The sequence below is a fragment of the Equus asinus genome, chromosome 1, assembly GCF_041296235.1.
Source record: "Equus asinus isolate D_3611 breed Donkey chromosome 1, EquAss-T2T_v2, whole genome shotgun sequence".
Taxonomy (NCBI): Eukaryota; Metazoa; Chordata; class Mammalia; order Perissodactyla; family Equidae; genus Equus; species Equus asinus.
Genome location: NC_091790.1, coordinates 184290184 through 184422445, shown reverse-complemented (window position 1 = coordinate 184422445; position 132262 = coordinate 184290184). Strand labels below are relative to the sequence as shown.

General features: G+C 41.3%; 2 protein-coding genes across 6 annotated transcripts; one reads left to right on the top strand and one right to left on the bottom strand.

Moving 5' to 3' along the window:
- Nucleotides 1-14050: 14050 nt before the first annotated feature.
- KLHDC10 (kelch domain containing 10) lies at nucleotides 14051-71240 on the bottom strand. Of its 4 annotated transcripts, none has more exons than XM_014854360.3 (10): nucleotides 70959-71240; nucleotides 43917-44003; nucleotides 28396-28617; nucleotides 26529-26683; nucleotides 25217-25365; nucleotides 23535-23619; nucleotides 22600-22666; nucleotides 21998-22045; nucleotides 19806-19945; nucleotides 14051-19178 (listed from the first exon to the last, which is right to left on the bottom strand). In XM_014854360.3, the coding sequence occupies exons 1-10, from the start codon at nucleotides 71128-71130 to the stop codon at nucleotides 18969-18971; spliced, it is 1335 nt and encodes a 444-aa protein (XP_014709846.2). In that variant the 5' UTR covers nucleotides 71131-71240; the 3' UTR covers nucleotides 14051-18968. The 4 variants fall into 4 exon arrangements, with proteins under 4 accessions (XP_014709846.2, XP_044606689.1, XP_044606634.1 ...); XM_044750754.2 differs by having other exon boundaries at nucleotides 71055-71238; XM_044750699.2 differs by lacking the exon at nucleotides 43917-44003 and having other exon boundaries at nucleotides 70959-71238.
- Nucleotides 71241-89469: 18229 nt separating this feature from the next.
- On the top strand, nucleotides 89470-105934 carry ZC3HC1 (zinc finger C3HC-type containing 1). 2 transcript variants are annotated; one of them, XM_014854358.3, is made up of 10 exons: nucleotides 89470-89667; nucleotides 91155-91269; nucleotides 94206-94356; nucleotides 94891-94974; nucleotides 99287-99414; nucleotides 100640-100794; nucleotides 101573-101816; nucleotides 102427-102639; nucleotides 103108-103314; nucleotides 105498-105934. In XM_014854358.3, exons 1-10 carry the CDS (start codon nucleotides 89522-89524, stop codon nucleotides 105564-105566), a joined length of 1512 nt encoding a protein of 503 aa, XP_014709844.1. In that variant the 5' UTR covers nucleotides 89470-89521; the 3' UTR covers nucleotides 105567-105934. The 2 variants fall into 2 exon arrangements, with proteins under 2 accessions (XP_014709844.1, XP_014709845.1); XM_014854359.3 differs by lacking the exon at nucleotides 94891-94974 and having other exon boundaries at nucleotides 89484-89667.
- The last annotated feature ends 26328 nt before the right edge of the window (nucleotides 105935-132262 follow it).

Genomic DNA, 132262 nt, shown 5'->3' with positions numbered 1-132262 from the left:
TCTTGCCCCAGCGTCTGTCCCCTGCCCGGCCACCACATAGGGCCTCAGAAGAAGGAATCTGGCTCCCACACATCAGCGTCATTTCCCTCCTCCTGCGTCAGGCAGTGAATTTACCGAGCAGCTAATATGCTTAGGGCCTAGCTGTTCTCACCTTTGGCTGATCACTTTCCTTTCCTGTATCCATTCTCTCCGTCTGCAAAATGAGATCCATAAATCTCAGCGCCAAGGTAAGAGGCTTTTTCACAGCAGAGCTGGTGAAGGAAGAACAGCCAGGAGGCTTCACTCTCTGCGCAGCCACAGCCAGAGGGAGGCAGTGACGCGGTTGTCTCTAATGGCAAAAATGTGCAGAGTGAGCCCCCGTCCTGAGCCCGCCCTCATCTGCTTGCTGCCTCTCTGCACGGGGGGCTGCCTCAAGTCACGGATTCCAGCCCAGGACAGGGGTGAATGCACCCTGGTATATTTGTAGGGTGCACGTGTGTGTGTGTCGTGGAATGTGTGGTATGTGCGTGTGGTGTGGAGTGCAGCATGGGTTTGTGTGGCTTGTGTGCGTGGTATGGTGTGTGGTGTGTGTGGGTGTGCACTGTGTGTATGGTATGTGTGTGGGGAGGCACTGGGGGTGGTGGGCGCTGCCCTATACAGGAGTCTGAGACATCAGCGTCCCTCTCCAAGGCTGTAACAGGCAAGGGCCTTGGTTTGAGCTCCTAGAAGAGTGATTCTCCACACGTGGTTCACAGCGGCTGTTAGAACATGAGCATCCGTGGACCTGAGTTAAAACGCAGACAGGGGCCCACCCCAAGGCACTGAAGCAGAACCTCTAGGGTCTGGGCCTCATAATCTGCATTTTTTTCACAAGACCCTCAGGTAATTCTTCAGCACACTCAAGTCCGAGAGCCGCTGATCCAGGTGAGCGCATGTGAACGCCCCACCTGTAGGAGGCAGCGTGCACAGGCGCCTTCATTCTTGCTGAGGACTCTGGATGGTGTGGCCTGTCTTTGGCTTGTTAGCAAACATGGCCACGGGTTACAGTCGTCCCCAGAGCTAGTGTTCTTGAGCTTGTGACGTCACCTCAGCCTCATCTTCTGAATGCACCATAAATATGCACTTGGTTGCTTTTGTTCTCAGGCGATTTTGTGCATAGCTTTGTGTTTCCCGACCATCTTAGAATATCCTTGAGAGCAGACACGTTTCCTGTTTCTTTTGTTTCCTTTTTGCTCCCCAGGGTCTAATGTGGGGGTTCTGTACACAGCTGGTACTGAACTGCTTGCTCAAGAAAATGGTGACAACTTGGAGAGAGACTCTGAGAGGCTGTGGGAGTCCCTGGAGCTGTGGTGGGGCCCTCTCTGCGAAGCCCACATACCTGCGGCTGCCCCCTCAGCACCCACACCTGCTGAAGTGGCCTGCCTGGCCGGACCTGCCCCGCCACCCTCTTCACTAGATGAACCTGAGGATGAGGAACTCCAGGCGGACCTAGAGCAGATGTGGGCGCAGCAAGTGGCCATCCCGTGTCCGGCATCCACTTAATTGAGAGCTAGGTTGGGTGGGTGCGGGCCTCTGGCCCAGCAGAACTGGGAGCGCCCCACTGCTGTTGGGCCAATCGAAGCTCTTCTGCAGGGAGCAGGGCCTGAAGCTGCACCTCATCGTCAGTCCCCAAGCAGCAGGACCCAGGGCAGGACGTGGCAGTTCCTCAGCGCCCCCTCCACACTCACATGCCAAGCAGCACCCGGTGAAGCAGGGTGATTTCGAAGCTTTCTGGGTCCAATGTCCTGACAGACCTCTTAGCCTCCCCACCACACAAGCTGAGTCAAATTCTAATTGAAGCCTGTGAAGCACAAAGTCCTACCGAAACCATTACAAGAGTCTTCTGGAAGATAGGGACTGACAACACTCTGCAGAGAAGAGGATGAAAGGTTCCTGGCTCACCAGGCCCTCTGGGCAAGGAGTCCCAGGGCACCCAGCAGACGGCTTCTCCATCTCCGTCCTCTTCAAGTCTTCTCCCACTCCTGATCTCATTAAAAGGAAACCAAAAGGGCTATATGATTTGGCTTCCATCTGGCCACTTGAGATTTAAGGACTTTAATCAGTAGAACGGTAAAGAATTAAATAACTACAATAACAAGAAATCCGCCAGCAGGCCTTTCCAGTGACCTTGCCAGAGTGCGTGGGAAATGGATCACACCATCTGGGCTTGACTTCTCTCCCAGGGAAGACTGAGTGATTACACCATTTTAGGATCCAAGTTTACAAAAAATTTGCTTCCTAGATTAAGAAAAGTTGTGCCCTGAAACAGCTTATATCTAAAATATCATCTGCTTCCTGTCTCCAACTGCCCACCCCTTCCCACCCCCCAAAACCAGCCCTCCTCTGTTCCCCATTCCAGGTCAAAAATTCCAACATGGCATCTTCAGGAAGGGCTGACAGTTCGAAGCACCCCAGAGGGCTCCCCATGAAGAAATGTGGAAAAGTCTAAAAGCAGGAAATAAATTATACTGGTTGAAAAGACAAGAAAAGTGGTTGAATTCTTCCCCCACGCCCAAGTCTAGGATTTACCAGTCCTCTTCCTGGAGACATCTTGCTCTCATGGGGGAGAACCTAAACCTAAATCTGTGAAGGAAAGACAGAAGAGAAGAGAGCTGGTGGTTCACACAGGCCTTCCCTTTGTCAAGGAGCCACTGAGAGGGAACCTAAGTTTCTAGACCTGGGAGGCAGCCTCTGCATTCCCACACCCCCTCCTCTGGCAATGGCTGACTAGCCCTTGCCCCAACTAGTGTGTCCCTGGGAAAAAGAGGCAAGAGGAAGTGGGAAGACTCCACGGGAGGCAGGATTGAAACAAGCTGGGGCTCAGGCTCTGCTCTCTGAAGCCGTGAGGAAGGCCCTTGAGCTCTTCGTCCCCAAAAGGGAAGTGGAGGAAGAGGCAGTTTGAGGTAAATCTCCCTAGTGAAGGAGACAATCACAGCCTTGAGCCACTTGTCTGGCTCCCCCTCTCACCTCACTGACCCTCCTCAGACTCCTTTTCCACAGCCTGTGGAAGCCTGTAAAAGCTTCTTCCAGAGCTACGGAAGCTTCGCCCCCTTGCACTGGTCAGGCACCATAGGCAGGCCCTGGAGATAATCAGCATCTTGACCATTGGTGCCCTTTCTGAAGGAACTGGCAGTCATCCTCCTGGGGAGCACCCCAGGCTACAAAGGTTGGGAGGCCAAGCTATGGTGGGCAGAAGCAGTGGTGAGAAGAGCATCTTCCTTGAATCACAAGAGGCAGACTCTGGAGAGAGACCCTTATGAGGTCGGCAAGGGCTTGAGGTGGGAATAGAGCCAGTGGCACCTGGGTGGGTGGTGAGGCTCCCATGGCTAGGACCAGAGCTTCTCCCGGACTGTTCAATGTGGCATCCATTGCCCAGGAAGTATCTAACCAGACAACTACTGACATTCTGGCGCTTTCCGGGTCACCCTGTTTTTCTTCTTGTGCTTGATCCTCATGACCTTTTGAGGGCAGATTTTCTCATTTTCGAGAAGAGGAAGGCAAGGCCCAGAAGATTGCATTGTGAGTAGAATTGCTGAGACCCAAAGCCATGTACTGTTTAAAGCTCACGTAACTAAAGCATCCTGGCCAGCTGGGCCCAGGTGCACACGGCATCAGAAGCCCTCACCTGTGGGCCTATTCTCTTCAGGGCAGGCTCTCCCAGGGCAGAGGCCTCACAGCCCCGCAGCTCCAGGCTCAGCCTATGCGGTCAGCAACCCCAGGAAAAAGAAGCCAACTCCCTGAAATTCTTTAAGAAAAAGCACAGAGAATCACAGAATATTCTTGTATCTACTACCCGGATTTGTCACATCTTTATACTCTGCCCTGAACTGGTGTTAAAAAAATGGATTTTTTTTAAAAAGAAAAAAAATACAGGAAATGAATAAACTATGGGACATCCAGACAATGGAATATTATTCACTAAAAAGAAATGAGCTATCAAGCCGTGAGAAGACCTGGAGGAACCTTAAATACATATTTACTAAGTGAAGGAAGCCAGTTTGAAAGGGTGACAGTGTATGAGTCCAACCATATGACATTCTGGAAAGGGCAAAACTACGAAGACTAGAAAGATTAGTAGTGGCCAGGTGTTAGGGAGAGGGGAGGTGAACAGGCAGAGCACAGAGGACATTTAGAGCAGTGAAAATATTCTGAAAAACGCTATAATGGTGGCTACATGTCATTATCTATTTGTCCAAACCCATGGCACATACAACACCAAGAACGTAAACCATGGACTCTGCCTGATAATGACGTCAGTGCAGTTCCATCATTTGTAACAGAGGGGCCACTCCGGTGCCGGCTGTTGATATGAGGGAGCCTATGTGGGGGTAGAGGGTGTATGAGAAATCTCTGTACCTTCCTCTCAGTTTTGCTGTGAACCTTAAACTGCTCTAAAAAAGATCGACTCTTTAAAAAAACCACAGGAACATTAAAAACAATGACACCCAAGTCCCCACAATGCCCCACTGAATTAGTTTCCCAGGTCAGCCATCACAGAGTATCACAAACTAGGTGACTTAAAAAACAGAAATTTGTCACACAGCTCTGGAGGCTAAAAGTTGGAGATGAAGGTGTCGGCAGGGTTGGCTCCTCCTGAGGGCCGTGAAGGAGTCTGTGGTGGTTGGCGGGCAATCTTTGGTGTTCCTTGACTTGTAAATGTATCACCCTGATCTCTGCCTTCACATCCACATGCCGGTTTTGTGTGTGTGTGTGTGTGTGCGTGCAAATTTCCCCTTCTTATAAGGGCACCTGTCATACTGGATTAGGACCCATCCTAATGACCTCATTTTTATTATCTCTGTAAAGACCCTATCTCCCAACAAGGTCACATTCTGGGGTAGCAGGGGTTAGGACTGCAACATAGCTTTGTTAGAGGGTGACAAATGCAGTCCATAACCCCCACCGAGGACACAGCCTTGCCCCGACACATGGTGGTGATTGAGTGCTCTGTTGGTACAGAAGCGTTCAGACTGCGTTTCTAACTAGCCCAGGCCAAGCTGATCTTATCCTGTCTCGGAGCTCTCACAGGTAATTTCACAAGTGGGCTGCAACTCACACCTGGCTCTCCCATCAGAGCCACCTGTCACCGTGCAGTGTGGTAAGACACATTTTCCAGGTGTCACAGGACAATTCAACAGGCAGCAGGTCAGCCTTTCTCAGCAGGTACAGACAAGCCTCCACCAGTCACATCCAAAGGGTCTCTGAGGGGACTTGGGTGCTCCCAGAGCGTTTCACTGTCTTATTCTGACATTGCCATGCCAGACATTCCACTGGGGTAACTCCAACGAGAATTCTCTCGAGATCTATTGCCCAAAACATACATACTGTCTGACACAGCCATTTTTATACCTTTTAAGAGTCCCTTTTTGCATCGCTGACTCCAAGAAAGCTAATTAATTATTTTAGACACCACTATTAAATTGACACAGTGATTAATCTGATAATCCTTTTTATGAAATTACCTCTGAAATGCTAACTTTTCATCTTTTGTAACTCACTGTGTAAATTACTCTGAAGATTACATTGTACCAGCTTTCGGCTCTGTAAATCTTAATGGCAGTTTTTTGCCAAAAGCAATAAAAGCTGTCCTGAATTTATCAGGTCAATCAGGAAAGGAGCAGGCAGGCAGGAAATTGAAGGTGACTCACGCTGCAAGTGGGGGGTTTTGACTGACGGATTGTTAGAACCTGCTGTTGCCGGTTAGCTACAGGGGACTTTGTGCCAGTGAGAGGAACAATGGTAGCCTCATGAAGCAGAGGGACACGCGGAGCCCTTGGTTGCAGGTGTCAAGGCTTCCTGTCTGAGAGAAGAGCTAGTGTGGTTCTAAAAGGTGGTCCCTTGCCCTCCCTCTCCCGCTCCCCAACGCCATCCCCGCGTCCCCTTGCAACACACCAGCTGAGTCTCTCAGTGGTGGAGACCTCCCAGCGCGTCCCATGTGGGCTCAGAGCCCACAGAGAGCTGCCTCACGGCCGCCCACGCTGAGCAATCCTCACGTCCTTCACATGGAGTAGGGGCAGGGCGCACAGCTTGGCTGTCACCGTCCACCCTGCTTTACCCAGTGGGCAGGCTCCTGGAGCTCAGGGTGACCTTAGTCACTCCAGTCATGCACTCAACGCTGTTGCACAGAAGGAAACTTAAAGCCTGCTGGAGCTACCAGGCCTGTGAGAAACAGCAGCGTCCATCTTTGTTCTTTTTTGAAGCTAGTTTGTTTTCTTTTTTTTAACAGTAAGTCCTGTGCATCCCACGTGTGCCAGAATAGTGTTAGATCGCTTTGCCAGCCTCTTCTAAGGCTGCTGCACACCTTTCATTTGTTATGAGAACAAGCAAAGGACAAAACCTGTTGAACCTGTGGCCTCATGTATCCATCCATCCACCCCTCCACCCATCCATCCATCCACGCATCTATCCCTCCAGCAGTGTATATTGAGTAGCTACTACATGTCAGGCTCTGTTCTAGGTTCTGGGTGAAAACAGAGCAAGAACTTGACATAGACGATTCCTGCCCTCAGGGCACTTCCATTCTAATAGAGGAAGTTGGACCATAAACAAGATAAACACTAAGTGAGATGGTGTCCCATCCTTTGGGAAGAGGATAGGGAGTACTTGTGGGAAGGGGCAGTCTCTGATTTGAAACAGAGGAGTCAGGGAAGGCCACATTGCCTCCCTCCCCTCACCCTGGCCCTGGCCCTGCCTCATTGAGAAGATGACACCTGACTGAAGAACCAAAGGAGGTGAGAGCCTGAGGAAGAGCCTTCCAGGCAGAGGGAACAGCTAGTGCCAAAGCCCTGACATGGGAGCGCACCTGACTGGTGAAAGAACAGCAAGGAGGAGTTGTGGCTGGAATAGAGAACAAAGGGATGGTGGTAGGAGGTAAGGTCAGAGAAGTTTGGCAACCATGGGCCATGGATAAGTTAAGTAAACTTGGCACTTCCGGGTGTTTGCAAGAGAAACATGAGTCTGTTTGCCTTGTTCCTGTCCTCCCCTGGCGTTCCCTCCCTCCCCTTGATTCTGTCCTAAGGCAGCTCTCAGGCAGACCACAGCATCTGGGGGCCCCTGCTAAAAGAAGGGTGTGAGCTGGAGAGCCCGTGGGTGAGCCTTTCCTGGGCCCTGAAGCCCCACGGCCAGGAGTCTTTCTGTGGCCTGGGGAAACTGAAGCTAGAGGGCACCTGGCTCCAGCTTCCTGCAGAGCGTTGCTGCTGCTGCTGCTTCTCCAGGCTGAAGCCAGCCAGGTTCTTTCTGCTTTGCTGAGGCAGGAAGCTGACCACCTACAGCCTCCCCGTGTTCCGAATTTGCTCCCATCCCTGCGTACAGAGGTGAGAGTTAAAAGCAAGAAAGGCGCCTCCCAGGAGCTGCTGGGCAGATTCTTGTGGTGGAATGTGTTTCTGATGAATCTAATATGAAGCCTTGAAATGGAAGAGTTTCCTTTTTTTTTTCTTTTTCTTCTCCCCAAAGCCCCCCAGTACATAGTTGTACATTCTAGTTGTAGGTCCCTCTGGTTATGCTATGTGGGACACCGCCTCAGCATGGCCTGAGGAGCAGTGCCATGTCCGCACCCAGGATCCGAACCTGCAAAACCCTGGGCCACTGAAGCGGAGCGTGAACTTAACCACTCGGCCATGGGGCCAGCCCCCCAGTGAGGTTTCTGATGCCCTCAAGTTGCTCCTGAGAGAGGACCCCGGCATGTGAGAAGGCTCTGGTCAGCAGCTGGAGAGCAATACCGTCCTTGTCGTCCAGAGGGGGAGGAGGACCTCTCTGTGACCCCACCCCCATAACCCCATGCAGGAGTTATTCTGTTACTCCACCAGAGTCACCCCTTTAGCAAAAGAGCCACATTTCTACAGTCATGATCCCACATTGAGGTGTCAGCCTTCCAGGGGTCTGAAGGAGGGTCAGGGGAAGCCCTGAGGCCTCTGAGGGGAGCACAGAAGGGGCAGCAGCGGCCCCCAGCTCACCCCCCAATTGGAGAGCAGCAGGCCTGCCTCTCTGCTTCACAGAACCTGTCCTTGGCCCTGGGGCTCTGGATGCAACCTCTGTGGCTGCCCCTTGGCTAAGCTGCCCCATGGAAGAACTTTTTGGAAAAAGATAGCCAGGTGTGAGTTTTGGGGGGTTCTGAGAGTTCGGGTATCAGTTTTCAGTTCCTTGGGCGTGAGGATTGAGTGACAGGTCAATAGCTGTCACAGTAGCATGTGTGGTTGCATTTCTGGTGTGTCCCCAGCCCTCCCGCTCATCTGCCACTCCACTGAGGGTACCTGACTCTTCTCCCCTCCTCCCTCCATCCAGGCCCATATCGTGTTCCAGAACAAGCCCTCCACCCCGCCATGTGCATGGTGAAGGGGCCTGCCTCCCTGTTGCTTTTCTGGTGAGCCTTTTCTTCCCTCTGAAGTCACACTCACACATCAGAGAGAGCCATATCGCCTGCCCTCTGAGTTGCCATGGAAACAGAGCATTCTTCCCTCCTCTCTCTCCTCTGTTTACTTTGGTCAGGGACTGCGGCAAAAACCAGCCTGTCGCTGAAGGAGAGGGAGGGCGGGGGAGAGGGAGAAGGGCAAGCCAACCGCTCTAAACCAGATCACTCCGGTTCAGAGTGGCTCCCGCTCCAATCCTGGGAGCCGCTCAAGCTAGGCGTGGTGGGCTGCAGTGGGGGTGGTTAATGGGGACGGGCTAGTGGCTGTCTGGTCAGCCTCCCCCTTCTCTCCTGCCCTGTCTGCTTCCCCGGGTGGTAGCAAAGCCCTTGTGGCGTGGCCCCAGGTCGCTGGGCCTCTGCTCAGAGGTGGGCAGTTGTTCACTACGTAAGGGCACCCTGCCGAGGGGGGCAGTGATGGGAGCCGAAATTCAGCTCTGCTCTGTGCCCTGGCCACCGCCGTGTCCTCCTAACAGAGGGTCTTGCTTCCTGGGGCACCCTCCCCGCGGCAGCCTGGGAGTGCTGGTTCTGTGTTCTCTCAGGCTTAAAGCTTCCCACTGCTCTCAGAATAAAAGCCGAACTATGCCCAGCTTTTCATGATCTGCCGGCCTGCCTCTCCTTCCTCGCCTCCACACCTCTTCCCCGGCTTCCTCTTGCTCCTGCCACATGGCTTCTTCCCCTTCCAGAAGACACCAGGAGCTGGGTTTCGTCCCTCTCTGGACTGCTTTGGTCCCTGATGTAACAACGTTCTTCCCCGAGCTCTCTCTAGCTCCTCGGTGCACATTCATTGGGTCCTCAGACGAGGCTTTCCGTCACTTTTCTATGTAAAGCAGCTCCTAGTTGCTCACATCAGCCTCCTTCGTTTCCTTCTCTGAGCATCACCTCCCCGCTCCCCACCAGGTGGAAGCTCCCTGAAAGCAGGGCCGTGCTCCCCGCCGCGTCCCCAGCACCCGGCCCCGCACTCGGCGCGCACTAAGTGTTCAGTTAGTAACTGGCCTAGGAGGGGTGGGCGCCAGCCCCCGGCTTCCCAGCCCGGCGGTTCCCACTTCTTCCCCCGGCAGGCGCAGCCGGGAACGAGGACCCGGCCGCGGCTGCCCCCTCCCGGCCGAGCTCCGCCGGCGCCCGCTACCCGCTAGGGGGAGGCACAGAGGCCACCGAGGCGCCTCGCGGCGACGCCTGGATGCAAGCCCCAGGCCGTCTTGCTGCAGTCGTGGAACCTGGGCTCCGACCGCCCAGCCATGTGTGCAGCGGGGGTCCCGCCTCGGGGCAACGGGGCACAGACCGGGCGGCGGGCGTCTCACTCCCGGAGAGGAGGCGGCCTTTCGGGGACCCGGCGCCTCCGCGGCCGTCGCCCCAGCTCACCCGCCCGTGGCGGGGCCGCCCGGAGATGCTCCCTGCATGGCTCTCCCCGCCCGCTCGGAGGCCGGGGAGATGCGGTTCTCTAGACGCCCTTCAGTAAGGTCTTGTCGTTACCGACTCCCCGGCCGCAGCCAGGCCCCGCCCGGAGGATGATTTCTTACGAAACAAACCTCTGGGAACTGCATGCAGGGCCGCCCTTTCTGGGCTTTGCGGATCTGGGTAACTCCCTTGGTCAATCCCTTAACTTGGCTTGCCTTGGCCTACCAATCTGTGAAACGGAGGCAAGACCTCCAGGCTTACATTCCACCGCAGGTTTGCTGAGGAGAAAAGGAACAGAAATGCTTGCATGACTCTGCAGTTGTGGTGGGGTAAAGCAGGGCTGGAGTTCCAGTCCTGGGCGCCCTAGTGCACCCCTTGGGCACATGCCACTCAGAGCAACCCCCAAGTTCCTCATTCTTATGGATCACATCTTGGTGGGTGGCAGGTCTGGCCTCTTCCTTTCAAGGGAGTCTGGGCAGTGCGGGGGGTGGGGGGGGAGAAGGGGCAGATGCTGACATCCTGACCCATGATCTGATCCTGGCTGTGTCAGTTCACACTCCAGCTTTTCCTCCAGAGTCAGGCTTCGGTAGTAAACCAGACCCCAGATGCCTTTGCTGTAGGCAGAGCGAGGAAGTTTGCTCTCTTGTAGTGGAGTGGGGGAGATTGGAAAACACCCATGACAGTCACAGTGAGAGCCGCCTCAGCTCCAGTAGCCAGACTTCTTTAGGTGAAAGGTTCAAGAAGGATGAACTGACCAGTCTGTCCCCTCTAAGGGGGGTGTTGTGTCCCCTTAGTAAGTGGCCGAAGCTCTCAGCTGTCCCTGTCCTCTCCTCCCTGCCCTGGTATGAGCTGGGCTGCTTACTGCCCTTCCCAACTGAGCAGGGCTTTGCCCCTTCCTTCCTACGTGGGCTACTGAGCCTTCCTGCTCAGCTGACTGCTGGAGAGGAGTTTGGACACACTTTTGGGTCTGAGAATCTGAGAAAAGTGTCTCTCTTTGGCATCTGAGACTTCGAGGCCACACCCTGAGGCCTGTGCAGGCCGGTGGATTTGCTGGGTCTACTTTGTACATCACTCACAAACCCTCCACTTCCTCTCCTCTCCCCATGGAGTAGGTGAAAGGAAAAAAGCCTCTGCCCTAGAATACCCTTCTTGCCTGGTTTCATGAATGGGCAAGATACTTACGAATAGGCTCTGGGCAGCAGGATAAACCCACACTTAAACCTTGAGAGGTTGTGTACTTTTTAAAAATTCCCTCCCTCCCTTGCATTTTTTCCTTCTACTAGCTTCCAAGATTGGCTTTTAAATCAGAGATTCCCAAATACCAGTCAGGCTACATGTGAATCAATGACGAACTTAAAAATACTAATACTGCAGGCCCACCCCGTTGAGTCACACAATCCTTTACAGTCGCTGACTTGGTCAGAAGGGACCCAGATTTACAGTATCCTGAAGAAGAGCTAAACTGAAAGAGCCGTGAAGGGTTCTGCTTTATAAAGGGGAAAAAAAGAAAAAACCAACAAAAACTAGGACCATACTAAAAAAAACATCCCTGCTGGAGCCCTTCTCCCTCCCAACCCATCTGACTACTGCAGGTGCTTTGGGCTGTCTTTTTGGATACCTACCTTTACATCTCTGATGAATTAATATGCTTTCCCGGTTGTTGCTTTAATCTGAGACATTCTATATAATACCTTCCTGCTATGGCAGATGAGGATTTAGCTCCCTGACATCACCCCACCTCCCCTGCCTCAGCCTCTTATGTTTACTTTCTTTATTGGTTAACTTTGTAATTTTAAGTAAATATTTCACCTCTATTTCTTGTTCCATCAACTACAGAGCACAATAATCGCAAACACCTAATCATGCTGACTGTGTGCACCATTCTAAGCACTTTACACATATCTACTCATTTAAACCACACAAGAACATCAAGAGATAGGTTACTATTATTGGTCCATTTTAGGGAGAAGGAAACGAAGGCCATTTTACTATTTTTCTAGTGGTTCTCCAGGAGGGAGAGGAGATAAAGGCGGGTGGCCAGTCTGCCATCTTTACACTGAGTTCTAACAGGGCAAGGATTGGGAAGCATTCATTTTGGCCTTTGCTCTAGTTCCCTGCTGGGCAATTAAGTATGACAGTGACAAAGTAGCGAGGTCTGTCAGTCATCTCGGCCAGCACAGAGCAGTTAGCTCAGCTGTGGGACAGGGATTCCCAAATGCCGTAAACCAGCTAAATCGGAATCAACTGAGGAGTTTGTTAAAATAACTCACCTACTAAAACAAGATCTTTGGAATCTGGGCCGAGGAATCTGTATTTTTAACAAGCACAACTCATGCCTTGGAAACCAGTGGTCACGGGGAGCCTGGCAGCTGGCCTTGTTCTATTCCATACTCCATTTTCTTCCTCTGAGTCTGCACTGTGCCAAGTGGGTATCCTTGACTGTGGCACTCACTAGAGACCACCTGGCTTTGGCAGTAGACCTCCCATCACGATAAATCAATGATCTTCATTAATACCAAGATCAAGGTGAAGAGCTAACTCAAGTCCAATCCTAGTGCCACTGCTCACCTGTGACGCTCACCATTATGCTCTGGGCCTTTGGTCATAATCACAGAATGTTAGATCTGACAGGGATCTTGGAAATTATCTAGCCAACCTCCTCATTTGACAGATAAGTAAACCCAAAAGGCCCAAAGGAAAGTGAATTGCATATAGAACTATTAGGAATTGAGGCAAGAGCCAAGCCCTGGTCTCCCAACTCTCCAGGTCATCTCTTTCTAGGACTGCACCGTCTAATAGATAGTCACTAGCCACCTGTGGCTATTTGTATTTAAATAAATTAAATCAAATTAAAAATTTAGTTCTTCAGTCACATTAACCACATTTGAAGTGCTCAATCGCCAGTGGCCAGTGGCTACCACATATTAGACAGTGCAAATATAGCACATTTCCATCATTGCAGAAAACTATTGGTCTAGTGCTGGTCTGGAACCTGGGTCTTTCATTTGAAAGTAGTATGGAAACTGGATGGTTTTATCATTGTCCTCTCCCCTCAAGCAATTACTGCAGAAGATTAACTGTAAGAAAATATGGTTATACTGTTGAGTGATCATAGCTTAGCGATAGCACTTTGACAAACTGGAATTTTATATATGTAACTGGAAGAACCAAACCACCCAAACCAACTAAGCCCCTGAAACCTCTCCCCCTAAGCTTGGATGGGCTTACCTAAGAACCGAATCAGATACAAAGAAGAGTTCACTGCAAAGCTCTGCCTGGTCTAAAGTCTGAAAGGTATGGGATCCACTTCTTACTCCTGGTAGGTCTGAGGGGAGTGTCCTTCAGAAGTGGTAGGAGAAATAAACCAAAGGAAACAAGACTGCTCTGCAAATAAATGTAAAGAATTAACTGTAAGATGGGATGGGAAGCCTTATAAATTAATTAAGGGGTAGGAATTCTATCTTTTTTCTCCTTGTAGATTTATTTTATAATATCTTAAGATTATTTGTTCTGGGAAGGTGTATTTGTCAATGGAAAGACTGAAAGACAAGCGGCATGTACGCAGTTCTGGATGGGAGACCTTAAACGTGACAGACGTGGAGTGTCCATGCCTCCTCTGGACTTGAGACTTTGGGAGAAGCATTGCTGGGAGAAGGGATCCTGTTAGAGGGTGAAGTGACACAAAGCAGACGTTTTCGAGAGGGAAGCATCTGGAAGACCAAGGCCAGAACTGAGGACTGTGGTTTTATCCCCAAGGGACGCCTGTGAACAGCTCGCCTCCTGCTGGGGCTTTTCCCTTGAATCATAAAGACAGTCGTGACTCTGTATGTAAAGTTTCACGTTTTCCCTGTGAATTCCCTGTAGCTCTTCCAGCCTTTCGGAAAAGTCTTGATCCATCCATCTAAACTTGTCTAGCGGTGGTTTGGGGAATGTATGGATGAGGCAGTAAAAGGGAGAGTGACCTGCCCCAGTCACTCCCTCGCTGATGTCCTGGAGGGAGCAGCGTTCTTTTGAGGAGACTATAGTGTGTCCAGGAGTTCCAGATGGTGAGCAGAGAGGAGCCCACAGCGAGTAGGGTGGAAGGTGGATGTCCCACAGATATTTGAGAGCAAACTGGAGCCTGGTGGGGTGGTGGAGAGGTGGGTGGCGGCGGTCGGACTGATGCTTAGGTCATACAGATGAGCTCACATACACACGGGTACCGTCAGACAATCAAGGTGGCCTTGACCCAAATAGATCTGGATAAGATTTATTGATCAGATTGTTTTAGAAAACCAACAGCAAAACACTGACAAGGTACATAAATACAGATTGGACATTTTAGGGTAAATTCACTATATTTCCTACTTGCTGGTAGGAAACCAGGTAAGGTGGAAAAGCTGTCCTGATCATATGGCATGCACACCAGACTGCAAAAGGACTTCCACACTATTTAACAGGACTGTGGCAAATAGCTTTAAAGTAAGGCAAGCATCATGTGTGGCCTAAGCACACCCTGTACGAAGAGCCCAAGCCCAGGCTCGCCCTCAAAGACTGTGCGTGACCGAGGTTTCCTTTCTTGTCTAGGTTCTTCCAGTAAAATCCTCGCTGGCAGGTGCCTTTACAGGGAGATGCCTGGTGCTGTCCCTGCTCAGACTCTGTACAAGGAAGTGGCTTTAGAGAAAGCAGATGTGTTTCTGATGCCTCCTTTGTATTCTAAATGTGCAACTAGTAAAACAGCAATTACTACAGCTTGGTGAAACTGCCTTGGACTCACCCTGTACACTGACTGAGCAGGGCCTTTAAAAAACCTCTAAAAAGTGGAAAAAAAACCCCACAAAAATTATACTAAAAAGTGGTATCACTTTTGAAGCACAACTCAGAACTTCTTTTTGTAACACCAGATGAGGGAAGAGGTCACTTTTCACCGAATCTAACCACCTTAGAAGGGAAACACCATTGCCGGACATGATCTGGTGGCGGTGCACGTGGAGGTCACAGAACTCTACCAAGTCTATCTCAGGCCCTGCCATTGCACCTAGAGTCCCGAGGTATTTGGGGAACCAAAGCAATTTAAGCTAATGGCGACCAATTTTTGGAGCTTATGATCATGGGACCATAAACCCTCATCCATCGTGGAGCTTAGAACAATGAAGAATAAGGAAAATGGCTTTTTGTGCTGCATCAGAGTGCTGGCAGGTAGACAATTCAGAAACTGGTGCCACTTTCTAAACATCGGTAAGACCATATAAAAACAAACTGTAAGACCAACATAGTCTTACAGGATAATTCAACCTTTCCTACATGCCAAGCTATATGGCTGGAAAAGGTACTTCCAAAGGAAAAAGTAAGGCTCCTGCAAGAATAGGCAAAAAGCAAGTATTTGTCAAGAGCCAAAGAAATGCGTTCAAATGATGGGACTTCCTCTGCATCATACGCAGCTTTTTGCTCCCATAGGTGCTAAGAGCTCTTTGGTGGTTATAGGAGAGAGAGTCTAGAACTCAGGGCAGGAGACTAGGCCAAGCAGAGGAGTGAAGAGTAACATCTACACTCAGGATTACCACCCGTGGGTCCTAATTTCAGCCTTCAACAATTGTCATCAAATCGACCAATTACAGCTCATCAGGCTGCTTATACGCTTGCTGGTTTCCAGCCCCTCCGTGATTCTTCCTTTCCCATTTCTAACTACTCATTAGTCCCACTCCATTGAAAATGAGGTGCTTGTGGGAAAGGGGTAGGGAGGAAGAAGAAATAGAAATCAATCGTTTGATAGAAAAGTTGAAACACTGATTATCTATGGATTTCAATGATCTGTGCTTTACTCTTGCTACGCCTGGTAACCAAAGGTCACTGTTAATATACCTTTTGCTTAGAAATGCTAACGTTTATTATATTTTTAAATCTAGCTATGTAAGGGACATGAATATTTTAGAGCAAATTTCTACATCACGTCATTAGGGCCCTGAAAAAAGATTCTGCCAGTGGAAAGGGTTTCAGTTTGGCCACTGAAGAATAATTAAAATTTCAATCTATTCTATATTGGCTTATAGATTTTTCCAGGAAGTGGAAAATACTTTATTAAATGAAGAAAGCATCATTTTCTTCATTTAATAAAGTATTACATTCACAGATAAATTAGTATATACATAAGAGAAGTGACAGTATTAAATATTAGGTTTTAATTCTCCATTTAGGAAACTCCTTACAGGTAGACTTCCTTGTTCCTGGGCAAGGAAATGTAGGAAGATATGCAAACATGAGATAGTACAAAGATGCCTGGGGGAAGGTCTCCATCCAACAAACCCAAGGAACGAAAGTCTCTAAGAATCCGAGTAAGAAAATATGGACTTGAAAATCCAGCTTTACCAAGAGTTGGCTTAAGCCAGCCGATAACATCTCAAGTTCTTGGTATAATTTAACTCAATTAATGAGCTGGCTTCCCCAAGAGAAATTTAAAAAGTAGTCTACCTGCTTTATAGTCACATCGTATATATAATCTGTATATATTCATATGTGTTTCTATATATTGCACTTAAATTTACAGGACTGCAGTAAAATGGCTGGGAGTACCTCAAAGAGGCAGAGAAGCAGCAGGCATAAACCTTCCTAAATCAAGTAACAGTGTCACGAATTCAGAGTGCTGGGTACAGGTACGAAAAGGCCTGGGGACCCTTATATAAAAATCTAGTCATCTACATTTAGTCATACACCCAGTCTCGTTTGGCATCCAGATCACGTGCATATGTGTGGTTCTACAGCACTCAGAGCTGGTTATACTAGATCATTTTCACTAGTGTTATATTAAAAGAAGACATTTTAGACCAAGGATATGTACTTTTATGAAAACATCACACATAAGGTCTTGGATGTGAGACCTCCAAAGTCCATCTCAAAGAAGATTGCTCTCAGAAGGCTTAAAAAAGGATGCTGGCAAGTGTGGATTGAACCAGACTCTCTTTCTAGCTCTCTGGTATAGCAGAGCTAGAGACCTGCTTATATCCCAAGGACCATGGGCGGATAAGTACAGAGGCTGAGTGTTCAGTCTTTGGTCCCTATATAAATCCATCACAAAAATCCTTCACCTTCCTAGACAGCATGACTTGTTTAATTCTGGATATTAAATCCCCCAAATATCCATAGACCAGGCTGGAGTCATGCAGCAAAGCTTTGAACTAATGGGGCTGCTCAGACTGACTTGCTCTGGAGAAAGCTTGTTATTGGAACAAACCTAGCAGTGGGTGGTAAGAGGTTAAATATCAAACAGACTGGTCACAGCAAGATGGGGGTGGGAACTCCCAGAAGTTGCTCCTTTTGCTGCTTCTCCCTCACACCCCTCATTCCCCAAAAGGACCCAAACTCACAAGTAAGTGGTTATTATAAGACCCTGTAGAACACAGGCTCCATGAACTCAACCCAACATGGATGGGATGTTATAATAAGGCCTGGAAGTTACGAGTCCAAGTCTAGAGGCCACTGTTTTGTTTTCCCCAGAACTGAACACTGAATGGCACCTTTTTAGCCATAACTCAAAGGTGATTTTAAATCCACACATGAGCTAAAGAGATTCCCTTCTGGGATGAAGGAAAAAGAAGAATAACTTCAAAAGCTAAGTGAAAAAGAGGCACTTAAAGGAAAAGTGTGTCCCAAATCTCCCGTCTGAGTCTCTTGTTGTGAGGTAACCAACGGGATGATGGGCACTGTGCCCTCTCATGTACCTGCAGCACCTTTCATACACCTAAGGACTTCCAAATGCTCACGTCTCAGCGACTCGCTCAACTACTCCAGCAGCCTGATGGCAAAGCAAGTGAAAATTTAGGTCATTTCTTTTTTAGAATTAAAAAACAACACAAGACAAACCAGAACTAAAATTCCACGCCAAAAATGGAATGATCTTCACTTTCATTCCTTCCTCATGCTGGCTTTAAAATGATATAGTTCTTCAGGAAGGATGGCCTGTGGCTTTTCCCTCAAGATCTTTCATACAGTTACTAGACAATTATTCACAGCACCACGCACATTAAAGCAGACAGAAAAGGAGGCAGTAAGCCAAGGAAAAATCAAGGGCCAACTGGCTTTCCAGAGATAAAACCCACTGCCTGGGAAAATGGCAGCTGCATGGCCCAGAGTTAGAAAAGAAACAAGTTCTGAAAGGAAGTGGCCAATCTGACAGGCAAAGCTCACAGCCCAGAGCAGAAGCTCTCCCTGCCCTGCCCTTCTCTGGCCTCTCACGAGCTTACGTTGATGTCCCATGGCATTTATGCCACATATTTAGGGTCTCCAATTCCCCATGAAGAAATCAAAGAGATACTTGAAACCATTAATAAGTATAGGAGAATTTCAAAACTGCCCAGAACGAAGAACTCTGACCACCGTGTTTCTTGATTTGAAATGTTCTTGGTGCCGTAATTTCTAAGAGCAACAATAAACAGCACAACTATAACACACACATAAGTCTTTGACAAGCCAACTCTAACCACTGCTGGCACCATAAGGAGGAGAAAAGAAATCACTAATCAAGAGCTGCTGAGCTGCTTACCTTTCCTCCAAAGTCAAAGGACAGGTGTGGGTATCTATGCAGCAAGATGTCAATCACTGCTGCCATTAGATCTAGCTACTCCTTTAGATGTATCTTTGAAAGCAGGAAGTTAAATATCTAGCTTTACATACAACCTGCAAGATTATCAAGGTTAGCCTTCTTGTTCTATCCCCAAAACTTCTTGTTGTTGTTGCTGGATTTAAAATTTTTTAATTTTATTTTTGTTTTTATTGATGATGTTGCTTTAATTTGTAGAGCATTGGATGACATGGTCATATATTTAGGGTTCCTTTAAAAAATTCTTTATCTTGATTCATAACATTATTAAGGTACTTTCAGACTTTCCCTCAACTTCATCAAGGAAGAGGGAGTATGTGAGTGTTAGTGTGAGTGTGTGTGTGTGTGTGTGTGTGTGTGTGTATTAGGGAAGGAGGGAGAGAAGCAAAGAAAGTAGCATAAGGGAACGTGAGATTCCATAAACTTAAAATGAATTTACAGAAAGGCATCTGATGTATTTTCTGAATAAGGCCTTGATCAGGGTAACCAATCCTCTTTGTAGCACATTCTACACTGCCCATAAATAAAGGAGTCTCTTTAAATTAACATTTCCAGTATCAATGAACAGTCCTGAAATCTTCATTTCAAGCGCTCGATGAGTCCCTGTGTGAGTCCAAGATGCAGAAGCTGTGTTCGGGAGAGGTTTGCTAGGTTAGGGAAGGCCGCAAGCAGCTTCTCCCATGCCAGTTCCAGCAGGCTAGGTACCACCAACCAGATCTTAAACAATGACCCAGTCCGTTTGTTTTCGTGGATGTTCACTACTCCTCCATGAATGTACATGCAACCAGCCTACGAACAAATGGCAGTCAAGAGAGGATAAATTCAAATGGGAGAGAAACAGATACTTAGGCTGAAGATTCAGCAAAAAAATTCATAGTAGGCTGAATTAAGATGAGGTGAAACAAAAAATTTCCACACTGATCCCAACAAAGTTCAGTGATCAAAAAGGGTTTAAATAATGAATGAGTTACTAAGGAAAAAACTATAGATTTTTCTACTTCAACAACTTCAACAAATATTAAACTAAGACTACATTAAGTATCTGTTGTGCCAAATACTGGGAATACAAAGATAAAAGTAAAGGTCTCCATATTCAAGATCCTAGTAGGATCTTCAGCAACATGGCCTCTTGCAGGTAAAACTATTCTGCCCTTCCTGGAAACACCTTTGCTATCACTGTCAGGGCCTGGATGCCACGCATAGCATTTCACATTTATGCTGCTCTTTTAAACTTGTATATGATGTTTTTTCTCCTCTTTTCACAGAGGAAGAACTAGGTTTGGAAGAAAGTTTTAAAAACACATTCCTAATCTCAGGTTTGCTAATGTCAGAATATTTTTTTTCTTGCTAATATCCCTAAAAATATTTCCTTATCATCTGCAATTATGTAAAGAAGATATGAAAATGAAAACTTACTGGTGTAACAGCTGCACAGTGAAAATAAACTGGCTCTGGCATGGTAGCTGGGAGCTTTACCCATTGAAAAGTCTGCAGATTCAACTTCCAGATATCTCCCAGGATCACTTCTCCATTATAGCCCCCACAAATAAACACATCTATCAAAAAAAAGGGAGAGCCAAGATCACACAAAGGAAAAGAACCACGGCTATAGCACGTCTTGCAGTAGATCACAGGGCTAGCTGACACAGGACCACTTCAGTGGATTTCCCCACACCATAGAGGACTTCAGCTGGGTGGTCCTCACCTGCTGTTCTCTTGTCCCTCAATAGTTTGGACATTATGTGAGAGTCTTTGCTGGACTAAGGATTTAAGCCTCTCAGGAGGCTTCATGTCCCAGTTCTCAAATTCAAATACCTACAGGTACCAGGTATGGAAAGTGAATGAGCAAGGAGGTCTGAGGAAAAGAAACAAATAGGAGGTCCAGGAAACAAACAGCTCCAACGGGAGAGATGGTGATACAGCTCCAGGTGATCGATACCATGCAAGGCTTAAGGGCAGCAATTGCCAGATCTTCCAGTTTTTCAAGAGAAGCTGGAAATCTGGATTTTTTTTAAAAAAATGAAACATTTTGATTTTTAAGTATCAGCTGCTAATTCAAAAAATTTAAATACACATATGAGGCAAACAAAACACATTTACAAGCCACCACAGTTTGCAAACTCTCCTTTTAAATGACATCCTAAAAAGGACAGAGATTTATCTATGTAGACACTGAACCTGAGGAGAAACACTGACTGCGATGTTCAGTTTAGGGGCACAAAGAGGCTCCTCCAAGCTTTCTTCAGCCCCAAGAAGACAGTTTGAAGCCCCATTTGATCTGTACAAGTATTTATGTCAGGAACAAAACCTTCCCAATATCAAAGTTTTTTGTTGTTTTGTTTTTGTAAAATCAGTTAGTTATAACTAATTGGACAACTTGTAACAAAGGCCATGTGAACCTTCAAACTAAATGCCCAAAACTAAGGCTGAATTCCATTTGTATGGTGGCTGGCCTCAAAGAATCAAATGAATAGATGTCTTAATTCAGGACTAGATTAAGTTTAAGACAATACTTGATTAAACTATTAAAAAAATGGAAAGTTTTTTGGCTAGGATTCAAGAAAAGTACAGCTCCATTCTTAGAGAGGCAAAGCTGAACAATGCCACTATCTGTAAATCTTATCCAAAAAGCAGAAGCATAATAAAAAGCACCTCTGTACTACAGATGGCAGCATAATCCTAGTAAAACCCAAGCTAAGCTGCTGAAAGGATACAAGATATCAAACACATTTATACACATCTTCCTCCCAGAAAAAATTTAAGGTGGTGTATCAAACTATAAAATAAGCTGTAAATTAAAAGACAAGAAGGTTATCCCAGAAAGGAGTCACTTGTCACACTTAGATAAAGTAGCCGCAGCTGCTTTCTGAAGCCATACAATGCCTCTATTGTAATACAGCCAAAGAATGAGCTAAGAGTTCTATTTGGCATGAGACGGAGAACAGAATAAACTTTATAAAATAACACTCTGAAGGAGTCATTACAATTTTAATCCACCAAGGTCTCTCTCTCTTTTTTCCCCTCCAAGGGCAGTCTTTTTTTTTTTTTTTAAAGATTGGCCCTGAGCTAACATCTGTTGCCAATCTTCCTCTTTTTTTTCTTTTTTCTCTCCAAAGCCCCAGCACGTAGTTGTATATCCTAGTTCCAAGTCATTCTAGTTCTTCTATGTGGGATGCCGCCACAGCTTGGCCTGACGAGTGATGTGTAGGTCTGTGCCCAGGATCCAAACTGACAAACCCTGGGCTGCCAAAGCAGAGCGCACAAACTTAACCACTCAGTCATGGGGCTGGCCCCCCACCAAGGTCTCTTGAATGCAAGATTATTAGTATTACCCACCATAACCGTAGACATCAGGTGGTATAATAAAAGCTTATTTATCACTGATTTTCCAGTTCTCTGATAACTAAGGGAACCCAAACACTATATTAGTTTACTTTATGAAAATTGTTAAGAGAGACATAACTTTACGGATTGCCCTTTAAGTTTAAACTACAAGAAATAGACTCTTCCCAAAGGTACACCTCTTTTAAGGAGCTATCATTAAAAAATAAGACATTCTTGGCATTTACAATTACAAAAATGGAAACAATGTTATTTAGAATCCTTACCATTTTTTATTTGAACACAACTGTGACATCTTCGGGCTGCAGGAAAACCTGCCAAACACATAAACACAGAAATTCCATTATTCATAGAAAGATTGAGAATAATGTTGCTATGACATAGTGAAAGACATACTATGAGCAACTCACTTAAAACAATCCCTTTGTTGCATTAAGCAAATACTGACTAGTCCTTCCAATCCTTCCTTATTTCACACTAAAATGAAGCCATCAGAAGTCTCATCATAACAGTAAAATGTTAAGGGGCCAGGGAAATCAAGTGGTGTGGCAGGGGGCAGGGGTTACAAGTGGCTTTCCTAAGCCCCTGTACCCACAAAGTGACAGGTAGATCTTGATTTAAGTGCCTATTTCTTATCCTACCCATATTTCCCTACTTCCACAGAATTCAACAATCCTCATTAAAAGTCTCTGCTCAATTGCTGAGGAAGAACAATAATTGACCTAAGGAGTATAAGTAATTTCTAATACCAGTTCAACAGATATTTTACTTGTCATATAACTCAATAAAATTACTTTTTACCTTCCAAAACAAGTAAAAGTATAAAATACATTTATTAAAGATAAATAAATCAATATTTTAAATTTACCTATTTTTTCATGGGGTTTTGTTGCAATTTCCTCCCATGCATTCGTTTCAAGGTTGTATGCATGGATCTTGGAGAGAGAAAAAAAGAAGATACACACAAAAATAATTTTAGCTAACCTGAAAACTGACTTTTAACAACAGCCTGTATAAACACATATTCTTGGTTGAAAAATCTTCTTTTCCTTTGCTTTTCTCTGAACTTTCCTAATTCTAACATAAGGCAAAACAGTAAATGAAGCAGTTGCAATTAAGCACATATATGATTTCAATTATTAAAAATCACAGGAAAAAATGAAATAAAAAAGTTGGAATTCTGCAACTTCCACATTTTATACAATGAACATGTATCATTTTTATAACAGAAGAAAGCAAGTCTTGGTAAGAAAACATTGGAATGAAGCTTTGACAAAACCTGAAAAAGACCAATAAGGTTCCAAAGCAGACTAGGAGCCCTGTAGCCTAATCTAGATTTCACCTGGGATGTGTGGATTTAGAAATGCCACAGAGATGGATGAATAAAAGCCCTTCAGAGCTCAACTTTCTAAAGTTAGTGACATGTAGCCCTAAACGTGCCTGTTCTTTTTAGATATACAGCATTGATGAGGAGAGGGAAGTGACATTCTGAGAATCCTGGTTCCAATTCTAATTAGTCGCTCCATCCAAGCTACTATATCTTCCTTTTAGTCACTTTCCTCTTCCAGCTTATGCTGGGGATATGAAGTATTTTCAGTGTGTGATAAATGCAGCTGTCAACTAGAAAGCATATCAGGGAGAGAGTTTGGCCTTATACGATAAAGAGCATCTAACACAAAATAGGTGTTGATGAAGAACCTGCTCAAAAATTAAAATATCTACAGTAACAGAATTATTTTGCTTAGTATGACACATGCCTCTCTATATCCTTCTCCTTTTTCTTTTTTTTCCCCCTAAATATACCTTGTTTAAGGAATAAGCTGTCCAGGAAGTACCACCTCCCAAGATGTAAATCCTCTGCCCATCATGTGCAATTTCATGTCTGTATCTGAAAATATACAATGAAATCCGTTTACAATGAAGTGAAAAATGATCTACTTAAAATTTAGTCACAAGGCTTTTTATTGCATCATTTTTTATAATAACATATTATTAGAAATAACCTGCATTCAAAAAAAGTGAATTGGTTAAATAAATTTTAGAATATACATAAAATAGATTAGTATGCAACCAATAAGAATGTAGCCATAGAGGATAGTTAACATATTGAGAACTTCTTTTCATGTCATTAACTGGAAAAAAAAAAACAGTTATCTAAGAGCAGACAGGCTATAATCCCATTAAAAATTTATAGATACACAAATACGCAAAGAAAATGACTGCAAGGATACATCTAAAATGTTGACCCTGCTTATCTCCGCGTTTAAATTTTTTTATTTTCTTCATTTTGCTTATTTGTATTTCTTAGATTTCTATAATCTTTTTATGATAACTTTGTATAAGGGAGGAAATTATTACAGAGTTTTAAAAAGTGATCTGCCTACATTTAATTAGAAACTCTAGACTGTGGACTTTCAAATTAAGATACTTATTTAACAGTTACAAAGATATCAAAAAGATTATGCTACATAGAATTGTGAATATAATGTGAAACACCTACCAGAACTTTTATCCAAGCAGTCTAGCTAGAAGCTGAAACAATTTATATGTCCATAAAATGATTCAAAGAAGGCAACCATGTGAAAATGCTTTGAAAACTTAATCTATTTCCTCCCTTCCCTGAAGGCCCTGGTGCTGATAAAATAAATTACATCAAAATTTTTCCAGTAACAGTCCATCTTCCAAGTCCTCTCATGGTAGTTCTGCTATAATCAGCCTCCTAACGCATTACAATGAAGATAAATTCTTCCTTAGCACCTTTATGCCATTTTGTTTAAGGGCAACAAAGAGATATTAGATCAGCCTAAAGAGAGTGAATAAAAAACTGTTTACTGTCTTTGCTTTTAAACTGGAGGGGGGAAAAAACTCTCTTTAAGTTTTTCAGTGAATTTAATTCTAAGAAGAGACAACTGCTATCAGAAAAGTGAAAGATCTAGAATTGCTCCTAGAAGGCAACTAGAGAGAATCATGTGATCTTTGAGTGTCTGACAGAGCAGTTAAAATGAATGACCCTTCCTCCCTTCCTCCTTCCCTCCCTTCCTTTCGTCCATGATCCACCCATCATCCATCCATCCAATCAACCTTCAATGAGTACCACTATGGGAATGGCACTGTGCCCTGTTCGCCCTGTTCTGGGTATAGAGCTGTGAGCAAATGAGCCAGTGAATTCTAATATGCAAGTTAAGAAGGGAAATCAAACAGTAACTAGGAAGTAATTGTTTTGTCAGGAATATATTTAGTTGCAATTGCTACCATTGGTGTCTTCTTCAAAGTGTTACTGTCATCCTAATGCAGAAAAACTGAAGAGGAAATAACAGGAAAAAACTTCTATAGTCCAGGAGAAAATAAAGAAGACCCTTCTTTAACGCTGAACTGGGATCTAACAGCCAGGCTAACGGATTTTCTTCAAACCATATTACCAATATTCTGAAAAAAGTCAAATCTTAGCAAGAAAGAATAAATATGCTTGGATCCTATAACCTCACCTCTCTTCTGGCAGATCACAAGATAGGTTGTTTGGTTTCAGTTGTGTCCACTCTCTGGTATTGAGATCTAATTTGTGCAGATCTGTGCTGTAAATATAGCCAGTTGTCCCTCCAAAGACATAAAGGGAGCCATTGATGATCGCCATGGCCTGGATAATAAGAAAAGGTGAACAAGATTGACTCATTAACACTTGATTAAAGAATGTAAACTTATTACATATCCCAAAATCAGGTTTTACAAAATTCTCTTGTACTTTTTAACCTTCTAAAATATCAGACCCTTAACGGATTAAAGATTTTAGAGAACCCAGAGATTATTTTTAAAGGTAAAGCTTTGTTCAACTGGAAAGAAGGTTCTACCTAGATAGGCAAGGGGATTAGATGATCCTTAAGGGTCCTAGCGAACCAAAGAATTTACACATCATGGACATGAGCACTTTCATGGAAAGCTGCTTCTCTTTCTAAGCAGTCGGAACAAAAATGTTCTCAGGAAGAAGAAGCAGATATGAAGAGAAATCACCAGAATCCCTTAGTAAAAAGTCTAGAGTTGGCAGTCCTAAAAACTTGACATTTTCCACCAGATTCTCCTTTAATGTAAGTTCAGTTTTTGTGATGGTCATCTCTTAGAGTTTAAATGCCTCCTGTGATGGGACACAGAGTTCTCCAGTATGCGCCTCTACACATAATTCAGAAGCTACTTATCAGTACTCATGCCAGCCATGTGAGAAAGAAGCCAAAGCTTGGTTGTTTTAAGCTTAGCCCATTACTCTCAAAGGGTCTCTGAGATATGGTGAGTTGCTCCCTATCTTTCTGGATATAACTTTTCAAACCTAAGGTTTGAAACACTTTAGAACTAATCTCTACAACATCTGAGTTTAGCTCAGATCCATCTGTATAAAAGTCTCTTACCAAGTGAGGGATCATCTACTCTACTACTTAGGTCAGAAAACTCGTCAAAGAATTATATCACTCTAAAGATGACAGGATACAGACCATACGTAGCCCAATCTCTCATTGGGTGGGAGTGGAGGTGGGGTGGGGTCCTGACATTTAAAGAAACTTCCATACAGGTCTAGATCATGATCCTAAATTATACTAGAAACAAAGAGTGAGGGAATAAAAAGAAAGGAGAAGGCAAGCAACCAGATTTGCAAATTATAATTTCATATCAGAACTGAAAAATCAAATATTAACCACAGTGAATATATTCTTCATTAAAAAAATTGGTAGTGACGTAAATATTCTGACATTGTCCCCAGAACTAGAAAAATCTGAACAAATACAATCACCATGACCGGCCACAGATTGGTACCTGTCCATATATACGACTGGGTTTCTTTCCCCGACAGCTGAGTAAAGCCCATCTCTTATACTTCACGTTACAGACATGGACATCATTGCCGTTGCTTTCACCAAATGGGATGCCCGTACCTCCAAACACTAACAAGTTGTTTCCATGCAGCACAACTGGGGAAAGAGAAGCACAAATTCCATTTATGTACTGGCTACCTGCAATATGTTCCCACATAAACTCAGAATAACTGAGAAACTAAAAAAAATCTGCTTTAATGCTCTCAGAAGATAGCTCAGACCATCGACATCTAACTACTTCAAAGTTCTGCAGAAAAATGTCTAATTCACACCATATGGACTATATCATATAGCTCATTGTTAGGTATGTGACATGTATTCAATAGATATTTGCGGAACTCATGAAATAGTGCGTATGAGAATACTGAATGATATGAACTACAGTACACCACTGCCACTCAAGACAGTTAAAGTATGTAGCATAGCAGAAGAAAATGAAGTATCATCTTTGCCTTAGCAAAGACCCAGTGGAACTCAGGATGAAGGGATAAAAGGATCATTCTGGTTTTGCCAGGGGAATGATCTCTACATTTTATTTTATTTTATTTTTTTGAGGAAGATTAGCCCTGAGCTAACATCTGCTGCCGTTCCTCCTCTTTTTGCTGAGGAAGACTGGCCCGAGCTAACATCCGTGCCCATCTTCCTCTATTTTATATGTGGGACGCCTACCACAGCATGGCTTGCCAAGCTGTGCCATGTCCGTACCTGGGATCCGAACCGGCAAACCCCAGGCCGCTGAATCGGAACGTGTGAACTTAACCGCTGTGCCACTGGGCCAGCCCCTGATCTCTACATTTTAAATTATGGCTTCTGTCATCTTAATCCTCCACCAGATAAAAAGTAACACCAATATCCTGCTGGTAATTTTGGTGTTCTTCTATCTCTTCTGTTCCTGCCATGACACACACACAAACACACACACACACACACAGGCTCGCACAGACTTTCTTGCTCTTTCTAATGGCAAATACTCTCAAAAAGTGCTACTGTATTATTTCAATGGCATTTTTAACCAGTTCTTCAACTGATACAGTGTAAGAGTCAACAGCATGGGTGCTGGAGCCAGCGAGAGCTGGGTTTAAATTCTCATGTGACCTCAGGAAAGTTATTTAATCTCTCTAAATTAATCTTCACAACAACCCTATGAGGCATTATCTGATTATTATTATATTATTATTATATATCATATTATTATTACTATTATTATCTTCTCCATTTGTATAGATAATGAAACAGAAGCGGAGAGTGGTTTAAATAACTTGTTGAGGGTTTCCGAAAAAGAACACTGCCAAGCTAGGATTCAACCCCAGGCAGTCTGGCTCCAGAGCCTGCGCTCTTAGCCATTATCCTGAGGGCCGCTCTAACGCCTCCATTTCCTCATTTGTACAATGGCAATAATGCCAGTACCTGCATCACAGGGATCTTGTAAGGTAAACAGATACCATGTGTAAAGTACTTTGCTCAATAGCTATTATCATCGTTATAAACCCCATTTGTTGCTCTTCTACTACATTTTGCCTAGCATATATATGACACTTTATATTGACCCCTCTGAGATTCCCATCTTACAGGTAAGGAAATTGAGGCTAAAAATCATCTGGCAAATAAATGGTAAATAGCTAGATTCAAATTCAGGACTATCCAGCTCCCAAGTGATTCTGCATCACCATGCTATATTATTACCAGAGTAAAAAGTCTATCTATTAACAGGATTTAATCATATTACAATATTATTATAAATTATTAACAAGGAACATGACCTCTCAGACATTTTGTAAAGTCAAAAGTTCAGAACTGCTTGCACTCACGTGACATAGATGCCAATTCCCGGGGCATGTAGCCATCTGTGCCCATCTGGTGCCATACTCCTGTAGCAAAATGATATCTCCAAAGCTCCCTGAAGAGAGGATAGTCTTCATTATCTGGCCCTCCAGATTCATCATAATCTGGGTTATAACCTCCAAACACATATAGATTGGTATTATCTGCCACACAACGATGTCCACTTCGTGCTGGTGGAGGTCTGTGGCCTAGGAGAGAAGAGGACAGTTTTCCACAGATGGCCCAGCAGATTAAAAGCACAAACAAAATTTGGTAACAATCATTTTAGCTTTAAAAGGGGATCAGGGAAGATTTATAACAGGGATGTATTTTTTATTTGCTTAGGTTATCTTATACATTCACACACACTACTTAAGATTTTAAGGAGCTAGTCTCCATTTCTATTTCCTATGATTACTTTCAGATTTTGATAACTGTAAAAAAGATTTTTTCCAAGGGAGGGAAAACAGCACTATAAACTCAAGAAAATGGCTTGAAATTTTCAAGAAAAGGAGGAGGTGGGGTTTGATAATCTGAAAGCTAACAGGACAAATTTTTTTATTTCCTCAGAGGAGAAAAAAACGAACACAGGCCAACTAAATTAAACCAAAATATTAGAGAACTACATAAATATAATCACAAATGTGAATGAGTCACGTATAAATAAAAATACACACACACAAAACCTATGATTTTTCCACAATATATAATTACACACTTAAAAAGAAAACTGGCTTTCAAAGAGTTATAGCAAAATTTAGAATTTAAATACCACTCCAGACATTATGGCAGTTAAGAAAGAATATCCTTACATTTATCTCAAAGAGCATCTTCCATCCTATTAAGAGCTTTACTAAGAAAAGCTATTTCTACAGTTTCTATTTGAAAGCTTTCTGAAGTTTAAATTACATCAACTAGTTCACTAAAAACTACTTAAAGGTTATTTTAGAGTAAAAAAAACTAAAACTTTATATTATTTCTATTATCCTTACAATTTTCTATACCAGCCTACACAAACCCTTACATAGCTACAGAACCAAAGATGCTTAAACATATATTCTATGGAATAAGAAGCTACTATAGTTGTCTGTTCCCCTAATGACTTATCTACTTTCATATACTAGGAATAGATACTAGTATAACATTAATTAATATTTAGGACAATGTTGGACACTTAATAAACATCTGTTATATAAATAAACATTACCAACCTAACATAGGTCTTATATATATATATATTTCTTAAAATAAAAATCCTACTTCCTAGGGTAGGCTTTTAAACAAGAACTGAAAAGAAACTGCATAGATCTAGAGAAACTAAAAAACAAACAAACCACAAATCACTGAATTACTCAAGTACATCCTATTAGTCCTGTTTGAGTCTTTGATGGTTTCTTACTGCTCATGTACGAAGTCCTCAACCAGCAATTTAGAGCCGTTCGGGACATAGCCTTGTCCTGATCTCTCCCACTGCTGTCTATTGAAATTTGTCTCTCTGGTTGGAAAGCCCAGTCCTCCCTTAGACTTTGGCCCAGGCTAGCTGCCTTCCAGTGACAGCTGTGGAAATACCTCCAAGTCCAGCCCATACAGCTCCTTTTCATCAATACAACCCTACGGCCCTTACAGTTCAGTACCATACTACTCAAATTTAGGATATACATGTATAATTAATAAAATTATTACACCATAACTATGTAAATACATGAATAAATATAATGTTAGGCAAACTATAATCAGTTAGAAAATTTATTCATGAGCTGTGATTTAGCTCAAGTGAAGAACTCAATTTCTTTCTAGGAAGCTTGAAACAGAAAGTGTGGTATGGAAGAAAGAGAGGGGCTCCTACAAACCTAGATTTGAATCCAGGTTCTTTCTAACCGCTACCTTGAGCATGTCACTGACCCTCACTAAGTCTCAGCTTCCTCACCTGTATAAGGCGGTATTATTCTTGTACCTCACAGATTTATTATACTTGTTATTATGTTAAAATCTGTTTATTGGTTTATATATGTATCTTCCGAGGCAGCCGTGAGCTGAGGGTAGAGAAATGCATTTGCTTTCACCTTTCTATATCCAAGCCTAAGACACACAGAAAACATTGAACAAATTTACAAATTTAATTTTTCTCTACTCATTTCGTTGTTTGTTGTTCTTCCCAAATAGGTTATAAAGTCTTCAAGGGCAAAGACCATGTGGAACATCGTCCTGTATCACCCACAACAGCTAAAACAGTTGGAAATATCTAACAGATACTAGACATTTCATTGACTTGAACCTCAGGTCAAAGTAAACAGTGACAGGGACGATCAAAACAGTGTACAGCTCTTAGTGGACTTTGATATTATTGTGCTTAAGAGAGACAGGATTTCGGGGACAGGGGTCGGATTATGCAACGGTCTTCTCCTCAAAACACAGATGCTTCTAAGAATTAGCAAGACAAATTTAAAGAAAAAACATAATAGAGTTGCTATGGTCAAAAGATGGGGACTCTTAAGAATTTCTATAATGTAATTTGCTTTAATATCTGGAGCCAACAGATAATTTTTAAAACCGCTTTTTGGAAAATAAGAAAAGACAGACAGTATATTCTAGGATTTTCTCTAAATGCTGTACAGCAGAGAAGGCATTCCATTATAAATTTATTGCCAACTATTTTTGTGACAAATATAACTCACATGGATTAAAGGTTGAGGAGTCAGTGAAAAGGTGGTTTTATATTTATCCACTCATTCATTCATTAAACCAAAAATATTACTGGACACCTGCTATGCACCAGGAACCATGCCAGGTGCTGGGGCTACAATAAGACCATCACTGTTTCTGTCTTCCAGAGCCTATACTCTAGTCCTGCACTGTCTAATGCAGTAGCCACTAGCCACACACGACTACTGAGCACTTGAAATGAAGCTGGTCCAAACTGAGATATGCTTTCAATTTAAAATACTCACTGGATTTCAAGGACTTAGTACTCGAAAACAAATGCAAAATTACTAATTTTTATATTGAATATATGTTGACATGATATTTTTGACATATTGGGTTAAACAGAAATGTTAAAAGTAACGTCACCTGTCTTTTACTTTTTAAATGTGGCTACTAGAAAATTTTAAATTTTTCAGCTCATATAATATTTCTATCAAACAGCACTGGTCTAGCTCACTTGATGGCTTCTGCAAATAATTTCATTATCTATGCAAATTAAACTGCTGGGTAAAGACCATCTGATCTATGTTTGATAAATATTAAACATTCTGTCAAGGAGTCTTCATAGCTAGGCGTAAAGAGGTAACTTTTCTTTCTTTTTACAGTAGCTACAGATTTCTTTATACATATTTATAGCCCAAGAGTGACTAACATATTAGAAAGTCAAATTTTATTTTTAATAAATCATAGGACTTTGTCAGAGCTAATGCCAAGGACATTCAGCATTACTTTTCATTATGTGAGATATAGTATAGGCTCACGAACCTTGACCAAAATGAAATTGGGCTTTAGATTCTTAAAGTAGTTCTCTGAACCTCCCCCTAAATTCTCCATGTGCAAATCCCACTTTCCTAAAAATCACTTGCTATTAATAAAATCAGGTTACCTGATTCAGGAACTCCCACTAGAAAATGGAGAAATCAAAAATTAAAACTGAACTTGTATGCAGAGGTGAACTCTTAATATCCAGAAGGGAACATCCAGCTAAAGGGGCGAATATCTGTGATGTGAGCCATCTTCTCGTCCATGTGCTCACTGCCTCACAAATACTCACTCTTTACCCCAGGGAGTAAGCAGGAGCTTACCAGAACCAGGGAAATGGGCTTTAGTTTCTAGCCCAAAGAAAAAAGCAGCTAGCTGTCTGAGATAAGGTGACAGATGATTAGGTTGCTGTCAATGTTTTCACTATTACAAATAATATTGTAACAAAGCTTCCTTTACATATATGCATATGCAAGTGTCTGAGTACTTCTAGAAACAGAATTTCTGGGTCAAAGGAATATACACTTAAAATTTTTATAGATGCAATATTGTTAGAGAGCCATATTGCTCTCCAAAAAGACTAATTTATACCCACAGCAATGGGGCATGGAAGTGCCTATTTCTTCATGCCCTCTTCAACCTTTTCCATTTGTGCCAATCTGATGGATGCAAATTGGTGTCAGGTTAATTTGCATTTCCCTGAGTTTTACGAGTTCACATGTTTATTAGCTCATTTGTATTTCTCCTTTGGGGAATTGCCTGATCATATCCCTTGCCCACTTTTCTATCTATTGGGTTGTCTTCTCACAGATTTGTAGAAATTATTTATTATTTTTCTTTCTTCCAGCCTGCTATTTGTCTTTTAATTTTGTTTATGATATCTTTTAACATATGGAATTTTTTTGTGTAATTGAATCTTTCAATCTTTTAAGTCCCTTTGCAAAAAAAAAAAGCTGCCTTTGCTTTACATCTTAACTGTGCATTATAAAATTATAAAAATATTCTTATTTATTTCTAGTAATTTTATAGTTCTGATTTTTATATTCAGAACCTGAATACATCCAAAACGTATTTTTTGTGCATTGTTTGAAACAGGGCTCTAATTTTTCCCCCAAAATGGAGAGGCCATTGTCCCCAAACCACTTGTGGAAAGCCATCCTTTCTACACCGAATTAAAATGTCACCTTTATCATATACTAAATTGATATGTTCTAGAGTAGAATTAGGAAAATCTCAATATCCAGGTCTAATCACCTTGGATACAAAATCTATTGCTCTTTAAGAATGCACACAAGTAATATAAAGCAACATCACAGAATATTAGATACATAAGCTCGCAAATAAAGTAGCACCTAACACATTGCTTAACAAGTCTATTACATACAAGGTGTAGCTACCTCTATATGTGCTATCAAACATTTGTGGTGAGGCCATTTTTTTTTATTAAGATTATGATAGTTTACAACCTTGTGAAATTTCACTTGTACATCATTGTTAGCCATGTTGTAGGTACACCACTTCACCTTTTGTGCCCTCCCCCGACCCCCCCTTTCCCCTGGTAACCACTGATCAGTTTATCTTTGTCTATATGTTAACTTCCACCTATGAGTGGAGTCATACAGAGTTCGTCTTTCTCTGTCTGGCTTATTTCACTTAACATAATACCCTCAAGGTCCATCCATGTTGTTGTGAATGGGACAATTTTGTCCTTTTTTATGGCTGAGTAGTATTCCAGTGTGTGTGTGTGTGTGTGTGTGTGTGTGTGTGTGTGTGTGTGTGTGTGTGTGTGTGTGTGTGTGTGTGTGTGTGTACACCATATCTTCTTTATCCAATCATCAGTTGCTGGGCACTTGGGTTGGCTCCATGTCTCGGCTATTATAAATAATGCTGTGATGAACATAGGGGTGCATAGGACTTTTAGAATTGCTGATTTTAGGTTCTTAGGATAGATACCCAGTAGTGGGATGGCTGGGTCATAAGGTATTTCTATTTTTAACTTTTTGAGAAATCTCCATACTGTTTTCCATAGTGGCTGCACCAGTTTGCATTCCCACCAACAGTGTATGAGGGTTCCTTTTTCTCCACTACCTCTCCAACATTTGTCACTCTTGGTTTTGGATATTTTTGCCATCTAACAGGTGTAAGGTGATATCTTAGTGTAGTTTTGATTTGCATTTCCCTGATGATTAGTGATGATGAGCATCTTTTTCATGTGTCTATTGGCCATCCTTGTATCGTCTTTGAAGAAATGTCTGTTCATGTCCCCTGTCCATTTTTTGATCGGGTTGAGTTTTTGTTGTTGAGCTGTGTGAGTTCTTTATATACTATGGACATTAACCCTTTGTTGGATAAATAACTGGTAAATATTTTTTTCCCAATTAGTGGGCTGTTTTTTTGTTTCAATCCTGTTTTCCCTTGCCTTGAAGAAGCTCTTTAGTCTGATGAAGTCCCATTTGTTTATTCTTTCTATTGTTTCCCTCATCTGAGGAGTTATGGTGTCTGAAAAGATTCTTTTGAAACTGATGTCAGAGTGTACTGCCTATATTCTCTTCTAGAAGACTTATTGTTTCAGGCCTAATCTTTAGTTCTTTGATCCACTTTGAGTTTATTTTTCGCTGAGGCCATTTTTAAAAAACATAAAAACTTTTATTGTTAAAAGTATTAACTAGGTATAAATATCAAATAGACTAAAGGATAAATTCAGTTTAATTTAACTGGTCACTTCCTTCCAAATATAAAGCCCACTATTACCTCTACCTGAGAAGACAGGTCTTCTGCTGTACACCTGGAAGCCTGGACAGGAAAGCCGAAGAAGACTGAGCCAGCTGGCTCTCGCCCTCACCAGCAGGTAGACCTTTTTACTACTCCCAGAGTCCAAGCTACTCAGGCAAAAGCAATCCGTTCACATCAGTACGCAATCTTACTTCTTGGTTATATAAGTGTCTCCTACCGCAGGGATCCCATACCCTGTACGAGATGCATATGTAAAGATTTGGCTTCTTAGGACAGAATAATCTTAGGGCCTAAGATAGCAACAATAAAAGAAACTAGCTTTGGCAGACTGGTGTTACCATGAGTTAGTTCCAAGTGCTGAGCAAAGTATACTTGAGATAGCTGCCACACTCTACCTAGTTATATATCATCATGGGCTTCTGGGATATGTTCAGTTCCACTGTCTATTTATCGATTCCTATACCATTACCACTGTTTAATTATGATAGCTTTGAAGTATCTATCAACATCTAGTAGGACAAATTTCCCTTTGTGTTATTCTTTTTCAAAAACTTCTTAGCTATTTTTCTCCATCTACTCTTGCAATGACTTTTAGAATCAGTTTGTTAAAATCTATAAAAAATCCCCTGGGCAGACACCATCTTATCCAGGCAATCAAAGTTAATATCACCAGTAATTGGACAAAACATTATGTGCAATGAGATGATCAAAATATTACTTTAGTGGTATTCCTGCCAAAAATGCATAAGCTGAATGTAATCATGAAAAAAACATGAGATAAACTCAAAGTAAGGGACATTTTACAATACAACCAGTCTGTACTATTAAAAAATATCAATGTCAAGGCTAAAGATACATGAGAACTGAATGCAACACATGATCCCGGATTTTCTTTTACTATAAAACACATTATTAATTGGCAAAATCTGAAATAAAGTCCACAAATTAGATACTAGTGTTAATTTTATCCATTATTTATAGCGTTAATTTCCTGATTTTGGTACTTGGTCTGCAGTTATATAAGAGAATATCTTTGTTTTTCAGGAACAGACACTAAAGTATTTAGGGGCAAAGGGCATCATGTCTGCAGCTTACTCTCAAATGGTTCAAATAGAAAAACACTATGTATATGCATACGTATGTATTATGTATAGAGAGGGAAGAAAGGGGAGAGGAGAGGAGAGAAAAGAGAAGGAGCAGAATAAAGTAAATGTGATCAAATGTTAACATTTGGGGAATCTGGGCGAAGGATACAGAAAATTTTTTTCACCGTTCTAGTAACTTCTCTGTAAGTCTGAAATTCTGTCAAGATAAAAATTAAATTTTAAAAAAGTCCCTTGAGGATTTTATTTGTGATAACCCATGAAGGAACATAATCTCTAACCATTTTCCTCATCTTTTCTGATATTTATCACTATGGTTTCACTGTTTTCTTGTTGTTTTTTATTTCTGAGTACATTATAATTTTCCATACAATTGTGAATAGACAGCTCTTTTATTTTCTAAGTGCTTGTTAATATACAGAAAAGTAATTTATCTTTCCAAGTTTAAACTTTATCCAATTTTCTGAATTCTATTATTAGTTATTAATTATCTTGAATTTTACAGTAGACAATCATATCATGTTAGTGATAACTTTCAGCTCTTTCTTTCCAATATATGTACCTTTTATTTTTTTCCTCTTCTTCTATTGTATTGGCTAAAACCTCTAGAACATGGTTGAATAGAGATGGTAACAAGTATTTTTGCTTTATTTTTTACTTTAATGAGGATACTGGTAATGTTTCACCATTACATAAGATATTTGATATTGGTGTCTTGTAGATAATCTATCAATAAATTTTCTCTTATTCTTGGATGTCTATGAATATTTTTCTTTACCAGGAATGGCTATGGTTTTTTAAAATAAAATTTTGATTGAAATGCAACATATAGAAAAGTACACAAGAGTGTAGCTTGATGCATTTTAACAAAATGAACACACTGAGTATCAGATTTTATTAAACTGCTTTTTTTGACATCAAGAAAATCACACTTGTTCCTTTAACTTGTTAAAGTAGTAAACTAAATACATTCCACAGATAAACTCAATTTGATCTTGATTTCTTTTTTTATTAGATTTATCCTTGTCATCTTATATATTGTTTTATTTACTATTCCTTCCTATTTTCTTTTTCTACTTTTCTGATTTTACTGAAATAATCAAGCTTTCTGTTTTTCTTTCCTTTTTTCCTAGGAAGATTTACATTCTATCACCTCTAATATACTTTTTTAAACCCCCCAAAATCACTTTTCTAACAATATTAAGAATAAACCACATCTGGAAAGAAACTTGGCTATTAATGGTGGTTACCTCTGGAAAGGGGAATTAAGGTAACGAGTGAAGATGTGAAGACCTTTGCTTTTTCAGTTTGAACTCTTTTATTGTGAAATAAACACACGTATAGGAACATACATAACTATAAATGTATAGCTTAACAATGATCAAAAAGGTAAAACGTAATCATCATCCAAGCAAAAAAAATAGAGTATTGCCAGCACCCAGATGCCCCCTTACCTGCCCCTTCTGATCACAACCTCCTCCATCCCACCTCCTTCACTTCTAGAGGAAACCTATTTCCTGATTTTTATGGCAATCATAAAACTTGCTTTCTTTTAACAGCTTTATTAAAGTATACATTCCTAAACAATACTGTTTATTTTGGCCTAGTTTTAAAGTATCTGTGTATAGAATGACATAGTATGTATTCTTCCTGTGCTCCTTCACTCACAATTATGTTTCTGAGATTCATCCGCTTTGCTGGGGGGTAGAGGTGGTCTGCTCATTTCCATTGCCAAATAGTATTTCTTTGTATGAATATATACTACAATTTATCCAGTCTATGTTGTGAGAATGGACATTTGGTTTGTTTCAAATTAGTGGCTCGTAATGCTGTTATAAACATTTTGTACATGTTTTCAGGTGCACAGAGGCCTATAGTAGTTGGCTATAAATCTAGAAATGGAACTTGAGTCATAATGTATGGAAATCTTTACCTTTACTAGATAAGGCCAAACTGTTTACAAAATACTTGGTATTGGTATTGTCAGTCTTTTTAATTTAGCAATTCCTGTGGGTTTGTAGGCCTATCTCATTGAGGTTTTAACGTGCATTTCTCTCATCACTAGCAAGGTTGAGCACCTTGTCATGTTTATTGGCCAATTAGACTTTTCCTTTGAGAAAAATCAAGCCGTTAATACATTCTTCTACTGAGATGTCTTTTTCTTACTGATGTGTACAAATGTGTTATACATGCTTGATAAGGACCTTCACTTTTCACCCTGTGTATATCCAGATTATTTGACTTTTTTTTTTAAAGATTGGCACTTGAGCTAAGATCTGTTGCCAATATTCTATTCTTTTCTTCTTCTTCTTCCTCCTCCTCCTCTCTCCCCCCTCCCCTCTCCCCCTCCCCTTCCCCTTCTTCTTCTCCTCCTCCTCCTGCTGCTCCTCATCCTCCCCAAATCCCCCCAGTACATAGTTGTATATTGTAGTTGTGGGTCCTTCTAGTTGTGGCATGTGGGATGCCGCCTCAGCATGGCCTGATGAGCGGTGCCATGTCCGCACCCAGGATCTGAACCGGCAAAACCCTGGGCCGCTGAAGCAGAACGCACAAACTTAACCACTTGGCTAAGGGGCCGGCCCCTATTTGAATTTTAATTAACACATATTATACCTGTAAATTCTAAAACAAAAAATTATATGATCTTTAGCAAAGTTTTACTTCTCCCTATCCCCAATTTGTTTAAATGTTAGTTACAGAATGCTATATACATACATACACACATACATACACACATATATATATTTATATTATTATTTTATATTTTTATAAATCTTTTCTTAAGAGTTATACTGGGCTTCACAGTCCCTTTATTTAGATGCAACTCTAAGTTGTAGTGGTGTCTCTGCACACTACTGCTTCTTATATCCAAATCTTCCTCTTTTTTGGATTCATTTTTCATCTTACTGGGAGTATCTCTTCATACTATTTTCTCAAAAAGGGTGTGTGTCATAAACTCTCAGGTTTCTTATTGATTTTGACCCCCACTTAAACATCAGTGAGGCTGGGTACAGTTCTGTGTTCAAGATAATTTTCCCTCAGAACACCGAGGCACTTATCTTCTAACAAATCATTTACCAGTAGGACATCCAACACCAGTCTGATTCTTAGTCTTGAGTCTTTCTATGTGACCTGTTTTCTACCTCTGGAATCATAAGTGGTTCAGTAATGTAGAGAGAGATGCTTTTTGTCTGTTTTTGCATTTTTCCTGCTTGTTCCTTGGTGGACCCTTTATACTTGAAAACAAAGTTTTTAGTCAGCATACGGAAATATTCTTTATTTTCTCCCTTCCACTGTCTGATCTTTCCTTCTGTAACTCTATAAAATGGATTCTGGATCACTTAGATCTTTCCTCAAAGCATGAATTTTCCTCATGTATTTTCTCTTTTGGCGTCTTGATTTATGGTCTGTATATTTCCTCTACCTTATATTCATAAAAATTGGTTTAAGCCTATTATTTAACCCTCCAACTTCATTTTTATTTCGGCAATCAAGTCTTCAATATTGAACTAAGTAATTCTTTAATCATTCCTTTTTCTCCACAGGAGTTAGTTTGTAATTTATGGATCCAGTTCACTCTTGACTATGAGGAAACCTGTGATCAGAACTTCCTAAAGTTCCACTCTGCTTCCTCATTATCTCCACCATGGCCGGGTGTTTGATTTGTTCATCTTAGTTATATGCCTTCAAGTCTAGTTTCCCTCAAATATGTAGTGAGCTGATCACCTATTCATACTAATAAATGAAGGACTACATTGGTTAGTAATTGTAAGAGGCATGGATTTCTTCAACAGTTGTATTAGTCTGTCTCCAAACCTCCAAATGTGGGTCTCTGCAGCTAAGTGGTACACTGACAGACAGGTTTCCCTTTAGAAGTGGAGAAAAGGAGAGCAGTTTTGCCTTACTATTGCCAAATAAGGAAGTCTGCATTTTGATAGTAATGTCCTTTAATGTACATCAATCCTTGATGGAGCTCCCTTTCTTTTCTTGTCCCCATTCCACCCTCCTCACCCAATCTATTGCAGAGGTCCATTAGCTAAAGCTCTGCTTTGTGCTTGCACTCTCTCCAATCCCAGCCTATTACAGCACTGCCTGCTCAACCCTCCCCAAAGCAAATCCCCTACTTTGCTTGAAGAGCTGTTCTCATAGCCTTATCCTGGGAACTAATGCCACTGTCAGAGCTCTGTATATGAAGGGAGGGAGAGAAGGAGTAGGGGAAATAACTGTTTTGTAGGTAGTCCCTTAATTATTTGCCCTGCTGTTCCATCTTTCCTCAGCCTGCTCCCTCCTCCTACACTTGCTAACTCTAGGGTTAGAGTTTCAGGAAAGAGGCCCATCTAAGAATTCTCTGACTTCCAGCATGCAGCAGGAGCATCTATTTGGGGTTGCATTTTATTCTGTTCTGGTTTCTCAATCAGTATAATTCCAACTACTTTCTATTATCCTGAAATCCCTCAGATTTTCTGGTAGTATTATAAAATAACAAGAATGATAGCAGTTAACATTAATTCAACATTAGCTAAATGTAAAAATTCTAAGTGCTTTGCATATATTCTCTCTCTTGATCCTCACAATAACCCTAAGAGGTAGGTACTAGTATCATCATCCTAATTTTACAGATGAGGAAATTGAGGCAAAAAAAAAGGAACTTGCTCAAAGTCACACAGTTGGTAAATGGCAGAGCCTGGATTCAGACATAGGTAATCTGGCTTCAAAGTCTCCCTTTTCTGTTTTGTAAAACAATTATGATTTATTCTTTTGCTTATGTCTGTTTTGTCTTTTTCAATGATATCTGAGAAGTATGGGAGGGTAAATGGGGGTGTTTGGTTCATCATTTTATAATGGAAACCCACTGTCTTCCTTACACCAGTATTGTTTTTATACTGCACTTTTAATTGGTAGAAATATCTTTTAGAAAAGATGCAAGATCTAGTGAAGGAATCTAGTGATGAAAACGAGCCCTTGGAAACTGTGTTCAATCTCAGAATCAAGAAAAGTAATGTATAGGATTCCTAGAATGAGAAGCCTGAAAGTGGCAATTTCAAAAGTATAGCTAAGTTTTTAAAAAAATCTAAGGAAACACTAAACAGCATTTTCACGTTCTCAGCAACTCATTAATTTATTATAACCACCACCAGAGAGAAGTTGAGAATGTCCTAAAATTTCAGTCCCATCCTATTACCTGACGGTGGCCTGTTTAATAATTCAATTCAACTCAAATACATATATCTACTACACGCACTACGCTACAAACCGGAGGTAAAGAAATGAAAGGCACTGTCCCACTGTCCCTGCCCTTACGGAGCTTACAGTCTATGGGAGAAACAGATAAGTAAACAAACAACTATAATTCGGTGAGATAAGTGCTATGAGACAGGCACGTACACAGAGGGTGCCATCAGAACAGACACACAGGCCTTCCAAGGACACTTCCCTGGAATAACCCTTAGACTGAGTGTTCAAGGATATCCTATTATTGGTTTGGGGAGGTTAAACTGAATTTATCATTCTTTCTCTCAAATCTGCCCCTCTATCCACCTATCTAACACTGGTAATGAGCACAATGGTCCACAAAGAAAGCTTGAACTTTTCTTGACTTTTCCTTCTTCCCCTTCAATTAGTCGTCAAGTCTCATCTAATTCCACTTGCTTATATTTCAAATCAATTCCCTACTCTCTATTCCTACTACAATTACCTTAGTTGCAGCCTCCATCATTTCTTACCTTGGTAACTGTAATAACCTCATAACTGGTCTTTGAATTAAATCTCTTTACCAGTTAAAAAAACAAACTGATGCTGAAAACTCCCTTTGGGTGGTGCCCCACTTGATCTGGGCCCTCTTTAGCTTCTTCTCTCCACACTCTTTCCCACTATGTTGAACTCCCTACAGTTTTCTAAAAGACCACGCTCTATCTTGCCTAATTGCCTTTACTTGAGCTGCTTGGTTTCCATGGTTTGAGATGTTCCAACCCTCTCTTGCTAACACCTACTCAACCAAGCACATCCCTTCTGAAAAGTCATCCTGATGACCACTCCTCTTTCTCCATCCTCCCCACAAGCGGGTCAGGTACCTCTCCTGTGTGGTCCCACACCACACCACCTCATTGGGACACTTACCACAAAGAATTACACTCAAATTATTCTGTATTTGTCTCTTTACCTGATTCTCTACTACCTAGATCACTGAGCTAGCACAGTGCTGTTACATGGGAGGCAATCAAGAAGTACTGAGAGAGTGAAAGAATGAACGAACGAACGAAGATAGTTAAGTCTGTGAAAGCTAATGAGATAACCAAAGGAGATAATGGAGAGAAGGACAGAACATTGGAGCAATACCCACCTTTAGTGGGTAAGAAGAAAGAAGCTAGTGAAGGAAACAGAATGAACAATCAAAGAGGTAGGAAGAAAACATCTAGGGTTATACAGTGAAGTAACCCAAAAGAAGAGAAAAATTTAAGAAGATACAGGTGGTCAACAGCATCAAACACTACAAACAAGTCAAAAAAGGTGAGAACTAAGACAAGACCACTGATTGAGAGGCGGTTACTGGTGGTCTCGATACTGCTAATGCTGAGTTTACTCCTACCTCACTCTTCACGGCACTCAGAGACGATATTACTCAGCCACTGAGGCAATTTAGGGCTTACACAATAACCAAAGGTATGAAACTTACCTGTCCTAATCTCTTTTTTCCATGATTAAAAAATCGAAAAACAGAATATACAAAAGAAAATAAAATCCCACTATCCAGATATAATTGTCACTATTTCCTTTGTTTGTTTTAATGTTTATATTTGTACAAAATTGATATTATATTGAATTCTATATCCTAATTAATTTCTTAATTATACTTAAGTTTAGTCAGCCCAAGTTAGCTTTCTCATTGTAAATCAATAAATTAGCATTCTAATTTATAAAAAGAAAAAAAGGTTATAGACTTAAATGTGCCTGCTTGGCCATGTGTGCACAATGGTTTTTCTGTCACATAACTCTAAAATTACCTCTTAATCTGTATCAATAAAATTATTTATGTTAAAAGATAGCACACCACCCTAAGTATCTTATCTTGACAGATTTGGGCTGGATTTTATTCTTCTCATGCTCTGGAGCTTGGCTGCTAAAAATAGGTTAGGCACTAAATATAGAAACATCTATAGCAGCTGCAGGATTTTTTCCTAGTTGATTTTTTTAATAATCTCTTCAGTCAAAATTAAATACACCGGCTTATAAATAATTTAATAAGTGTAAATTACACCATTAAGCATGCTTATCTGATAATTTGTTATATCTAGAAAAATAGCGTGAACCAGGGTTTTCAACACTCTTCTGAGATTTTCTTTTTTCAATATGGACTATGTTTTAGTGGAAAAAATAAAAAATAGAAGGAATGCAATATTTCTAAAAGTAAGAATTACTAGGTCAAAGGATGTGAACATTTTTAAGGCTTTTGATACACACTACCAAACTGAATCCAGAAAGGCTTGTGTTAAATTTATGCTTCCTTCAACATATGAGCTTCATTTCCCTATACTCTTGCCAACACTGGGTATTCTTAGTCTTTGCCCCCCTAATAGGTGAAAATAATATCTTATTATTTAATTATAATGTTTATAACAACAGTGGAAAATAAATATTTGTTCATATTTACTGATTTTTCTTTTTTATGAATGAATTGGCTATTCATGTTCTTTTACCTATTTTTCTAGTGGGCATTCACTTTTAAACTATTGATTTATAACAGCTCTTTATATATTCATGATATTAATCATTTGTTACAAACATTTCCTCCTTTTATCTTTTCATTTATGGTTTTTGACATGAGATGTTTTCAATTTTATAGTCATATAAATTAATCTTTATTTCTTCTTTGAAATTATATTTACAAAATTCTTCCCACATTCATGTTTTATAAATTATTCAAAGTTCTTCCTAATATGGTTACAGTGGAATAATACTGACAGTAGTGAGATGATTTATTTCTACCATCTAGTACACATTAAGTGATTCTGACTCCCTAAAACTTATAATCACAATTCCAGTAGTGGTCAGTACGAAACACAAGTTTAAAAACTAAGTTCTAGACCTTTCTTACTCCAATTTTAGCTGTTTAGATAATTTTTAAAAGCCAGAGTTTTGAGTTTAGAAAATTCATTCAAAGTTCCCTTTAACCCATATGAAACACAGATCTCTTGCTAGTTATCACCCACCTCTCAAAAACCTGTTAGGGATCCTTATGATGGGACAGGACTGAATGAAGCGCCTCCTAACTGGGTCCCATCGTATTTTCTTCTTACCTGTTACCACAATTATCAGCAATAAGTCAGACACATACAACACATGGCAAATAATACATAGTTACTGTAGTTAAAAAGACAGAAAAACAGGAAACAAAACAATACTTGAATACAGAAAGAAGTGATGTAAAGTAGCATTTAACCCTGTTTTGAAGGTCAAAACAAAATTAAATTAATATATAAGCAGTGATGAAGGTTTTCAACTCATCCCCAAAAGAATCCAGACAATTATGTACACCATTTTCCAAAAATGCATTCAATAATCACCAATGCCATCTTGTGGCAAAAATTCACCAGGAGTTTTACAAACAGATTAAAAACTATGACATTTTTAAAAGTCAGTGAGTGTCAAAAAAGGACTAAAATTAATTTGGCATAATGTAGGCTCCTGTTCTCTTCCAGGTTTGGTATTCTTTTATCAGTTATATGGTTAAGAGGATAAAGCAATGGGCACCATTCTTTAAATATGAAAATAAGCTGATCTTGGTATAATTAAAATTTTATGGTAGCAGCCAAATAAAACAAACATTTAATATCTTAGCACCTCCACTGGGGGGAGGGAGAAAGGCGGGGAGGAAATTCATCTACCTTCCCAGGAAGCAAATCAGCTCCACATTAATCCAAATTAAAACTTTTCTTACAAAATAGAAGAAAAATGCAAAGCATTATAGAACTGTTAAATGGGATAGTTTTGTCTCTTCCCAAAGTTTTGATAGCTCCCAAAGACAGCAATTAATATTTGTACATAGTTTAAAGTTTACAAAGAGCGTCCACACATTTTACCTCGTTTGATCCTCACAGCAATCCTGTGTGGATCCCACAGTCATTTCATTAAGCCCCTGCTACGCCCTGAGACCCAGGCCAGACTCTAGGGTAGTGAGGGGAGGATGCGACTCCACCCTCAGGAGCTCACGGTCTTGTGAGGAAGGGCAGATGTCTAAACAAATAATTACATTACAGGGAAGTAACTGTTATAACAGGGCCTATAAAAACACTTTGAGGAAGATATTACCATCTTAATTTTACAAGCAAGGAAGCTAAAGGAAAATTAAGTGACTTATTGCCAGAGCCAGGATTCAAGCCCAGGCCATTTGACTCTAAAACCTGCCTTCTTTCCTCTACATCACACTTACTCTGTCTCAAAATCCTTAGAAAGCATACAGTTTTTGGTTTTGGCAATTGGAAATATATTTCGATGCTCATCAGCAAGGTCTGGTTTGTTTACATAGAGATACGCAAATTATGTGTAATGAAATGACATTATCTGCACATAAGTACTTAACATTGTGAAGACAACAGACTCATGGGCAACGGGAAAAATTATCTTGTAAAGGGGTTTATCTTTTAATCCTCTAAGTCTTTTAAATCACTAGTTTCCAAATGTTAGTCTATGCTAGGCTAAGGTGAAGCCTCATCAGTCCAACACAAAATGAGAAAAATATGGACAAGGCAGTGAGTTTTTTAAAAAGGTAAGATGTTCCATTTAAAGGCCTGTCCTTTTTTCAGAGATTAGAAACTTTTTGTTATTAAGTATTCTTTATTTAATGAGATGAAGGTGATAGGAAATGATAGTTGGTTTTGTTTTTTATTATTCTTGCTTGGAAAAATAGAAAATTTGCAAGTCTATGTGTATCCCTCAAATATATATATATTTAAATTTAAGGTTTATGACATCCAAAAGTCTGGAGAACCACAGCTTTAAATCAATACAATATTGTTCATGACTCGTTAAGTGCAACATGGTAAACCACACTGTCAAAGGATACATAAAATGTATAAGAAACTTCCCTTGCCCTCAAGAAGCTTACGTTCTACTTAGGGAGACAAGACAGACACATAAAACAATTAGATAGCAATACAAGACAGAATATAACAAGTGATTAGCTTAAAATGACATTTTTATGTATCAAAAGCATTAAATTGTACATACCCTTTGACCCAGTTATTCCACTTCTAGGAATTTATTCCTAAAGAAACAATCATATACGCATGGAAAGATGTATGGACAAAGATCCTCACTATGATATTCTTTAATTTGGCAAAAAATTAGAAACACTTTTAATGTCCAATGATAGGTAGATTAAGTATGCTAAATAAACATACTTAAATACATTCATATTCTACGCACCACTAAAAAGTACATACAGTCATGTGTCGCTTAACGACGGGGATATATTGTGAGAAATACATTGTTAGGCAATTTCGTCATTGTGTGAACATCACAGAGAGTACTGAAGGGGAACAAAATTTGCCACCCCAAAATGTGTCTCTTTAACATGAGGATTATTTTAGGCCAATTTTTTTTTTTAAACTTTTTTTTTTTTTTTTAAAGATTTTATTTTTTCCTTTTTCTCCCCAAAGCCCCCTGGTACATAGTTGTGTATTCTTCATTGTGGGTTCTTCTAGTTGTGGCATGTGGGGCGCTGCCTCAGCGTGGTCTGACGAGCAGTGCCATGTCCACGCCCAGGATTCAAACCAACGAAACACTGGGCCGCCTGCAGCGGAGCGCGCGAACTTAACCACTCGGCCACGGGGCCAGCCCCTTTAGGCCAATTATTTTTAAAAGACAAAGTTTTTCTGCTACCTCCCCCTTAACTGCCTAAAAGAACTCAGACCAAAAAACCTGTCTCAGGAAACAAGCTACCACCTTAGCATCACATGAACTAGGTGGTTGACAGGGAGGCACCTGGAAAAGCCTGTGTGTTGGGCTCCCCTCTGTGTTCTTCTGTTTCTGCGTGGCCAAACACTTGTTTTCCAAACATTTTCTCCTTTTCACCTACCTGTGAGCTGCCTTCCTTCCCTTTGAAGTCCCTGACTCTCCTCACTCCCAACATCTTCTTTTGTCTTTAGCTGAGCATGGTATTTAAGGTGAGGGCTTCAGCCATTTTGGTGAGTTACTCAGTTTTTCTGGGTTTCTCCCATGTATACATGTTATTAAATTTTTGTTTGTTTTTCTTGTTAATCTGTGTCTTGTCAATTTAATTCTTAGACCAGCCAGAAGAACCTCGAAGGGTAGAGGAAAATTTCTTCCTCCCCTATACTACTTGCACAAAACTAGATGGTACAGCTTACTACACACCTAGGTTATTTGATACTAATCTCTATGGGACCATCATCGCATATGTGGTCCGTCATTGACCGAAACGTCATTATGCGGTGCATGACTGTACAAGAATATTTACTAATGTGAGAAAACATTCACAGTATATTGCAAATAGAAAATGCAAGGCAAAAATAGTACTAGAGTATGAGACCACATTAATTTAAAAAAGTATATATATTCATGAAAAATACAAGAAAGATATACATCAAATTTTAATTGTGGTTATCTTTGGGTGGTTATCATGATTGATTTTTGTTTTTTTCTCCTTAGTGCTGGTCTTTATTTTCCAAGCTTTCCCATTAAGTATGCATTACTTTTGGACTGGAAGAAAAACAATACCATATTACTTTAATTTCTTCTAAAGTTATAAAAACAATACTGTAAAGAAACATACCAAAGTGTCAACAGTGGTTATGATTGGGGTTCAGTGTTATTACCCCTTTTATTTTATCCAAAAATTCCAAGACATATATTATTTTATTATGGAAAAATATACAACAAATTTAGAATAACACTGAGGGAATAACATTGAAAATTATTGAATCAAAGTTGTAATCAAAAATCCTTTTTGATGTCTTCTCAGAGCTCTGTCAAACATCTTCAGCCTGTTTCTCTCTCAGCAACCGACATAAGTCTGTCATCCGCACAGGCTAATGTTGACTCTATGGAGGTTATTCATGCAAGATCAGCACTGACTTCAGAACCCATGTTTTCTTTCTTCACCCAAAGAGCCGGAAAAAAAGAGAAACCAGCAACATAGCAAATATATGTCTTTCCAATTTCATGTAAATATATTTTTGGTCTAAAGTTTTGTTCACTGAAGCATAATTTTTATACATTTGAACTGCCAATCTTCACGGGATTGCTTCTACTCTCCAAAACAAAAACAAAAAACAATCTTTTCAACTATTTCCTCAATATTTTATTTTTTGCTGGCTTTCAAAATTTTTTCTCCTTTTTATTAATTTCACTATAAATATGACATAGCCATTGACTGAATCAAGATGATTGACTGAGCAGACTGCAAGCAAGCTCCCCTTCTCCTAATGCCCCACAAATAACACAAAAGCCATTTTTCAAAAATCCATAATCAAAACACCACAAGAAATGTCCTTAGTGGACTAAAACTATGAGGAATCACTGAAAGATGAAAAGCTGATAGAATCAGCTTAAAGAAAGAAATCACAGTCCTATAGGCCCAGAGTAGAGGGCTATTGCACATGGTTAGAGCAGCCCTCAGAGGAAACTAAGCATTATAGAATAATGATATTCTGTAATGATCAAGCATTATGGAATAGAGGGATTTGCTCTCAGATGGGAGCAGTGGCATCAAACAAAAAAGGTGTGACTCCCCAGGTAGGAACAATGAGTATAAACACTTGGATCAGGGAGACAAGACAGGGCCCTGGCTGGATTTAACCCCCAGGCAGAAGAGGGGACACTCGCACTAAAGAAGACTGGCAATTGGTACACTTCATCTCATTGCACATTCCATCTCTACCCACCGGCAGTGGAGACTTGCTGCGATACAGACGTAACACTCATAGGAAGGCCAACAAGGACTCTCAAGTAAAGATGAATGAGCACAAAACCAAGACTCAAACATGAAAAAGAGGCACTAGTGTGATAAACAGAAGAACCTACATCCAAAGAAAGAGAGTTAACAAATAAGGCCTTAGATTAAGTACAATTAATATCCTCAGAGATATCCAAGATAATAATACATTTATCAAAAAAATCAACTGGAACTCTTAGAAATTAAATTTTGATCACTGAACTAAAAAACCTAAGAACTGAAAAAATAAAAAGCAAATTAAATTAAATTAAAGTAATCTGAAAGACAGAGCTAAGAAATTCACCAGAATACAATACATAAGGAAAAAGAAGTAGAAAGCATTATAAAAAATTAAGATAAAAAAGATAATTGAGCAATCTCTATCACAATTCCAAGTGTCTTTTTTGCAGAAATGGACAAGCTAATCCTAAACTTCATATGGAAATGCAAGGAACCCAGAAAACCAAAACAACTTTAAAAAGAACTAAATTGGAAGACTCACACTTCCTGATTTCAAAACTTACTACAAAGGTACAGACTTCAAAACAGTGTAGTACTGGCAAAAAGATGGACATATATATCAACGGAATAGAAGAGAGTCCACAAGTAAACCCAAACATCTGTGGTCAATTGACTTTTGACAAGGGTGACAACAGTACCCAGTGGGAAAGAACAGTCTTTTCAACAGACTGGGAAAACTGGATATACTTTTAAACTTAGAATTCTATACCTAGGGGCCGGCCCTGAGGCCAAGTGGTTAAGTTTGTGCACTCCGCTTCAGTGGTCCACAGTTTCGCGGGTCCGGATCCTGGGTGCAGACGTGGCACCACTCATCAAGCCATGCTGAGGTGGTATCCCACACAGCACAACCAGAAAGACCTACAACTAGAATATACAACTATGCACTGGGGGGCTTTAGAGAGAAGAAGAAAAAAAAAGATTGGCAACAAATGTTAGCTCAGGTGCCAATCTTTAAAAAAACAAACAAACAAGAATTCTACACCTAGTCAAACTCTCACTCGGGTGGGGAGTAAAATTAAGACATTTTTGAATGCACAAGGACACAAAAATTTTGCTTCCCTCAGACTTCTGGTGAAAGAATTACTCAAAGATATGTATCTGGAATAAAAAAAAATTAACGTAACAGAAAACAAGGTACAAGAAAAGAGTAAGCAAAGAAGCCAGTAAAGCCTTTAAGTTTAAATAAGTGCTGATTAGAAAAAAAAAAAAAAAACAAAATACAAAAGCTTATGAACATTCAGAACTACAATCTCAGATGATATCAACAGGAGTAACTGTGAGGATAAAAAGAGGGGATGGGAGAAGGGAAAGCAGATGAATGGCAAAGTCCTTGTCTTGTTCAGAAGGAAGACACAGAAAGTGATTAATATAGGTATTGATAGAAAATATAAATTTAAGTACTGTATAAAAAATTTAAGGGGGCCAACCTGGTGTAGTGGTTAAGCTCATGCACTCTGCTTCAGTGGCCCAGGGTTTGCCAGTTTGGATCCCGGGCACAGACCTACACACTGCTCATCAAGCCATGCCATGGCAGCATCCCACATACAAAATAGAGGAAGACTGGCACAGATGTTAGCTCGGGGACAATCTTCCTCAAGCAAAAAGAGGAAAATTGGCAACAGATGTTAGCTCAGGGACAATCTTCCTCAGCAAAAAATAAATAAATGAAAAACTTAAGAATACTACATGGCTTCACTCCAAACATTTAAGGAAGATATAATACCTATGCTATGTAAATGCTTTCAGGGAATAGAGAAACTCATTTATGATACTAGTAGAACTCTGCTATCAAAATCTGATAAAGACATTAAAAATAACTACAGGTCAATATCCCTTATAAATATAGGCATAAAAGTTCTAAACAAAATATTACCAAATCAAATGAAAGTTACATAAAAAGGATAATACATCATGACCAACTGAAATTTATTCCAAGAATGTAAGACTGATTTCACATTCAAAAATCAGTATAATTCACCACTTTAACAGAATAAGGAGAAAAACCATATGATCACCTCAGTAAGTGCAGAAAAAGCATTTGATAAAATTCAACAGCAAGCAAACTGGGAAAAAAAGAAATTTATGCTCACACAAAACCTTGTACACAAATGTTCATAGGAGCTTCCTTCATAATAGCCCAAATCTGGAAACTACATTCCAACAAACGAATGGTGAAACAAACTGGTACATCCACACCATGGCACACTGCTCACTATCAACGAGCTGCTGGAATGTGCAACAACCTGGACGGCTCTCAAGGGAATTTATGCTGAATAAAGAAAGCCAACGTCAGAAGGTTACATATTACATGACTCAATTTACATGACATTCTTGAAATGACAAAATTATGGAGCTTGAGAACAGATTAGTGGTTGCAGGAGGTTGCCAGGGGAAGGGGCTGTGGCTATGAAAGGGTAACATGAGGAAGCCTTGTGATGGATCTGTTCTATATCTTGACTAGGTGGTCACACAAATCTACACGTGAGATAAAACTACACAGAATTCAATACAAATACACACACACAGACACAAATGAGTGCATGTAAAACTAATGAAATCTGAGGAAGGTCAATGGATGGTGTCAATGTCCATTTCCTGGTTGTATTATTGTACAATAGTAACAAGAAGTTATTCGGGGAAACTGAATAAAGAGCATATGGAGCTCTCTGTATTATTTCTTACAACTGAATGTGAATCTACAATACCTCAAAGTAAAAAGTATGAAAATTAAGTAGACAAAAAGCAAAATGAAGAAAAAGCTGATTATACTGATATGAGGCAGACTGTATTTAAAATGATATATCTGAAACAATTTTTAATATTTTAATAGTTAGAACTACTGACAGAGAATACAATATAAGAATTCTGATTCACGTGGCTAAGCCGTGTGGTAAGGTCCTACTGCTTTATACAATGCAGTATCTATAATTTCAGGGGCTGGCCTTGTGGCATAGTAATTAAGTTCAGCGTCCTCCACTTCAGCTGCCCAAGTTCAGGTATTTGGATCCCAGGCGCAGACCTATACCACTCGTCAGCAGGGCTGTGGCAGTAACCCACATATAAAGTGGAGGAAGACTGGCACAGATGTTAGCTCAGGACTAATCTTCCTCACCAAAAAAAAAAAAAAAAAAACCAAACAAACAAACAACCCAGAATTTCAAAAGAGAAGCAAATTAATACTACATTCAGAATCACTGCACAGTTGTGAAGACTGTTAACTGCACAAGAGCTCCAGGCCAAGTGGGGGCTAAAACACAGCCTGCACTCTACTCCCCAACGCACCCATGGGACTATGTCTACTTGAAAGAGGCATTTTTTAAAAATTTGCACAATGGCACACTTTGGGCCAGCAGTAACCCACTTGTTAAGTAAATGATTTCTTTTAAACATAGGAGAAATAACATTTGCTGAGTATCTACTCTATTCCCAGCACTTAGCTATACTCATTTTTAAATTCTGCCTTTTGCCTTTCAAAACAAGAAAACCTAAATCCATATTTTAGTTCTGTTGTGCTGCTTGGGTATAGAGTATTCCTTAGAAAGCTTCAGTTCTGTTTCAAATCCTTTTGGAAACAAAGTGATATATAAATTAATACAAACTAAAACATGAATTGCAGTGCTATATTGTACTGTGTTATGGTTTAGTCATGGCATTATATACACGTGTTTGTGCCTGTGTATGAAAACAACTGCACTCTTTAATATCAACAGTTCCAAGAACTCATTTAATCCTCACCACAACTCTATGAGACAGATACTATTATTATTCCCAATTTATATATGAGGAAATTAAGACACAGAGAGAGTAAGTAACTTCCCCAAGGTCATTTAACTGAGCAAGTGAAAAATCTGGGATTCAAATCCACGCAGTTGGGATCCAAATCACGCTTAACCACTCCACAATAATGTTCTGAGTCACAATTGAATTTGGCACCTGAAAAAGCATGTCTAATAGAGTCACTTGATAAATACTTGTTGAATGAATGAATGAAAGAACGAATGAATACTAAGGCAGTGATTCTCAACCAGAGGTGTACTCTCCCAACTACCCCCCCTCCCCCAAAGAAGCTGCTCTCCTCTCTCAAGATTCTGGTTTTATCCCCTATTATACCATCATATTGCTACTTTACTAAAAATAAAAACCATAATAAGTCCTTGTAACTAGTGGAATAACTGTAACATTTCCCATCCCTTAGATTTTTAGGAGTCAAAAAAAGAACAACTGTGCTGGCAACTGGAACAAGCACTCTGATTCTTTTAAGGGCCTTCAAGCTAGGGTGTGAGCAGCTGTTGACTACTTACTGGCTTCTACTGTACTTCCCTGATATACACACAGGAAGCGTATCTTTAGGGAGTTACAACATTGAGGCAAAAGCACTTATCCGCCTCTGAGACATCAGATACGTTATAGCTTCTGTTTTTAACTACACCTCATATTTTATTTATTTATTTATTTCAAACATTCTATTTTCATATATATCTCTGTTTATAACCCAACTCAAATATTTTTGGCACTAAGAGAGGAATAAATGGTAAATGAATGACATTTGCTGGTTCTTGCTTTCTCTGTTGCTTGCCATTTCTGTTGTTCATTAAAACATGCTCATTTCCCCTGCCACGCTTTATTTTTCTGTTTTCTTTCACTTTAGTCTCGTCTCTATTCTGACATTACTCTTCTGACGTTTGTGGCAAAAAACAGGCCTATTATAGACTTCTTCTAAATCTTAAGCTGCTCTTTGTCATTTGGTTTATATTATTCGTTATTCAAGTATTACTTTACCGAAAAGTAGCCTTGTTGGTTGAGGAGTTTTGTCTTTCGGGGAGAGGGGGGCATAGGAGGAGTTGTATCCGGCTCAAACTGTTCCAAAAGGTAGAGCTGATATTGAAACCAGTGTTCGTAAATTACTGAATTCTAAGCTATACCCTCCTTCCTTAGAAATACTAAAACCAAAATAGGCTAAAGATTTTACAGATTAAAAATTAATCAAAAAGCATTATAATTCATAAAACTGTTAGATTAAAATATTAAATCTGAATCTAACAAACAAAATTCCTGAGAAGACTTCTGATTTAAAACAGCATCATCACATTCTCAATGTTTAAGAATGGCTGCTGAGACTTTAAAAGTTTTAAATAAAAACTACACCCTTTTGGAACAGTTTAATCTTTTAACAGGAAGAATTAACTATAAACTATATGTATACTTGATGGTCTCTAAAGCTTTAAAAATTCTACAGTTCTCAATGTAATCAGAAATGCTCCAAAAATCTTAGAATTTACCTGGTACAGTGGTTCCTGAGATGCTGGACTAGCTGGCTTGCTGCAAGCATATTAAAAATAACAATAAACACAAAATCAAAAAGATTACCAGGTCCATCCCAGTAGGTTTGGCATATTAACTTTGATGGGGAATCAGGTTCCACTGAGACTAATAAAATTCTTGGCTCTCTTCCCAGAAAAATGTACATATACTCACAATTTTACATATGATATAATCCCCTGAAGACCATCCACAGACTCATGAATTGATGGACTCCAGGTTAAAAAATAAAAAGGATTTAGAGACAGAATGTTATCATTGTTTTCAAAAGGGTGGCTAAATGAAAGGAGGAAGAGATTTATTCCTAATTCTACTAGAAGACACAACTGGGAGAAACTTACAAAAGTTGCAGCTGAACCTAAGGCAACTCTGTAATAATTAGAGTCAACAAGTACTCTGACAGCTCTCTCCACAAAGTAATAGGCAGCTCGTTAATCTAAGAGGTTGAAATAAACAGACCTCTTTAAAATAGAGGTTAAAAAAAGAGCTATTGCAGAAAGGATTCCCACATTGGGTGGAAGATAGGGCAAGATGACTGCCAAGGTCTTTTTCAATTTTAACATTTTACGATTCTAAGAAGTTTTAGAAGAGGGGGAAAAAGGAAAAGAATAAAAAGTTAATTAAAAAATTTTTTTTCACTGCTTATAGGTTGTCTTCTGTGTTTAAGACTTAAAAAAAATAAAATAATCTTCATTTGTGCTCTATGTGTGTCTGTGTCAATGTGCCTGTCCTGAAATGTAAACTATAGCCAGAGGATCTCTTTTTCTTAATTCAGCATTGCCTTCTTCCTTTTTATCTCCAACAAAACTCCATTCTTAAAAAAACAATGAGTACAGAACACATCCAACAACCCTAGAAAATAATCCAATCAGTTTCTTTACAAACAACTAAATATTTGAATCCTAACTCTACTGAAATAAAAATTTCCAGTAATAACCCAGTCGAGAGTCAGACTACCTTATTTGGTCTTTTCTTGCTTCTGGATTTCTTTCACTCTAACTTGAGTATCCAGAGAATAACCTCTCTCCCCAAAAATATCCTTGAGAGGAAAAAAAGATTAAGTACTAGGTGCAAGTAGATATATGAGACTAAATATGAAACACCGACTTTTGAATCAATACATTTTGGGAATGCCTGACGCACTTAAATTTTGCAAAGCCCCTCCTTTAAGGAGCATCAAAGATGCTTAGCTCTTTAGAGACACAGAGCCCTCCCCATTTCTGCAAGTGAAACTGAGGAACTAAGCAGAAAGAAATCTACAAATTCTGATAGTTAAATGATTGCATCCAGAAATGTCATTTGTTTCTTTTGCTACTCATTCTGTTCCTTAATTAAAACTAGAAAAGTAATCAATTTTGAAAGTAAAGATACAATTGCTCTTTATGAATTCACTTTTCCTTCTCTCAGGTCACCATTTTCTGTTGGCAAATGAAAGGTCTTCTAAGAAAATACCTAGACTTGACCAAAGGCAATAAAAATTTGGTCAGACTAAATCTGGCAAAAAGTAATAAAATATTTACAAAGTAACAAATGTTTAGCATCTGATATTTTGAAAACTGCTTTTAAGTCTAATACTTAAAGACAAGCTATTCTGACAAACCAATAACAATCCTGTTACGCAATAAGCAGAGAGTCAATAAAAATATCCTACATACAAAACTAGAAACTGTCAGATAGGAATACTGCCAAAGTAGGCATGATTTCTTGGAAGACATCTGCATGAAGCATTATACTCAGAAATAACAGCTATTCTTTACTCAGAAATACAAATTTCAAAAGATAACATTTCACAAGAAGATTTGCATTGAAGCCTTTCTTCTATAAATGCACAGATAAGTTTTGGACTTAAAATCATAATTGAGCAGAAAAAAATTCTGATGTAGCTTTAAGAAGTTACTTCTCTCTGAATGGTTTTCTCAAAGCTTTGTTTTGCATGTGCATGCATATTTAAAGCTAAATATACTACCTCTCTCTAAAGTACCCAGTTTGAAGTGCCCATTATAAATTTCATATTCCTGAATCAAGTGTGTGTGTGTGTGTGTGTTTTAATGAGGAGTCCCCAGGAACTGCTTGTTTTTTTTTTAAGCATGCTTTTTGGTGAGGAAGAGTGGCCCTGAGGTAACATCTGTTGCCAATCTTCCTCTTTTTTTTTCTCCTCAAAGCCCCAGTACATAGTTGTATATCCTAATTCTAAGTCTAGTTCTTCTGTGTGAGATGATGCCACAGCATGGCTTGATGAGCAGTATGTAGGTCCAAACCCAGGATCAACTGGCAAACCCTGGGCCACCGAAGTGGAGTGCCACAGACTTAACGACTACAGGGCCAGGCCCTGTTTGTGTGTGTTTTAAGGAATTTGTTTTATGTGACACCAAGATGTTTGTGGTTAGTGTTTGTTTGATCAATTACACATCTGATTCAAATTAACTGAGCTGACAGCTTGTTGATAAAACCATATGGCAAGAGCTACCGAGGATAAAAACAGAAACAACTCAAAAAAAACACCATTCAACTCCAAAACTCTCTCATTTTTTTGGCTAGTCATCATCCTTCAAATTTCACTATCTAGTCTTACAGACAATTGAATGATGGCATATTAGATAAAGCTTGGAGCAAATTCACTGACAGTATAGCAAATATAAAAGGGAAGAGCATGAGATCAGGCTAAATTCCAAATGCAGCAGGAAGCCACAGAAGGATTTTGATCTGGGAAGCAATAATCATAGATGTACTTTAGGAAGATTAATCTTGTCTCAGTATATAGGAAAAGACTAAAAAAGAAAAGTAGGAGGCCTTAAAAATAGTTTAGGGAGGGACCGGCCCCATGGCCGAGTGGTTAAGTTCGTGTGCTCTGCTTTGGCGGCCCAGGGTTTCGGCAATTCGGATCCTGGGCATGTACGTGGCACTGCTCATCAAACCATGCTGAGGAGGCATCCTACATGCCACAACTAGAAGGACCCACAACTAAAAATGCACAACCATGTACTGGGCGGTTTTGGGAGAAAAAAGAAAAAATTTTTTAAAAAATTAAAAAAAAAAAAGTTCAGGGAGAACAACAAAGTGAGCCTTACAAATTATACAGGCTACTAAAAATCAGGCTGCATTTCAAAATTCTAAATTTATATGTTAGTTTGTGATGTGAAGTTCGGAATATATTTGCCCCCATTATAAACTGTTACCAGGTCGGTGGGCCAGCTCACAAAAGTCTGCTCTACCCACAGTGATACCTATAGTACTGGAGTAATAGTAGTACAGTCTACCATTTTAGAACCTTATCTCACTCAGTTCTCAGGCACATTTGACAAGGTGACCTCTCCCTCCTTGAAAGACTTTCTTCTCTTGGCCTCTGGAAAACCAAGCAGTGCTGGTTTACCTTGTATTTTACTGACCTTCTTTGCTTGCTTTTCCTTTCCTTCTCACCTTCAGGAGTCATAGTCTTCTCCTTATTTCTATTTAAACTTCCTTGGGGATATCATCCAGTCCAGTGGTTTTAAATATCATCTGTAATGCTAATAATTCCAAAATTTGTATCTTGAGCCTCCATCTCTCCCTGGAGTTTGATCTATATTTGAAGACTGCCTACCCTATCTCCTCTACTTGGAGGTCAAATAGGCATCTCAAGTCTAAGATAGCTAAAACAGAACTCTTGATTGATCCCCCAATCCTGCTTCTTCCAGTCTGTCCCATCCCATTTAATGACACCATCACCCATCCAGTTGCTCAAGACTAAAACTTAGGAGTTGTCCAGATTCCTCTTTCCTTCATACTTCACAGTAAATCCCGTTAACGCTATTTTCAAATACATCTCATTTTCAATCACTTCTCACCACCTCCACCTCGTACCCTAGTTCAAGCCACCACCATCTTTTTAGGAGACTACTACGAGAGTCTTCTAAATGGCCTTTATCCTTCACGTCTACCTTTTCCCTCAACCCATTCTCCATCCAGCAGCTAGAGGGAACTTTTAAAAACGTAAATCATAGCACATCACTCCCCCGCTTAAAATTGTCCAATCGCTCCCCCTAGAATAAAGAAAGCTCACAAATTCAGCTTTAGACATGCCAAACTTGAGGGGCAGGAGGCATGTAAGTGGAGACATGGAGAAAGCAAGTATATGGTCCTCAAGAGAGATTTGGGCAGAAGTTACAAAGTGCCCTTACTTATTGGCACATGCATGAAAACCGAAAACCACAGATTTGAAAGAGAATACCTAAAATAAGTTGACAAAGAAGGGCAGAGGCATATGATTAAGACTTGAGGACTCCAACACATTAAGGCCTGGTAGAAGAGGAAGAGTTGACAAAAACGACTAAGTATGAGAGAAAACCAGAAAACATAGAAAGAAAACCAGACTTGATGCCAGGGAAGCCAAGAAAAAAGGATGCTTCAAAATGAAGAGAGACTGGGGCCGGCCTGGTGGCACAGCAGTTAAGTTTGCACATTCTGCTTCAGTGGCCCAGGGTTCGCTGGTTCGGATCCCAGGTGTGGACATGGCACCGCTTGGCAAGCCATGCTGTGGTAGGTGTCCCACATATAAAGGAGAGGAAGAGGGGCATGGATATTAGCTCAGGGCCAGTCTTCCTCTGCAAAAAGAGGAGGATTGGCAGCCGATGTTAGCTCAGGGCTAATCTTCCTCAAAAAGAAAAAGAAAAAGAAAAAAACGAAGAGAGATCAAATAAGATGGAGATTGAAAAACGTCCACTTTGATTTGACAACACATATGCCATTTGTGACTTTAGCAAGAGCTACTTCAAAAACATGATGGCAAGCTATGGCAGTGAAGACAGCAACTCTAGTCAATGCTTTCACAAACTCGGCTATAAAAGAAAAGGGAGAGACAAAAGAGATAAAACTTGAGCAAGCTCAAATGGTAAAGAAATGACTCAATGGAGAGAAAGAGATTGAAGACACAGGACAGAGAAATGATAATAATGTAAACTTTCTGAAAAGGCAGGACGGGATGGAATCAAGGCACAGATGGAAGGATGCTACAATTATTTCTGATAATATTCAACATAAAATTGTACTTGAAAAAAAAGTATTTGGAAAGCCATGGAAAAACTGTCTGTGCTAAATTCCTAGGTAAAAAAAAAATAATGTATTTAGACCTATAAAATGTAAAATATCCTCAACTCAACTCTCTTGCATGAGTAACTATAGACACTGACAATACTAACTCATTCAGTAAACGTGTACTAAAAGCCAGCTATAAGCTTGGCAGTGTTCTTATCTCTGTGGAAGATGATAGAGAATAAAACATTATTTTTACACTTAGGGGCCCACAATTAGTAAGCAGATAAGTTCTGAAACAAATAATTGCAATGCAGCGTGATAAGTACTGTGGTCCTGTGTATATACAAAGGAAGGTGGTGACACAAAGAAGAGGCACCAAGCATGGGCTTTGAAGTCAAACAGACCGGGTCTGAATCCTAACTCTGACATTTATTAGCTATATAAACTCTAAGCAGGTTATGTAGCTTCTCTCTAAGCCTCAGCTCCCCATCACAGAATGGGATGAAAAAGTTACTTACCTCACAAGATTATGAGGATTAAATAAATTAATGCTCGTAAAATACCCTGAACAGGGTCAGACACACAGTAACTACTCAGTACAAGTAAGCTATCTGTATTAAAAGTGAGAATAGAAAAAAGCGGTATAAAGTCTACTTGGGTGGGTCTTAGAAGACAATTGGGAGAACGGCACTCCGGGAAGAAGATACAGTACATAGAGAATCATGACACAGGTAGTACTGCAGGAAACTGCATGTTTTTTTTCAAATCTCTCCCTCCTAACCTACCTTGTTCCAAGAATTTAAGGCAACAAACTGCAAATGCTTCTACACAGTAGTCCCCCTTTATCCATGGTTTCAGTTACCCCCAGTCAACCACATTCTGAAAATATTAAATGGAAAATGTCAGAAATAAACAATTCCTAAGTTTTCAATTGCATGCCCTTCTGAGTAGTGTGATGAAATCTGGCACCGTCCCACTCAGTCCAGCTTGGCATGTGAATCATTCCTTTGTTGGATCTCCAACCATCATCATGGCTCAATGATCTTCTTCCTGACTTACTGTCAGAAGGTCAACAGTAGCCTAATGCTACGTCACAATGCCTACGTCATTCACCTCACTTCTTCTCATCATGTAGGCACTGTATCATCTCATATCACAAGAAAAATGGTGAGTACAGTAAAATAAGATATTTTGAGAGACCGAGAGAGAGACCACATTCACATAACTTTTATTAAGCATACTGTTATAACTTTTCTATTTTAATACTAGTTATTGTTGTTAATTTCTTACTGTGCCTAATTTATAAATTAAATTTTATCATAGGTATGTATATATAGGAAAAACATAGTATATATAGGGTTTGGTACTATTCATGGTTTCAGGCATCCACTGGGGGTTTTGGGATGTATCCCCCTGTGGATAAAGGAGGAATACTGTATAGCTGAAATATAAAATGAAAGACATTAATGGTGAGGTTGGAGAGGTAAAAAGGGAGAAAGAGTAAAGTTAGCGTAAGGAGGAAAAATTGACAAGACTTTGTGACCAACTGGATAAGGGGTGAGCCAAAAGGAAGGAATCTAATGTGATTCCCAGGTTTCTGGCTTGAGTCACTAAATTGATGAGGTAGCCATTAAATTAGTCAGGATAAGGAGCACAGAAGGAAGAACAGGTTTGGCAGGAAAGACGATAAAATTGTTTTTGGATACGTTGAAGTTAAGGTACTCATCAGTCACCTGTGTGGAGATGTGTAGTAGCAAACAAGGCAGGAAAAAAGGTCTGGGCTGGAGACAGACTTGGGCGTTGTCAGGATATTAATGCTAACACCCAGGGAAAATATAAGAGTAAGCAGGGAAAAACAGAGACACTCTTGCACACCAATATTAAGGGGCAGATAAAGGAAAACTAGTGAGAAGTTCAAGAGATAAAAAGATAACTAAGAGCTCTTTAGGAACTGAGACTTTGTCTAATTATTATCTATTCCTCAGCTCTAGCACAGAAGGTAGTCAATATCACAATCTAGAGAAGTTGGGTAGGAGGAAAACTAAGAGATATCTAATGGATTTAGCAATTAGGAAGTTATTACCTTAGCAAGAGCACTTGAGTAGAACAACGGAGGCAGAAGTGAGACTGCAACAGATTGAAGAGAAAAAAAAGAAGTTGAAATAAACAACAGAGTCTATTTCTTGTGAAAGCTTGCCTTTGAAGGAAAAAAGTAAAGGACATCAGCTAGGAAAAAAACCTCAAAGGTTATCCATATGAGAAATTGAGGAGAAATAAATTCTACCTGATAAAATAACAGAAAACATAAACAAGTGTCTATAAGTAAAACATTTCAATATAGAACAGTTTTAAGAGAATCTCAAGTTGCTACTAGTGATATGTAATTATATAGCATTAAATAAAATATTGTTCACTGATAAAGAACTAAAAGGAAAGTAAAATATCAAAATATTGATATAGTTGTCTTTAAGTGGAATTACTATGGATGATTTTCCCCGGTTTCAAGTTTTCAGTATTTTCCAAATTTTAATAAGAGCTTGTATTCCTTTCATGGTGGTGGTGGTAGGAGGTGGAAGACAATAAGCTTTACCAAAGTTAATGATGCTTCAAGGACAGAAAAGATGTAACAGATTCTAATTCAAGGGAGATAGACAACAGAAAGAGATGAGGGCTGGCCTTGTGGCCTATGGTTAAGTTTGGCACACTCCACTTTGGCAGCCAAGATTTGCAGGTTCAGATCCCGGGCACGGATGTACACCATTCGTCAGCCATGCTGTGGCGGCAACCTACATACAAAAAAAAGAGCAAGATTGGTAAGATGTTATCTCAGGGGTAATCTTCCTCAAGCAAAAAAAGAGGAAGATTGGTAATGGATGTTAGCTCAGGGACAATCTTCCTCAAGCAAAAAGAGGAAGATTGGCAACAGATGTTAGCTCAGAGCCAAGCTTCCTCACCAAAAAAAAAAAAAAAAAAAAAGGAAAGAAAGAGAAGGAAAAAATAAACCAACACATAACAAATCTTCATTGGAAGTAGCACAAAGGAGTACAAACACTGCTGAAAACATAGTAAGGAACATGGATGACAGGACTGGGAAAGGCAAGCACGATATAAATGAACTCTGAAAACCATAAAACTTCATTGAAAGAACTAAAAAAGATCTAAATAAATGGAAAAACATCCCATGTTCAGGGATTGGAAGATTTAACATTATTAAGGGGGTAATACTCCCCAAACTGATGTACAGATCCAACACAATCCCTACAAGAAGCCCAGCTGAATTCTAGGTACAAACTGACAAGCTGATTCTCAAATTCATATGGAACTGCAAGAGACTCAGAATAGCCAAAACAATCCTGAGAAAGAATGAAGTAGGAAGACTTACACTTTCTGACTTCAAAACTTGCTACAAAGCAATGGTAATTGCGATAGTGTTGCATTGGCACATGGACAGATAAATAGACGAATGGAACAGAATTGACAGTACAGAAATAAACCTATATGTTTATGGTTAATTGATTTTCAACAAGGATGCCAAGACTATTCAATGAGGAAAAAACAGTCTTTTCAACAAATGGTGCTGGGACAACAGGACAGCCAGTTGAGATAACCCTATCTCACACCAAACATAAAAACTAACTCAAAATGAATCAAAGACATAAAGGTAAGAGAAAAACTATAAAACTCTTAGGAAAAAGCACAGGAGTAAGTCTTCATGACCTTGGATTTGGCAAAGGATTCTTAGACATGACACCAAAAGCAACAAAAGAAGAAAACAGATAAATTGGACTTCATAAAAATTAAAACTTTTGTGCTTCAAAGGACACATTTAAGAAAGTGAAAAGACAAACAGAGAACAGGAAAAATATTTGCAAATCATACATCTGATAAGGGACTTGTATCTACAATATATAAAGAGCTCTTATAATTCAATAATAAAAAGACAAGTAATCCAATTAAAAATCGGGCAAAGGATCTAATGGACATTTCTCCAAAAAAGACATACAATTAGTCAACAAGCACATGAAAAGATGTTCAATGACAATTATACCTCAAAACAGCTGAAAAATAGAGAAAAATAAATATAAAATTGTATATAATTATTAATTATATATAATTTAATTATATATAAATATAAAATATAAAAATGAAAGAAAGGATGCTTCACATCATTAGTCATCAGGGAAAGGTAAATCAAAAACCATGATGAGATGCCACTTCATACGCACTAGGATGGTTAGAATCAAAAAGTCAGATAAAAACAAATGTTCACAAAGACATGGAGAAATTGGAACTTTCATACACAGCCTGTAGGAATGTAAAATTCTGGCTGCTCTGGAAAAGTATGGCAGTTCTTCAAATGATTAAACCCAGAACACAGAGTTACCATATGACCCAACAATTCTACTCCTAGATATATACCTAAGAGAAATGAAAACATATGTCCACACAGAAATCTATACACAAATGTTTATAGCAACATTATTCATAACAGCTAAAAAATGGAAACAATCTAAATGTCCATCAATTGATAATGGATAAACAAAATGTGGTATATCCATACAATGGATTATTATTTAGCCATAAAAAAGGAATGAAGTACTGAAACTTGCTTCAACACCAACGAACTTTGAAAACATTATGCAAAGTGAAAGAAGGCAGTCACAAAAGACGACATACTATATGATTCCATTCATATGAGAAAGTCCATAATAGGGAAATGTATAGAGACAGGAAGTAGGTTAGCAGCTGCTTAGGGGGTAGAGGAGATGGGAGCAGGAGGATAAAGGAGTGACAACTAAAAGATATGGGCTTTCTTCTTGAGGTGATGAAAATGTTCTAAAATTGACTGTGATAATAATTGCACATACTCGAATACACTAAAAACCACTGAACTGTATACTACTTTTTTTTGAGAGGGGGGGAGGAAGATTGGCCCTGAACTAACATCTGTTACCAATCTTCCTCTTTTCACTTGAGTAAGATTTTCCCTGTGCTAATAACTGTGCTAATATTTCTCTATTTTGTATGTGGGACGCCTGCCACAGCATGGCTTGATGAGTGGTGTGGAGGTCCGCACCTGGGATCCAAACCTGTGAACCCAGGGCCACCGAAGTGAAGCACACAAACTTAACCACTACGTTACCAGGACAGCCTCTGAATTGTATATTTTAAATGGTGAATTGTATGGTATGTGAACTATATCTCAATAAAGCTTTTAAAAACATATAAATGGAAATGTTAAGAGATAAAGTTTAAAAGGATTAACTACTCTTGTGCAAAAGAAAATAGATAAACAATTGCAAGATATTTAGAAAATAACTACAAGAAGCCTACAACCTACAGGACACAACTAAAGCAGTATTCAGAAGAAATCTTATAATTTAAACACTTGGAAAGAATGAAAGGAACACTAAACATCCAACATGAGAAGATAGAAAAACAACCACAAAATAAATCTAAGGAAAGCTAAAGGAAGAATTTAAAACAACGACAAAAATAATAAATAAGAAAAGAGAGGCTGGCCAAGTGGTTGAGTTGGCGCACTCTGCTTCAGCAGCCCAGGGTTTCACTGGTTCAGATCCTGGGTGTAGACATGGCACTGCTCGTCAAGCCACACTGAGATGGCGTCCCACATAGCACAACCAGAGACACTCACAACTAGCATATACAACTATGTACTGGGGGGGCTTTCGGGAGTAGAAGAAGGAAAAAAAAATAAAACAAAGAGGATTGGCAACAGTTGTTAGCTCAGGTGCCAATCTTGAAAAAAAAAAGAAAAGATAAAATAGTAGACCTAATCTTAAAAAATCCAAGAGCTGGTTCTAAACAAGAAAAAAGGGCAAGCCCTCGCATGTACAAAATAAGAAGCAACAGAGTTAGTGATAATGTAATCACAATCACAGACACAGGAAAATTTTTTTTTTTTTTTTTCTGGGAAAGATTCATCCTGAGCTAACATCTGTTGCCAATCTTCCTCTTTTTTCCTTCTCTCCCCAAAGCCCCCAGTACATAGTTGTATATTCTAGCTGTAAGTCCTTGTAATCCTTCTATGTGAGCCACCACCACAGTATGGCTACTGACAGATGAGTGGTTTGGTTTCACGCCCAGGAATCAAACCCAGGCTGCCTAAGCAGAGCGCACCAGGCTCAGGAAATTTTTTAAAAGTCGTAAAAGAATATCTTGCTCAACTTCACACAAATAATTTTGAAAACTTAGACGAAATGGATTATTTTTTAGGATAATATCAGTTATCAAAGCTTCCCCCAAAAGACATAAATTGTAAGCAGCCAAATTATCACAGAACTAGAGATATCTGTCAAAGGGCTACTCTCCCCACAAAATACTCAAAGTCCAAACGATTTCATGGGCAATTTAATCAAATCTTGAGAGTGACGCAAAATTTCTTAAAAAAAAGCTTAGCAAACAGAACCCAGCAGCATATTTAAAATAATAATACACAATGACAAAGTGAGTTGATTCAGGAATGTAAAGATGGTTCAGTAATAGCAAATCTATTTGTACAATTCACCACAATAACAGATCAAAGAAGAAAAATTACATATTTCCCAGGGAAGCTGAAAAGGCATTTGACAAAATTTACTTCCATATTAAAAAATCTTAATAAAGTGGTAACAGCTGACTACTTTAACATGCTAAAATATGGACACTTCAATCTAAGGTCAGGTCTAATCTTAATAGGAAAGCTCTAAAAACATCCCATTGAAGTTAGGAATAAGACAAAGATCCACTACTATCTTACTGTTTAATATTTTTGTAAAGTACTAGTCAAATCAACTTGACAAAAGAAGGAAATAAGCATAAAAATTGGAAAAGAGGACACAAAATTATCTTTATTTGGTATTGATATAATTATTTAACTGCTACCCTAGAAAAACAACTGGGAAAGTATTACAGATAGCATTATAATTCCAAAGGTGGCTAGGGACAAAATTATTACTCAGAAATCAATAGCATTTCCATAGTCAAAGAACAAGGTAAAAGACAGAAGTAGAAACCCCACTTGCAATAGCAACAAAAAGATAAAATACCAAGGAATAAACATAACAAGAAATGTGAAAGGTCTATATGAAAAAACTTTGAAATGTTATTGAGGGATGCAAAAGAAGGCAAACAACAAGAAATGACTATATACTCCATTCTTGAAAGGAAGACTGAACCTCAATAAAGTCAACTATCTCTACATCAATTGATAAATTTAATGCAGTACCAACAAAAATACCAACAGGATAGGGGAGGGGAGCTTGATAAATGAATTCTAGTTTTATGGAAAAATAAGCAAAAAAGAATATTCAGGAAAACTCTGGAAAATAGAATGAAAAAGGACTATAATCAATGAATGGGATCATTACGTATAAACAGGTAAACTGATCAATGAAACAGGATAAAAGTCCAGCAAGAACCCCAAAGTTTACGTCGGAACTAAGTATACCTATAGACAGAACGTCAATACTGCGATAACTGGGTAGCCACCTGGAAGAAAAGTAAAGTTGGCTTCCTACCTCAATACATCATGCAACTTTTATTTTGTATGGATAAGTGCACTTAACTTAAAATTATAAAGTACTAGGAAAAAACACTAGAATTTTTGTTTGTATTTTAATTAGAAACAATATCAAAATAGGGAAGGCGTTTCTTACGACACAAAACCCAAAATCCAAAAATGATGGTAATCGCAACTACAAAAAACTTTTACATTTGTGCTGAAAAAATATACCATAAACAAGGTCAAAAGCCAAGTAACAAACTGAAAAATATCTGCAACACATATCAAAGACAAAGAACTAATTTCCTTAAAACATAGAGTTCCTACAAACAGTATTAAACATCCTAATAGAATAATGAACAGAAAATACAACCAGATGAATAAAAAATACAAGTAGATGTTATAAATAAAGGAAACAAATATGGCTCTTATACCTATTGAAAAGATGAAGAAAAATATACCTATTAAATTGGTTAATTTAAAAAAAGTGTGAGAACCCACTTTGTTCCCAAGGGTATAGGAGGCCAGCACTCCAACATCCATAGTGGAACATATACTGGTACAACCTCTAGAGAGGGCAATTTGACAATGATCGATCAAAACTTAAATAGTACATATCCTTTGACCCAGCAATTGTACTTCTAGGAATTTATTCTAAAGACAGACTCACTCGTGCAAAAGGATATAGGTACAGGGATATTCACTGTATCATTCGTATTAGCAAGACTGTAAACATTTTGAATGCCCACCCAAACAAAGAAAAGCTACCATACCCCTCCTCACACACACACACACATCTTTCTGGAAATGATACACAAGAAATTTATCATTGGTGGCTTCTGAGGAAGGAAGACAATTAGCTGGGGTCAAAGGTAGAAGGAAAATTTGCCTTTTATCATATGCTCTTTTGTACCATTTGGATTTTATATCATGAAAATATATCACATTTTAAATTTTTAAGTTAAGATTTCAGTATTATTTTTACCCAGCTTTACCAATTGTTAAATTTTCCTCCTCTTTCTTTTTCAGTTTTCCAGTTCCTATGTTAGCAACAACGTTTAACTGTTTTCCTAGCTAACACATGGTATTTACTCAAACTCACATAGTTAAATCACAATAGTAACTCGGGTTCCATTATCCCAAGACCTTGCCCATGAGCTCTACTGTGCATACCTATTCTACAAAAAGCACCGTTCCCTCTTCTTTACTGGGTGTATAGATTATCAGCTAGTAGAAATCCAGGACGAAGATGCTGTGAATTTCTTGGCCTATGGGGCAAACACATAATCACTATCGTATTTTAGGAGACAGCAAAAAGGCAAGAAGTTGCTCAAACAAGGTTTCACAAAATAGCATTTGTGCTGTCACCATGGATGCTGAGTCTAGTCATTTTTATGTTTAAGAACTTGATCTTACCCATTTGTCCAGAGTCAACAGGGCCATAGGGGCTGAACCAAATTAATCAATCAAATTCACAAGAAACTACCTGCTTACACATAATGCCAATGTATTAATTTACAATTTAAGAATACATATTAATATGTGTGTATATTATAACGTGCATATTCTTATATACTTGATATGTGTGTGTGTGTGTATCTCTCTCTCAAGAGTATCAAATCATGCATATCAAGGAATTACACACAAATGATAAGTATGACCAAGGAGAACCACATGGTGCCATGAGTGTGTAGGTAGAAGAGAACAAATCAGAAGGTCAGAGAAGACTCCCCTAAAAAACACAGTGTGATCAAGCTGAGATCCAGTGTAAGAGAATTTAAGAAAAGAGAACAGAATGAGGAATCAGAAGGTTCCTGGATGATGGGATAGCATGTGCAACGGCCCTATGGCTGAAGGCAGCATGACATGTGTAAGGATGCAGAGAAAGATCAAAGAGCAAGATCATATGATGTAGGATTAAATAGAGAGTTAAAGAGGGGCCAGACCATGCAGTGCCTTTTAGGCCATGTTAAGGATTTTTGCCTTATCCTAAGAGCAATGAAAAGCTAGTAAAGGGTTGTAAACAGAGATGAGAACCGATTTGTGCTTGCAGAAGAATAGTGTGCTGTACAAACTGGAGGGCAAGAGCAGAAGCAAGAAAACTGCTTAGAAAGCTACTGCAGGAGACCTCAATGAGGGATGACAGCAGCATGGACTAGACTTATGACAGAAATAAAAGAAACAGGACTTGGTGATTGATTACACCTGAAATGCAATGGAGAGGAAAATGTTAAGGAGGATGCCCAAGTTTCAGGTTTGCATAACTGCATGGAAAAAGACGCTGTCACTGAAAGAGAGAGAAACACTCCAGGAAGACCAGGTTGTTTTGTTTTGCTTTATTGGGAGCTGGATAGAGAGTAGGTATGCAAAAAGTAAGAAAGGGTTCTAGGTGCTCAGTATCTGACAGTCTTGGTAGAGGAGGATAAAAAACGAGAAATGCAATTAGAGTTCGAGAGAGAAAGTTAGCTACAAAAACAATGTTTTTTTTTACCTCCAGGGTCAGCCATAAAACAGCCTAGACATTTCCATCCCTCTCCATCACCTAGACTCTTTTTAAACATCTCAAAATAAAACCTTTCAATCAAGTGGGGAGGGGAGGCTTACGACGCAATACTTGGGAAAATAATGAATTCGTGTGAAAGAATTTCAAAGTATCTATTGAGATATCAGATGTTCCCAATTTTAAGAATGAAGAAAAGACGGAGGCTGTGTACTTAGGTAAGGAAGAGTGAAGTACCAGTCAAAGGGAAAAGAAAGCAGGGAGAACAGGCTGATGACCCCACTGCATGAATTTTCACAGTTTAAACACGTTTATCTTCACCTTTGGACAAATGGCTGTTCTTGGCCTTGTACGCTAGGGGAATGCAGAAACAGTTCCACACCTAAGCCCTTTATCAGAAATCATGGCTTCCACTGCCATCAGGTGGTGGCAGTGAGGAAGTCCATCAACCAGACTCTTGTAGCCTGGGAATGCCTACATGAAGCCCATGGTATAATTCATTCAAGATCAAAAACCTAAAAATTGCGGTAGTGGAGGGAAAACTGGTGACAGTCTTTGGCAAGAGTTATCTTCTGATCTGTCAATACACAAAAATGTAAATTTTTGCTATTAATTTGGGGTAAGAAAAAAGACTTCTCCTTTCTTCTTTTTCACGTTAAACATCACATATTTAGCAATTCTGGAATACCCAGTCTGATCATCTCAAACCCAACTCCGGGTACATTATATATTTTATGATTTAAAGCTGTCTCAAAGTTAATTTTAATAGTGCATATAAATGGATTAATGTGCATTTTTAGCACGCATCAGTAACTTTATCACAAACATAAGCAGTTGTCTCGTTGAATGTGCATAACACCCTTTGTTATCTTCAAATTAATCAAATAATTTTTGACTACTTAGAAATACAAGGCATGGTAGCAAATAGAATTTGGGAAACCATCATGTTCTCAAAACTCATCAGGTAAACAAATATATCACTGATAAAATCAACATTATTCACAAAAAACATGGTAAATGATTAACACATCGTTCCTGAGAGTTCTCTTCATGGAAAAATAAGCTTGCACAATATAATATTTGACATTCTCTGCCGTATTTACTTTCTTACCTTCCTTCTACTATAGGAATATCCACTTACAAATGTATCTCTTTAAAACTGTCTGCACACACATATGGATTTGGTTTGTCTTTTTACAGCAGCAGAACTCAAGGATAGGGAATTGTACGCCAAAACGTGAAATAATCACATTGGGTACATTTTTCCAATTCTCAATCAGCTGTTTTTAATATAGTAGACACAGCATAATTTTGTCACTAAGTATATTCTTGATCTTCGTTTTCTCCCATTACAATCCAAACACACTATCCATTCTGACTCTGGACATTCCAAAATATTAATAATCCGACTAGTTTTCCCTAATTCCCTTGGTTCTGTTTCCCACCCACCTTCCAACAACCCTCCCCCTCTCGCTCCTCCTCTCGTTTCAGAATGCCTCTTACACACTGATTTTGACAAAACCACTCTTTGACATGCTCTTCTTCTTCTCTCCTCAATTTAGCGCCCTTTTAAAAATAGTTTTCCACAGGTAAGCGCTAATGTCTTTCATTAACAAGATCACTCTGCGGAAGAGGACGAGACTGGGAACCGAGTAAGCGAAACATTTGGGAATGTCAATGAGACGGCGGCCTCTCCTTTGAAAACAAAACACAACTCTCAGCACAGAGCTTTCAAGAGAGCAAAACTACTTTTTTCCACTGTGTTCCTGTTCTCTCCCCGACCTCAAAGACATCTTTCCTTTTCTCTAAGCCCCAGTCCTTCTGATACGCGTGGGGCCTGCCTTTTCTACTCCCAAGGAAAACACAGCCGGGGAGAAAAGAAAAGGAAGCCGTCACCTTCCCGCCGCGCCCGCAAGCTGACAGGACCACGTCTCGCGACTCACCTGGCAGGTGCGGCCGCCCGGAGAGTTGCACGAACCGGTTGAGCTGGCCAGTCCCCCGACCCCCGCTGCCCCCACTGCCCCCGCCGGCCCCGCTACCTCCGCCGCCGCCACCACTGCCTGCGGCGCCTCCTCCCCTCCGGCGGTTCCTGTCCCAGCCCTGGGCGGCCGACATGACCCGCCAACGAGCGCCGCAGCCGGGTCCGGCAGCCCCTGGCCCGGCGGCACTAGCGGAGCCTCCTTCCTGGGCTCCTCAAGAGACCCGGGAGACAGGGGAAGGGGGAGCGCCCGGTCCTCCGCAGTGGCCAATGACTGCCTGCCTTCGTGACAGACAGCCAATGGCCAGTCGTCTTCTTGGATAGGTGGAGGGAGGCGGGGAGAGACGTGGTAACCATAGATATGGCTAAAAAAAAAAGTGGGGGGAGAAAGGCAGAAGCCGCCGCTCATCACTCGCATCCACCGCGCTAAACCAGCTCCCGTCGCCTGCGGGATCAGGCGGGCCAATCGAAGGCCGAGTGGGAGAGGCCACGCCTGCGGAGAGAGTGCCGGCGACTGCCCGTACTCCAGGCGTGTTCAGGATTCGGGATCTCTTTCCCATAAACACTGAAATCGGAAATAGGATAGGCACATAAATACACATATGTGGGGCAATACAGTGTTCCGCCAGCGTTACGGGCTGAGATCCTTTTCCCTGACCGTTGAGACACACAAAGGGCTCTCTTGGAAGGGGAAAAAAACGGGCGGAGTCAAAGCTTAAAGGTAAAAATGAGGTATTCCTGGGATTCATTTGTTTTGTCTTTCAGTCGACTGGCTGAACTCCTCCCTAGTTCAATATAAGCCACCTCCCAAGCAATTTTAGACCTGGTTAACAAACGTGGGAAAATGTTCAAGGTTGCCAGTAATCATAGAAATACAAATTAAGACCCCAGTGAGAAACTATTTCTGGCTTATTACGTTAGTAAAGATTTTTTAAATAACACCCAGCAGTGAGTAGAGTGCCAAGAAAAAGGTACTTTTATAGATGACTGATGACTACGTGAATGTTTTTGTTCAGTCACACCCCTTTTTGCTCGTAGAAAATTTGAGTCAGCTTAAAGACAGGAACAGGTAGGGAAGATCAAGATGGAAGGAAAATGTAGATGTACAGATCAGAAATTCTTGTTTTCCAAAACTAAACAGAAAATTTGGCTTCGAACTTACTGGGCACAGTGCGAAGTGGTAAAATATAGATTGTTCACCGATGTTTATGAATGATTAGGGAAAAGCATATAAATTGCTCAAGGGAAACAAAATTTTTCTTAGATCTGGTAGCTTTTTCTCTTTTTCTCTTTTTTTTTTGCTTGATGCTTCATATAGGAGAACCTTACGTGATACGGAGAAGAAAAAGAATCTGCTGGTACTGAGAACACATCCTCTTGGTGCAAATTTCATGTCGACACTGGCCCCACCTCTTTATTTTCCTACTGTCAGTCCAGGTGGGCAGGTGTTTTACCCATAAAGCATTAAGTCGTACTGCCCCCACCTCCTTATTTTCCTACTGTCAGTCCCGGTGGGCAGGTGTTTTACCCATAAAGCATAATGTCATACTGCTCATGAAAATGTTTGAGACATGAAAAAAAGTCTTTGGCTCTAAAATATGAAAATCAAAATGCATAAATGTTAATTTTTCTAAAGAAACTGTACCACTGAGTAACCAAACAGTAGGTGAAGGAAATTTTCTTTTTATAGGATTATTTCAAGTAATAAATAATGAATGATAAAATATCACCATTTTGCAACCTTTAGTGAATTCAGACATCAACCCATTGAGCATCAACCTCTGCTAGAATCACAAAAGGAAAGATGAGATACATGTGCCTCTAGAACATAAACATGAATATGAAGTAGTCTTGTAGAAAAAATTGAACCTGAATCTTATCAGACATGTATATGTAACTACCAATTTATAGGAAATACAGAGGACGTAACATAAAAAAATACTATGGAGATACAAACAGCAAAATCCAGATAATGGAAATTCTACAAGATAAACAAGCAAGTTTCTTAACAAATAAATTGCAAAGGAAGAAGAGATTTGGAAGGAAAAATTTATAGATTAAAAAGAGACTTGTGCGGGCCGGCCCATGGCCGAGTGGTTAAGTTCGCAGGCTCCACTTCAGTGGCCCAGGGTTTCGCTGGTTTGGATCCTAGGCGCGGACATGGCACCACTCAATCAGGCCACGCTGAGGCAGCGTCCCACATGCCACAACTAGAAGGACCCACAACTAAAGTATATAACTATGTACTGGGGGGATTTGGGGAGAAAAAGCAGAAAGGAAAAAAAAAAGAAGATTGGCAACAGTGGTTAGCTCAGGTGCCAATCTGTAAAAAAATTAACAAGAGACGTGATGGTTGTATATATAACTCTGTGAATACACTGAAAATTATTGAATAGTAATGGTTGCAAAACTTTGTTAATATATTAAAAAATCACTGTATTGTGTACTTGAAAAGGGTGAATTTTAGGGTATGTGAATTATATCTCAATAAAAAAATTAAAATGGGAAGAAAGAAATGTATGGGGGATAGACGAAAAACCACCAGCTTCACTTTAAATCAGTAAACTATATGATATGTGAATTATATCTCAATAAAGCTGTTAAAGACATACCAATCAACTGCAATAAAATTAATCCTTTAGTAGGGTGCAGTAGTAGGCCTTGTGTAAATCCTGATTGATACAAACTGAAAAAAAGAGCATTAATGAGACTCTTAGAAATTTGAATATTGAATATTTCATGACATCAAAGAATTATTGTCAATTTTTAGGTGGAGTAATATTTTTGTGGTTATGTTAACAAAAGAGTCCTTATTGTTTAGAGATACGTACTGAAGTATGTATGGATAAAATTATATGAGTTGGTTATTTGCTTCAAAATAATATAGGACCCAGCAATTCCACTCGTAGCTATATACCCAAGAGAAATAAAAACCTATGTCCACGTAAAAATGTGTACATTAGTGCTTATAATAGCATTATTCATAACAGCCCCAAAGTAGAAAAACCCCAAATGTCCATCAACTAATGAATGGAAAACCAAGTGTGTTATATCCATACAAAGTAATATGATTCAGCAATTAAAAATGAAGTACGGTGGGGAGGGGGGGCTGGCCCCGTGGCTGAGTGGTTGGGTTCACGCGCTCCGCTGTAGGCAGCCCAGTGTTTCGTTGGTTCAAATCCTGGGCGCAGACATGGCACTGCTCATCAAACCACGCTGAGGCAGCGTCCTGCATGCCACAACTAGAAGGACCCACAACTAAGAATTTACAAATATGTACCCGGGGGCTTTGGGGAGAAAAAGGAAAAAAATAAAATCTTTAAAAAAAAAATGAAGTGCAATAATGTACCGCATAACAACATTCACGTCAATAACAGACCACGCATACGACAGTGGTCCCAGCCTAGGGGTGTATAGTAGGCTATACTATCTAGGTTTGTGTAAGTATGCTCTATGGTGTTTGCACAATGACAGAAGCCACTAACAAAGCATTTCTCAGAACGTAAGCCCATTGTTAAGCACTGCATGACTGTACCGGTACATGGGTAAACCTTGAAAACATTATGCAAAGTTAACAAAGCCAGTCACAAAAGACCACATATTGTATAACACCATTTATACAAAAATGTCCAGAATAGGCAGATCTATGTAGAGAGAAGCAGATTAGTGGTTGCCAGGAGCTGGGGGAGGAGAGGAATGGGTACAGGGTTTCTTTTGGGGTGATGAAAATGTTCTGAAATTAGATAGTGATGATGGTTGCACAATTTCGTGAATATATTAAAAGCTACTGAAGTGTACACTTGAAAAGGGTGAATTTTATCTCATAAAAATTTTTTTAAATAATACAGAAAGGGAGAAATGGATAGGGAGCTAGATGAAACAACATTGACCATTTAAGCTGAAGCTGGGTGACGAAAATAGGAGAACTGTTCGTTATACTGTTTTGCCTACCTTTGTATATGTTAGGAATTCTTCATAATAAAAAGGAAAAAAATCTACAAAAATAAGCTTATATTAACCAATCAACTGAAAACCATCTCATATAGATATAGATATAGATATAGATATAGATATAGATATATAATCAATTTTAAATTCCAGAAACAAAATGAAAGATTTAGTCTTAACTAAATTTAAAATTATTAAATTATTTTAAAAGCCTTTAAAAAGGTTACAGCCAAATTCTTTTAACGTGGAATGCGGGTACATTTTGATGGGTATCAACGTGATTTGGAGAGGGAGCTTCAAAATAAGTGCATGCAGGCAATATGCATCTGCTAACATGGTGTAACATGAAGTACACAATACCACTTATGAAGTAATCATGCCAAAAACATTAACTTGAATCTAATCAAGATTTAAGCTGTGGGGCTGGCCCCGTGGTGTAGTGGTTAAGTTCGTGCACTCCACTTTGGCAGCCCACAGTTTGTGGGTTCACATCCCAGGTATGGACCTACACACTGCTCATCAAGCCATGCTGTGGCGGCATCCCAAATACAAAATAGAGGAAGATTGGCACAGATGTTAGCTCAGGGACACTCTTCCTCACCAAAAAAAAAAAAAAGAAAAGAAAAGATTTAAGCTGTAACATCCAGTTTACAGGAACTCTGAGGGGACAAAGGAACAAGTTAAATGACATGTGAAACAATCAAACAAATCCAGGGGGACAATCTCTACAATATTTAGCCTGGTCTTGTCAAAAGGACAAAAGGGAATAACACAAAAACAAAATGGGAGGGTGGTAATGCCTAATGAAATAATAGATCTAGGCAATGATAATCAATGGCTGCTAGCAAAGCAAGCATAACACAATCCTCAATGAAACATTCTTACCAGAAAAGCAATAAAGTCAACCTTTAGCTCTAACTACCAGTTTACAGGACTCAAAAGGACAGAGAATATGTTAAATGATGATTTGGGGATGTAATCTGCAAAATATGTAATGTGGAAAACTCTATAGAATACACAGCCTGTGTTCTTCAACACTGTATTTCAAGGAGAAGAAAGAGGAAAAGGGAACCTACAGATTTGTAGAGTTTTAAGAGACAGATCAACCAAAGGCAGTGCTTGGGACTTGTTTGCACTTTGATTAGAACAATCAACTATTTTTTTAGTGGGAAAATTTGATTGAATATTGGATTATATTTGGGAATCATTGTTAATTTTTTTTTTAGCTATTGTGGATACGTTTTTTTTTTTTAAAGATTTTTTTATTTTTCCTTTTTCTCCCAAAGCCCCCCGGTACATAGTTGTGTATTTTTGCTTGTGGGTCCTTCCAGTTGTGGCACATGGGACACGGCCTCAGCATGGCCTGACGAGCGGTGCCATGTCTGCACCCAGGGTTCCAACCGGCGCAACCCTGGGCGGCTGAAGCAGAGCGCGCGACCTTAACCACTGGGCCACGGGGCCGGCCCCGTGGATATGTTTTTTTAAAAAAGATCTCATCTTTTAGAGAAGCATACTAAAATATTTACAGGTAAAATCATATGATGTCTAGGATTTGCTTCAAAATAATCCACGAAGGGGGCATGAGAGATAGGATGAGAATGCAGATGAAACAAAGATGGCCATGGGTTGATGCTTGATGTAGCTAGGTGACAGGTACTTGGAGTTCATTGCACTGTTCTCTCTTCTTTTGTGTCTATTTAAATTTTTCCCTCATAAAAATTTTTTTTAAATAGTTCTTAAAAGAATAATTATAGATTAAAAGGAACTTACAACAAAATGTATGTGGTCCTCTTGAACAAATCAACCTTAAAAGATAATTTGGGGACAATTGGGAAAATTTGAATTTGTAGAGGTTATTAGATGATATTATGGAATTAATGTTATTTTTGTTACGTGCGATAATGATACAAAGATTATATAAGAAGATCTCTCTGTTTTTTAGAGATTTATAAAATAATTAAGAAGGGACTATCATAACACTTATATTTTTTGTTTATTTTTTTTAAAGATCTTATTTTTTTCCTTTTTCTCCCCAAAGCCCCCTGGTACACAGTTGTATGTTCTTCGTTGTGGGTCCTTCTAGTTGTGGCATGTGGGACGCTGCCTCAGCGTGGTTTGATGAGCAGTACCATGTCCGCGCCCAGGATTCGAACCAACGAAACACTGGGCCACCTGCAGTGGAGCACGCGAACTTAACCACTCGGCCACGGGGCCAGCCCCAACACTTATATTTTAATTTAAAAGACGTTAAGCCAAAATGAAAGAGAGGAAATAAATTGTTACTGTTAAATATAGGTGATGGTTATAAGATGCTCATAATATTATATTTATTTGAAAGCTTAAAAGTTTCATTATTAAAAGTTTTTTAATGTTTCTTTTTTTTTAATTTAAAAAAAGGGACTTTATTTAATTTAAAAAAAAGGGACATGGTGGATTAGCAGTCCACCAAGTAAAGAGCTTAGAAGTCACCACTCTATCATAACAACAAGCAAAAAGCTGAATAATCTAAACAATCAACATTTCTTTTTTGTTTAAATCATTGATTTGAATGCTTTATTTTATTTTATTTTTTGGTAAGGAAAATTGGCCCTGAGCTAACATCTGTTGCCAGTTTTCCTCTTTTTGCTTGAGGAAGATTGTTGCTGAGCTACTATCTGTGCCAATATTCCTCTATTTTGTATGAGGAATGCTGCCACAGTATGGCTTCATGAGGGGTGTATAGCTCCACGCCCGGGATCCAAACCCTTGAACCCCAGGCTGCCAAAGTGGAGCACACAAACTTAACCACTATGCCACCAGGCTGGTCCCACAACAACATTTCTTAGATCCATCAGAGAAGGAAATTCACGGGGCAAATTGCTGCCCCCAAAATTGATGAGACAGACAAGCAGATGGAGAGAATCACAACTTACCAAAGCAGAAACACAATGAGCAAAATCCTCCATGGGAACCAATACTGGGGTAGAAAAACCTGAACTGTGACTGGTGAACTGCTGGAGATTTGGTATGGACAAGTTAAAAACTCCATGGGGACCTAGTCATAGGGGAGGCCTCACATTTTTGTGTCTTACCTCCAGGAGCTCACAGTGAAGATCAGAGAAACATCCTCTTGTGCTTCAGGCTAGAGGAGGAGAAAAGTAATCTTTTCTTTTTCTTTTATCTTTTTCCTGAGGAAGATTAGCCCTGAGCTAACATCTGTGCCTATCTTCCTCCACCTTATATGTGGGTTGCCACCAAAGCCTGGCTGACAAGTGGTGTAGGTCTGTGCCCAGGATCTAAACCTGCAAACCTGGGTCGCTGAAGCAGAGCATATGGAACTTAACCACTATGCCACGGGGCCAGCCCCAGAAAGTAATCACTTTTGTTCTTAAGAAGGCCTGCCCTCAGGATAAACTATTTTACCAGAGCCTAACCTGCTGGGTTATCAGAGCCTACAGACTTGAAGGAAGGGAAATACCCAAGTACAGCCCCTCTAGTCATCCTGTCCCACCTACATGGGTAAAAAAAACAACAACTGAGAAGCACTAATGATGTTCACAGTCCAGGGATCCAGGATCACCATAAGACTGAGACCTAATCATAGTACTAAAGAATACTTCCCCTCCCCCTACATCTTACCTCTGTATTACTAAAGGCCTATTTACTGCAGTTCCTTTTACCAACCACATCATGTCCACCTTTCAAAAAAATATTACAAGGCATACTAGAAGGCAAAAAACACAGTTTGAAGAGACAGAGCAAGCATCAGAACCAGACCTAGATATAGCAGGAATGCTGTAATTATCAACCATGAATTTAAAATACCTATGATTGGGGCAGCCACGTGGCCAAGTGGTTGGGTTTGCGTGCTCCACTTCGGCAGCCCAGGGTTTCGCCAGTTTGGATCCTCGGCACAGACATGGCACCGTTCAACAAGCCATCCTGAGGTGGCATCCCACACACCACAGCTAGAAGGACCCACAAGTGAAAATATACAACTATGTACCACGGGGCTTTAAATGTTTACTTTTTGGATTGTTGGTTAACTTGCTGTAGATTAAGTATGACTCAGAATCATATAATTTCCTTAGTGACTAGTCAAAGGTGACTAACTGCTTGTCATCAGCCCAGATCAAATCAGCATTGATATTGAGAAGTTCAAAGTAATGAGTCTTTAGTTTACTTAATTACGACAATTATAAGCACTTACACATATAAGCATTACACACATAAACATTACACATACAGATGTCATAGGAATGCAAAGTTCAAATTGTAGCTAAGGTTAAATCTGGCTGCCCAAGGAAAAGAAGGAAGAGGGCTCGCATTTATTGACCACCTTTTGCGAACTAGGCACTTTTATGTATATTATCTTTTTTAATGGCCAGATTAACCTAACATAGTATTTTTGAAACCTTAAGTCATGAAATCAGTTTAGTGGATCAAGACCAGTATTTCTTAGATGAAATACAGTGGAAAAAGAAGAATGAAAATATACCAGTGCAAGAAAAAAAAAAAGAAGGGGTGCACAAAGGGACCAGGAAGGTCTTGAAACCCCTTGCCTGTAGGTATTTAAGCTGGAAGGGCCTGCTCTGGAGGACGGAGTGGACTACAGAGCCTTTAAGCTCCCCTCTCACAATTCTCAGGCAGGCATTTGATTAACATTAGGGCAGGCAACAAATGTGTTTGGCAAAGTTTTAGGTTCCTAGAAGCCTGATAACTTGAGCCGTGTCTAAGAAATGGATCTGGAAATTTTGAAGGCAACTCTTTGCCCCTCTCCTACTTGCACTTAAAAAAAAAAACCAAAAAACTAATTCAAAGCTCCCATGTTTCTTTCTGTAGCTCTGGACAAAAAGAGCTGAATTTGCCATTGATGTTTGGAAAAAAGACCTTGGGCTTTACAGAGGTAAAATCAACATTTCATTCTGGAGTGGGCAAGGGACTTAATTCTGCTTGAGATGACATTGGAAAGGTAAGTCCATCAAGGAGCTTAGACTGAATCCTAATGGAGCAAGGAGCCATTGAAGGCTTTAAGCAGAGAGGTGACATGATCAGATTTATGTTTTCAAAGATCAGTCCAGTGAATTGGGTTGAGGATTTATCCTGGAGTCTGTGCACTGCCATGGGTACACCTGCCTATCGGCAGCAGCATCAGAGAAAAGACCTCTGCTCCCAAATATCTTCAACCTGCTCCATTAAAGATCCAGCATGTCAAGTGATGTGTGTTTGAGATCAATATAACTAACGATTGGAATTCTTGTTTAGGCTATGATTTGAAAGCAATACTGTTCTAGCACTAAGCCACACGGCCTTGTAACCATCAATTATAAAGACAATGCTCTCGTAGTGGTGTTTTGTAACTGAAAGACTAAACAGAATTAAACTTTAGTTTATCATTATTTAATAAGTTTAGTTTTTTACTTGACGTAGGAAAATGACATAATGTGATGCAGTAAGATATTACTTTAGTTGTTGCAGGCTAATGAGAAGAGGACAAAGGCTACCATATACATGTAAATATGCACTCATACCAAATAAAGCCTGCATGACGTTACAGCAGGCAGCCCCAAAGCAAGTCTCACAGTGGTCCTAATGTTCCAAACCCAATAAAAAGTGGAAGTTTATAAAGAAAACTGACTAATAGACAATCATTTTTTTCAACAATTTTTTTCAACATCTGCAATATTGAACTGGAAGTCTAGATAATTTTTCCTGTTCCAATTCCAGTGATAATTAGCTTATACACTCTTTTAATGAAGATTTAAGAAACACTAACTTAACTGCAAGGGAACACTAACTTAACTAACAAATAACTCTCAAGTGACATCTCATTAAACTGACCTTAGAGGAATGCTCGCTGGCAAAGGTTTGTGAAGTATTAAGCCCAATTATCCTGGACAAGTAAACAAAGCCTTGAAATTATTAATACCATTTTGTATTTTTCGTATGACAAGCTTATATGAACTTGCATGTGTTAATACTGTTGAAACCAAATTACACAAGCAGATTAAACAGATAAGCTAAACTGGGATGTATTTTTCTTCTTTTCTCCAACATTGGTGATTGTAGTTCAGTGAAGCATGATTCATCAGAGTAAATTAATGCCGTTAATGTGAACTGTTTTGAGTTTATGGTTCTTCAATTTATAAGTTTATTCTGAATTTGTTTTATAAGGATTATAAGTATAAGGAGCTTATAAATAATTTATGCATTTAAGTAACATTTTGATAAAAATAACTTGCCAACATTGAGGAGGCGGCTTTTTTCTATTTAAAACAGGATGAACAAAATTAAAAGGTGTAATCAACATTATTCAATTTTAAGAAATACCGTTCTACCAAATTCTCCTTCTTGCTTAAGTTAAATTGGGTTTGTCACTTGAAGCCAATAAAATTCTAACGAATATACTACCTCTAGAGTGGTAAGACATAGATGCAAACCACAAAGTACAACACAAATGTGAGATATTTACTACACAAAGTAGATTCTTCAAAAATGCTTTTTAAGGTGCCGGCGCAGTGGTTAAGTGGGCACGTTCTGCTTTGGCAGCCTGGGGTTCGCTGCTTCAGATCCTGGGTGCAGACCTATGCACCACTTGTCAAGCCATGCTGTGGCAGGCATCCCACATATAAAGTGGAGGAAGATGGGCATGGATGTTAACTCAGGGCCAGTCTTCCTCAGTAAAAAGATGAGGATTGGCAGCAGATGTTAGTCAGGGCTAATCTTCCTCAAAAAAAAGAATTAGTTTTATGTTACAGTAATTCATACAACTCTTGTATTAACACATTAAATAACAAGGTCAGGTGGGAGTCTCATAACTACTAAAACAGGGTATAAACAATATTTCAAGATATTTGCAGCAACTATAATGGGATATGAAAATACCTGGATTTCTATTGGTGACAACGTCACAGTACAATTAACACCACTGTGGTTTATTGTCTGCATTTATAATTGATGGAAACGGGAAATTTCAATTAGAGGATTGTGAAAATAATGGCGTTTTTTTCCTCCTAATCTATATTAGTTTCCTTGCTGTATTAGTTTGCTAAGGCTGACATAACAAAATACCACATACTAGTGGCTTAAACAACAGAAATTTATTTTCTCACACTTCTGGAGGCTAGAAGTCCGAGATCAAGGTACCAGCAGGAGTGGTTCCTTCTGGAGGCTCTGAGGAGAATCTGTTCCATGTCCCGTTCCTAGCTTCTGGTGGTGGCTGGCAATTCCTGGCATTCCTTGGCTTGCAGCTGCATCACTCCAGTCTCATCACATGATGATCTCCCTGTGCACCTCTGTGTCCAAATTTCCCTCTTCTTATAGGGACACTAGTCATGTTGGATTTAGGGCCCACCCAAATCCTGGATGACCTCATCTTAACTTAATGACATCTGCAGAGACCCCATTTCCAAATAAGGTCACATGCATAGGTTCTAGGTGAACATAAATTTGGGAGACACTATTCAACCCAGTACACCATCCAAGTTCAACAGACTCCCTGGTTTAAGTGGAATCAGTAGGAAGTCTGAAAGACAGAAATGATGAAAGATGCTAATGGTTACTGGATTGGAGAGTGAAATTATGAATTTTTTTCCCTTCTTATCTCTATTTTCAGAATGTTCTAGAATGCGGTTATATTACTTTCAGAACAAAAAATTAATAAAGAAATGATGATATGCTATTGATTTTAAGTGTTGGCAACTTTTTAGATAAAAATTTCCTTTGAATTTAGCCTTGGATAATTTCATCAGCATAAAGACAAAGGGAGCTGGGCAGGTAAAAGGGTCAGTCTTCTGATTTTATACAGCTGTAAAGTTGCAGATTAACGTGAAAAATCTCTTTCAAGGGAAAAACATAGAGTCATGTTTAATTCTTTTAGTATAAGAGAAACATGACCATGGGGCTGGCCCTGTGGCCTAATGGTTAAGTTTGGCATGCCCCACTTCAGCAGCCCAACATCACTCATCAGCAGCCATTTTGTGGCAGTGACCTACATACAAAATAGAGGAGGATTGGCACAGATGTTAGCTCAGGGCAGATCTTCCTCAAGCAAAAAGAGGAAGATAGCAACAGATGTTAGCTCAGGGCGAATCTTCCTCAGCAAAAAAAAAAGAGAGAAACATGATCAAAGTATCATAGGCTTAAGGCATCCTTGGATAAATACAAACTATAAATATAGGGGCTGGCCCTGTGGCCGAGTGGTTAGGTTCGTGTGCTCTGCTTTGGTGGCCCAGGGTTTCACTGGTTCAGATCCTGGGCACAGACATGGCACCGCTCATCAGGCCATGTTGAAGCAGCGTCCCATATGCCACAACTAGAAGGACCCACAACTAAAAAAATATACAACTATTTACTGGGGGTATTTGGGGAGAAAAAGCAGAAAATAAATAAATGTATAACAATGAAACTAAAAAACAGTATTCAATAAACTTCATTAAAAAGAGGTAAGGACCCATACTTTTATGGCCAATGAATTTTTGACAAGTAGATTCAATAGGGAAATAACAATCTCTTCAACAAATGGTGCTGGGACAACTGGATTTCACATGCAAAAGAATCAAGCTGGACCCTTACCTCACACCATATATAAAAACCGAATGGATCAATGACCTAAATGTCAGTGCTAAAACCATATATCTATTAGAGGAAACCTAGAGGTGAATCTTCATGATCTTGGATTTGGCAATAGATTCTTACATATGACACCAAAAGTATGAACAACAAAAGAAAAAATAGATAAACTGATTTCATCAAAATTAAAAACTTTTACGCATCAAAGGACATTATCAAGAAAGTGAAAAGACAACCCACTGAATAGGAGAAAATATTTTCAAATCATATATCTGATATCAAGAATATATAATATCAAGAATATATAAGGAACTCCCAAAACTCAACAAGAAAAAAGACAACCCAATTAAAAGATGGGCAAAGGATTTGAAGACATTTCTCCAAAGAAGAATGGCCAATAAGCAAACAAAAAGATGCTCAACATTATTAGCCATTAAGGAAATTCAATTCAAAACCACATGAGGTACCATTTCACATTCCCTAGGATAGCTAAAATCAAAAAGATAGACAATAATAAGTATTGACAAGAATGTGTAGAGAGTAGAACCCTCATACATTGCTAGTAAAAGGTACAGTCACTTCAGAAAACAGTTTGAGAGTTTCTCAAAATGTTAAACATGGAGTTACCAGATGACTCAGAAGTTCTACTCCTTGATATATACCCAAAATAACTGAAAATGTATGTCCACATAAAAAACTTGTACACAAATATTAATAACAGCACTATTCGTAACAGCCAAAAAAGTGTAAACAACCCAAATGTCCATCAATGGATAAACGGAAAAACAAAATATGGTGTATCCATACAATAGAACATTATTCAGCCATTAAAAAGAATGAAGTACTGATACATGCTACAACATGGATGAACCTTGAAAACATTATGCTAAGTGAAAGAAACCAGACACAAAAAGCCAAATAGTGTATGACTCCATTTATAGGAAATGTACAGAACAGGCAAATCCATAGTGACCAAAAATAGATTACTGGTTGCCAGGGGCTGAGGGAAGGGAGGAAAGGGGAGTAACTGCTAATTGGTACAGGGTTTCTTTATGGAGTGGTGAAATGTTCTGGAATGAGATAGTGGTGATGGTTGTACAACGCTGTGAAACCACTTTATTAAAGGGTGGAATTTGATGTTATGTAAGTTACATACCAATAAAAAGTAGCCCATAAGAAATCAAAATGTTCGATAAATGTGTACCCAACTTAAAAACCTACTGTCATGTTTTACAAAAATTAAATTTTCACTAAAAATATAAATTTGGCTGTTTGACACATTTTTCTACTTCATGAAAGAATTACACCAGCAAACATAGTACATTTGACTCATTTTTAAGAGGAGAGGTCCTACATAGCAGAAAAAGCTTATCTACATAAATTTTTAAAAATATTTTCACGTTAAAAAACCACACACAGGGGCCAGCCCTGTGGCGGAGTGATTAAGTTTGTGCTCCGCTTCAGCAGCCCAGGGTTTTGCTGGTTCAGATCCTGGGCGTGGACGTGGCACCGCTGGCCAGACCACGTTGAGGTGGCGTCCCACATGCCACAACTAGAAGGACCCACAACTAAAAATATACAACTATATGCTGGGGGGATTTGGGGAGAAAAAAGCAGAGAAAAAAAAAAGAAGATTGTCAACAGATGTTAGCTCAGGTGCCAATCTTTAAAAAAAACAAAAAACCACACACACAATAAAGACAGTCTGACAGCTGGAGCTATCAGCAGGGCTGTCTGCTTCTCTAGGACAAACCAAATGGATAAGCTGACCCTGAGAAGGAGATTAGCATGCCAAGGAGGGCACTTGGGATCTACACCCTGGAGAGGGGAGGAAGGAAGCAGGATGGGGCAGGGGAGGAAGCTGGACTGTGAGGAAGTCTCAAGGTTGGCCCCAAGGGATCCTACAGGAAACTTTGAAACTGGATAGCCCTTCAGCAGTGTCCTGAGTTGGGGCAGGGGGCTGGGCCTTTTACATTTCCATCTTGATTAGTCTCTGGATGCAGGATGCCCTGGGGAAGGCAAATGGCTCTCTTCAGTGCCGTAACTCCTAAAGGAACTGACAGCTGAGGGCTTCCTGCTGGTGATACTCCCAGAGGCTGTGGGAATTAGTTCTTCATTCCTGAAGGGGAACCTGGGGGGTGCCTCACTGCCTCCACCTACCTATACTAAAATGCTTAGGAAGAAAACCAGCACTTACCAAGAACCCACTATGCGCCAACCACTTTCATTGACACGATCCTATTTAATCTCATAACCAGAGATTATTAGACCCCGAGGCCACATGGCTAGTGATGGGAGCGGGAGGAGGGGCCATCTCTGACTCCAAAACTCTTCCCTCCACACCACATTTGCCAAGCGATTCTTTGAAAACTGGAAATCTCAGAAGTATCTATTGATTCATGTCTTAAAACTGACATCTTCTGAGTAGCTACTATGTGCCAGGCACTGGGGACTTATAGAAAAAAGACAAAATGTCTACCACACACAACCATGCACAGAAATATACATATCTTGGAGTCCCTGAAACTGATTCTCTCACCTGCTATGTATAACCTATCACTATGTCCTGTTGTTTCTAGCTCCAAAATATATTCCTGAATCTTCCTCCTTCTGGCTATCTCCAGCCCAGTCTTAGCCCATCATCATCTTCTGTGGGGCCTTCTTTAGCAACCTCCTAATGGTCACTCCACATCCTCTCTGGGCTCCAATCCACTCTTAATGAAGTCTTCAGAGTGATTTTTCCCAAAATGCACAACTATTCACACTACTGTGCTGTTGGAATCGTTCAATGGCTATCTTTGGCTTTTAGGGTGAAGTCTAAACCCTTTAGAAGGATTACACACATTCATTGAACAACTATTAATTGAGTGTCTACTCTGCTCCAGGCATTGTTGTAAACACTGGGGATACAGCAATGAAGAAAAGAGACAAAACTCCTGATCTTGTGAAGATTATAAAGATTATACTCTAATGGGGCCAAGGAGAGGAAGAAATAAACGTAATAAGAGAATTATATGTTATAAGAAAATAAGCACTATAGAGAACAAGAAAGCAGGGTAAGTCAAAGAGGAAGGTGTCTGTGTGGGGAGAGGGGGAGTGGCAAGTTTATAGAGAGTGGTCAGGGCAGGTCTCATTGAAAAGGTGACATTTCAAAAAAGAAGTCACAAAGAATTGAAGGTGAGGGAGTGAGCCACGTGGGTGTGTGGAAGAGCCTTCCAGGCAGAGGGAACAAAGAATGCAAATGTCTCAAGGCAGGACTACATCTGTCATGTTCAAGGACTAGTAAGGAGGCCAGAGTAGCTGCAGCAAAGCGAATGAGGGGGAAAATGGAAGATATTACAATCAGTGGAGATAGGTCATTTTTTTGAGCAGTTTTGCTGTAAAGAAGAGCAGAAAATGGAGTGGTAGCTGGAGGAGGAACTAGAATCAGAGAAGGTTTTTGTTTTGTTTTGTTTTTAAGATGGGAGAAATAATATCTTGATGCTGACAGCAACGTTCAGTAGAGCGGAGAATTGCTGGGCAATATCCTTGAGTAGGCAAGAGGCGATTATCAAGTGGTCAGGTGTATAAAGTTGGCCTTGGGCGTGCAGACTACAGCAGAGTTTCTCAGTCTCTGTACTTTTGCTATTTCAGGTGAGATAATTCTTTGTCATGGAGGGCTGTCCTGTGCATCGTAAGATGTTTAGCAGAATCACCAGCCCAGTTGTGACAACCAAAAATGTCTCCAGAAATTACCAAATGTCCCTGGGAGGCAAAATTGCACCAGTCTGAGAACCAATGGTCTATAGTAGTAGGAGATAAGGTGAAATAATATCAGAGGATGATAAGACAACCACTCAATATACGAAATGAAAAGACAAAGCTGAATTTATCGCTTACTAGAGACAGTGAGAGCCATGCTGGTCAGGCACTGGCTTTGAGAAAACCAGACTGCTAATCTTCTACTGGGTTTTGAGAAAGTGAGGAGTTCAAGGATTGGTAAACTTTCAGAGGTCAAGGTGTGTTGACAACATCTGTAGAAGTGACAACTTGGGTAAGTCTACTATTGATTGGTTGGTACTCACAGGCACAAAGTGTGTTTATTGAAGTGAGTCTCTTTGTGATTGGCTGATTTTAAGAATCAAGGGGTTGTCTTTGATTGGGCTTGCAAAATCATGTTCACTCAGGTGAGTTATTGATCGACTGAACCTAAAACTGGCTCTGATTTCTGGCTGTTAACCATTGGAATGTGGGAACTTAAAAAATTCTCAGTATTCTATATGCTAGTGGGCAGATGTGGTGGTAGAAATTTATGGAAGTTCTCTTCTGATTACTTTAATCTTTTAAGTGAAATAGGCAACAAGTCATCAGCAGATAGGGAGGATGGCTAGGTAAAGGTGTGGAAGGTTTGAGAAGAGAGATATAAAATACTCATCTACGCAAGTGGGAGAGGAAGTGGACTAGGGAAACATAGTATGATTACTGGGCAGAAGTGAGGGCCCACATAACGTCAAGAATACAGAGACAAATCAGCATGTCTGTACACTTTCCTTTAACCATATTCAGCTTACAGAGTGGGTACAGAAGCAGAGTGGAGGAGAGTTGAACTCAACTGTGATTGAGGTTTTGCCAAATGAATACTAGAAAAGCAAGAAAGGTTCAAGGAAACTGAGAGGATATTCAAGAGAATGTATTATTTTTAGCTTACTTATTTTGCTTTTTATTATGACATTGTCAATCATACTCAACAATAGAAAGAATATAATGAATCCCTACGAGTCTTTCACCCAAATCCAACAATTAAAAAGATTTTGCAATCTTCTTTCATCTATTCCTTCACACATTTTCTTTTCCTCCAGAATTTTAAAGCAAATCCCAGACATCATACTAGTTCACCCATAAATACCTCAAGATGTATCTCTTATAAGAAATTTTAAAAACCATAATATCATTATTACATATAACAAAACTAAAAATAATTCTTTAATATTAACTAATTCTCAGTCCATGTTCAAATTTTGCAAAGGAACGATGATAATGATTGGCAGTGAACTTAAGCTGGCTAAGGAGAGAAGAAATAAGGGAGGCGTAGTTAGGGACAATGGACAGGGGGTTAGATCAGTAGGTGGAAGGTCCTAGTGGGTGAGAACATTATTGGAATTAGGAGCCCACAAAGAGTGAGCTGGAAGGGTCTGGGGTGGTCCCACTTTCATCTTTACCCATTGCTCAGTCACAACAGTCTTCTTTTTCAGCTGATTGTATGAGACAAACTCCTTCCAATATGGGATGTTGGAAGATTTTGTGTAGATGTCTTTCCCACAATCTCACCTATTTTAGCTCCAGCACCTGTGTCAGGAGACTCTGCAGACTAAATTAGGTCCTCCTTTATATCCTTGGTACTTCTCTTTGGAGCACTTATAATCCTACTTTCAAAACCATAGGAAAACGTTTTTGTTTGATGTCTAACTACAGCAAGAACTACGTCTCCTTCGTTCACCGCTGTCCTTGCCAGCGCCTACAACAGCGTCAGTAGGACACACCCAATACATATTTGTTGGACAAAGCAAGGAGAGTTCAGTAAGGTCAAAAGCCACAGACTTCTAAACCCACCCATAACGCGGTTTCGATAAAAGATTCTAAATTATTTACTCTCAACTGACGGTCGCCATTTCCTCACTTGTAAAAAGATGAACCTTACGAGGGCCATATGATTTAATTACTTTAAGACTAAACTGGGCCCCTCATCCCTCCTGAATTTGGAGAGAGAGCTCTAAAAATCTCTTATCACTCAAATATGCTCGTGCATAAAGGAAACGATTAATCTAGGTTTAATCTTAAACATCAGAGTCCTCCCATGGTGGTTTACCTCGTCCTAAAATGAGGGTTTACCTCGTTCTACGATGGCCAGGAAAGGGTGGGCCCCGCGGTCAGACTCTGCGGATCGCGCGCAGAAACGGGCGGGAGGCCGCCTACAGAGGAGGATCTTAACCGCCCAGAACGGAAGTTCCGAGCCTACAAACCCGCTGGGAAGCAACTCGGCAACGGACCAACATGGCGGCGCCCAGTGAGGAATCTGCGATAGCCGCCGGAGTTGAAAAGAATTGGGGTCCGGTTGTTCGCTCCCCAGAAGGGACCCCCCAAAAAATCCGGCAGCTGATAGATGAGGGGATTGCCCCCGAAGAGGGAGGCGCCGAAGCGTGAGTTCGCGAGTCCAGCCCGGGTCCGGCGTTGGTGGATTGGAGAGGGTTTGGGGAACGCAGGCCTGGGGGTGGGGGTGGGGGTGGGGGTGGGGGTGGGGGTGGGGGTGGGGGGTGATCCCCTGGGTCGGCGACTGTGGCGGTGGGGCGGCTTCGTCCTGGGCTTTGAAAGAGACGGATTACCACGCTTAGTCGCCTTTAATCAGCTCCTCGGGAACTACTGGATTCCGCACCACGGGCGGAATTTTGCCATAAGACGGGTTTTAGGGGGAAGGAAAAAAGGATTGCGCACCTGACTTCTCTTAGTTGGGCTTCTTAACCTTTTTTGAGCCGTTTAGGTATCTTTGGCAGCCTCGCAAAGCTTATGAACCCCTGCTCAGAATAATATTTTAAGTGCATAAAGTAAATTACATAGGATTATAAAGGAAACCAATTACATTGGAATACAGTTATCAGGGTAGTAAAAGGAAAAAAGGGATGCAGTAACATGTTTCGTTATTAAAGAGTTAAGGACTTTCTAGTAATAAGCTTATTATCTACCATAATTTTGAAGTAGTGATGAGCATAAACGGTATTACAAAACATGTGAAGCAACCATAATGTGATGACAAAATATATGTGATTTCCGTTGGTGACAAATTCACAGGTACTGCAGATGCTACTATTTTTTTTTATTACCTTCATTTATAATTGAAGAAAATGCTAACTTTCAGTTAGAGGTTAGTAAAATAAATGTCATTTTTTTCCCATTCAAGTTTATAGGTCCTCTGAATTTTTTCCAAAGACCATCCCTGAGACTCTCTGTGACTCTGAGGATTCTTAGAATAAACTTATTTGAGTTATGATAGTTGGTGTAATCCTACTTTTATTAAAATGACTTTTGTTTTCAGCAATTCCTCCCTCCACCCCTCCCCAGGCAATGTTGAAATGCCTTTCACTGAAAATAAGAGAAAATTGTTTTGTTGGGTTTTTTCTCCCTGAATTTTTTTCGTGAAATCGCCTAAAGATCTTTACTTTCAGTTGAATTTTCAAATTATTTTCTAGGAGGAGTGGGTATCAAGGGTCGATCCAGGTAGAAATATCAAAATTGCTTTTTTGTGCTGTTAAAAGAGTTAAATTTCTAAGGTTCAAGTGGAGTCTTATTTTCTGTTTACCAAAGTTATGAGCAATACTGTTGGAGAGCAGTGAGTGAGCTAGAAGAACAGTTTGCCAATATAGGACTAGTGGAGCACTGTGGAGGTAGAAGTTGCTTGAAACTTAGGTATGGCCAAGCTGTAAAGAGATTTGAATGCCAGACTGAAGAATTTGGATTCTATTTAGTAAGTATTGTGAAACCACTGAAAATGTTAAGCAGAGGAATAATCATGACTGACATGATTTTTGGAAAGGTTAAAATCCAGTGTGGAGTGACTGATGATATGATGTGCTGAGTTTCGGCAAAGTGATGCCATGAAAGGATTACCAACAGTTCTGCCACTTTATTTTAGGAAGGACGATGCGGCGGCCACATTCCAGTCAGTTAATGGATCACCCCAAGCAGAACAACCTCCATTGGAATCTACAAGCAAAGAAGCGTTCTTTAGCAGAGTGGAAACATTTTCTATATCCTTTTTTTGGTTCGTGTGAGTTGCACTTTCTGCTTGCTCCAGGAATTGTTTTTCCTCCGGGAATAACACCACTTACTCTGATGTTTTGAATTTAAGAATCACACTTGGTAAGAAATTTTATAGAAAAATTTAGCATCATAAAATGTTATCCCTCAAGGAGGCATTTGAGATGATCTAACCTTTTCTTTCTACCAAAGAAAAAACTAAGAGTCTGAGAGGAGAAGAAATAATAACTAATTTTAATAATAAATAACTTTGTATAGAGTGTGTTTTCACATATATTAACACTTTTGATCTTCACCTTAAACCTATGAAAACAGGTATTATTTATAAACCTATAAAATAGGTATGATTCTTATACTCATTTTACAGAAGAGGAAACAATTTCAGGTATGTTATGTGACTTGCCCAAGGTCAACCTGCTAGCAAATGGCAGAGCCAGGATTATAGCATAAGGCTCTTGGCACCCAAACCTAATGTTTTTTGAGACTATGCTATGCTTCTGTCTCTTTCCAGATTTTCCTCTGTATATTAGTTATCTATTGTTGCATAACAAATTACCCTAAAACTTAGTGGCTTAAAAACACCAAATACCTATTATCTCATAGTTTCTGTGGATCAGGAATCCAGGCACAGCTTAGTGTAGTCGTCTGACTCAAGGTCTTTCACAGACTACAGTCAAGATGTCACCCAGGGCTGCAGTCATCTCAGAGCTCAGCTAGGAAAGGATCCCCTTCCAAGCTCACTCACATGTTTGTTGGCAGGATTCATTTCCTTGTGGCTATTCAATGAAGGCTTCAGTGCTATACTAGCTGTTGGCTAGAGACCTCCCTATGTTTCTTGCTACATGGGCCACTCCACAGGGACAGTTCACAACATGGCAGCTGGCTTCCGTCAGAGTGAGAAAGTGAGAGAGAGCAAGACAGAAGCTAGACTCTTTTTGTAACCTAATCTCGGAAGTGACATCCCATCACTTTTGCCATTTTATCCTCCCTGGAGTGATTTTTTTAAGAAATTTAAAACGATTATAGACTTATAGAAAGGTTGCACAGGCTATAAAGAACTTTCTTTCTCAGCTACTTGAAAGTAAGTTGCCAGAGTGATGTCTCATTACCCCCCAATATTTCCTATAAACAAGGACTTTCTCATACATAACCACAAGGCCACCATCAAAATCAGGAAATTCACGTAAATTGCAGCTATCTAATCCTCAGGCCCCAATCATTTCATCAGTTGTCCTAATAATGTTTTTTGTAGCAAAAGGATCCAGTTGAGAATCTCAGTTTTTCCTTGAATTTTGTGATCTTGATACTTTTGCAGATTACAGGCCAGTGATTTTGTAGAGTGTACCTCAGTTTGCATTTGTCTGATGTTTCCTTATGCTTGGATTCAGGTAATGAAGGAGTATCGCAGAAGCGATGCTGTGTTCTCTTTACATCCTGTCAGGTGGCACGTGATTTATCCCTTTACTGGTGATGATCACTTTGATCACTTGGTGAAGGGAGCATCTGTCAGTCTTTCCATTGTAAAGTAACTTTCCTCCTTTGTAATTAAAAACTGTTTTGTGGGGAGGTGCTTTCAAACTGTGTAACTATCGTATCCCTCATCAAACTTTATGTAATTTATGTATCCGTAGCAGCATGGGCTCATGATTTCCTTTTGTTTTTCAGTGAGTTATAATCTATTACTATTGTCATATATTTTGATGCTCCACTTGTCCCTGATTTGGTGAGTGGGAGCCCCACGTAGATGCCTTTTACACCCCACTTGGCTCCAGCACAGCAAGGTGGGCCATCCCTGTGTGGACTCCCTCTTTACCTGACTTAGGTTCTGATGCCCTGCACTGAGCGGCCTCCGCCCACACTCCTGGCTGTCCTCTTCCCTGCTCGCAGCCTAATGGCTTTAGGACTAGACTGCTCAGGAAGGGGGAAGCATTTTAACCATCTTACTGCTGTCCCATGGACTGATTCCTGATTTTGAAACAGTATTTAGAACCGTTTTCTTTTGTTCTCAATGGATATAAATTGATCACCACTTTGGATATGATAATCATTTAACTTAATCTAGTTAAGTGATTCTGTTATTTTATCCTAGATAATCCCACCTCCTTTAACATTTATATCTAAATTCTGTTTTCTAGCCTTCAGTCCTTCTTTTGCTGATATTGGGATGTTTTCAAATTCCCATATCCCTTATAAAAATATCAAACTTTCTTGCATCTTGTTTCATGTTTATCCTTTTTTTTTTTCTGTGCTCTGTAAAATAAGAGCTCTTTAGGTAAGATATCAAAAACTTTAATGTTGACTATTAAAGATCAATAAATGTTTTAGGACATTTTCCCAAGCGTGTACTTATAGATGCTCTCGATGCCTTCGGCCTGTTTAAAGCCATAGTCTACATACACACATTGCTACGTAACAATCACATTTTGGGCAAGGAGAATAATGAAGAATATTATTAATTCTACTGACAGATCTTTGGAAGGTAAAAGTGGATGTGGTACATAGGAGAGCATCAGTGAGTGGCAGAAAATACTTCTCCTTGTTTGATTTTCACCATCCCTTACTGCTTAGACATATGCCAGTGTTTTCACTCATGTTTTTAAATCCCTAGTATTTCATATTAAGTGAAAGTGAAAGGCTTCTACATTCTACCCCACAACCAATAGTAAAATAAACACTTAAACATATAAAATACATAGGGCTTCCTAGAAAAGAGTTCGTAACTTTTTTCTCTGCTTATTACTCAGATGACCTTCATCATTCTGTGAGGTATGTGCCTGTGCTTTAAAAATAGCTCTTTAAACTTTTCTTATTGCTTTTCCCCTTAATTTAATGTGTTTATGCTTATATATATAAAGACTTGAGGTAAAGTTTTAATCTCTGACTTATTTTAATATACCTGCAGTGTTGTTTTTCTTAACATGAATACTCTTTGAAATGGGCAGGTAAGCCCCCTGAGCTGTCTCCACTCATCTGTGCAAAATATGGCTGGGTCACAGTTGAATGTGACATGCTCAAGTGCTCCAGCTGTCAAGCTTTTCTCTGTGCCAGTTTACAACCAGCTTTTGATTTTGACAGATGTAAGTATACAGTACAAATTGCATTTTTCTTCATATTCAAAGATATAGTTACTAGTTTTTCTGAACAGACCAGCCACTTGTATTTGATCAAAGAAGGTGTACTATTACATATGACAAGATGAATTGGTGATTGTCTTCACCCTAATTATTAGCTTCAGTCATTGCTTTCTTTAAAAACTAAGCTACTTTAGGATGAACCTGACTTTATATATTCTGGGAAACTAACAGCAGTATGTTTACTCTGTGGTTCCAAAATTTATACTTAGGCAAAGAGACACAGGACTTCCATCAAGGCTCACACTTGGGAATGCCCTGCCTTATAAAATACATGATACTCCCTTTGTTATTGATCTTAGGATCTCGATTTAGAACTTTTTTTGTAGAAAATGATGCAGCTGCTAATATTTTCAAATATTTTTAAATTCTCTTAGTTATTTTTATTTTTAGTTGTATCTGTCCTCTTAAAGGCTCTTGGCCACTGGACTTTGAATCTATGTAGTATTTTTTAAGGCGTTGCTACTTATGGGGTTTCAGATAAGGAACGATGTGCTGAGTTGAAGAAAGCCTTGTGTACTGCCCATGAGAAGTTCTGTTTCTGGCCAGACAGCCCCTCTCCAGGTACTTATTTCTGAGATTTCTCATTTACCATCTCTTCTTGGTCATTGCATTTCTAATATTGTCTATTTCTTTGTGAAAATCTAGTGTTTGAAGTACTTTTTCTTCCTTTCTGTTTGTGCTTTTCCAGAAGAACTAACTTACATTCATTCAATTATTATGTTATTACTTAACTTTGTTAAGTGCATTTGACGTGCCAAAGGCTTAGCTGTGCATACATTACACCATTTAATCCTCACAAGAGTGCTGGGAGGGAGATGTTATCAATCCAATTTTTTTAGGCAAGGAAACTGAGAATCAGAAATCTTAAAACCAACTAGTGAGGAACCCTAACTATCGTTTTATCTGATTTCAAAGCCTCTGCTTTTCCCAAGCAGCCCCGTATCCTACCCAGACTTCCTGTGGTGCACTAACGGCACTAACGGCGGCTGTTCAACAGGGTTTGGTTGCTAAAGAAGACTCAGAGAACCCCAAAGAAGAGTGATGACAAATCTACAGTTTGTTATAGTAAAATGTCACAATATAACAATAGCATTGAAGTAAGGATGTCACAGCCAAAGACTGCCCCACAGCAAGGGGTCTAGGTGGGCCAGGTGCCAGCGCCTGTCGTCCTCCTTGAAAAAGGGCCGTGGCAGGACACACACTCTCTTGAGTCAGGAACCACTGATGTGTGCACAAAACGCTTCAGAACAGGGTCGGCCCTGTGGCTGAGTGTTAAGTTCACGTGCTCTGCTTTGGCGGCCCGGGGTTTCACCTGGTTCGGATTCTGGGTGCAGACCTGGCACCGCTCATCAAGCCATGCTGAGGCAGCGTCCCACACAGCAGAGCCAGAAGGACCAACAAGTAGAATATGCAACTGTGTACTGGGGGGCTTTGGGAGAAGAAGGGGAAAAAAACCCACTTCAGAACAAGGGAGCCCAAAATGCAGTCTGACGTGGGATTTTTTAAAATATTTTGCTGGTCACGTAGGCGTATTCCTGCAGAGTAACCAGCTTCAACAGCAGAGCCCTCTGGTGGGCTCACCAAGACCAGGACCCATGGTTACAAAGCAGTGTTAATAATCCATATATTTTATGCTTGACCAGAGATCAGTGCCATGTAGGTATATTTTTTATTTCAGTGGGACAGCTCAGGCTAATTCCAGGGTCACTGGTGCCCAGGAATATTCCATGAATAACCACTAAGAGGAAAAAATAGATTGAAAGTGACCATAGAGTGCCATCTACTGCTAAATGAGGAGGTGATAGAAAAGGGATTATTAAGAAATAAAATTTTGAAAGTGAAAATGACTGTATAACAAAGATTTTCTGCTGTTGGCCTAGCTGTTTCACCATATAGTACAATAAAATTCAGTCCTCTGAGGATTTGAATCTCTCTCTGTCCAGTGTGCTCAGTCTAAGTTTTTAGGGTCTGCCTAGTGCTCTGTCAGTGGTTCCCAACTCTTATTTCTGTACACTCTACCTTCTTGATCCCATTCTTGTTTTTTTTTTTTCTTTTTGAGGAAGATTAGCCCTGAGCTAAATCCACTGCCAATCCTCCTCTTTTTCCTGAGGAAGACTGGCCCTGAGCTAACATCCGTGACCATCTTTCTACTTTATATGTGGGACGCCTACCACAGCATGACTTGCCAAGCAGTGCCATGTCCGCACCCAAGATCTGAACCGGCAAACCCCCGGCCACTGAAGCGGAACGTGCCCGCTTAACCACTGCGCCACTGGGTCGGCCCCTTGATCCCATTCTTAACTTCAGCTACCACCAACTTGCAGACCTCTAACTTCTATCCAGACCTTTCCTTTGAGCTTGACTCATGTTTTCAACTACCTTCTAAACATTTCCACGTAATATCTTGCAGTACCTGGAACTCATCATATACAAAACTGAATTCAGCTTGTACCTAAAACTTGCTTCTCTTCTTATGTTTTCTACTTCTTGATAAATGGTACTGACCTGCCTGTCCAGTTCTCCTAGCCAAAACCCTGGAAATCATTTAGATCCCCTTCATATCATCACCATTCTACCTCCTAAATAGGTCTCAAATATACCTTCCAATTATACCATCCCTTGGTTTATTCTTTAACATTCGAGAGGCTTCTATTTGGAGAAAGGAATACCCACAACTATTTATACTTTTTTTTTTTAGGAAGATTAGCCCTGAGCTAAATACTGCCAATCCTCCTCTTTTTCCTGAGGAAGACTGGCCCTGAGCTAACATCCATGCCCCTCTTCCTCTACTTTAATGACATTTGTTTTGGCATATTTGGTTATTTGCAACTGCTTTAAATAATTTGATAAACTCTTAAGGAGTATTTTGTTGTGCCTAAATATACAAAGTGTCCCCTTTGTTTTATTTTTAACTTTTTAAGTAATTTCTAAAATTTTGGAATGTTTCAAGTATAGAAAAAGGTGTAGATATTAAGAAACATCTCTGTATCTACCACCCAACCACACCTAATCCTAACATTTTGCTGTCCTTGCTTCAGAATCACCCCACCCTGCTTGCTTTCTGTTCATTAGGAAGAATTACAGATAATGGCTGGAACTTTCCCCATCTCGTTTCCCTGCCTCCCTGTAACTGCTACCCTGAATTTGGGGTTTATGGTTTGTTTACATGGTTTCTATTTCTACAACATTTACTTGTATCTGTAAGCAATATATATAGCACTATTTCCTTGTTTGAAAATTTTCTATAAATGTTATCACTCTGTATGTATCTACAACCTGCCTTTTGTGGGGGGAGGTGTCAGCTTTTCTGAAATGAATACGTGCTGTCGCATGTAGCCTGTTTGAAGCTTCATAATTAGTAAGGCCGTCTAAAATTTTAATCTAGGAGACGAGGGATAGTGTGTATCTAGTTCACTCTCCCTTTGGGAAAGCTGGCTTACTTTAGAGCACACTGTCAAACTCTCTTTCTACATACTCGTTGTGTGTGACTATAACTTGAACACCATTTTCACCTAGTTATGTGTCCTCATGGGTGCTAGTCCAGCCCTACTATTCTTGGTACAAGTTCCTACTTATTCTCCTTCTATTTAGCATATTCACTCTTCCCTTCTGTGCTTACACAGATTTTAAACTTTTAGATGTATGGATTAATGTTTTTCACCAAATTTGGGAGGTTTTTCAGCCAGTGTTTCTTCAAATATTCTTTCTGTCCCTTTCCCTATATTTCTTCTGGGACTCCCACTGTGCAAATGTTGGTGTGCTTGATGATATCCCACAGGTCTCGGTTCATTTTCCTTCATTCAACATTGATGCTTCTTCTCTCCGTGCCTATGCCACCAGTATCTACAGGGATTATTACTTTAAATCACTTCAGTGTCTGCTAAGCTTATTTCTTTGCATCCCGACTGACCCCTTAGTCTCTACTCTAAACTAATGCATGTTATCTCTAACGTCATTTCCTCCTTTAAAAAAATCTTTCAGTAGTTTCTCACCACAAACGTTAATAAAATCATAGTCTGGCTGCTGTCTACACTTTAACCTTATCTCCTCTACAGGCATACTGTGTTCTAGCCCTGTGAAACTATTTAGAATTTCCCAAATGTGCCATCCTTTGGGCCTTTACTTTTACACACTGTTGTTAGTCTTTCAAATTCAGCTTAGACCTGACTGCTTCTGAGAAACCTTTTTTGAGACTCCACTTTTTTTTTTTTTCAGGGAAAGAGTTGCCCTGAGCTAACATCTGTTGCCAATCTTCCTCTTTTTTTTCCTTTCCTCCCCAAAGCCCCAGTACGTAGTTGTATATCCTAGTTGTAAGTCGTTCTAGTTCTTCTATGTGAGCCACCACCACAGCATGGCAGCTGACAGACAGGTGGTGTGGTTCCATGACCGGGAAGTGAACCTGCATCAGCAAAGCAGTAAGTGCCAAACTTTAACCACTAGGCCATCAGGGCTGGCTCAAGACTCTGCTTTTTAAACATAAGCACAAAAGTATCATCTCAGCCCCATCAAAAAAAATCAGTAATTTCTTTTTTTTTTTAAGATTTTTAATTTTTTTCCTTTTTCTCCCCAAAGCCCCCCAGTACATAGTTGTATATTCTTCGATGTGGGTCCCTCTAGTTGCAGCATGTGGGACGCTGCCTCAGCGTGGTTTGATGAGCAGTGCTGTGTCCGCGCCCAGGATTTGAACCAATGAAACACTGGGCCACCTGCAGCGGAGTGCCCAAACCTAACCACTCGGCCACGGAGCCAGCCCCAGTAATTTCTTAATATCAAAAAGTATCTTATCAATTTTATGTTTCCCCTGTTGTTCAGTACAGATTTTTTATTTTTACGATTTATACCAATGTAATCTTCCGGTTTACCTTTTCCGCAGATCGATTTGGGATGCTGCCGTTGGATGAGCCTGCTGTTCTTGTTAGTGAGTTCCTAGATCGTTTTCAAAGCCTGTGTCACCTGGACCTCCAGCTTCCTTCCCTGAGGCCAGAAGACTTGAAGACTATGGTGAGTTTTTCTTGGCCAGCCTACGGTGGACTTTGTTTGTCACCAGCATTTGTACATGAAGCATTTCTTTTAATGACAAGACAGTGCAGATTGCTATAAAAAGAACTAGGATTCTCTGTCTCTCAGCTGACCTTTTTCAGTCTCCACCAGAAAGGCGATATTGAGGGTTCAAGTAAATGGGTTCCATTTAAACTTTTAGATACGGTTCTTTAAATGACATAAATTTAATTTTATCTTGATTTGTTACTTAAAACTATTTAACAGAAGACGCTGAAATGTGACTTCATATGGTTTATTGCATACCATTTTCCAAAGAAAGTGCTGGAGGAGAAGTTATAACCTCCCTTTTCACTTGTGAATAGAAGTTTTGAAATGCTGTGGCTCATCTGTTCGTTGAGTATTTACTGTCCCATTTCATCACCCTGTGCTTGCTCTGTGAAGACAGACGTTTGCTGTACAGAATAGAAGCTGTTATTTTCCTTCTTCAGGATGAGAGGCTGTTAGGGATTTTGGCACCAAACCGTGAACCTCTGATGCCTGTTATAAATGTTCCCCTGTTCCTGGCCAAAGGCAATTTTTTTTTTCACCCTGTCATAGTTCTTTATTATTCTTAGAACAAAAGTAAAGACTGTGGCAAGCTCTGTTGTTCTGTCAAAAAGTCAACTCAGTGTCAGGCCAAGATGTAAATAGTAATCTGTTTCCATTATTTGAGTTTAAAGTTTACAGGTTTCAGAAAATCTGCAATTGGTAAATTGAAAACAAGTTAATACTAAGAAAAAGTTCGGTAGTTCCAGGAAAGCTGCTCTCTTTCTCGATCAGCAGATGCAGGGCAATTCAGAAAGCCTCTGTGTGGTACCTTAGCCCTGTCATAGAAACAAGTCTTCTCTAATGAAGAGAGTTTTCATGTTTGTTATTTCTTTCATGATTTTTTTTTCCTTTATCTCCCCAAACCCCCCCGGTACGTAGTTGTGTATTTTTAGTTGTGGGTCCTTCTAGTTGTGGCATGTGGGATGCTGCCTCAGCATGGCCTGATGAGTGGTGCCATGTCCGCGCCCAGGATTCGAACTGGGGAAACCCTGGGCGGCCGAAGCAGAGCACACGAACCCAACCACTGGGCCATGGGGCCGGCCCCTCTTTCATGATTTTTGCCTTGTACCTCATGATCTATAATTTTTCTTTTCGTGGTGGTTGAAACCTTTATGTTTTTACCTTGGTTCCTTTGTAGTGCTTGACAGAAGACAAGATCAGTCTTCTCCTACACCTGCTTGAAGATGAACTTGATCACCGAACTGATGAGAGAAAAACTGCAACCAAATTAGGTTCAGACATGCAAGTCCACGTCACTGCCTGTATTCTCTCTCTCTGTGGCTGGGCATGTAGGTTAGTCAGCGAATGTGCCTGGGGACATGAACTGTGACAACATTGTGCACCCGTCTACATCAGTCACCAGTAGTATTTGGAGAGCACATGGTGTTTCCTGTGAGAAAAACAGACGAAGAAAAGCTGAGGGAGGAGAGGAGGGTAACAGTAAGAATTAGTAACAAAACCAGAATTAGAACTCAGAAATTCTTGAACACTCCTGAACTTTAATTTTTTTTTTTGCTGTTACTTTCTAGCTGGGAATTTGTGTTCCTATAAACAGTGAAGCTCCTTCCATTTTTAGAAAGGAAGAAAAATCAGTTTAATTGATAAAAACTACCAAGGAAACACCAGCTGGAGTCCTCTCGGCCCCATGTTGAAGTTTCCATTCCAGCTGCTCAGTTTGGTATAGACTCCCTCTGAGGTAGAAGGCTGTCAGAACCTATTTTGATTTACTTTAAATATGCTTTCTTTGCTAGATTAAGGGATATTTTTCATTTACAAGGAAAAAGTTTTAAGAGGGACAGGAGAAATTTATAAAACATCCCTTTAAAATAGTCTTGCCATAGAGAACACACCAAGACCCCTAGATATTTCTCTAGGAAATATGTGAGAGATGATGAAGTTGGGGTCCTGAGATCAGAGGACAGGGGTCCTGAGAGGACGTGGTTCCCAGTCCACTGGCCTGTTCCAGAGATTTGTTTGATGAGATAAAAAGCATACTCACAAATCATTACACTTAGACCCTTGGAAATGTTACCCTTTGAGAAAACTCACTCTCTTTTCTATTCTTACCTAGTTCTTCTCTGGAACCCATGCAGCTCTCCCTGATAACATGTTCACAGTGTATGAGGAAGGTAGGGCTCTGGGGCTTCCAGCAGATTGAGTCCTCCATGACTGACCTGGATGTGTCCTTTGGCCTGACCGCCTCCCTGATCCCAGGCCCTGAGGGGCGACCAGAGCGCTTCCCTCTGGTGCCTGAGTCTCCTCGGAGGATGATGACTCGGAGCCAGGATGCCACATTTTCCCCAGGCTCGGAACAGGTATAGACTTGATTGGCTTCTTTAGGGTCGACTTTTTAAAAACAATATCCCTGACAAAAGCGTTGTTGGTGGGAAAGTTGGAAATTAACTTAGGTTTGTAGGTTCACTTCTGACCACGTTGATCAGAAAACCACATAGTGGTTGTATTCACCAGTTGCAGTGGAGAAGCTGAAATCATTTTGTACAGAAACCTAATGTTCTTTTTTTTTCAACATTTTATTTTATCTTATTTTAAAGATTGGCACCTGAGCTAACATCTGTTGCCAGTCTTTTTTCCTTCTTCTCCCCCAAGCCTCCTAGTATATAATTGTATATTCTAGTTGTGAGTGCCTCTGGTTGTGCTATGTGGGATGCTGCCTCAGCCTAGCCTGATGAGCAGTGCCATGTCCACGCCCAGGATCTGAACCGGTGAAACCCTGGGCCGCGGCCATGGAGCTGGCCCCAGAAATCTAATATTCTTTGAAGAGTTTAGTTATGTAAATAGTTCAGAAACTAAATCCTTATAGTTTAAACTATAAAATGTTAGCTTTCATATGCTTCTAGAGATATTTCTCCTAACCATAGTTATTAATATGATTTGTGTACTTCCGTTATCTCCCCTTTCCTACAGGCTGAAAGGAGCCCAGGTCCCATTGTCTCCCGAACTCGGAGCTGGGACTCTTCCAGTCCTGTTGACCGTCCTGAGCCAGAGGCCGCTAGCCCCACCACCAGAACCCGCCCAGTGACCCGAAGCATGGGCACAGGAGACACCACTGGCCTGGAAGTGCCATCTAGTCCTCTCCGGAAAGCCAAACGAGCTCGCCTCTGCTCTTCCGGCAGCTCGGTGAGTCCACCGGCATGTGCTGAAGTCACTGAGCACAAACAGCAGACCAAGCCCTCACCATGCAGTACAGAGAAGCAGGCATGAGCCTGTCCCTGGTCCTGTGACTATAAGTAGGCCATGTGAATAAGTTTAAAGATGGGACAATTGAGTGACTAAAGGGAAAAAAATTTAAAGATTTTGTTATTTGTTTCTTTGGAATGGATTCTGGAGAGGTAATAAATATGTCAGGCATATGGGCAGCAATGAGATGGGGGGACAGACTTGATAAGATATGGTTTGTTTAACACAAAGGGAGTGAAAGAATTTTAAAAGTGAGAGGGAAATACATAGGCAAAGTTTAAAGGAGAAGGTAAACCTAGAAACATGGCAAATTGTGAGATTCTGGACTTAACAACTGATAGCAGTGCCTCTCTGAATTTACATAGCATCCACCCTTCATTGACACTATTTTTCCTCCTCCTCCCTCAGGACACATCTTCCAGAAGCTTCTTTGATCCCACCTCTCAGCATAGAGACTGGTGCCCTTGGGTGAATATCACACTTGACAAGGAAACCAGGGAGAATGGTGAAACCCAGGTAGAAGCCAGCACCCCCACAGAGCCAGGCTGGAAGGCAGTGCTGAACATCCTCACGGCCCACAAGCAGTCGAACCAGCCAGCTGAAACAGACTCCTTGGTGAGATGAGCCGTTGCCCTGATTGTTTGCAGCACTTGCTGTTTACGTGAGATGAGCCGTTGCCCTGATTGTTTGCAGCACTTGCTGTTTATGGGATGGGGAGCAGAGGCCGATCCTGTAATTAGCACCCTGCCTGCCCTCAGCTTTCCTAAGTCAAGTTAGACTCAGTCTGGTTTCATCCTAGGGAACAGGCATGGAACTGGTTCCATCTTTCTGCAGTTTAGCTTATGGTGTTCCACCAAATTCTGATAAACTCTTTATCTTCTCAGCTAAAATAACTCAAAGTAGAGAAGGAGTACAGAAATAGAGGAAGAGGCAGCTGCTCTGGCCTCATGTTGCAGAACAGCTGCTTTTTCCGTCAGTTGCTGTCACTTGTATTTGGAGCCTGGACAGTTAGCTGTCTGGAGCACTGTACAGTGACACCGAGATTACAGTTTCATTCCTCACGGTGGGCACATTACTTTGCTCTGTTCCATGACTCCAGACCTGTGCACTGAACCTCAGCTAGTCATCGCAGTAATGACTGCTGCTGGTTACAAATGTGGGCAAATGCAGAGCCATCAGGACAGCTGAGAAAACAAGTGTTTGCTCTGTGTAAAGGATGGAAGTGATCGGGTGGGCATTAAGGAATCATGAAAACTTGGTTCTCTTTTCTTTTCTGGCTCATTCCCTAATTTGCCTTGTAGCCTGCCTAATATAAATATAATTTCTGACTTCTATCCCCTCCAAGGACAAAGTAAGATAATGCTTGCCAGCAGTTGTTTACAAGAAGCATTCCCAGATTCATGGTTTTGTAGGGTCACCAGATTCCACTGGAGAGAACTGTAGTGATGCTAAAAGCCCAGGAGTACACATTCGTACCCTTAGTAAATATGTAGATGAAGGTTTTCCAAGTGTTTTGCAGAAAAAGTCTGCATTTTTCCAATTTAAAGACTTGAAAATATATAAAGCTATCTGAAGACAGATGTTTTACCCACCCCTCAAACTGGAAAGATTAAATCTGTCTTTTCACATAAATTCTCTCTTCCTAGATCCTCATGAAATCGTGTGCTGGCAGTTTTTATTGACTCCCCTCTGTCACTGTCATAGTAACAAGAAACCCCACAGGGCTTTTGTTTGTAGTGGGAAAAGTTGGCCTCATAATTGGCCCTGGGTTCCAGGACTTTTAAGATCCTTTTTGGCAGCTTATCTTTTAACCTTCCCACAGCTGCTATGACTGGGAGATACACAACTTAATGAGGCTGTGGTAAAGGAGCTTGATGTTAGGAAAAAGTTGATACTGTTTTTCAACTTAAGTTTCTTTCACCTTTGTCACTATGTTAACTAAATTCCCCTCAGTCACTAGTAAGAGCTCAAACTTTTCCCTCCTGGGACTTTATTTTATTGAGACACTTATCCACAAAGACAGTAAGAAAAACAGTGCAAATGTCATCTTATGTCAGAAACTGGAGGTAACTTTCTAGATTATCGTGATGGCTATTGTTTGTGCTCTCACTGAGACTCTACTCTTTATTGTAACTCTCAGGCAGAGAGAACCAAGTATTCTGATCACTGAGAACTTTTATCTTTTAGTGAATTGTTTTGTCTCCCTGTAACACCATTTCTCAGAATCTCAGATCACTTCATAGGCATGATCAAGTGGCAGTGAGATTCTTCCTATTATTAGCTCTGCTGGCTAAAACATGAAGCTGAGAAGGCCAAGGTCATAGTTTAAACTTTTAAAGGTCACTTAACTTTGTTTGATTCCTTGGCCTTGGATTATACCGTTAACCCCAGCTAGGCATCACGTAAACGTGAATCTGTGCTCACAAGAAATAATGAACTAGGGCCAATTTAGCATCACAGATGAGAAACCAGTGCAAAATGTGTGCTGCACTAATGCCGGGTCAGAAGTGTCCCTCACATACAAAGATTAGGACACTTGGAAGGAGGACATGAGCTGTGTTTTAGAGGCCCAGCGTGGTTAGCAATAGTCTAACAGGAGAATGCAAGCTTCTTGGTTTTTAGTCAGGCTTTTAGTATATATTATCTATAGCACAATATGAAATTAACTTGTTTTACTCAATCCTAGACATATCTAAGTCATTGTGGGAGAAATGTACAGACCAAGACTTAAAGCTGTTACTCATCCTTTGTCTCTATAAAATAATTTAATCTCTAATAATGAGCTTTTCTACCTATAGAGTCTCTCTGAGAAATCAAGGAAGGTATTCCGAATATTCCGGCAGTGGGAATCTTTATGCTCGTCCTGAAGATATTCTGCCCTTCCTGAGAGAAGTGGAATGAATTACTTTGAAAAATAAAGTCTGAATTCCCTTTTGATCAGCCGATGCTAAGTTTTTCTCCGTTCTGGGTTAATCATAAGAAGTCCCTGCGCCTGCAGAGGCAGTAAGTGTCACTGGCTGCGTCTGACCGAGGGGAAACTGGTGTCCACACGGGGATGTGGACAGGGTGAGGCACAGCAAGCCTGGTTCTGTTAAAGGAATGTGGGATTGTGAAACTACACAGAGGACCAAGGCCTTGAGCACTTTTGGCCTCTTTAGTGTGGGGCAGTTTTGAGGGCTCTTATATCCCAAGAATATGACAGTATGTGTTAATAAAATATTTGTTAAGATTCTTACTACTGGAGAACTGTTTTCCTTCTTGTCTTCTGGGCTGATATAAAGGAGGCAGAGACTGAGAAACCTTAAGTAGAGCAATAAACAAAGTCAAAATTTTGATTTTCAGATTGGCTGCAAAGCCTAAAATTTATTTGTGCATCTATTCAAAAAGGTATTCCTAATCCAGAGACAAGACAGTGTTCATGTTGTCACCAGGAGAGCTCCTGATGTGTTATAGTGAATGGTAAGCTGATGATTGTCTCTTTCACTTAGATAACCAAATAAGTGACTATAACAAGGGGAGGAAGGCCATTCAGAAGAGACCCCTCTCCATGTGCCTCCTAATGTACGGCTCCCCTGAGCTGGGCTCCCCAAGCCTCTTTCACTGCTGGTGGGGAGCATCAGTCTCTGGTGGAGAAGATTGACCCTGACCTGCCCCATCTAAATAAGACTGATCCCCACTGATAAAGTGACCATGAAGGCTAGAAAGTAGTTATTCTCTGAAATGTCATATTTTCTTTTAGTAACTGTGGTTTGTTTTATAACACTTCTTTTCTACTGAAATATTTTAAAGAAAATAATAGCATAATATTCCACCCATGCTAAACTTTAGTTTGTATCTCTAAAAAAATAGAACATTTTTTCTATATACTACACCCAATGAAAATTAATAATCTCTTAATATCATCTAATACCCAGTCCATATTAAAATTTCTGATTGTTCCAAAAATCTTCTTTTCATTTGATTTGTCCAAACCAGGATCCAATTCAAGATTGTGGGTTGCATAAATCTGTTTAGTCGGAAGAACAGTCCCTTTTTTTTTTTCCATGCATATCAGATCTTAAATTTGTCGTTTTTCAATCCTGATTTTTCAAAGGGTAAATGCAGTTGATAACTCTTCTAGATCAAGCCTCTGTCAGTGGATGAGGCCAGTAGAGGCTGCTTCCAGGTTATTTTTCTAGGGTTGCTCCTCTCAGTCAGTGGTAAATGGCTTAACTGTTCATTGTTGGTCTCAGTGGTCCTCTTAGAGGTTGACTAATGGCAACTCTCTGATGTTTTCAGAAATGACATTTGTTGCCCAGGATGGGAAGCCATTCGCTAACTGGTAACTGAGTTTGAAGTCTGCCCTCTAGAAGTGCATAGCCTCCAGGTCACAATTTCTTAAGGCGTGGTGTAGAATCACTAACACAAGGTATTCCAATGGACTACAAGCCTGAGTTCCAGGTTATAATAATGTGGGTATTTTTTTTTTTAAGTCTTTCCACTACAATTTTTAATCTATATCTCCCGCCAAAGAAAGTATTTACATTTCTTTAACATAGGCAAAGCTGGGGCTGGCCCGGTGGTGCAGCAGTTAAGTGCACACATTCCGCTTCTCGGCGGCCAGGGGTTCACTGGTTTGGATCCCGGGTGCGGACATGGCACTGCTTGGCATGCCATGCTGTGGTAGGTGTCCCACTATAAAGTAGAGGAAGATGGGCACGGATGTTAGCTCAGGGCCAGTCTTCCTCAGCAAAAAGAGGAGGATTGGCAGTAGTTAGCTCGGGGCTAATCTTCCTCAAAAATAAAAATAAATAAATAAAATAAAATAGGCAAATCTCCACAAGTTTTTTAGTTTGTTTTCGTCTTTTTAAAACTATAAATGGAAGCAGATTGGGATAGACTTGGAGTAGTTCAAAAAACGTGGTCTCTTCCATGTGTGAGGCCCTGTGCAAACCTTTATATAATGCAAAGATAGAAGACCTCCTGGTTTCTGCCCTCAGAAAGTTTCTAGTCCAGGCTGGAAGACGTGTTTATATACAAATGTTGCACAAGACAGAGACTGCTAAATACTGTAGAAGTATAAAGGAAAAAGAACTTAGTTCTCGTGTATGGAATTGGAAAGTTTTTTGAGGAAGGCATAGGTTAGAGCTGGACCTTGGAGATGAGTGGGAGATGTAGGTTCTGTGAGAACAGGGACCTTGTCTGTCTTGTTGATAATCTCAACACTTAAAACTGCCCAGCACATGGTAGATACTTAGCAAAAGAAGGATGCTTAAGGTTGAAGGAACACTGTGAGCAGATGAGCAGAATTTCATGTGTTCCTGAAAGAGCAGGTGTTGTGCTGTGGGGAGACCTTTGCACTGAGGAGTAGAAGAGAGAGGAGAAGAGAAGAAAAGGTGGGCCAGATTGGAGTCTTGTATGTTATACTGAGGAGTTTGGTTTTGATTCTGTGGGAAAAGGGAAACTATTGAAGAATTTTTGAGCAGGGAAGTGACATTTGTGCATAGGAAGATAAATCTGGTGTCTGTGTATAGCATGCATTAGGGGGCGCGGGAAGGCTCCAGGGGAGGTGTGAGGGCAGGGAAAATGGATGATTTGATAGAATGTCAGTGGTGACGTCAACACCATCAGTTTGGGCATGAGGAAGAGGGGAGGAATCAAGGACGACCTTGATGTTTGTGGCCTAACCAGTCAAGATAGAGAACTCCAGTGGGGAGAGAAGACAATAGTTATATTTTTAACATTTTGAGTTCAGTGTCTTATCTAGAAATGGTGTTTCTAGAGGTCAGGAGAGGAGGATTCAGTATGTTGAAGTCTGAGGTTCATGGTTTCAAATGCTCAGAATCTATAAAGCCACATAGAGTGAAGCTGTTGATCTTATCATCTTCTCACAAGGATCTTAATGCCAGCCTGTTTATCAGCATACCCGAGGGCTCAAGGCTACCCTCCAGTTTCTGGTGAATATGCTACTAGGCCGGACTGCGGATACTTTCAAACAGTACTGGGTGTTCTCAGATGGGGTGGTGGTTAATTTTATGTGTCAACTTAACTGGGCTAAGGGATGCCCAGAGAGCTGGCAAAACAGTATTTCTAGATGTGTCTGTGAGGACTTTTCAGGAAGAGATTAGCATTTGAATCAGTAAACTGAGTAAAGGAGATGCCCTCACCAATGCAAGTGGGCATCAACAATCCATTGAGGGCCTGAATAGAACAAAAAGACAGAGGAAGGGCAAATTTGCTTTTTGCTTGAGCTGGGACATCCATCTTCTACCCTTGGACATCAGAGCTCCTGGTTCGTACGCCTTCAGACTCAGACCAGGAGTTACCCTTGAGCTCTCCTGGTTCATAAGCCTTCAGGCTTGGACTAGAATTATACCTCCAGCTTTCCTTGGCCTCCACCTTGCATAAGGCAAATAATGGGACTTCTCAGCCTGTATAATCGTGTGAGCCAATTCTCATAGTGAATCTGTTTCTGTATGTCTTTACGTAGCCTATTGGTTCTATTTCTGCGCAGAATCCTGACTAATACAGATGGGACTGGGCTCATGAACATCCTTCCCAAAGCATCTATTTTCTTCCACACACTAGGACATCACTTCAACCCCAGGCTGTTATTCCTTCTTCTTGTGGGTTTTTCCTGTAAAAGTTTTTGGTTTGGCCTTTCTAGGAACCCACTTTTCTTGATTTGATTCTATATTTGAAAAGAATGTTTTTTCTTTTGGCAGATCCTTTTAAAGAAGATAATTGCCTAAAATTTCGGTTGTGCTACTTTGTTATCCACAAAGGTAGCATTTAAGTCATCATTCTAAGGAATTTTCCCACTTGCATTAGCCACGCTAGGTAGCTTATGGGGATACTATATGATTCCTGTGTTAATTTTCTCCTGCTGGTTGATAGAACTTCCAATGCCTTCCTCTCTGCCTCCCAGGTCAGAACCCTTTGCAGTCTTGGTCCCAGCATCAGGACAGGTGGTGGTATCTTGAAGACCCCTTGCTATTCAAGGCTATTCCGACTCCCTAGTGTGGCCAGTCCTTCCAGCCTTCAGATTCTCCTTTACTGTTTTTCTCCTCTAGGTTCTGTGTTTTGTTTTAACAAACATTGCATTTCCCATCCAAGTAGATTTGTTTAACAGAGGGAAAGACTGAAGCTCAAGGACATTTAATAATGAGCCCCGTCACACAGTTAGAATGTGGCATAGCTGCACTTGAATCTATGTTCCCAGCCTTCTGTTCTTTCCATTATGATACAGCTGGGAATGTCTTTCAGCATGGTGATTCTGTGATCTTCCTTCCCCAAGCACAAAGTGGAGATCTGCTTCTCGCAGCAGAAAGGAATGTCTTGCAACTGCTTGTGGGACGCTAGTATCCAGACATGAGTCTTCTGCCTGGCTCTTTTTAAATTGTAGCCAACTTTAATAGACTTAGCAGGTGGAACATTCTCTCTGGCAGCTTTCCTCATTTTCTTATCAAACTCTTAGACCAGTCGTGGCTGCCTCAGAGCCAGCCTTTAAATCCCTTCCACCCAATTCCATCTTAGCAACAAAAACAGCTGCGTGTACAGCTTGACCAGCAGCAAAAGCACAAACACTTCTCTCTCCTCAGTTTTCCTTGCTATTTTTAGTTTTATTCCTATTCTGGGTTTTCTTTGGCTTTATGTCGCTGTTATCTGGGTTAGTTGACCCATGCCCTCAGAAATAAATGCTGCATCTGAGCCCTTTAATTAGAGACCATTCATTCCATCTTTATCCCATGCTCTCTTTTCTCTCGTTGCTCCTTGGCTAAAGTGTTGGTGGTGGCTGTTTTTCTTTCCACAGTGCCTCTCTGGTCAAATCAACTGTCGTCTAACTGAAGCCAGTTAGGAAGAGAGGGAAGGGGGAACAAAGTTTGTATGAAGGTCTCTGGGGAGGACTGGTAGGCCACGGAGACTTGGTTTATCCAAAGATTATCCAAAGATTCAGACCATTTTAATAATATATTTTTCGGCTTCCTGTCCTCCTTTCTGTCAGGTGCCTGTCAGTATCCCAGTAGGCAGATATGGACTGTTTCCCACAGTAGGTCAGTAATAGCCCTCAAGAGGGTGGAAGTAGGAACATAAAACGTCAGACTTGGAAGGGATTCCAGATTCACCTCTAAGGCCCTCACAGTTCTTGTGAGGAAACCAAGGTCACAGAGGCAAGAAAGTCATTTTCAGCCTCCATGTCCATTTCCTTGCCAGTCTTGTCCAGCCCGACAAGAGCCAAAGGAGAAGAAGAAACACACATGAGAGTACTTGGGTGGCAGGGTGGGTTAGAGCCATTTTGCAGTGATAGTGAGGCAAGGACTACGGCAGGAATCTGCCTCTTTGGTGAGACCTGAGAGAGGAGAGGAACAGTGTTGAACAGGAGAACCTGTGAAAATTGATTTACTACCACCATAGCTGGCATTGCAAGTACTCACTATTGGCCAAGTGCCATCCTGCATATTTTACCTCCTTAAGCCTCATAACTATCCTGTGAGGTAGATACAATTACTGTCTCTATTTTACAAACAAGGAAACTAAGGCAGAACAATTGCTTTGCTCAAGGTCACACAGCTGGTAAGTAACATTCAAACTCAGGCCCTCTGCCTCCAGGCCTGTGTTCCTAACACGATACTGTCTGCCTCCAAATGGAGAAGATAGTTCAGAAGAGGGAAAGTTGTATACATGAAGATGCCAATACACAGTTACTTTTAATAAGTTAAAAATAACCTTAAAAAGAAGTTGAAAATAACCTAAACATCCAACAGTTGGAGAGTGATGAGCTACATAGACAATAAATCAGTGGAATATGAGTCAAACTATTAAAACGATAATTGTAATGATTCTGTTGGCAGTGTGGAAAGTTGTGACATATGTGAAAAACAATGCGAGGGCATTCATCTCCAGTGTGATTTAACCATGACTAGAAGAAGACTTCAGAAAATGAAATCAGTGTATTAAAACGGGGATATATGATTTTCTTCAGGTTTTTTTTTTTATTGTCACACTACTGTTTGCGCAATGAATAAAAAAAATTGTGTCCTTAATCTTTATAATTCTATAACTAGTAGTCTGTGGCCAGCAAAGATTTCTGGTAACCTTATGTTCCCTCCATCCTCAGTATCTAATAAAAGTTTTTATACTGTTTCTCCCCTTTTTTTATGCCTTGGACATAAGGTAGGTGAGAAACAATAGAAGGAATAGCAGTAAACGACAGTGTTAAGATAGAATAATAAAGTTTTACCTTGAAAGTTGCCAAATAATATATTCCCTAGTTTTGGTAAATATTTTATATGCAAACAAATATACAAAAAGCATTCTTTGTAGCTTACTAGCTCATCTTAGGTATCATTTTTCACAGTTTATGGACTGGGCAGGAAGGTTACTTGCTCTAAATCAGAGTAAGAATAGAGGGAGCTCTACCCTCCTTCCTTCTTCCATTCACCTTCAATCTACCTTCACTCCAGTGTGGAATTTTTTTTTTTTAAGATTTTATTTTTCCTTTTTCTCCCCAAAGCCCCCCAGTACATAGTTGTATATTTTTAGTTGTGGGTCCTCCTAGTTGTGGCATGTGGGATGCCACCTCAGCATGGCCTGCCGAGCGGTGCCAGGTCCGTTCCCAGGATCCAAACTGGTGAAACCCTGGGCCACTGAAGTGGAGCACGCAAACTTAACTACTCAGCCATGCGGCTGGGCCCCTGGAATCTTCTTAATCCTTTTCTGAGCTGAGTCTTCATAGCTGTTAAAAAAGAAATGGCTGCACACCCATGTTCATTGCAGCATTATTCACAATAGCCAAGTGGTAGAAGCAACCTAAATGTCCATCAACAGATGAATGGATAAAGAAATATACATACAATGGAATGTTATTGAGCCATAAAAAAGAAGGAAATCCTGTCACATGCTAGAGCATGGATAAACCTTGAGGACATTATGCTAAGTGAAATATGCCAGTCACAAAAAGATAGAGTCATGTACTGCAGAATGACATTTCAGTCAATGACAGACCACGTGGGACAGTGGTCCCATAAGATTAGTAGCATATAGCCTAGGTGTGTATTAGGCTACACAATATACATTTGTGGAAGTACACTCTAATGTTCGCACAACAACAAAATCACCTGACGCATTTCTCAGAATGTATCCCCATTGTGAAGCAATGCAAGACTGTGCGTGTGATTCCACTTATATCTAAAGGCGGTATCTAAAGGAGTAAGACTCATAGAAAGTAGAATGTGTTGCCAGGTGCTGGGAGGGAGGGGGAAATGGGGAGATGTTCAGTGCGTATAGTGTTTCAGTTTTATAAGATGAAAAAATTGTAGAGATCTGTGCACAACAACATGCATATAGTTAACGCTACTTATTTATCTCCTTGCTCAAGATTTTGTAAACCTTTGCTTTTTAGTTTCGATGGGAGGGCTCCTTTCAATGTTTTTTGTAAGACAGGCCTAGTGGCAATGAACTCCCTTGGCTTTTGTTTATCTGGGAAAGCTTTTATTTCTCCATCACATTTGGAGGATAGTTTCACTGAGTAGAGTATTCTTGGCTGAAAGTTTTTGTCTTTCAGTATTTTGGACATATCATTCCATTCTCTCCTAGTCTGTAAGGTTTTTGCTGAGAAATCCACTGAAGGCCTGATAGGGGTTCCTTTGTAGGTTATTTTCTTTTGCCTTGCTGCCCTTAATATTTTTTCTTTATCATTGGCTTTTGCCAGTTTTAATAGTATATGCCTTGGAGAAGGTCTTTTTGCATTAATGTAATTAGGAGTTCTAGACGCTTTATGTACTCGTAAGTCCGGTTTCTTCCCCAGGTTTGGGAAGTTCTCAGCTATTATTTCTTTGAACAAGTTCTCTGCTCCTTTCTCCCACTCTTCTCCCTCTGGAATACCTATAGTCCTTATGTTGCTTTTCCTAGTTGAGTCAGATATTTCTTGAAGAATTTCTTCATTTTTTGAAAATCTTAGTTCTCCTCCATCCTGAAGCGTTTCTATACTTCTTTCCTCTGAATCATTAATTCTGTCCTCCATAGTGTCAGCTCTATTTTTTATGGATTCTAGATTATTTTTTATCTCATTGTGTTCTTCATATCCAGAATTTCTGTTTGGTTGTTGTTTTAGAGTTTCAGTCTCTTTGGTGAAGTATGCCTTCTGCTCATTAATTTTATTCCTGAGCTCACTGAACTGCCTTTCTGAGTTTTCTTGTAACTTGTTGAGTTTCTTTATAACTATTTTGAATTCTCTGTCATTTAGATTGTAAATTTCTGTGAGTTCAGGATTGGTTTCTGGAGACTTGTCATTTTCTTTCTGTTCTGAAGTGTTAATGTATTTCTTCACGGTGTTTGATGAATTGATCCTTTGCTGGCGCATTTGTGGTAGTATCAGGTCACAGGTTCTACCTGCCACCATGGCAGGGGGGAGTAGGGGGGCAGCAGGAGCTGTTTTCTGATCCCACCCTGTCTGCTGGAAGTTGTGCTGGTAGGGCTGCTCTGAGTTTGCGCACTGGCTGCAGCCACTTGGCAGGTCATGCACATATGCACAGGCTGGGCCTCTGTGCTCCACTGGTAGGTCACTCTGGTACAGGATCACTGCACTTGGCAGGGGACCAGCCAAGGTGATGTGCTAGGTGGGAGGGAAGGGGTGCCTTCTTTTGGGTGTATGTGCCAGCTCTGCACTTATGGGCAGTTCAGCTGAGCTGCTGCACTTGTGGGGGCTCTTTTGTAGGGCCTAAACTGCACCACTCAGTAGGGAGCATTCCCATGGGTGGGGCCACTGTGGCATGGTGGGTGCTCCCACAGGCCAGGCTACCACTCAGAAAGCATACATGCACAGGCCAGGCTGCCCCCGCCTCCTCTTACAGTTGTGCTGGCCACTGTATAAGGACCCACAATCTAGATCACTGCTGCCAGGGAGGGGGAGGGGTCTACTCACCCAGTTCCACTGCTTGCTGGGGATCCAGTCCCCCCACCTGCAGATGTATGACTGTGGATCTCTCAGATGTCCTATCGTGCTGTGTAGGGAATCCTCTGTTGGTTAGTGAATGTCCATCCAATTGTAATTTATGGGAGAGACAAAAGGAACAACTCACTGTGCCATGATGCTATTGCTCCCTTAACACTGCATATTGTGCTCTCAAAAATGGTTACAATGGTAAATTTTATGGGTTTTTTTACCACATTGAAAAGAAAAGAAATGACCACTTCTACTAGCACCAGCCTTTATATGTGCAGAATAAGACCACCACTTGAATTCTGTCCCCTTAATCCTTCCCGTATGGGTTTGAGCAGTGTAATTCATCATCTCTTTCCCTTCTTGACATGTCTGGGAACGTCTTTGCTCTGAGGCCCTCCAGCTATGCCATGGTCTTAGTCTTCCATGAGCTTAAGTTCCTCCTTCCCTAATAAGGAAGAAAATGGATGTGAAACCAGCAGTGAGATCATTCTTCACTAGATCCAAAGAAATCAGATAAGTGAAAGGCAACTTGTCAGCTATTAAGTGGCTAAATCTCCACTCCTTAACCAGCATGCCATGTCCGGAAGAGCTGCAGTCAGTCACTGTAGCCCACGCGAGAGTCAAGATCAGGTGTGTGGCCTTAGTGCCCAGCAGTAATGCAGCAGTACCTTTCAGAGCCACTAGATGGCCCCCATGCTCCACACCTGACTTCCTTACCTCGCTGGAATTGCAGACAAGCCAAACCTCACCTCCCCACTTTGTGCTAATCACTAGCAGATCAACAGTGGTGGAGAGTACAGCATTTACTTTTTCAAATGGCTTATTCTCATTTTCAGCATCATTCTTACTTTGTCCTTATTTTGTTACAGGTGTTCTCTCCTAACCAAACTTAGGTTCCTTCAGGCTGAAGCTGCATTGTATCTACAGTGATGGGAAAAGAAACTGAAAGCACTGAGACAGTTGGTAGGAAAAGAGAGAAAGGGAGAGAATGGATGTTTATTGAGGAGCCAGACAAGGGAAAAAAATTTAAGGTCAGGGCTAGGACCCTGTGCCCAGGATTAGAGGCACAAGTAATAAGGACAAGAAGCAGATTGAATAGGAATTCAGTTGGAAGAGGAAACTCAGGGGATGATAAGCCATTGGCAGCCACATTGACACACATGTGGCAGCCCCCCTGAGGTGTCATCCTCGTGCCCTGTCTCAGCACCAGCACTCAGACCTGGGTCACTTCAGGGCCAAGCCACAAAATTCAGCAAGCCACTAATGAAGCTTTGAGGACATGTTCATAGGGGCACAGGCCAGAGTGATGTGTCATCATGGCCACAGTGCAGCCTGGACCCGGCAGATGACCCTTGTGAGGATTCCAAAGTCTGTGACTAATGCTAATTAACCCTGATTCATTGTAGCACTGAGCACAAAGAGGTCATTGTCTCCGCTGAATCAAGTGGGGAAACTGAGGTGTGGAGTGGGGAAGCAGCTTGGCTCCATTAGTCAGTGGCACCAGGCCACGAGTTTATCACTGTCTTGCCCAAATGCCCGTGAAGCTGCCCTTGATAACCAGGAGTAAACACTTCCAACAGGGCTGCCCTGGGAGGAGAGGGACCTTGCCTCAGTGCCGTTTCCACAGGAGGTAGAGCCACAGAACTAGAAACTCCCAGGTGCAAAGACTACTTGGCTTAACCCTCTCCCCTCCCCCCGCTTCTACAATGAGGAATCTGAAGGCTAGAGTCAGGGAGTGACAGCCGGGATCACACAGAGGATGTCGTGCCTGGGCCGGGCCTAGAATCCTGAGGTTCCGTGCGCCGTCCTCTTGTGCTACAGCCCTGATGACAGTGCAAGAGAGGCAGTATCCTGTGAGAGTTACGAGTGCTGGCTCCAGATCCAGTACTCTGGGTTCAAATCCTGGCTTCACTGGTTACAAGCTGTGTGCTTCTGAGGCAGCTACCCCATGCCTCAGTTTTTCCATCTCTAAAATGAGGATAATGATAGTAGCTATGACATAGGGATGTTTTGAGAAGTAAATGAGGTATGTGAGTGCTTAGAACAGTGTCTGGCACATAGTACTCAGTAAATAATAGCTATTTTTTTAGTATTATTTAAATAAGTCAGGTATGACAATCCTTAGCTGCACACCTGGCCACTCAGCTACCCTGTTGGCTTCAGCCCAATCATCTCTCTGGTCAAGTTTCTCCTGTCTGCCTCGTCTTTTGGGTCTCCTGCGGGAAGGGAGCACTGAAACAATAGGTTGGGATCAGGAGCGAGGGCTGTACCAGAGTTTCTTCACCATATTGCCCCTGCTCTGAGTAGGGCTCTTTTAGCCCAGCAGCCTCCGTGACATCATCAGACTGTTGGTTCAGCTCCAAGCCCAGCTCTGGAAGCATCAGGAAACATCTTGGGCAACAAGACACAGACCAAGACAACCACATTCCTGCCGGTCTCCTTGGGCCCTGGCTCCGGGCCTGGCAAGCCCACCCTCAGAAGATGGTGGTACAATGACGACAGGAAAGCTAATTACCGTCATCACCCTGCTGGGTTGAGATCACTGGTTTGTTTGTCCAGCACAGCTCACCTGAGTCATCCATCCTGTAACGTGTAGCCACCTGGGCCTGGAGGTGGATGAGCAGGCTGCCAGGAGGTCGTGCCGAGCCTGGCGCGTGCCGGCACTTCCTGCTTATTCTCCCCTCAGAAAGCAAGTCGAGGCATTTTGGCTCCAGAGACACAGCTCCAAACCGACTGGAGCTTGGCTGGGGCTTGACAACAGGCCAGGGGCCATTCTGGGGCGAGCAGAACCAGAGTAGAGGCCTCAGAACCTTTGGAAAATCACTTCCCTGGATCAGAGACGAAACCAAGAGGTAGAGAATGGACAGGGCAACAGCTTCCTCCCCCTCCACGCCACCTACCACACTATTGAGCACTCCCTTTGCCCACTCAGGGGCCCTTCCCAGGCCAACCCTGCAGGACAGCAGTGATCTGGGCTCAACTGCCACTAGCTCACCCTGGGGTTTTTCCAAAGTAAAATGAGGAAGAAAATACGTGTGATATTTCACCAAAAAAAATTCTAAAATTACAATAGAATTAGAAAATACTTTTTCAAACAGGTGGAAAAAATGGGAATGAAAGTCCCCTACTCTCTCTCTGACTCCCTGGGTGAGGGAAAAAAGAAGAATGTGCCAGAGGAGAAAAGACGGGGGTCCCTTCGGCGAGACTGGGAGGGAGAAGTTGACAGCGGTGAGGTGATTTCCACTGTAGGGACTGTCTGTGGCACAGCTGGTAAAGGGGAACTGGAGAAGGCCAAGTGGGGACCCCTGTGGGTGGGACTGAAGACACTGGAAGCAGTGTTTTAAAACAATCCCCTAGGCCTGGGAATGTGGCTCTCTCCTCCTCCAAGAAAGAGAGCTAAGGAGCCCCATCGAATGAAGCACTGGCCGGGAGGAGGCCAGCTTCCCCCGCGCCTGGGGACCTGGGAGAAGGATTGCGTCAGGCCTCGCCTCCCCACAGCTGCACTGTTGCTTGTCTCCCTCTCCCCCTGTAGCTTCCCAAGTAATTGGAGGCTTGGCGGTGGCACCCTCTGCTTTACAATGTGTGCCCCATTAAAGCCTCAGCATTCCTGTGGCCACTCGTGGCCCCTCGTGCTTCCTAGTTTGGCAGGAAGTGAGACTGACTACAGACTATCTCCTGAGGGAAGGGAGAGGCAAGAGGGTGGAGGAAGACCTAGTTCTGGCCTTGCTCTCTGGAACGTGACCTCAGTGTCATGGTGACGGGCTTTCTGGTTAACCTGCCGACCTAGGGTGACTCTCAGCTCCGACCCTTTGTAAAGGGTATTGTGGGTCCTGGTGGGCAGGGCGCAGTCCAGGCCTTCACATAACAGAGGTCAGCCAGGGTGGTCCCAGCACTCTTCATCCATTAAACAAGGCCTGGTGGCTTGACTCTCCCAGGACGGGCCCTGAACCCCGTGACTCCAGAAGACTTCTTCCTCACCACATATGCTGAGGGAAAAATTGGGGCATGTGGTCTAACAAGTGGGACTGAGTTCGTGAAAACAATATGACCATTTAAAGATGGGACCTGTCCTAGAAAACTCGGGACCCAGAATCTGTGCATGCCCAGTGCTCTGCACACAGAAGGCAGTGTGGTGCAGGGGGCACCAGAGCTGGAATAGGGAGCCTGGCTGTCCCAGTGCCCCCACTGTGGCTCAGTCACACTGGTGACCTTCAGCAAGTCAGTCTCCATTTTAGTCTGTCTGTCTAGTGGAGTAGTAATAAATATCTGACTTCTTTAGAACAACTCACTGATGAGGCCAAAAAAAAGTTAGAAAGTCTATTGTAAGCACACACACACTCACACCATATGAGATGTGACAGATTATGTAAGGACTTGATTTGGGGATGGGAGGTGCTACCACGGGGGTGGAGGGGTGGGAACAGTGGCTGGTATCTGAGTCAAGAACAGGGAAAGAGCAGAAGTGAGAGATGGGGGTGGAAAGTCAAGGACCAAGGAAAAAGCCCTAACAAATCAGGCAGAGATGCTCCGGGGCTGTGGTTTGGAGGAAAGAGGGGAATCAGGTGGTGACGGGGAAGAGAACGTTCTTTCCCTCAGTGGCTGACGTCTCCCGCCCCTTCTGGGATGCCTGCCGGCCTGCAGTCAGTACCTGGCCTGCCAACTGAGGAACAGGATGTTTGGGCTCTGGGGCTGTGCCCTGCCTCTGAACCGCTGCCCATGGGGCCAGAAGCAAGCCACAGAGGCCTACAGACTGTCGTGAATGCCAGAACTGGCACTAAGTCTGGGAAATGGGTCGCCACGTCAAGGTTTTTGGCCCATCCTAGGCAAGTACAGCAAACTTTTGAGAACTCTATCTGATTTTTCCCCCTGGACTGCCCAAGCAGGAAATTAGTGGCACTCAGGGTCCCCAGATCTTTTGGGAAGTCCCAAAGGGTGCTTCACATGTGTCCACAAGCAAGTGTGTCATGGGGCATCTTACATCAGGTTCTCTGTCTCCGGCTTCGGCTCCCACTGGTTGGCCTCACACACCCCTAAGCCACTTGAGGGAGCCACAGCTGCCATGCTTTTGGGTGTCCTGAGGAGTTGGGTTCCCAGTCTATGTGAGGATGATAACCTCCTCGTCAATTCAGTGCCAGATGTTGTCATTTGCACCCCAAAGCTGGAGTGCACAGTCGAAGTCTCCCAAAGCCGTCTGTGAACAGTTTGGTTAACTCTGGCCCTTACCCTCAGACCACGGGGGCCTGACCCGAGACCAAGGACCTGAGCGGGAGGGGATGCCTGCCTGGTCAGCCATCTTCTCCACTGAGGTCCTCCTGCGGCCCTTTTCCTTTGGCACCCTACAGCTGCCATAGCTTCTTGGAACCAGGAGGCATCCAATGTCTCCATTTCAGAAGAAGCTGTTCCTTTATGTTTCCATATCTCCAAGATCAAGTTTAGTGCTTTTTCCTGAAACAAAGGAACTGGGAGCTCTCAGGGTCCGCGGAAGCTTTATACCGGAAGAGCTTCCCAATGAGACATCGGTTTTGATTGTCCCCTTGGGCTCTGAAAATCTTAGCACTAGTTTCAGCACGGCACAACATTACATAAGGGTATGAGGAATAAAGAAGAAGACATAGGCAATGAGGTGTTGAAAAATGTGAACTCTTCTGTAAGATAACCTTTGATCTCTCAGAACTTCGGAAATGCTTCATCTACCCTCTGCCACGCAGCTCTTCCCCAGCGCTGGATCCCCCGGCACAGAGAAGGTGCCCAGGAAAGGCTCGTTACATAAATGAACACATAGATCTTCATAGCTGGAGCGGGGGTTTGGAGGCAGAGCTAGCTTTGCCTTGTAACCCTCGGGTGGGGACCAGGGCTTCCATTCTGGTACCCTGAGGAACCTGCTTTGTTAGGGGTCTGGAAGACAGGATTTGCCCCGCTCTTGATGAGAAGAGGGCAGACCAGTGTAGGAGCTGGAGGCGGAAATTACCAAGGGCTGGAAAGGGGAAATTGGGGGCTATGTTTAGGCTGAGAAATGAAGAGGGAGACCATGTGCCTCAGCAAGTATATGGCCTGACACCGATAACATTTAAAAAAATTGACGTAACACACACTCCTGTAGGTCCTCTGCATCTCCTTTGATATTCTCAACACGGGACAGGTGGATGAGAAAACTTAGATGCAAGCGCTTGGGTTTATTTTTTATTAAAATAAGGGTAACTAACCTTGTAAGGAGTTTATCCTTCACAAAGCCTTACATGTGCATCATCTCATCTGACCCTATAACAACTCCATAGAATTAGGTAGACAGACATTAGTCTCAACTTCCTTTTACAGATGAGGAAAGTGAGAATTGCAGAGTCAGCAATTAGAGTGAAGACTCTAACCTGGGTCTATCCAACTCAGGGCCCTGGACTCTTTCTACTATATTTTACTTTTCATTGATTGCATTAAAACACTACAACAGGAAATTAAAGAAATAGTTTTGAAAGCACTAGTAAAACATAAAGCTTTATGTATACAAAAAGTATTTTTTTAATTGTGGTACAGCATATGATCAGGGCTACACCTGATCCATAGGAAGTCTTTCTAGCAGAGCATGAGCTGTTTGTATGGTGAACAGCCTGCCCAACTGTACATGGTGAATCTTTAGGGAAGGTAGCAATAGATTTGAAGTCACAAAATCTGAGGTTTAGTTCCAGTTCTGCCCCTGTTAGCTTTGTAACACTAAGCATGCCTCTCTGAACTTTAGTTTCCACATCTATAAAACGTAGATATTGGGCCGGCCCCGGTGGCCTACTGCTTAATTTTGGCGTGCTCCGCTTTGGAGGCCCAGGTTTGGTTCCTGGGCATGGACGTACACCACTTGTCTGTCAGTGGCCATGCTGTGGCGGTGGCTCACATATAAAAAAATAGGAAGATTGGCAACAGATGTTAGCTCAGGGTGAATTTTCCTCAGCAAAAACAAAACAAAACAAACTTAGACATTACTTATGCTATTACCTTTATCACAGCATTATGAGATTTAAGTAAGGTAAGATACTATATGAATGTTGTTTTACAGATGAGGAAAAACTTGTCCCAGTATTTAAGTAAACATATATATATATATATAGTGATCCATAAACTATAACTGTTTTGTTTTGTTTTGTTTTTGCCTTTTGTTCCTATTTTGGTTTACAGTGAGGGGAATGTTGGTGATGGGCATATTTCCTTTAGTTTTCTAGGATAGCAGGCTAGGCATCATCCACTCAGCACCCATTTCCCCTTCTTCCTTCCTAAAAGGACTCAGCTTTTCTTGGATGTGGGAGTAGGCTTGTGTCTCTAACCCCCAGCATTGGGAGGTGTGGGCTGTACAGTCTCGGATCTGTTGAGGGTGTGTGTTTCCCATGTGGGCAGAGATGAATGGGTGGCCCTCACCCACTTCAGGGCTGGGATTGTGCAGGGTGGGTGTCTGAGGGCCCGCATGGTCTGGGCCTCGCTTCCCCTTCATTCATCAAAGGATGACAATCAGGGTTTGGGTCTGAGCTCATAGAGAGGAGAAGACTGAGAGAGGAGCATTTTGGAGGGGGAGTCAAGTTTGAATTCAATCATAGATAACTTTGAGATACTCATTAGAAATCCTTGGCAAGACATCACGAAAGCACTGAGGACCATGGGCTTCACCATTCTGTTCTCTTTACTTTTCTATACACTTGAATTTTTTAGTAAAAATTTAAAAGAAAAAGAAAAGGGAGAAAGCAGCTCAGCCTCTGAGTCTGGAACTCCAGGAAGAGTTTGGGTTAGAGCTGTAAACTAGGAGGTCGTCTGAGTACACCTGGTATTAATGTCCTGGCCTGGAGAAGGTCACCCAGGAGAATCAAGGAATCAAGCCCTGGGAACCCTGGTATGTAAAAGTCAAGAAGAGGTGCTGGCCCCATGGCCGAGTGGTTAAGTTCCCGCACTCCGCTGCAGGCAGCCCAGTATTTTGTTGGTTCGAATCCTGGGCACAGACATGGCACCGCTCATCAAACCACGCTGAGGCAGCGTCCCACATGCCACAACTAGAAGGACCCACAATGAAGAATATACAACTATGTACCGGGGGGCTTTGGGGAGAAAAGGAAAAAAATAAAATCTTTAAAAAATAAATAAATAAATAAAAATAAAAGTCAAGAAGATAACAGGTGGGGGGACATAGGACATGAAGCGGGCTTGTTCTGAAAGACAGGTGATGAAGGAGTTTTAAGAAGGGAGTAACCTACATTGTCAGGAGCTCCTGACCGCTTGAATAAGATGAGAACTGAGGGGCTGGCCCGGTGGCCAAATGGTTAAGTTTGCGCGCTCCGCTGCAGCAGTCCTGGGTTTCGCTGGTTTGGATCCTGGGCACAGACATGGCGCCTCTTGTCAGGCCATGTTGAGGCGGCATCCCACATGCCACAACTAGAAGGACCCACAACTAAAATATACAACTATGTACCAGGGGGATTTGGGGAGATAAAGCAGAAACAAAAAAAAGATGAGAACTGAGAATTGACTATGGCCCTGGCAAGCTGGAGATTGTGGTTTCAGTGGCGTGATGGGGGCAAAGTCCTGATTGGAAGGGATTAGAAAGACCAGTGAGGAGTGGTGAGAAATGGAGACTTGTATAGGTGACACTATTGATGGGTTTTTGCTGTAAAGAGAAGCAGATTGGTAGCTGGAAGAGGACTTTGCCTGTATTTGTTGCAAGACAAAAGATACTACCAAATGTCTTTATAGTCAGTAGTCTCAACGATGTCCTTTAAAGTTTTTGTTTCCTTAGCACAGGATCTAATTCAGGAGGACATATTACAGTTAATTGTCATATCTATTTAGTCTCATTTAATCTGTAACCATTTCTTAGCCTTTTTTTGTTTTTGTCTGCTTTTTCCTCCCTACGTAGTTGAGGAAAAATCCCCTCAGTACGTAGTTGTATATTTTAGTTGTGGGTCCTTCTAGTTGTGGCATGTGGGATGCTGCCTCATTGTGGCCTGATGAGCGGTGCCATGTCCATGACCAGGATCCGAACCGGTGATACCCTGGGCCTCCGAAGTGGAGGGTGCAAACTTAACCACTTGGCCACGGGACCAGCCCTCAGCCTTTTTTTCTTTTGTGTTTCATGATTTCATGACCCTTTTTAACAGTCCAGTTATTTTATAGAAAGTCCCTCATTTTGGTTTGTCTGATGTTTCCTCATGATTAGATTCAGGTTGCATATTTATGACTGGAATATTACATTAGTGACGTGCTGTCCTTCTCAGGGTACTATAATTGGAGACACATGGCGTCTGTTTGCCTCACAGTGAGACGTTAGTTTTGATCACTTAGTTAATGTGTTGACTGGTTCCTCTACTGTATGGTTCTTAAAATCCTTTTGTAATTAGTAAGTAACTTGTGGGGAGATAGTTTGAGACTATACACAAATATCCTCTTGCTCATCAAACCCCCCTCCCCCATTTAGCATCGACTGACCACTCTTGCTTGAACCAATTTTTACTATGATGGGGTTTTTTTGTTTTTGTTTTTTGGTTACTTGTGGCCCAAAGCTTTCTAACCAACACATCTTATAAAATGTTTGGTATGAAAAATGCAACCTTGTCCTTTGGAACTAAAGAGAAAAGGAAATTTTTGCCTTCTAAGCCAGGCTAGGGAGGGGCTCGGCTCTCCAACTGGGTGGCTGCATGACAGTGTCAGTTTCTGTCTGGCTGAAGGCCTGGGACCCTCTGGTAAATAAGGGCCAGAGAGCATTGCAGCTGTGAGTGGGGCTCAGTCTGGGGTGTTGCCCCCCAAGCTCTCGGTTTTCTTTATAAGAAGGTTTCTTCCAATTTTTCCTTCCCTAGCCCAGAATTTTTGCCCAAGTCTTTGCCTGCATTTCCAACAGCCTCCTAGATGTCCTGTTGTCACCTCAGACTCAATATGACCAAAAGTCACTTCTATCAGTGTCTCATAATTATCTCTGTCTTTCAGGCTGGAAGCCTCAGGGTCATCTTTGGTGTTTGAGGTCTCTTCCTCTCTTGCCACCATCAGTCAGTCCCCAAATCCTGTTGCCTCATCCCTCCTGCATCTCTCGCAGCCTCATGTGTTTCCTTCCCCACCTGGACTGCACTCCCCTGGCCCCTGCCCTCTTGACATCCTGTCTAGACTGCTGTCTGGGATGGCGCTGCCTCCAGACTGCACCTGCTCTAACCCATCTTGCACACACTCCTGCCGGATGAAGAACTTCAAAATGCTGCTTTTACCAAGCCACCGTCGTTCTCAGAATCCTTCAACGACTCCCCATTACCTGTGTAACTGGGGCTTTCTCAGTCTGATTTCAACAGCCTTTGTAAGTTTAAATTCCTTGAGAAGAGTCTGCTCTGGCCAGGCTGGTCCACATATAAACTTCCTGAACTAACCATACTCCATCTGGCCTCCATGCCTGTGCCTTCCTTTCTCCCAGGAGTGGACTGCCTTTCCCTGTGTCTCTCTCCCTGTCTAGATTGTGTCCACTCTTTAAGACTTAGCTCTAGAGGCCGGCCCCATGGCCAAGTGGTTAAGCTTGTGTTCTTCACTTTGGCGGCCCAGAGTTTCACCGGTTCGGGTCCTAGGAGCGGACATGGCACAACTCCTCAGGCCATGCTGAGGTAGCATCCCACATGGCACAACCAGAAGGACCTGCAACTAGCGTATACAACTACGTACTGGGGTGCTTTGGGGTGAAGAAGAAGAAAAAGAAAGACTCAGCTCTAATCTTAACTTCACACCAGCTCACATGATTCATTGCTCTAAACTCCTATAGTGTTTATTGCCTGTAACACACACATTTATTTCTTGCTCACTTATCATCTTGCAACGTATTTGCTCTACCACAGTGATTAAGAATGTAGTGCTGGGGGCCGGCCCGGTGGCGCAGCGGTTAAGTGCGCACATTCCGCTTTGGTGGCCTGGGGTTCACCAGTTCAGGTTCTGGGTGCGGACATAGCACCGCTTGGCAAGCCATGCTGAGGTAGGCATCCCCACATATAAAGTAGAGGAAGATGAGCACAGGTGTTAGCTCAAGGTCAGTCTTCCTCAGCAAAAAGAGGAGAATTGGCAGCAAATATTGACTCAGAGCTAATCTTCAAAAAAAAAAAAAAAAAGAATTAAAAGCAGAGACTCAAACAGATACTTGCACATCAATGTCCATGGTAGCATTCTTCACAATGATGAAAAGGTGGGAACAACCCAAATGTCTACCAACTGATGAATGGATAACAAAATGTGGTCCATCCACACAGTGGAATACTAGTCAGCCTTAAAAGGACTGATATTGTGATACATGCTGTAACACGTGTAAGCCTTGAAAACATTATACTAAGTGGAAGAAGCCAGACAGAAATGCACAAATATTGTATGACTCCTCTTGTATGAGGTATCTAGAATAGGCAAATTCGTAGAGACGGAAAGTAGGATGGAGGCTACCAGGAGTTGGGGGAAGTAGAAGTGGGGAGTTACTTTTTAATGGGTACAGAGTTTCTATTTTGGATGATGAAAAACTTCTGGAAATGAACAGTGGTGATAGTTGTACAACATTGTGAATGTACATAATGCCACTAAATTGTACACTTAAAAATGGTTAAAATGGTAAATTTTGTGTTATGTATATTTTACCACAATTTAAGCCCTCTCCCCCAAATGCTTAGAACAATACTTGGCATATAGTAAGCATTCAATGGTTCTTAGCTATTATCATCATCCCTCATGTTACTGTCTTTGTTAAAGCTTAATAGCTGTCAAAGGGAGAAGGTGGCTCTGGTTTGGGGATCACTGTGGTCCAAGTTTTCATCAGCAACACGCTTACAAACCTACGTCCAGGCAGAATGCTTGTGCATCTGGCTGATTGTGTTAATTTTCATTTCCCTGCGCAGGTAACCATCTGCAATCTCTGAGGATACCCCACAGGCATACACTGCCTGTCTTCCTTTGCTGGATACAGCTCCTGTTATTTCTTGGTGTATCATTTCATTCAATCATTCAACAAGCATTTATGCAGCACTTACAGTGGGTCAGGCCTTGTGCTGGGTGCTGGGGATACAACGGTGGTCAAGTGGACATCTGCCCTCCAGAGCACACAGCCTGGTGGACAAAAGGGGAACACAAGGCAGCGAGACTGGTTTTCTAGCAAACATGCAGAATTGAGACAGCCAGAGGAGTCCTTCCTCCAAAAATCCCAATAGGAGATGGTACCCTTCCGCCTGCCTCTGACAAAGCTGCCACTGCTCAGGTTGTGTATGTTTCGGTTTGTTTTTTAGCTTTTCTCATGAAATAGCTTTTAGAGCCTCTGGCACATTCTTTTGAATAACTTCGGTGGTGGCAAAGCTATGAGTGGTGTGCAGCAGATCTGACTTTCAGAAATACTGTTAAAAGACATTCATAGTTAAATCTGACAAATAATTTGTGTGATACAGCTGGGTAATAACATTGTGAGTAGAAAAATAAAAAAGCCAAACGTGACTCTCTGGAGACTGATTCTTCTCATGCTCCAAAACTGCCCCTGGAAGCAACTCCAAAAGTGGAGAGCCAGGAATGTTTGGAGGCACAGCAGCACGGCTAGTTAGCCTTCCAAAGGTGAAAAGGGCGACACTTATTTGGATGGGAAGTTCCAGAGAATGGCTGGGTTATTACCCTCCACAACCTTTGAGTTCCTCTTAAACTTCAGAGCCTCTGGTTCTATTTTTGTATAAAAACGATCTCATTACTTTGTAGTTTTGCACTCCCAGGAGGAGGGAGAGGCCTCAGGCAGCATCTTCCCAACCCCCAGTCTGTGCCAACCACATCGAGGACAGTTTAGGGCCAGGGTGATGGCCCAGCCTTGGGTGCTGGCGCCTGGATTCAAATCCCAGCTCTGTCCGTCACCAGCAGTGACCTAGGACAAATTATTTAGGCTCTCTCTACCCCAGTGCCCTCATCTTTGGAGTAGGAATAATAATAATTGTGACTACCTTGTAACCACTGCATAAGATAGTTGTGAAAATTAAATGAGTTAGGACACTGTGAGGCGTTGAGAATGGTGCCTGGCACATGGTCAGGCTCGGTAAGTGATGAGTAATTTTCCAACAACATTATTAGTTCTTCAGGAGCAAGGACTAGCCATGCTCTTTTGTGTCTCATAGTTCTTAGCAGGGAGCTATCAACAGGGTACGTGCTCAATAAAAACTTATTCCAGAATAAAGCAAGAGCTCTGCGTCCTGACATGCACATCTACTTAGAGGGACACCAGCCCAATGCCCGCTCCCTTCCTCTTGGGTACTTTCACTGTGACGGTGTCTCCCCTTCTGCCTTGGTTCTCTGTGGAATGAAGACTCAGGGGCAGTTCTCTGCTCTCTGGCAGGCAGACAGCCGTGGGGGCTGGGAGCAGGGTGAGGCAGGGGTGGGGTGGGAGCAGGAAGCAGACGCCCCTCTATTTTAAGCACTTGCTTCAGCTGTTCCATGGGGACATCCTATCACAATTTAAAATAGAGCCCTCCTGGTGGCCAGGGCAAGCTAACAAGGCCCACTAGGGCCCAACTGACCCAACGTGGCAGTGGGGCTGAACTCTGCAGCGTGTGCCCAGACTGCTGCTCTGGAGAATAGTGACTTTGTTTTGGGTTCAAATGGTAGCTACCTGATGCATGGGGAGCTGGTAGGGTTGGTGCTAAAAAGAAGGCTGTGGTTCCCAGAGGCCTCTCCATCTCACAGGAGGGCCTCAGGGTCCCTAACCAGCTGGCTTCTTGCTGGCTTGGTTCTATTTTTAGACACCCATGGTAGGTTGGATTATCTCCAGTCCTGAACAGACTCCCAAGCCACCAGCAGAGTTTTCGGTAACTCAGGGCATATCTGTCCCTTCCCCAACTGACCAGAAAGCAGAAAAAGTAAAGGTCACAGTAAAGGGTAGAAGGTCAACGTCCAGCTGCCTCTTGGAGGGGGCAGGTCTTGGCCCGAGGTGACCGTCTGCTCTTCATGCTTGATCTGGTCGAAACAGTTTCAGGCCCAACTGTAACTAAACAGAGAGGTGGTCAGTCTCCCAAGCCTTCTGCCCCTCAAGGGCCTGACTCCAGGCCTCGTCCTAGCCCTAGGCCTCTGACAGCTGAATCCCTTCCCTTCCCCTGCCTTCCTCAGTCAGACTGCTGCTCAGCAGGCCCGAGTCAGGCAGGTCTCAAAACACAGTGGCTGGTCAAAACCACCTGGATGGCTTGGAAAAAATACAGATGCCTGGGCCCCACGTTACACCCATTAAATCAGAGTCTATGCGGTGGAGCCGGGCATCTGAATTATTTTAACAAGGTTCCAGGTGACTGATTCACACCAAACTCAGAGTCAATGCCCTCATCAGTCAGGTTCTCTTTGATCCTCACTTCCTTGTTTGATTGAAACTGGAAACCCCTGAGGCTCACACGGGAGTCATATACAATTTCTGCCTCTCTAAAAAGGAAGCTTTCAGGACCAGCCCTGTGGCCGAGTGGTTAAGTTCTCACGCTCCGCTTTGACGGCCTGGAGTTCACCGGTTCGGATCCTGGGCACGGACATGGCACCGCTCATCTGGCCATTCTGAGGCGGCGCTCCAAACAGCACAAACGGAAGGGCCTGCAACTAGAATACACAACTATGTACTGGGGGACTTCAGGGAGAAGGAAAAAAAAAATGAAGAAGATTGGCAACAGTTGTTAGCTCAGGTGCCAATCTTTAAAAAAAAAAAGCTTCTGTTGAAATTATGCAGACACCAGGTCTTCAAAATGAAGGACTTCCTATTTGCCTAGGATTGGCATTTCTCACATACCAGACTCTGCTTTTTAAATATAAAATATGAGGATTATTATCAAGAGTAACAGGGTCAGGAGAGGTGGCTTGGTATAGTTCATTTATGCAAGAAGTGTTTCTTGAGCAGCTATTCTAAGCCAGACGTGATTCCAGGTCCTAGGGATATAGCACAGAACAGGCCACACTGCGTCTCTACCCTCACGAAGCTGACATTCTGGTGAGACAGACTGTCAACAAATAAGCAAATGAGTAAATAAGATAATTTTAGACAGGAAGTGAATCAGGACGTTCTTAAGCACGAGTAGCAGAAGATCCCAACTGAACCAGCTTATGTGATAAGGGGATTGCTCAGCCCCCTGTTAGGAACTGAGTTGTCCCCCCGAATTCAAATGTAGAGGTCCTAACCCCCAGGACTTCAGAATATGGCTGTGTTTGGAGATAGCGCCTTTAAAGAGGTGAGTACATCAAAACAAGGTCATTAACCTCGATCGAATATGACTGTTGTCTTACAAGAAGAGATCAGGACACAGACAAGTGCAGAGGGAAGGTCATGTGAAGACACAGGGAGAAGACACCATCTGCAAGCCGAGGAGGGAGAGGCCTCGGAAGGAAGCAACTCTGCTGACACTTTGATCTCAAACTTCCAGCCTCCAGAACTGTGAGAAATGAATCTCTGTTGCTGAAGTCACCCAGTCCATGGTACTTTGTCATGGCAGCCCCAGCAGACTAAGACACCCACCCAGCAAGAACTGAGGTCACACAGCACCAGGCTCAATAAACTCAGGGACTCAATGGTTTCATCAAAGACCCAGGTCCCTTTCGTCCTTCTGCTCTGCCAACTTCGGCCTGGTCCTCAGCTCCTCACATGGTTGTACGTTGACTCTTAAAGTTCCAGGCTTCCCGCTCAGGCAGGACAACATTCCCTGGAAGGAAAGAGGGACTGTTTCCTGCCATGTACCCCCTTTTCAGAAAAATAAACCTTTCTCCCAGCAGTCCCCCAACAGATTCCCCTCACATTTCATTGGCCAGAATGTCATCAGATGCCCAGTCCCAAACCAAACATGGCAAAGGCACTGGGAGCACCATAGTTGGCTGCGAGTAATTAGGATGCCCTCCTGAGATGAGTGGTGAGGAGGAATGGTCACTGAACAAGATCAGAGTTCTGGTGGCAAGGCAGGAGGGGAAATGGCACTGGGGAGGCAGCCAACAGCGTCTGCCCTGAAGAGCTCTGCAGAAAATAAAAGCGGGCTGATGTGATAAAGAGTGGTGGAGGTGGGGTGAAGGTGACAGTGTTCGACTGGGAGCTCGGGGAAGGCCTATCTGAGAAGGTGACATTCCAGCTGATCCCTTATTGATAGGAGGGAGCCAACGAGAAAAAACTGGGGCACAAAGCATTCCAGGCAGTGGAACTGCAAAGGCCCAGGGGCGGAAATAATCTGGGGTGTTCCGGCATCAGAGAGAAGTTGAACTGCAGACCTCTAACAAGACCTTCCCTCCTCTCCTCTCCCCTTTCTTCCTCTCCTCCCTCTTTGCCTCAGTCTACCTTCCTGAAAAATGGGGCTTAATGAAGATTGTCAGTCACCTCCATGTGCCCGAGTCATCACCAGGGGTGGACACCAATTTAGCTGCTGCCACAAGCATGTCACAAGATCAGAAAGCCATGGAACAACCAGGCAGATGTTCTCTTCCCAGAGGGATGGGAAAACTCCAAATGGAAGCCTGTCCAAGTGTCCTGGTGAGCAAGTACCACGGAGCTTTGGGCTTCTCTACTGTGGGAGAATTGACAGAGTTTGAAGAAGAGGTGTCTACAAAGAAGGCATGTGCCTCGGGTACATTGAGAAACATGTGCCAGGTCCTCTGGGAAAGTAAATTTCATACACTGGCTGCCTGCATCCCCCTCCATCTCATTCACATCACTTCTGCCTGGGCCGGGAGTCAGTGTGAGTGCGGGGAGCCGACCCCAGGCTCTCAGCAGAAGTCAGGAGTATATATGTGGCATCAGGGGAGAGGCATAACCTCACCAAATGTCAGGCTGGCAGGGACATCAGAGGTTATATGTCTATCTGCTTCATCCATTATTTTTCTTTTTTCACTTAAAAATATTTCTTTGTATTCTCATTATTCAAAATTGAGCATAAAGCGGTCATAAACAGAGTAAAGAAGGTAAAGTCCCATTGGCACATTGGCACAACCCCTTTGGAAGATAACTGTACCTCACCACGTTGAGCGTGTCCACACCCTGTGGCCCAGCAATTCCATTCCTCGGTATGCACCCAGAGAAACTTGTATACACTTGCACAGAAGATGTGTGCAGGAACACTCATGGCAGCTTTGTTCCTAGGAGTGCAAACTGGAAACCATGCAAATGCCATCAAAAAGAGAATACCTATGTAAATTGGCATATTCACACAACGGATCACTATGCGTCAATGACACGGATGAATGACAGCTGCACTCATGAGCATGGATGAACCTTACAGTGCACTATTGAATGATAAAAGCTAGCCAGGAAATACAGTATGATTCCAATTACACAAAGTTCAAAAATAATCAAGTATTGTTTAAGCATACATGGATATGTGGGAAACTATAAAGAAAGTGGAGGGAAGAGGTTCTCACTGGGTGGAGGAAAAGGGATGCATCTGGGAAGGGGCAGCCAGCGGCACGAGATATTGGTGGTGCGCTCTTTCTTAGGCTGGAGAGAAGGCACGTTGGTAGTCATTTCATAAAATTATTCTTTAAAGAACTGCTTCTGGGAAGATGGAGTAGACAAACTTACCCCTATTCCTCCTGCTACCATAACTAAAAGCCCTGGGCATTAAATGTAAAAGAAATATAAGAAAACCTTGAGGGGCCAGCCCCGTGGCCAAGTGGTTAAGTTCACACACTCCACTTTGGCGGCCTGGG

What these genes read in the sequence shown, in the direction of transcription:
- ZC3HC1 (XM_014854358.3), top strand. Translation starts at nt 89,522, where the DNA reads ATGGCGGCGCCCAGTGAGGAATCTGCGATAGCCGCCGGAGTTGAAAAG. An exon ending in AGCTTTTGATTTTGACAGAT is followed by an intron (nt 94,357 to 94,890) that starts GTAAGTATACAG and finishes ATGGGGTTTCAG; the next exon opens with ATAAGGAACGATGTGCTGAG. An exon ending in CAGCTGAAACAGACTCCTTG is followed by an intron (nt 103,315 to 105,497) that starts GTGAGATGAGCC and finishes TTCTACCTATAG; the next exon opens with AGTCTCTCTGAGAAATCAAG.
- KLHDC10 (XM_014854360.3), bottom strand. Translation starts at nt 71,130, where the DNA reads ATGTCGGCCGCCCAGGGCTGGGACAGGAACCGCCGGAGGGGAGGAGGC. An exon ending in CAGCTTATTCCTTAAACAAG is followed by an intron (nt 22,667 to 23,534) that starts GTATATTTAGGG and finishes TCTCTCTCCAAG; the next exon opens with ATCCATGCATACAACCTTGA. An exon ending in ACTGTGCAGCTGTTACACCA is followed by an intron (nt 19,179 to 19,805) that starts GTAAGTTTTCAT and finishes ATTTGTTCGTAG; the next exon opens with GCTGGTTGCATGTACATTCA.